Source organism: Peromyscus leucopus, chromosome 4, assembly GCF_004664715.2.
Source record: "Peromyscus leucopus breed LL Stock chromosome 4, UCI_PerLeu_2.1, whole genome shotgun sequence".
Classification (NCBI taxonomy): Eukaryota; Metazoa; Chordata; class Mammalia; order Rodentia; family Cricetidae; genus Peromyscus; species Peromyscus leucopus.
Window position 1 is genome coordinate 79,672,577 of NC_051066.1, and position 121,479 is coordinate 79,794,055.

General features: G+C 42.0%; 2 protein-coding genes across 5 annotated transcripts; both read right to left on the reverse strand.

The window, feature by feature from the left end:
* Positions 1-6,630: 6,630 nt before the first annotated feature.
* Positions 6,631-27,974, reverse strand: Depdc7 (DEP domain containing 7). The gene is made up of 9 exons (XM_028877891.2): positions 27,792-27,974; positions 15,021-15,411; positions 13,191-13,318; positions 12,236-12,425; positions 9,694-9,905; positions 8,758-8,900; positions 8,487-8,612; positions 8,320-8,398; positions 6,631-6,946 (listed from the first exon to the last, which is right to left on the reverse strand). The coding sequence occupies exons 1-9, from the start codon at positions 27,862-27,864 to the stop codon at positions 6,753-6,755; spliced, it is 1,536 nt and encodes a 511-aa protein (XP_028733724.1). The 5' UTR covers positions 27,865-27,974; the 3' UTR covers positions 6,631-6,752.
* Positions 27,975-45,421: 17,447 nt separating this feature from the next.
* On the reverse strand, positions 45,422-106,444 carry Qser1 (glutamine and serine rich 1). Of its 4 annotated transcripts, none has more exons than XM_037205071.1 (12): positions 106,275-106,444; positions 79,795-79,901; positions 74,822-78,478; positions 67,219-67,541; positions 65,434-65,550; positions 64,695-64,828; positions 63,324-63,538; positions 55,706-55,879; positions 54,199-54,296; positions 50,794-50,946; positions 48,705-48,800; positions 45,422-46,466 (listed from the first exon to the last, which is right to left on the reverse strand). In XM_037205071.1, exons 3-12 carry the CDS (start codon positions 78,474-78,476, stop codon positions 46,326-46,328), a joined length of 5,106 nt encoding a protein of 1,701 aa, XP_037060966.1. In that variant the 5' UTR covers positions 78,477-78,478; positions 79,795-79,901; positions 106,275-106,444; the 3' UTR covers positions 45,422-46,325. The 4 variants fall into 4 exon arrangements, with proteins under 4 accessions (XP_037060966.1, XP_028733721.1, XP_037060964.1 ...); XM_028877888.2 differs by having other exon boundaries at positions 55,742-55,879; positions 106,275-106,441; XM_037205069.1 differs by lacking the exon at positions 48,705-48,800 and having other exon boundaries at positions 106,275-106,442.
* Positions 106,445-121,479: the final 15,035 nt, after the last annotated feature.

Consider the following 121,479-nt stretch of genomic DNA (forward strand, 5'->3'; position numbering starts at 1 on the left):
TATAAACATGTGCCAGTTTGATCTTTGGCTGTAAGGATTGGAAACTCAAACTAACCTTGAGATAAAGGGAGTTCAGTGCCAGGCTGTGGTCTGGAAGGAGAAAGGAAACAGCTGTCCCGTGGGTGAGCTGCTTCTATCACCCTCCCGGGACACACAGGATCGCTCTGCCTGGTCCTTATTTCAGGTTTGTCTTGGTGATGCTCCCTCATGCTTTAGATTTGCCTGGGTAGAATTTGGCCAGCCAGGATGACTTTTGCGTAAAGCCTGTCTCCTTAGTCTGTAGGAGGCTGCCTTCAGATGAGACTCTTGGTCTCCGTCTCCTCTGCTGAGCCGAGACCAAGCTCAGTCACCTCAGCACTGAGCACGCACATGGGGACAAACCCTATTGAAGACATCATGAATGAGTGAAGAGGGCACCCACCGAGCTGGCGTAAGGCAGTTGTAGTGACCCACACGGCCCTTGAAGTTTATGATGTCTTCAGAAAATGATAGATTTACTGATGTTTTCCTATTGGCTTAGCAGTTGCACATGACTCTGCTGATATTTTAATTATCATCTTCGGCCCCACACATCCCACCCCCCACCCCGCAGTCAGCGCCCTGCCAGTCACTCAGGCCATGGCTCTGCCTCAGCCTTGATATGTAGGTTTAAACTAATCTCTGTGGTTCTACTTACCAACAAAGACTCGGAAGTCAGATGCAGAAGTGAAAACCTGCTAGACCAGAGAGGGCAAGAAGTAAGCAGCTGACCTTGCTCTTTGGCTGGCGATCCACTCCCGTATTCCTGGCTCCTCTAGACTCTATGGCTAATTCTGGTCAACTAGTTGCTGGCTCCACCCTCTAAGCCAAGGTTGATTTTATTTAATTAACACAAAGCAAACTTGGGGTTCACAAAGTGATTGAATATCCCACTGTTGGCTGTTTTATTCTTTTTGGGGGGCCTGCCACCCAGCTCCCAAATAAATCACGCATGGAGGCTTATTCCTTCTTATGAATGCCCGGCCTTAGTTTGGCTTAGTTTCTACCCAGCTTTTCTTAAATTATACCAACTACCTTTTGCCTTGGGGCTTTTCCTGTTCCCTTACTTCTGTAAATCTTGCTCTTACTGTAGCTGGGTGGCTGGCGCCTGGAGTCCTCCTCCTTCTCTGGCTGCTAGATCCCTCCTTTTTTCTTTTTCTCCTCCCAGATTTCTCCCTCCATATATTCTCTCTGCCTGCCAGCTCCACCTATTCTTTCTCCTGCCTTATTGGCTAGCTCTTTATTAGACCATAAGGTATTTTAGACAGGCAAAGCAACACAGCTTCACAGAGTTAAATAAATGTGACATAAACAAAAGTAACATGCCTTAAAATAATATTCTACAACATCCTGCAACAATTTACCTTGAAATATCCTTTTTTTCCTTTTTAAAGATTTACTTTATGTATATGAGTGCTCTATCTGCAGGTACACCTTTATACCAGAAAGGGCACCAGATCCCACTAGAGATGGTTGTGAGTCACCCTGTGGTAGCTAGGAATTGAACTCAGGACCTCTGGAAGAGCAGGCACTGCTTTTAAACACTGAGCCATCTCTCTAGCCCAAAATACCCTATTCTTGGGCCAGTCAGCTGGCTGAATGGGTAAAGGTGATTGCTGCAGAGCCTGATGACCTGAATCTGATCCCAGGCTCCACATGACGGAAGAAATCTTGTGGTGGTATTGTGTTCCACAAAATATTGTGTACTCTAATAAACTTATCTGGGGTCAGAGAACAGACAGCCACTAGATACAAAGGCTAGAAAATGGTGGCACTCACACCTTTAATCCTAGCATTCCAGAGATAGAAATCCCTCTGGATCTCTGTGAGTTCAAGGCCACATTAGAAATAGCCAAGCATGGTGATACGCCTTTAATCCCAGAAAGCCAGCCTTTAATCCCAGGGAGTGGTGGTAGAAAGCAAAAAGATATATAAGGCATGAGGACGAGAAACTAGAAGATTTTGGCTGGTTAAGCATTCAGGCTTTTGAGCAGTAATTCAGCTGAGACCCATTCTGGATGAGGACTAAGAGGCCTCCAGTCTGAGGAGACAAGACCAGCTGAGGATCCGGTGAGGTGAGATAGCTGTGGCTTGCTCTGTCTCTCTGATCTACCAGCATGGACCCCAATAACTTGCCTCGGGTTTGATTTTATTAATAAGAACCTTTAAGATTCCTGCTACAAAATCTACTCTTCCAAGTTGTGCTGATCTTGACCTGCATGCTTGAGTGCACATGCATAAATAAATGTAATATATTTCTAAAATTCTTATTAAGTTTGAGGTATGTGACCCTACTGCAGGCAGGGTCTGTGTTGATGATGTCCGTGGCTCCTGTTGCCATGAAGGCCACACAGATTTCTGGGCTCTGAACTGCCACCTGGAGCAGTGTTGGTGCCCGAGGGCTGTGGTACTGTTGGGGCCATGCTGATCTGGTGACCTGTGCTGCCACCTGGGGCCATGGTGATGTCCAGATCTGGGCTGCTGACAAGGACCATGTCTGGATCTGTGGTCCTACTGCAGCCAGGGTCTGATGTTGAAGTCTGAGGTCCACGTTGCCACCAGGGGCCACAGGGAGGCCTGGGGTCTGGGCCACAACCTGTGGCCTTGTTGGAGTCTGGGGGCCATGGTGCAGCCAGGGCCATACAGTTTGTTGGTTATTTTTTCTACTCTTTTGCTCTTTGTTCTTTGTTCTCTTGGAGGGGGAGAGACACCACCCAGCTCCCAAATAAATCACACATGGAGGCTTATTCTTAATTATAAATGCCCAGGCTTAGCTTGGCTTGTTTCTAGCCAGCTTTCCTTAAATTTAATTATCCCCATCAACCTTTTGCTTCTGGGCTTTTTCCTTTTCTTACTTCTGTATATCTTACTTTCACTCTTTGTGGCTGGTTGAGTGACTGTGTGGCTCTGTGGCTCTGTGGCTGTGTGGCTGACCCCTAACATTCTCCTCTCCTCATTCTCTTGCTCTTTCTTTTTCTTCTCCCAGATTTCTCCTATTTATTCTCTCTGCCTGCCAACCCCACCTATCCTTTCTCCTGCCTCACTATTGGCCGCTCAGCTCTTTATTAGACCACGCGGTGTTTTAGACAGGCAAAGTAACACAGCTTCACAGAGTTAAACAAATGCAACATAAAACAACGCAACACAGCGTTGCATCATTAAACAAATGTTCCATAGCATAAACAAAAGTAACATACCTTAAAATAATATTCTACAACAATACAGATCTGAGTAGCCTATGCTCCTACCTGTTGCCATAGTGATGTCCGGGCTAGAGTCGCAGCTGAGGGCCATGCACATCTGGGTCCATGGCCCCACTGCAGTCACTGTTTGTGTTGACATCTGTGGCTCCTCTTACCATGAGTGCCATGCAGATTTCCAGGGTCTGAGAGCTGCCCTGCCACCAGGGCCATGCTGGTCTGGATGTCCTGTGCTGCCACCTGGGCCATGGTGATGTCCAGACCTGGGCTGCTGTTGAGGACCATGTCTGAATTCATGGTCCTACCACAGCCGGGGTCTATGTTGAAGTCCGAGGCCCATGTTGCCACCAAAAGTGACATAGGAGTCCAGGGTCCGGCTACCACCTGTGGCCTTGTTGGTGTCCAGGGGCTCTGCTTCCACCAGAGCCAGAGTGTCATGGAAGCCCAAGCTGCTGCCTAGGGCCATGTCTGGGTCTGTGGTCCTGCTGCAGCTGGGATCTGTGTTGATGTCTGTGGCCCATCTCACCTCAGGGGAACATGGGAACCAGGTGTGATGAAATCAGAGGGCCATGCTGAGCTGGGCTCGCTCTTCGCTGGTTCTGGAGTACCTGCCCCTGCCCCTCACTGGACAATGCAGCAAGAGAGCTGGCTCCCTGCACTCGGGAGAGACGGCCCCACTCCCTACATGGGTGAGCGAGAACTGGCCCGATGGCATGGGTGTAGGGGAGCTGGCTCTGCCCCTTGTCTAAGGAGGGTGGCCCCAGTGGCCTGGACTGACCAGCTCAACTACCACGCAGGCCCACAGTTGGGCCTGGGGTTGGTCCATCCTAACACCTACCCCATCTAGGACCTGCTGGAGGTCATGAAGGGACTGGTCCTGTGGAATTATACCCACAGGATCTCCATGACTTGGGGTGGCCGAGGGATATCTGAGAGGAGTTTCGGTGAGGACCCAGTGATGATGATGTACCAGAAACCAGAGGCCTTAAACCAGACCAATGACTCACTGCAATGGACATTTACAAGTAAAGCTGATGGGACAAAAGGGTAGACTGTGATGCACTGCGGCTCCCAATGCCACCAGGATGAAGGAAGAGGTGTTGGAGGGGCGGGAAAGATGAAGTGTTTTTTTGTTGTTTGCTTGTCTTGGTTTTGTTTTGAATTTTCTTTTGTGGGGGGGGATACTGCAGGGATGAGGGGAGGATATGGTGGAGGGACTGGAGGTGAGCAGAATTAGGGTACAGGATGTGAAATTCTTAAAGATTCAATAAGGAATTACGTTAAGTAAAAAAGAAAAGTTTGTGGTATGCTGCCCCACCCTCACCCCAGACAAGATCTTGCTATGTAGCTCAGGCTAACCTGCAACTCACAATCTTCCTGTTTCAGCCTCTGAAGTACTGGGATTAGACACTGGCCATCATATCTGGCTTTAAACTGTGATTTTATTTTAATGTTTTCCATGAAATGAACATTCTGGTAGAATGTCGATTCTAACAGGTGCTGGAGCCATGGATCAGTTAAGAGCACTGGCTGCTCTTCTAGAGGACCTGGGTTCAATGCCCAGCTCCCACATGGCAGTTCACAACTGCATACAATTTCCAGGGGATCTGAGTCCCTCTTCTGACCTTGGTGGGTAACACACACACACACACACACACACACACACACACACACACACACACACACACACTATGCACAGACATAGATGCAGGCAAAATGCCAACACACACACACACACACACAAATGAACGAGCCAGGCATGGTTATAAAAGTCTTTAATCCTAGTACTTGGGGGGAAGAAACAAATGGATCTCTGAGTTTGAGGCCAGCCTGGTCTAGAGTGAGTTCCAGGATAGCTAGGGCTACACAGAGAAACCCTATCTTTAAAAAAAAAAAAAAAGCATGAACACTGCTTGCAGTTAGAAAATGAATGCTCCTGTCTTTTCCTGAAGGTGTTAGTTCTGGGAGCCAAAGAATCATGCTTTAATTATGTGCAAAACAAAGATTGCAATCCAGATAGTGTGCAGCTGCTCCGCCAACGTGTGGATCTCTCCAGTTTCAGTAGCCTCCTTCTGCAAACTTCCTCTCACACTGAAGTCACGATCTCTTTCCTTCACCGCTTCTAAAGGTGCCTCTTTTTCTTACATGTGCCAAAGTCTGGCTTTCCTAAGATAACTGGTATCATATATATTAGAGCCCTCAGCCTTCTGTTGGAAGACTAGCTGCTATTAAGGGAGATCACTCACAGTATGCCAGCAGACTGGGGCAGTCTTCAAGTTTTCCCTACCACTTGAAAACATCTCCCATTACACTGATTTTGTATGTGTGGGTGGGTATGTGTGTTATGTGTGTGGGCACCTGTGCCACAACACGTATGTGGTCAGAGAGAAACTTACGGAAGTTCTCTCCTTCTCCCATGTGGGTCCCAAGGATCGAACTCAGTTTCTTAGGCTTGGTGGCAGGTGTCTTTATCCACTGAGCCATGGCAACGCTTATAAAGGAAAACATTTAATCGGGATAGCTCACTCACAGTTCAGAGGTTCAGTCCATTATCATCAAGGTGGGACATGGTGCTGGAGAAGGAGCTGAGAGTCCTACATCTTGCAGGCAACAGGAAGTGGACTAAGTGTCACACTGAGCAAAACTTGAGCATATATGAGACCTCAAAGCCTGCTCCATAGTGCACCTACTCCAGCCAATAGTGCCACTCCTTTGGGGCATTATCCTGGGCTGTAGACTCCCATGATCTGCAGGCAGACATGGTACTGGAGCTGAGAGGCAGTTCTACATCAGCCACTGCCAAGCCACTCAACCCAGTCCAGGCAAGGACTTGTCCCCCACAAACAGCCAACTCATTAAGTTGCCTTTAATCAACACCCATTCAGAATCGAGCTGTACTCAACATGGCTTGAGCATAGATGACAACATGTAAACAGTCAAATCTCTGTCAAACATAAGTAGACTTATATTGCTAAACTGTATTGGCTTCTGAATAGATAATGGCTTATTCCATGTGGCATGATGGCAGTGTCTCTGTGGAATACTTTTATTATTAGATGTGTTTATTTTATATGAATGAGGATGTAGATGTACTGTGTGTGTACATTGCCCACAGAAGTCAGAAGAAGGCATTGGGTCCGCTGAGACTGGAGTTACTTACATATGGTTGTGAGCCACCATGTAGGTGTTGGGACCTAAACTCAGGTCTTCTACAAGAGCAACAAGTGCTCTTAACTGCTGAGCCATCTCTCCAGCCCCAGTACTTTCTTACATAAATATATTACTGTCATATCCTCTAAATCCCTATGATATTCTATATAAATTCAACATAATAATTGTAAATCAACTCTCCTTAAGGACTCATCTAGTCCTTAACACCAATACATCATTTGAGTAATGGTTTTTTGACACATACAAGTATAAAATTTTTTATTAAGTACAACTTCATATTTAGACATCCAAGCTAAAAATATCTTTAGGCTACATAATTTGTCCTTAAAATACACAGTGCACATACACACAGACATCAGAAATTCAGTCTCCAAAATACTCATTGAAGATGTCTGGATGAGTCTTATGGAACTGGCCTAGCAGTTTCTTCTTCTCTCTGGCAGAGAGTTTTGAATCCTCATCAATAGTCTTGAGTAAGGTCAACAGTTCGTCTTTGGTTTTCTTCTGTGTACTGCTACAATAGTCCCTGTCATCAATTCTCTGGCAGTAAATATAGCCTTAGGTTTAAAAGCAAGAAGTTCCAGTTAATGACTCTATTCCCACATTCAACTAGAAAAATCATGCAGTAGTTTTTCTTTTCCTTTGACATTCTATAAAATAAATCAAAGGGGATTTGAATAACCCTGATCAAGGTCTATTTTTTCTTTTTCAAGACCGGGTTTCTCTGTGTAGCCCAGGCTGGCCTTGAACTCCGAGAGATCTACCTGCCTCTGCCTCCTGAGAGCTGGGATTAAAGGTATGCCCAGCAATCAAGATATGTTGTAGAATACTATTTCAAGGTATGTTGCTTTTGTTTATTTTTGTTGCATTTGTTTAACTCTGTGAAGCTGTGTTACTGTGCCTGTGTGAAACACCTGATGGTCTAATAAAGAGCTGAATGGCCAATAGTGAGGCAGGAGAAAGGATAGGCGGGGCTGGCAGGCAGAATACACAGAAGGAGAAATCTGGAGGAGAACATAGAAAAGAGAAGTAGCCAGAGAAGGAGAACTCCACAGGGCAGCAACCCATGGAATAAGAGTAAGATTTACAGAAGTAAGAGAACGGGAAAAGCCCAGATGCAAAAGGTAGATGGGACAATTTAAGTAAAGAAAAGCTGGTGAGAAACAAGCCAAGCTAAGGCCAGGCATTCATAAGTAGGAATACGTCTATGTGTGTGATTTATTTGGGAGTTGGGTGGTGCCCCCCCAAAAGAGCAACAACAACAATAACAAAGGTGTTTTAAGCTAGCCTATGAGATGGTTCATGGGAAAGGCCTCTGAGTCTGATGTTCTGAGTTCAATCCTTGTGACCCTTATAGCGGAAGCAGAGAATCAACTCCTGAATGCTGTCCTCTGACCTCCACACACAGATGAGAGGGAGAGGGAGAGGGAGAGAGAGAGAGAGGGAGAGGGAGAGGGAGAGGGAGAGGGAGAGGGAGAGGGAGAGGGAGAGAGAGAGAGAGAGAGAGAGAGAGAGAGAGAGAGAGAATAAGCAAATGTGACTTTTAAAGGTTTCAAAATTAACAAGGTTTCAAAATTAACAAGAAAAAAGAATCTGAAGTTGTTTTAGCCCAGGAAGAACTCTGCTAAGCCTAAAAAATTGAGGGGACTGTTTCAAATTATTTAGTTGAAACTAATCACAGCAAAATACTTTCAAGCCAGCACTACGGACTTGTCTTTAGAAGATGAAACATTAAATTGGGAGTGGCCTCAAACACCTGTGATCCCAGCACTTGGAAGGTGGAGGCAGGAGAACCAGGACGTCAAGGTCATCTGTTGCTACATAGCCATGGCCAGCCTGGGCTACGATGAGCTCATGCTTTAAATTTAAAAAAAGAAAAAAAAAAAAAAAAAAAAAAAAAAGGACCATGCAGATAATAGTCTTAAATTACCTGAGTCTTTATTAGGATCTCTTCCTTTTTGTATGGCCAGAAGCTTAACACTCACAATCTTATGTAGCGTTCCAGGAATCTTAGGAAGAAGGGACACAGGGCATTATTTGTGTGCATTTAGATCTGTTACAAATAAGCATGAATAAGACTTACGGTCGGGGTCTGACCTTGAAGACATCTTTTTGGTGATCCATTAGGAAGAGTACGAGGAGATCAGTTTTGCCTTTGGATAAGTGTTTATTGTTGACAATCGCTTTGGAGAACACCCTTTTCACAACCATCCGATTGTCACCCTGTAAGGACAAGAAGAGGCCGCACGGCACAGGCTGAAAGCTAACGCTAGTGCTAAGAGGAGAGCAAACAGGGGGAGCTGCCTCCCGCTGCAGCATCCGGGGGCTGAAGACGCTGCACACAACTGACAGTGAGCAACAGACTTACGTCTTCCTGGAGCTTCAATTCAGAAGGATGCGCTGCGACAGCCATGAAGTACAGCAGTCTTCGAAATTCTTCTCTATTTTGGGAATCCAGAAGCTTCAGAAACAGCTGAGTAGCTTCTAATGCTATTTCTGTCTTCCCATTTACTTCAGCCGAAAGAAAACAAATGCTTCATTGACCAAACAAAACTCTACTAAGATGAACAAAACTTGTTACACTTTATGCTAAGTAGCACACTTCCTCAAAGTTATTTCCAAAAGCAAAAACCAAACAACAAAGTGGGAATGAAACCAGGAGAGAACCAACTCCCGGAGGCTGACCTCTGCCCTCCACACATGTGCTATGCATGCAGGCAGACATGTGCACACACACTTTCAAATAAGTGCAATTTCAATAAATAAAAATAAAACAAATGACCAACACATACAGACAGCCTGCTCTCAAATCAGCAATTGATACTCTAGGCCCTTGTCACAGACTGTCTTCGGGTGTTGGATCTGACTCTTGGCTTCTTAAATTCCCACTGTTGCCCATGAGCACACTCTGAAAGTGTACTGTGTGTAGAATGCTGCTGATAAGTGTACTGAGAAAACTAAAAGGGACTCTCTGACTTTGTTTTCAAAATCCCCGAGAAACAGCAGGACCAGGCAGATCCGGAGAACAGAGCGCTGCCCTTCTGACAGGCTGTAGGGTCAGGCTGGCAACCCTCCTAATGCGAGAACAGCCGCCCCTGCCTAAGCTTGCAGCAAATGACAGCCGTGTCCTGAGGCAGCCACGTTCCCTAACTGCAGAGTGGCTAAGGTCTCAGAGGGAGCCCTAGATGTGCTCAGTACATTCTCTACAGACGAGTCCCGATCCCCTCCCAGCTTTCCAGAGTTCTATTTTGGGTCGCGTTGAGGACAATTAACTTTGGTCTCTGTGTGGTCAGAGCTCCCTCACCTAGGAGCTCCGCTATTCCATTGTGGACGTCACACAGGTGGTTTAACAGAGGCTCCCTAGTGCTGTAATATTTGCTAATAGCATCGAACAGAAGTTCCTTCACTAGGTCTGTTCTGTCTGGTTGCTCAGGAAAATTTCTGCTTATGTCCACAACCATCTGGTCAGGAAGATACTCCAAGCAGTCGATGGCTGCAGAGATCCATTCATCTTCCCTAGAGCAAGGGAGAGGAGGGTTATTTTAAAGAGCAAAGAGAACACATAGACACATAGTATCTAATTCCCAAGAGAGTTCATGCTTGCTACCAGGATAAATTTTTCCACACTTACATACAGTAAAATCATTTGTTATATACCTAAATTGTGTATGACAGGTCAAAGAAATTAGCTAAATTGCATTTTCCTTGTGTGTAAAAATATCTACTACAATAAGGATGTAAAGGTCATCTAAATTAAAACTTAACCTAGAACTCCCAATTGTTGTGAGATATTTATTTACATTGCATGGAGATGTGTCTATATTTTACCTTGCCTACCTAAGGTATCTGATTAATTTAATAAAGAGCTGAATGGCCAATAACCAGGCAGGAGAGAATAGGCGGTACTTCCAGGCAAAGAGGGGAACTCGGGGTTAGAATCTGGCGTGGTAGGAGATGCCAGCGAGACATGGAGGGAGTCGAACATACAGAATGGAGGAGGTAAAAAGTCACGTGGCAGAATGTAGATTAATAGAAACAGGTTAATTTAAGTTATAAGAGCTAGATGGGTACAAGCCTAAGCTAAAGGCCAAGCTTTCATGATTAGTAAGAAGTCACCGTGTAATTATTGGGGAGCTGGTGGTCTCAAAAGAAAGTCCGACAATACCCAATCTTGATTCTCCCTAGTGCTAGGATTACAGATGTGTGATACCACCAACATACCATCGACATCTCATTTCAGACTGACTCTTAAAGCTGTAATTCTACCATACAATGTTGCTAACTTCAGAGCCACATGTATGATGTGTTATCTCTAGCTTTAGCTAGGATAGAATACAATAAAAGACAGCATTTCAAAATAACTAAATCAATGGGTAAATGTTCTTCTTTTTGAGATTAGGGTCTCTTGTGGCCCAGGCTGCCCTTCAACTCACTATGTAGTTAAGGATGGCCAACTTTTGATCCTCCTGAGTGCTTGGACCACAGGCATTTGCTACCATTATGTGGCACTGGAGATTAAACCCAGGGTTTCATATATGGGAGGCAAACACTACCAATTGAGCTACATCCCCAGTGAGAAAATGCTGTGTTCCAATAAATCTGTTATATGTCCTCTACTGCCATAGACTTGAGACAGCTAGGATTTATAAAAAAAGATGAAGCTAGATTATCTTTATTCTAGCACAAATTCTGAATATTTAGATAATTACAAAAATATTTCCATCAAGCCATGGTGGTATATGCCTTTAATCCCAGCATTCAGGAGGCAGAGACAGGCAGATCTCTATGAGTTCAAGGCCAGTCTGGTCAACAAGCTAGTTCTGGGACAAGCCAAGGCTACACAAAGAAAACTCTGTCTTGAAAAATGAAACAAACAAAATTATATGTATAATATAATATAATATATGTATATTTCCACATTGCTTTAGGTTATAGAAATATAAACATGTAGAATAAACTTCCTATTATATATACAGAACTTAACAGCATGTTAAGATCAACACTTCCATGTAAGACTTTAAGCCTTAAATTTTTTTTTTTTTAATTTTTATTTTTTTTTTCAGACAGGGTTTCTCTATGTGGCCCTGGCTGTCATGGAACTCACTATGTGGACCAGGCTGGCCTGGAACACAGAGATCTACCTGCCTCTGCCTCCTGAGTGCTGGGACTAAAGGTGTGGTGACAGCCACCTCACCAGGCTCTTTAATAACTATCTGTTAGCATTCAACTATTCATATTAATTGTGTGCTGAAATGCAGAGCTAGGAAGAACCACAAAAGTAAGTTGTACTCCTTAACCACGTCCATCTCCTTAACTGGACTGGAACACTACCTACTGAGGCAAAATAATTACACATTAAATCAACTGAAATCACAGAAGCTATTTTGACCTTTTATAATTTTTCTTAGAAGAATATTTCAAGTTATGAGGAACATGGAACTCATAAGATAAAAGTCTGCTCTTAGCACTATAGGACTTAAAATCTTGAGATTTATATTCGCGCGCGCACACACACACACACACATACACACACAGTTTTTTTTGAGACAGTCTCAGTACGTATGAGGCCCTGATGGCCTCAAACTGCCAGAGCTTCCTGCCTCTGTCTCCCAAGTGTTGGGGTTACGAGGACAGGGCCTCGTGCAGCCCAAGCTGGCCTCAAACTAGCTGCGCAGCTGAAGGAAACCTTAAATGCTTCTGCCTCTACTGCCTAAGTGCTAGGACACCAGGGGTGTGCCACCACACTTAATTCTAATCAGTGCAAAGCTTGAACCCAGAGCTTTTTGCACACTGGGCAAGCACTCTGCCCACAAACATACTGAAATAATTATATTATTTACACATACTGAGAGTCACCATAGGCCCTGAGAATCCCCCGGTCCAGATAGTTAGTGGTGTTGACCATGCCAGGCTGTCTCTTAGACTGAGGGACTTTAGGTACAGTCTCTTGCTGTTTGAGTAAGGAGTCAAGAAACGGGAGGTCGACAAGTTGTAGTAGACGTCCAATTGTCTCTTCTTGCCATACTTCATTAATAACTACACAGGAAAACAAAGCAGGAGGTAACAATTAACAGCTCTTCCATGCTCTCTGCGGATCTGTCTAGGCAGGTCTATTAAATTTGTGGCAGAAAGGAGGTACCAGGCCACCCTTACTCATGGAGTGCTTTCTTATAAGACAATCCAAGAGTTAGTTGTTTAAAGTGTAGGAGAACAGGCTCTGGACAACAGGAATTCTTGTCATTCTTTGTACTATAAAAAGCAATATGTCAGAGATAAGAGATCAAGCCATACAACATGTTAATAAGGGCTTTAGAATAAAGAATGGTTCATTCAGCCTCAAAACTCATTTGAATCCATTGGCTGCAGAGTATTCCGCTCAGGCTTTCCACACAACCAGGATGGGGGAGGGGAAGTGGAAATCAAAATCATCGGGCTGCATTCCATGGCCACAAGGAAGAACATAAGAACATTCTATTTATGATTTTTAATTTTTCATGTAACCTAATAAAATCGTAGAAAACGAAACATCTGGGAGGATATACTGAGTAAGAATCTGCATGCAAAACATTTTAGATTTGAACCTCTGCCAGCTGATGGACAAAAGTCAGTGTTCAAGAGCTGTAACACTGATGTGTTGTTCAAGATAATAGACTTCTGTTGAAGCGTAACATAAACAGCTTCAACACACAGCATATTCTTTCTCTGCTTAAATATTAAAATTCAAATAAAGGTTGGGAGGAAATACCATCAACAACTGTATCTACTGAGACTTCTATTTCTCACTGTGCATCATTAGTTTACCTTGAGGAGACAGCCTGGTAGAGATATTTATATGAGGGGAGTTGGCAGGCTTTAAACTCAGATTTTCCCACAGGTCCTCCAAACTGTCCGACTTGATATCAGGTGACTTAAATAATGTATCTGAGTACCTAAAATAAAGTTTTAATCACAGGAATGATTAGAGGGCGGCAGTGACTAGAGAGCTCTTGTTTCCAAACCAGAACATAAATGCAAATCCTTTTCCAGTCTCTACTCAACTCAAACACACCCCCTCATACTCTCTCTACTCTTTTGGGGGGTCAGGGTCTCTTGCAGTCCCCGTGGTCTCAAACTCACTATGTAGCTGGAACTGGCCCTGAACTCTTGAACCTCTGGCCTTCACATCCCAGATCCAGGGATTATAGGCAGGTACCACTACACCCAGCTCTAAAATGCAAATACTCTAAATAGAATCTCCTGTGGACCTTTATTTAGGTGTAACTCAATGACTACAATTTTATCCCCAATTTTAAAACATAACAAAAATGAGCCAGGCTTGATGGTAAAACTTTTAATTCCAGCCCTCCAGAGGCAGAGGCGAGAGAATGTGAAGTTTACTGTGAGCCTGGGTTGCTATCTACACCAAGTTATGGGTCAGCTTGGGCTCCATAGTGAGACCATCTCAAAACAAACACCAAAGAAAACAAAACCCTGAAATTGGTCTTTGGTTCCTAGTTGGTATAAATATTCCTCTGTCACAGAAATATCAATATGTTTCATTACCACACAGTGTTGATGACCGTAATAGTACTGTATAATATTTATATACAAAAGGTCCTTTCTAAAATCATCACAATTGCAAATTACTATACATTTTTGGTCTCAAGGATTCCAAACAAAGCATGACGATGCACTTGAAGAATGGGGACCACGTTCTACTTTACCTTATCTCCTTTGCTTGTGTCTATAGAGATACATTTTGTTGAGAGACTTAAAAATATTTGAAAAGTCAATACCCAAAGGTCAGAGCTGAACCAGAGCATCGAATCACTGTCTCTACAGCCTCACTCCAACAGCGAAGGAAAAGACAGGCTCTGTACTTCATGAGCTCATTACACACTCCTCACCTGCGCTCCTTTCAGTCACTGGTCCCACGCTGTCTCTCTGGTCTCCCTCTTTCCTCCCCCACGTTTGGTTAGCCTCACCTTCCCTCGCCTGCAGCACTGCTTACCTAGTTCTCCCCAACCACGTAGCACCATTTCCAGCCCCAAGTGACCTTTCTAACACATGGTTCCGTCCTCTTGAACGTCTTTCGTGGCCTTCCCAACACCTATTATGACCAAGTCCCAAGTTCCTTACCATTCCAGAGCAGTGGCACACATCTGTAGGGAGAGGGCTGGCTTGAGCTCAGGGATTCATGAACACCTGAGACATTTGGGGAGACCTTGTCTCAAACATTCAAAACAAACCGCCAGACCAAAAGCACACAAATCCTTTAACGTGTCACATGAAGCTCTCATTCACCGTTCACACCCCGTAGCCGCCACTTTTGAGATCTCAGGATGCCCTAGGTGTGTCTCTACCTGCCCTTCCTTTCTCTCTGTTCTCATCCCACTTTGTACACACATTTCCATTTTTTTACACTGTTGCTATAACTTGAGACAGAAAAACAAAGTTTGGTGACTGTTCCAGCAAAATACAAGTACAAACAAATGCAGTCTAGGATGTGCCTGGTACATCAACATTTCGCTATATTTTATTAAATTTACCAGCATTTAGATTGTAGCCAAAATTATCACTTACGATCTTTTTAAAAAAAAGTAGAAAAACATTCTGCTAGTGCGCCCACAATGCCCTAAGAGCGGGACTCACCTGGAAGGTGGGCACACTTGGTTCTCGCTGTCTGGCTGACTGTTCTGGCCTGGCAGAGTTGTGAACCTATAGAGGCTGCAGCTACTGTCTTCAAAGGCAGGCTTCCTGTCCTTCCCGAAGACTCTGGTGGGGACCGCTTCAAAGACTTTGTAGTCCATGAGTGCCTGGCAGACCCTCACCACTTTGGCCCGAGGGATTTCGACCTCCCCGAAGAATTTGTTCTGAGTTAAGTGAGCGTAGATGACGTCCACCGCCTCGGAGCCCACGAAGCAGTTGTGGTGCCGCTTTAAGCGGTGCCTCCGTTTCTTCACCTCCACTTGGGTCTGAAGCGTGTTTATAATGCTGCTCCACACGTACGTGGCTCCAAACGGCTTCTGGGCCACACTGAGACCTAAAAAGAGCAAAACCAGAGAAACCGGGCATTAGCACTTTGCTCATTTGTAATGAGGTCTACGCAATTCCAAGGCAGAAGGCAGCAATTTCCAAAGGCTATACATAACAAGGTGAAGGGCAGGTTATTGAAATACTGTCATCAGTGGCAATTTATTTAACAATTGAGTGCCTGCTGTCTACTGAATGCTGTCCTGTGTGGCAGGGACAGTAGTAACAAAGCCAAGTCTGCTCTCACATTTAAAGACACTACGGGCAGATCCAAACATTATGTTCAGTCAGTGCTGAAAAGAAAACAGCTTCCGGGATTGGTGGCTCACCTGGGACACCAGCACTCAGGAAGCTCAGGCAGAAGGGTAAAACTTTGGCCAACCTGGGCTACCTAGTGAGACTTGGTCGAGAGAGAGAGAGAGAGAGAGAGAGAGAGAGAGAGAGAGAGAGAGAGAGAGAGAGACACACACACACACACACACAGAGGTGGGGGTGGAAAGTAGCAACTGAGTAAGAGAATGCTATGAATGCTATTTTATTACATTTATTTATTGTGTGTGTCTCCCTGGGTTCAGGCTCCAGCTCTGGAGAGACAAAAATTACAAAGACCAAAAGACAGAAAAACTAGGGGTCATTTTTCCAGTTGCTACATCTAACAGGGACTTGAGTAAAACCAGGAAGTGAGCTGTACAGATACCAGGGGAAAGAACAGAGAACAGAAAATCCAAGGGCCCAGGGGCATGCACTCTGCTAGGATAGGCCAGCAAGGCCGGAGTGGCATGGTGAGGGAGCCACAGCAGGAAGTGAGATCAAGTGGGTAGATCATCTACCACCAGCTACATGCAAGATTATCCAATTATCCAGTCCTCAGCAGCAAACCCATGAGCTGGCAGAGAGCATCTCGAATCTGAGCTATCAAATGTATTCACAGGTTACGTGCTACTTCTAAGCATACTGAAATCACTCTGGAATTGACTCACAGTCACACACATTCTCTCTCACAGGCTGCAAGAACAAACTAATATTTCTAAAGCTTCCTGTTTTGCAGGCTTCTAACTTAAATACTTAGTAAGCAGGGTAAAGTTCCAATAGGAGTTTATTAACCACTGCAGAAGATAAGGGTGTGCAGAGAGGAACCGGGAGGACAGCAGGGCGGGAGACTTTGGTCAGGATGTAAAAACAAAAACATAAACAAAAAAATTACATGGGGGAGGGGGGGGAGAACACAGAAACAAAGTAAGATTTTTGCTGGACACAACAAAGGGAAAATGAGCTTTGAAAGTTTTCCTGTCCGGCCAGGGAGGCTCAGTGGGTGAAGACAATTGCTGCCAAACCTAAAGGCCTGTGCTTAATCCCTGGAACCAACATGGCGGAAGGAGGAAGCTGCCTCCCCGCGCTGTCCTCTGCCCTCCATCCATGTGTATGCTCCATGGGCATGCACACAGGCACAAAATAAAAATTAAAAAGAAAAGTTTTGTTTTTTAATGTGAAAGAAGAAACTTTCCAAGCCAGCAAGATGACTCAGCAGCAGGTGAAGACTCTTCCTCCAAGCCTAAGTCCCCAGAACCCACAGGACAGACGGACAGAACGGACTACCACAAACCGTCCTCTGACCTACACACACACACACACACACACACACAGCAAATGAAATTTTGAGAAAATTTCCAGTGATATTTTTCCTTAAATAAAACATGATTTGGCAAAAACACACAGAAGAAAAGGGAAACCAAAGGGCAAGAAAATGGGCCTTGGGCTTGAAGAAGCCGATGGACCTGACCCCAGCTGCTTAGTTAATCATCCGCTCAGTACCCTCAGTACCGGTGCTGCTCTCCCCTCCCCCTCCACCCCTTCTTTATGGTCAGTGTGTGCTCTCTGATGAGCCACACTTCTCAAGATCCTCTGGAAATCCAGCAGTCCGAATTAAGCCCCTGCTTCTGTTAAATCTACCGCTTCATTAGGGTTCAGGATTCTCTTGGCAGAGAAGCAGGAGGGTTACTCCTACTTCCCTTCAGAGATTAAAAGTAAGGAAGGAGGAGACTGACCATGAAAGGAACCACTGCCTGGAGAGGAAGGAAATGTAAATCTGTGTGTGTGTGTGTGTGTGTGTGTGCGCGCGCGCGCAAGGTCACACACACTCAGAGGCAGGCACAGGATGCCCAGCTTGCTATGTGCCTGCTGGGATCCAAAGTCCAGTCCTCAGGAATGTGCAGCAGCACGCACACCATGAGTCCCTCTCCAGCCCTTCTTCCTGCGTTTTTAAGAGAATACACGTGATGAGAACAGAAGACGAGCTCCTGAAGAACATTAAAACACAGTTAAGGGTTTTTTTTTTGTTGTTTTTTTTTTTAAACATTCTGTGTGTGGGCATGTGCATGCCAAGGCATGTGTGTGGAGGGAGGAAGACAACTGGCACAACTCACTTGGTTCTCTTTCCAACATGCGGTTTCTGGGCTGGAACTCAGACCATCAGGCTCGGTGGCAGGCACTTGGACTGGCTGGGCCATCTCACCTACCTTAGAACTCATTTTAATGCAATGGAGATATAGTTGTTTTTCTGTTGCACTAGGGATTGAATTGAGTACTGTAGACATGCTCAGCATTCGCTTTGCCATCACACATACCCGAGGGCCATGCCTTTGAAGTTCATCGTTCGGGATCTACATGCTGTGCTGACGTGTAAGGGGTACACTCAGTCACCACACTGTATTACTTCAGAGCATAATTTTGTAACTGCTAGCAACTCTAACACATTTTACTGGGAAAATTAATAGCACACACATAAATCCCTCTGTTTACTTGCAGGTTTTCAACACCAAATGATGAGTAATTTATTACCTACCCATTATTATCTTAGTTCAAAATAATCAGTGAGATTGTTTTCAATTTTAAAAATTGTATTTAAAAATGAAGATAGCTGGGCATGGTGGTGCACGCCTTTAATGCCAGCACTCTGGAGGCAGAGGCAAGTGGATCTCTGGGAGATGGAGGCCAGCCTGGTTTACACAGTGAGTTCTAGGCCAGACAAGGATACAGAATGAGACCCTATCTCAAAACAAACAAACAAACAAAACTAAGGTAATTCTCAATGTAGTAGAAAACCAGAGAAATAACTGTTGCCAGCCTCACAAACATCAGGTAAGCAGTTTCCAGAGTGCATCGGAGACGATGAGAAATGGGGAACTAGAACCAGACTCACAGCAGTCAGGTGTTTGCTGCTGAATAAAGCCAGGGTTGGTGTGCAGGGACCTCAGAATTGGAATCCAGAACTCAGGGTTAGCAGCACTCTACAGGCACACGGGCAAACGTGTCAGCAGCCACAGCTGCTCCTGCCGCCCCTTCCTTCTTTTGGGGAGGGAACTCAGAGATCACTTGCCTCTGCCTCCCAAGGGCTGGGATTAAAGGTATGGCCACCACCCTAGGTCCAACACCCTATGTTCTTAATTTATCTAAAATAAGAGATCAAAACAAGATTTAAATTAACTTAATGTGGGCTCTGTAATCTTTCAAATATTTTTTTGAGACAGTGTTGTTGTTGTGTCTGTGTGTCACGTTTTTTGTTTGGTTGGTTTTTGTTTTTGTTTTTAAGACAAGGTTTCTCTGTGTAGCCCTGGCCGGCCTTGAACTCACCCTTTAGACCAAGTTGGTGTTGATTAGAGGAGTGTGCCACCAACCACCAGTCTTAACGTAGCCCAGGCTGGCCTGGCTTAATGTAGCAGCAGCTTGGTCTTGAACTGATGATCCTCTTGTCTGCCTCTCAAGTTCTGTGATTGCAGGTGGGCTTCAAATCTTTACTGTATCATTTTCAATAATACTCAACACTGGAGTACATACAGTACGACAAACTGTGTCTTCTCTAATTTAACCCAGATACATGTCTCTGTGAAAACTATTAATCATCCTATCTTCAGAAAATTGAGGTTCAGTGTATTAAACTCGTCCTGGATTACAGAGATAGTAATTAAATACTAGTTTTCCTAATATTTACTTACGTAAGTTAGTTATTAGGTTATGGGACTATAGCTCAGCTGGCAGGGTGCTTGCCTGGTATGTACAACGCTGGACTTGGTACCCAGCACTTTGGTGGTGCACACCTATGTCCAAAGCTCCTTAAGATTAAGTTCTAGAGCATCGGTTCTCACCCTTCCTAATGTGTGACCCTTTATTTCTTATTTCTTATTTTTTTTGGTTTTCCGAGACAGGGTTTCTCTGTGTAGCTTTGCGCCTTTCCTGGAACTCGCTTGGTAGTCCAGGCTGGCCTCGAACTCACAGAGATCCGCCTGCCTCTGCCTCCCAAGTGCTGGGACTAAAGGCGTGTGCCACCACCGCCCGGCTTATGTGTGGCCCTTTAATACAGTTCCTCATGTTGTGGTGACTCCCACCCACAAAATTATTTCGTTGCTACTTCAGAACTGTAATTTTGCTACTGTTATAAATCGTAATGTAAATCGCTTTAGAGAGAGAGGTTTGCCCAAAGGGCTGAAATCCACAGGTTGAGAACTGCTGTTCTAAAGGGAAGCTCCCTAAGACTGAAGAAGTAGTTGGGGGGCGGGGGAGGGACAACTCTGATTACAGGCATAATCTCTGAGTTTGAGGTCAGCCTGCTCTTCAGAGCTAGTTCCAGGACAGCCAAGGCTACACAGAGAAACCCTGTCTTGAAAAACAAAAACAACACACACACACACACACACAAAAAAGAACGGAGGAAGTAAACCACTCAAAAGTCTCGGGAAGTCCCTGAAACTGGCCAGACTCACCAGGTTCTTCCCTCCCTGAGGTTATCTAAGCACTGAGGACGTCTGCGGAGGCAGAGAGCATCTAAGCTGGGTCACGTGTGCAGTGACCCAGATTTCCATCTTCTGTGAGCTGGGGTGGACTTCTGGGTTAGGGTTACAGCTGCCTCCATCCTAGCTCCTTTAAGTGATCCTCCACCCACACCCCTGCAAGTAACTCTACCAAATGCACTGGCGTCACACAACAGCCTGTCTGTCAGCCCACACACTGGTGAAGGCAAGAGGATCAAAAATCAAGGTCATCCTCAAATATGCAGAGAGTTTAAAGACAACCTAGGCTACCTCAGACTCAGTTTCAGGAGAAGCTGGTCACAAGATACAGGATTAGAATTCCTCTTTCCTTCGGGATTCCTATTAAGTAAACCAATGAGAGAATCAAGAGATTAGGAGAAACAAATTTAACAGTTTTAAGATTAATGAAACCTTTCCCAAAGTATTTACAAACACTTGGTGGCCAGCACTCCTAAACAGAGCATTGTGAAATCTATAATATATACTATACATAGGAGGAAGACAGGAAAGTAAGTGAAGCAAACCTGGAGAGATCAGGCTGTCTTTCATGTTAAGTGAAACAGACGTTAAGGCCAGTAATTTTCTTTTCTTTTTAAAGACAAAGTCTCAATATATTGCCCAGGCTGGTCCAGTACTCCTGGGTTTAAGCGATTCTCGAGACCTAAGTAATTGGTGTACAAGTGCTGTTCTCACACCCACCTGGGCTAGAGACAGCATTAAAGACACAGAACTTAAAACACTTGGGCCACAAAGTAGGTCAGTACACAAATCCTAAAACGTAAGTTGAAGTCCCTAATTTGAAATTAGTAAGACAATAAGGATGCTGACCGTGAGGGGCACACAGCACGGGAAAGCGAATGCACAGGAATTGAGTCAGAAGTGAGGAATAAGTTTCCCCATATTAGCCTGCTACTGAAATGTGGAGAATCAGGAAGTTTTACAGGTTGGATAAGACTGTAGGAAAGATTACAGAACAGGCTAGAGCAGGGCGGTCAGCACCTGTGTGCCACATCATATTTCCAGAGTCCTCCATGCATGATAAAAGCCAGCCCTGTCAGGTCCCCTCTGTTCTGACCATTAATTCTCAAACGCTGCATTCCGGGATATTTCCCCTCAAGCATCGCCACCCACAGACCCAAAGCTCATGTTCATACAGATAGAGCAACACATAATGTACCTTGAACTTGACAAGCCAATGTGCCAAAACTCATACCAGGATAACCAGTTTTCTTAAGTGGTGACTTTACCAGTTGACTTCAGATCCCCCCATGCTGGGTAGGAAGGTGCTTATCACCCATCCAGACCCAAAACGAATGTCAGCAGGATAAACTGACTTGCTGTAATTTCTACACAGAATATAGAGATGAAAAAGTACACAGTGAATGTTTCATAAGTCTAACAGTCACAAGGATGCTTCAGTCTTTCCTCAATCCTCACTACCATATGAGCTCGACAACTCACAAAAATTCTACATTTTTTTCTCTCTCTTTTTTTTTGAGACAGTTTCTCTGTGTAGCCTTGGCTGTCTTGGAACCTGCTTTGTAGACCAGGCTGGCCTCGAACTCACAGAGATACACCTGCTTCTACCTCCCAATGTTTTTTTGTTTGTTTGTTTGTTTTGTTTTTGTTTTTCAAGACAGGGAAATTCTACATCTTGAAGCCAGGCACTGTGAACACCTTTGATCCAAGGTAGGCTGAGGCAGAGACAGGCCGATCTCTGAGCTCCAGGACAGCCAGAGCTACAGTGAGACCCTGTCTCAAAATGAAAATGAAAATAAATAAATAAAATTCTACACCTTGAAGCTTTCTAACATTTAGTCAAGTGTGTTCTAAAACATCATGGCCGGGGCTGGAGAGAAGGCTCAGTGGTTAAGAGCACTGGCTACTCTTCCAAAGGACCTGGGTTCGAGCTGCAGCACCTATTGGGATCTGTAACTCCAGGGGCCCTGACACCTTCTGGGCTGACACACACACACGATGCAGATTTACACGCAGGTAAAACACCCACACATATGAAATAAAAATAATTAAAAAATGTAAAAACATCATGACCAAAGGAATCTATGAATCTAAAAACAGAGATTTAAGCTCTGTAGGTAAGACCCTTTGCCACCCATTATTCAACAGCTGAATAATGCATTTAAGCTTGGTTTCAGGTCTACACTGCTAATTACAAGCATTTAGATACAAACACTGAATATCAAACAGAATGACGGGTCCGTAAGAAAGAAATAAAACACGGGGACACACTGAACCTTGCTGGATACAAAGCCCAGAAATTAAACTAGGTATCTAACATGACAGTCCACTGCCTTTTTGTTTTTGTTGAGACACCGACTTACGAAGCCCATGGTGGCCTCAAACTTTCTTCGTAGCTAAGGCTAGCTTGAATTCCTGATCCTCCTGCCTCCACCTCCAGAGTGAAGTGCAGGCCTGCACTACCACGCCCAGGTTGCAATCCTCAGTGCTCGAGTAAATCTAGACAAGTAAACAGTTTTTTCTATTTGCTGGAAAACAATAATAGCTCTTTGGCAAGACTCGTCTTTCACGGCTATGGGAACTCTTGTCTAGCCCTAAATGTTTATTTTTTATTTTTATTTATTTTTTGGTTTTTTGAGACAGGGTTTCTCTGTGTAGCTTTGCGCCTTTCCTGGAACTCACTTGGTAGCCCAGGCTGGCTACCCTAAACGTTTATTAACGTTTATTAGGTTTCATTTTCAAGATAATTCTGACCTTTTGTCATTTATTTGAAATACTGATCATCACCATTTTTAATAATACATAGTAATTAATAAAGTTATTAGCCAATAATCCATTTAAAGCCAACTCATAAGTTAGCCATGGTGGGATGTACTTTACTCAAAGATTACAAGAGACATACAGGATCAACCATGAAAACAGCAGTTCGCTCTTACTGTGAAAACCTAGTTATGGGAAAAGCAATTCCAACCATGCAAACTCCCACAACACATTCTAAACCAGACCAACACACACATTCTAAACCAGATTGTGACCGACAGGCAACATGCACACAGAACTCCCGAAGACATGCTTTTTGTTTTGTTGTTTGCTCTTGAAATGGTCTCACTATGCAGCTCTGGCTGACCTTGAACTCACCGAGATCGCCTGCCTTGGCCTCCCAAGTGCTGGGATTAAAAAGGTGTGTGTCACCGTGCCCTTATACTATTTATAAGTAAACATGCAATTACATTTTCAATCTAAAGCTTTGCACTGAACTTTTAAAAGTCCCTGAAATAACTCATTTTTCCCTCCCATAAAACTTTAAGAAACAGAGCTAGTGAGTATTTTTTAAAGTTTCCTTCCAGTTGTAGAAGTTCCAATTACTCAGCTGTCTCTGTTTTGGGCTGTCTCAGTATTGCTTTAACACTGGTTAATGGACATTTGTTAGTTGTGGATGATTGCTAACTACTAAAAACCATTTGTAAAGGTTAATCCAATGGCTCTCAGTGGATTATTTTGCATCCTCATCAGACCTATTGGGAGATGTCTTTTTATTTATCACAACAGGGTGGAAGGGGCTACTGACATCTAGAAATGCTGCTAAAAGTCCTACAATACACAGGATGGTTCCCACAACAACGCAAGTGTCAGCCGCGCCTGGGTTAAGAAACCTTGGGTTGATAAACACTGTTCAGGTGTGGGAACTTGTGTTAAGGCATGGCACAGTGCTAGATGCTGCAGATACAGAGTAAAACCAGCATGGACCTGGGAGTCCCAGTGACCTGTGTTTCACTCTTGGGTCCACCCTTTACTAAAATCTAACCTCAGGCAAACTACCTCGCTCTTCTGTGGCAATCATATGTGTTAATGTGACTAACTGTGTACAACAGTAATGTCCAGTTAAAACCAGGGAGGAAACCATCAGTGTCCAGAGGAGCCCAGGGAGACATGACAACTCAGTGCAATAGTTACAATATCCTGCATAGGATCACTGAAGAGAAAACGGATAAAGAACACAACTAAAGAAATCTGGGCAAATTAAGACCTTTTCTGGTTAACGATCATCTGCCAATATTTGTATGTTAGTTCAGAAGGACCATACTTATGGAAGATACTCCACATGTACAGTGATGCCAAGTTCCAAAAGAAATTCAAAGACTGAAAAAACATGGGAAACACAGCAGGGGATTCTTCTTCTTCTTCTTCTTCTTCTTCTTCTTCTTCTTCTTTCTTCTTTCTTCTTTCTTCTTTCTTCTTCTTTTTTTTTGAGACAGGGTCTCACTATGTAGCCCTGGCCAGCCTTGAACTCACAGAGCTCCACCTGCCTCTGCCTCCCTAGTGCTAAGATTAAAAGCGTGCATCACCATTAAATCGTTTAGGATTTAAGATAATTTAAGAAATACAATTCCCCGTACCTGGTGGCACACACCTGTAACCTCGGCACACTCAGGAGGCTGAGGGAAGAGGATGTGCAGCTTGAGGCGAGTTTGAGCTACAACAGAAAACCCTGTCTCCATGAATAAAGAAAAAGCTGGAAGACGGGAAAGATGGCTCGGACGTTAAGAACACTTGCTGCTCTCTCAGGACCTGAGTCCAGTTGCCAATACCCACATCTGGCAGCTCACAACCACCTATAATTCAGATCCACAAGATCTGATACACTCTTCTGGTCTCTGCAGTCATCAGCTCTCATGGGACACACAAACTTAGACACACACATACATAGTTCTTTCAACAACAACATTGAAGATATGGGGGTGCTGTTCAGTAAAAGAATACTTGTCTAGCAAGCATGTATGTATAAAGATCTGAGTTTGATCCCCAGCACAGAAAAATTATTTTTCCACGGTAGTCTTATTTTTTATTTTTTTCAATTTTATTTCATTATTTTATGTGTATAAGTATTTGCCTGAATTTATCTGTGCACCATATACATTCCTGGTGACTTCAGAGGCCAGAAGGGGAGGTGGGATCCCATGAAACTGGAGTTACTGACAGTTTATGAGGGTGTTAGTCAAATCCAAGTCCTCTGGAAGAGAAGCTGGTCCTCTTCACTGCTAACTCGTCTCCCAGCCCTTGATAGCAGTTCTAAAATCACTACTCAGGCTGGAGAGATGCTCCGTGGTTGAGGGCACCCACTGCTCTTGCAGAGAACCCAGTCTCAGTTCCTGGCACCCACACGGTGGCTACCACCATCTGTAACTCCAGTTCCAGAGGATCCTATGCATCTTCTGGCCTCCTTGGGCACCAGGCACACACATGGTATACAAACATATATGCAGGCAAACACACTTATACATATAAAAAATTAATCTAAAAAAATTAATTACTCAGGGCTGGAGAGATGGCTCAGGGGTTAGAGTACTGACTGCTCTTCCAGAGGATCCTGGTTCAATTCCACACACACACACACACACACACACACACACACACACACACACACACACGACAGCTCAAGGCTGTCTGTAATTCCTATTCCAGGGGACCCAATACCCTCTTCCGACCTCTGAAGGTACCAGTCACACATGTGGCACACAGACATACATGACAAGCAAAACACTAACACATAAAATAAATATATCTAAAAGATACTTTAAAAATTACTCAAAGAAATGTTTAGCAGACAATAACCGAAACTTCATGAAAACAGTAAAAGTCGAGAAGGTTTCTATTACAACCGGGCGGCTGAGGCCAGGTGGGGAACTTTCCTATACTACAGAAACGGATACGGCAACACTTTTGCTGGATCGTGCCTCTGACAGTCCAAGGTTGTCTTCCCAGCTGGCATCAGAGAGAAACTGACTCTGAGATGCCTCGGTAAAGGCTGGCTGTAGGTACAAAATACAGACAAGAACGATTTTAACATGTGCTAAGAGAAGCATCAACACAAGCAGGAACTGGCCCCCACTTAATTCAGAGATTAATGAGAAAGCATCTGGGAAGTATTCTGAGCTCCCTGGAAAAGTGACACCAGGCAAATTGGAAGACTTGGGTTACAGTATAAAGGGATAACAAGATAACATGCCGCTTTCTTGTTGGGCTGTATTAAGACAGGTGTCTTAAGTTCTGGCTGAAGATTAGCATAAAACTCTTTTTCTTCCTCATAAATCAGGTTCCTGCTTGTGCTTATAGCCCATTGAAAGAATGAAAGAGTTACTAATCCCTGGAAAGGGGGAAGTACAAAGCTGCCTGCCAGAGCACACAGAGAGGGAATGGCCCAGGACCAAAACCCTAGGCTCCCATTACCTTGCTCAGAAGGACAGGGGACAGAGCAGCCCAGGCTGGAAGAGGCGTAAATAAACATTAGCAAACAGGAATTCCAGCTGTCAGACCTAGGAGGACAGGCAGCAGACCCCTCAGCCTGCTGTTCCTTGTGCAGAGGCCAGAAAGCGGTCTTCCTTTAATAAAAACGTGCTAGCCAACAGGTCAGCTCTTCCCTCTGAGAGTCTTCTACACAGTTTTAAAATGTATTCCCCTTCACCATCTACAATCATGTTCACAAATGTCTAAAGCCCAGAACTTACAGACAGCTGTGAGAAAAGACCTTCATGTTTAAGTAGGTGAATTTGGAAATCTCGTTTACCAGAGAGAGCCCAAAGCTGTCATTTCAAGTGACAAACAGAAGGATCGAAGCCTTTTAGATGAAAGCAGGATATGGTCAGTTTTTTGTTTGCTTTGGTTTTCTATACAGTCTCATCTTGTAACTCTGTCTGGCTTGGAACTTGCTGTTTAGACCAGGCTGACTCGGGAATTCAGAGAACTGCCTGCCTCTGCCTCTCCCGAGGCGTGCACCAACCACTACAGCCGGCGTATATGGACCACTTTATAGTCTGCACTGAGAAAGCTCAACTGACAAGTAGTTCTCTAGCAAAATTATCATTAACCTTCTGGAGAGTACGTGGGGCATTAATTAGTGAGTCAAACACAATAGTGGGGCCACTGAGATACACTCATCTGACCTAGAGGAAGGAATCACTGTTTCACAAATTGGCGTTTTCCAAATGAAAAGCTTTGGTAGAGAGCCAATTTCTCCAGCTCCAGAAAGGGGGAAAGTGGTTCCTTATCGAGACAAAGCCAAATATCCCAAGTCATGCGATTCACCCCATTTGCAGAAGTAGAGATGTGATAGGGTCGGAATTTTAGAACGGATTAGCTGATTCAGTTCAAAGATCTTAAACCCGCCCTCAGTGATTCAATAACTTTGTCTCCCTCCCAAAGTCATGTAACTATCAAAGAAAGAAAAAGAGGATAAAGCGGACTGGCTGAAACACTGCTTGTACAGAAAGTCCTAAAGTCACACAACATATGTTTCATCTTCCGAATCTGGGGAGCCACCGACCTCCGGTCCTACCATGCAGTCAGAGTTCGTGCTCCCGACGCCGGGCAGGAAGCTATCCCAAATTCCGCGCTTGTCACAAGCCGGGCTGTGGAGCCTCACCCGCGGCCCCACCGCGAGCTAAGGTCCGGAAAGTTCCTAACGTGCCGGGATCTGGCTGCGGCGGGGTGGGTGGCTCGCTGCCCACTGGTGGGGAGAAAGCGGATCCTCGCGGCCGCCCAGCCCGCGGTGCGCGCCTCCCGCCCACAGCCCGCGCCCGCCCCGCGCGGCCGCGGCCCTCCGACCCACCCGGAGGCCTCTGCGCGGGGCTGTGCAGAGCCGACAAGTTCAGCGCCGCCGCCTTCTCCCGAACCGTGGCCATGACCGCGGCGGGACAGACACCCCCGTCCACGCCGCCGCCGCTGCTGCCGCTCCGCAAACTGCGCGCCCGCGCCGGAGCCCCGGGTTAACTGGCCCGGCGGGGGGGCGGGGCTCCAGGGCTCCGCCCCCGCGGGTCACGTGCCCCGGGCCAGCTCCAAGGCTGCGGTCTCTGAGCTCCAGAACGCCGCAGGCCACTCAAGGTGGACCGTGCCCAGGTAAAAAGTACTTCTTGGGGCGCGGCCTTTCGAGTGCTCCTCGGCACTAGCCCGAGGCTAGACCCGCTGGGTCGAAACGTGTCCCTCGGGGGTCTACCCTCGCCCCAGATCGAGCCTCCCTGCTCCAGGACTCAGTGCCCTCACCTGCGAGTATTCCGACCAGGTTGGCTGGGCTTTTTAATGAGGATTACCTGAACCGACGTTCAGTTTAGGATTTGAACCATAAATGCTTCCAAGTGTGTCACGATAATAAATGCTTGGAGTTTTTTCCATAAATCCCGGCCCTCTAAAGAGCAAACAAAGCCTTATCTGGCTCAGGAGAGCAATGTCTAGAGGTCAGAGGACTGCAGCAACCAAAGATCATGGGGCTGCCTGCCAAGGAAATCTGTGTTGATTCTAAATTAACCCTGGGTCTGGTGAGCATGGGGCATGCTGCGGGAAGGGGAGAGTGGGAGAGCAGGCTGCAGGGGGAGGTGGAGGGAGAGGGTTGTTGCTGGAAGCACCTCGGGTAGTTGAGGCAGGGAGACGGGGGGGGGGGGGGCGGCAATGCTGGGGTAAGTTTACAAGGTTGAACGATGTAGGAGATCATTAACCCAATTGATGGATGCAAGTCCCTCCCCCCTATTTTTCTTTTCTTTTCTTGCTTTGAAGAAAGACAGGGTCTCACTATATACCCTTAGCTGCTGGCCTTGAATTTGCTCTGTAGACCAGGCTGGCTACGAACTTGAGAATTTCTGGCTGCCTCTGTCTCCTGAGTGCTGGGAATAAAGGCATGCGCTCGCTCGCATTGATCGCCCTTTCTCTAGCGCCCTACCCCTTTGGGGGACTGGAGAGATGACTCAGCAGGTAAGAGCTCTTGCTGCTCTAACGTAGGATCAGAGTTCGGTTCCCAGTACCCACGTACCTGCTCACAGCCACCTGTCCATAACTCCAGCTCCAGGGTTTCTGATGCCATCTTCTGGCCTCTGCAGACACCGGAATTCAAGTCTTCATGGCTATGGTTGCACAACTTCAGCTAACTACTGAGTCATCCTGGGAAAACAAATCTTGGCAAATACTAACTTTGGATCCTTTGGAAAAGGCAGGATAGCCTAGTGACGATTTTGATATATTTTGTCATTCAGAGGCATTTTCCCCCACGAGTTTGTGCTACCTTGTCTCTCCTACGTAGAATACTGGCATTTTCTATCTACATTGAATGTACCCAGGGAAGTCTAACCCCCTTCCCACCTTCACTGCACAGATTTTCCCTCTATTTATAGCACTTATTAAGTGTGTTTGTAGCCCTTATTAAACGCACCCTTATTCAGCCTCCATTTGTTATTTGTTGTGAGGTAGGGTTTTGCTCTATGACCTGCAGTGACTTGGCACTCACCACGTGTGTAGCTCAAACTAGCTTCAAACTTATGGCAGTCCTCCTGCCTCAGCCTCCCAAGTGCTAGGATTACAGGCTCATTCCACCCAAGGCTGGCTTGAACAGTGTTTTTATTCCTTGTACAGAATGCTTTAAGATCACTTTCATCATTAGCTATTTCTCAAGCCGGTCAGTTATGTCTAACCTATGGGAAGAACTTCACTTGCTATAACCTGGTCTAAGAACAAACTTGTCTGAACCAGTCAAGACGCAGAAAACAGAACAGAAAGTTTGTGATTCATTAATCTATTCTGTCTGGCATGAATAAAAAAAAAAAAAACTCTTGGGGGAAGGGACTGGGAGGAGAGGAAGGAAGGGAAACTGTGGTTGGGATATATTCAAAATAAATAAATAAGCCAAAAAATGCAAGAGGGGGAGAGAGGGAGGGAGGGAGGGAGAGAGGGAAAGAGAGACAGAGACAGAGAGAGAGAGAGAGAAGAGAGAGAGAGAGAGAGAGAGAGAGAATCTTATGTTATTTCCAGCAATGTAAAACAGTGATGGTGTGGGGAGGGGGAATTCTTTTGTAGTTTTATTTTTGCAGAGCCGGGGCTCCAACCCTGGGATGCATATGCCGACAATTACTGTACCATTGGGCCACACCTCTAGCCTCAGGCATGTTTTATTATAATTTCTTTTTCAACATAAAGGTTTTCTGGTTTTTATTTTACTTTATTTTTTCTGAGACAGGGTTTCTCTGTTCAACAGATCTAGCTGTCCTGGAACTCCCTTTGTAGATCAGGCGGCCTCAAACTCCCAGAGATCTGTATGCCTCTGCCTCCCTAGTGCTGGGATTAGTACCACTAACACTCGGCTACTTTTTTTTTTTTTTTTTTTTTTTTTTTGCTTATTTTAAACAGGGTCTCATAATGTAGCTCTGGTTGGCTTGGAAATTTTATGTAGACCAGGTTAGCCTCAAACTCACAGGGCTCTGCCTGCCTCTGTCTCTTGAGAGTGCTGGGATTAAAGGGCATGTGTAGGTTGGCCTTGAATTTCTGGGCTTAAGCAATCCTCCTGCCTCAGTCTCCTGCCTAGCGGGGACTACAGGTGATTGCCACCTTGAGCACTTCTCCGTAGCCTCTTGAGCACTCGGCAGACTCTGCAGTAGGTCCTGGCTCCTGCCTTGATCCCTCTTGGGCGATGGACTGGAAGATGAAATAAACTTCTTCCTCCTCAAGTTGCTTTAGTTCACAGTGCTTCATCATAGCAACAGACACCCCAACTAAGACAAGCATCTTTTTTTTTTTTTAAGACAGACTACTATTCCATTATATCACATTTTCTGTTCATCCCTATGCTTCATCGCAGATCTCCCCCACCTCCCCATCCACCCAACTTTGTGTAAGCTTGAATGCATGCTCTTGTGGGTGCACTTGCTCTGTCTCTTCAACTCCTCACACCCAGTTTGGATTGGCACAGGGTCTGCCTTGGAGTGTGGTTCCCATACCAGGGGTCATTCCTCTAAAGAAAACTGACTCTCTCCCAGAAGCTATCAAAAGCCAACAGCTTCTCAGCTGGAGATGGGACTTTGTGCCACCTCCCCTCCTCCACGCTGGGATTTTTGTTGGCTGGAGTGTGGGTAGGTTTACATGTGTTGTCACAACACTGTCACTTCATATGCACATCTGCCTGTTGTGTCTGGGAAATGCTTTTCTGGGGAGGGTTGTTTGTTTTCTGTCATCCAGGTATCATGTTTTCCTTATCCATTCATCTATTATTAGTGGGCATTCTAGCTGTTTCTACAGCTTTTTGTTTGTTTGTTGAGACAGGGTTTCTCTGTGTAGCCCTGGCTGTCCTGGAACTCACTCTGTAGATCAGGCTGGCCTCAAACTCAGAGATCCCCCTGCCTCTGCCTCCAGAGTGCTTGGATCAAGGGCGTGAGCCACCACTGCTTTTTTTTTTTTTGGAGCTGAGGATCGAACCCAGGGCCTTGCACTAAATCCCCAACCCTAAGCCACCACTGCTTGGCTGTTTCCACTTCTTGATGCTTGTGAATAATGCTCCACTGAACATGGATGTGCAAATATCTCTTAAAGATTCCATTTTCAGAGCTGGAGAAAGAGTTCAGTGATAGAACATTTGCTTTGAGGGGCTGGCTCAGAGGTTAAGAGCACCAGCTGCTCTCCCAGAGGTCCTGAATTCAATTCCCAGCAACCACATGGTGGCTCATGACCACCTATAATGAGATCTGGTCCTCTCTTCTGGCGTGCAGGTGTACATGCAGGCAGAACACTGTATACATAATAAATAAATAAATTTTAAAGATTTATTTATTATGTACACAGAAGAGGGCACCAGATCTCATTACAGATGGTTGTGAGCCACTATGTGGGTGCTGGGAATTGAACTCAGGACCTCTGGAAGAACAGTTGGTGCTCTTAACCTCTGAGCCATCTCTCCAGCCCAGTATAGATAAATTAAAAAAAAAAAAACTTGCATATATAAGACCAAGTTTCATACCCAGCACCTCAAATATACACACTCAAAGAGATCCTTTCTTCAGATCATTGGTTATATACCCAGAAGTGAGATCCCTGTATCATATTGTAATTTTGTTTAGTTTTTTTGAGGAGCTTCTCTCTTTTTTTTTCAGTAATGGTCATGCCATTTTACATTTCCACCAGCAATGTACTGGAGTTCAGACTTTTCTGACTGAAAAATCACTGACATTTTAAATTTTGCATGTCTTTAATGATTTAGTGGTCCTGAGAATCTTTTCATTTCCTCCCAGTGATGAAGCTGGAATTCAGAGCGTTGTACAAGCGAAGCAAGAGATTAAGCCACCAACAGGAGATTACCTTGTTGCATTACAATAAAACCCTTTTTGTCTTTGCAAGTGCTTACTACTGACTTTTATATTCCCAACTCCTGACAAAACTTTAAGATTAGCCAGGAATTAGCTCATGCCTTTAATCCCAGCACTTGGGAGGCTGAAGCAGGCAAATCTCTTTGAGTTAGATCTACATAGTGAGTTCCAGGCCAGCCAGAGCTACACAGTGAAACCCTGTCTCAAAAAATCCAAACCAAAACAAATAAAAAACCCCTTTTAGGGTTGATGATATAGCTCAGTTGGCAGAATGTTTGGCATATGCAAAACTCTGGGTCCAGTTCCCAGCACTGCATAGACTAGGTTGTGATGGCATACTTTTAAAAAGGAAGAAACCACTCGGAGATTCTGAACTTGAAAAGTACAATACCAAGCCATGAGTGGTGGAGCACACCTTTAATCTCAGCACTTGAGAGCTAGCATAGCCTACAGAGTAAGCTTCTGGACAACCAGGGCTACACAGAGAAACCCTGTTTGGGAAAAAAAGATTATTTTAAGTGTTTTTCACAATGTGTGTGTGTGTGTGTGTGTGTGTGTGTGTGTGTGTGTGTGTGTAGGTACATACAGGCACAAGTCACAGTGCACTCGTGGAAGTCAGAGGTCAGCTTCTGAGAGATCCTTACACTATGTAGGTCCCAGGAATGGAATTCAAGTCATCAGCCTTGGCAGCAGGCGCCTTTACCTGCTGAGGCATCTTGCCAGCCCACATATTAGTTTTGTTTTTAAATTTTATTTTTCCGTTGAATTGCATGCATTCTTCAAAATCATTCTCGGGTGCCATCCACTTTTTTCCCAGAATTATTTTATGCATGTTTTGCCTGCACATGTATGTATGTGGACACTATGTGTGTGCCTGGTGCATGTCAAAGTCAGAGGAGGGGGACAGATGTTCTAGAACTGAAATTACAGATGTTGGGAAACACTGTGTGGGTGCTGGGAGCTGAACCCAGGTCCTCTGGAAAAGCAACAGGTGTTCTTAACTGCTGAGCCAACTCTCCAGCCCCAAGCCCCATTCTTCTTGTGAGACACAGTCTGGATATGTAGCTCTCACTGTCCTGGAACTCTATGTAGACACGGCTGACCTCAAACTCATAGAGATCTGCTTGTCTCTGTCTCCTAAGAGATATTAGGTGGTTCCTATCTGATCTGTTTACTTATTTTGAATGCTGGGTGGGGATCCAACCCCAGACCTGACACAGGCTAGGCAAGATATACCTCCATCCCTATTAAAATGACTTTTAGAGCAATTGTATGAAATATGTAGACACTGTGTTCTTGAGGCCTATGGACATGTAACAGTACAAGAGTGTTCTGTGGAAGCAAAGCTGTATTGTGCTAAGGAACTAACTCCAAATGATAAACTAATAATCACAGCACTGTATTGTTAGGATTCTTTCATTAGGAAAGGCTGTCTGTTTGACAATACAACAACAACAACAAAAAGTGAACAGAGCTATATAATAAGGTGACATTTCCATATTATCAGGATGAAGTGTCTGAGCCTGCCGACCATCAGCTGGAAAGCTGGGTGGAGGCGTGTGGATTGTAGAGACAGTGAAGAAGACAGGAAAGAGTCGAGAGGTCTGCTGGTCAATGCCGCACAGCCCCGAGTTTATTTCACAGCCAGCTTACGTACAGCCTTGAAGGACAGAAGTAAAACAATGCACAGCACAGGCATTCAGCCACTATCTATCCTGTCCTTGAGTCAAGGAGCAGGCAGTGTCATTTTCTATCTCAATGTACCTCCGGCTGGCATCAGCAGCCTGCATCTAGCTGGATAGTATGTACCTTCCCATGGGCTAATCAAAACTTTCTCACAGCCCTTCAAGGAGACTCTGTGGGCTAATCAAGACTCTCTCACAGCCCTGGAGCAAGCAAGCTTGAACTCTATTGACTCAGAGTAGACTACAGATTCAAACTGGGAAACTGAGTCACTTGTGGGCTCCTACATAACTTATATATACGTGGTAAATTCTAGAGCAATTACCCCAAACAAAAATTATAGTGAAAAAATAATTTCAAGGCTATATTAGAAAATATTTACTAGCTGAGCATGGTGGCATGTGTCTTTAACCCCATCACTCAGGAGCAGAGGCAGGCAGATTTCTGGGTTTTAGGCCAGCCTGATCTACATAGGGAGTTCCAAGATAGCCAGGGCTGTGTAGAGAGACCATGTCTCAAAATGTAAAGAAAAAAAGAAAACATTAACTTAGTTGGACTTGGTGAAACACAGCTGTAATCCTGGCATGGAGGAGCCTGAGGAAGAAGGATTAATATGAGGAGTTCAGGTCCAGTCTGGGCTCCAGGGAGACCCTAGCTCAACAAACAAGTAAACAAACCAAAGAAGAGAAATGTCAAAGTAGAGCTGAACCCTTGCAGCCCTCACCCGTGAGGTGGCTCACACCATTTGTAATTCCAATTTCAAGGGATTTGATACCCTCTTCCGGCCTCCATGAATATTATATGTACATGGTGCACAGACACATATATAGGCAAAATATAAAAAAAATGTATTTGGTAGGAGTATAGGCAAGTGATACATACTTAACATGTACAAGGTCCTGGGGATTCAATTCATAGCACTAGTAAGTAAATAAATGTATTGAAAATAAAATCAAAGAAAAATGTATCACGCAGACAGCAACTAGAGAAAAGCTTAGTGGGCATACAGATGTAAGAAACTTTCAGGGCAGGCTAGGTGACTTCCCGGTGACCTCAGCACCTAGGAGGCTCAGGTGGAGGTAATGCTAAATTTGAGGCTAACCTAGTCTACACAGTAAGATCCAGGACAGTGTAGGCTACTTGTTCTCAGAAATAAATAAAAAGGGGAGAGACATTTACATTTAAATAAACAGCCTCCAAGAAGCTATCACCGGGTGCTGGAGAAACATCTCTGTGGTTAAGAGCACATATTGTCCTTGCAGAGAACCCAAGTTCAGTTCCCAGCATCCATTATCAGGCAGATCACAACTGCCTGTAACTCCAGCCCCAGGGGGTCTGACACACTTTTGTCCTCCTCATATGCAGATATATACACATACACATTAAAAACAACAACAACAAACCCCTGCAGCTGTCCCTCACACTGGAGTGGGACTTTGCAGTGATGCAGCTGTTTTAGGGTCTTTCATGCACCTGTAAGCAAGCCAGATCAACTCTGGTTCACCAAAACTGGACTTGCTTGGAGCCACACCTTTGGTCTGTCATTGGTGCTCTCTGGGGTGAAAAGGCACTTTTTACATCTCCCCAAGAAGAATAAACACAATACTAAGGGCTGGAAGCACAGGTTTGGAGAGTTGGCTGGCTTGGTTTCTGCTGAGCCTCTCCTGTTTGCATAGGCTACCTTCTCACAGTACATACCCCTGTTGTTTCTACCTCACCTTTAATTCCAGCAGAGGCAGATGACTTCCTGTGAGTTTGAGGCTAGCCTGATGTACAGAGAGACTGTTTGAAACAAAATTACTAGCACTATGTGGGATTTGTTATCCACCCTTATTTAATCTTAATTACCTCTTTAGAGACCCTGTTTGCACGTAGACTCACAGGCCTGTAATGTATGGCTAGAACTGGAGGACGTGGTAAGCAAAATGAGCCATACTCACATATTGTGTTCTCATGTGGAATCTGAATTTGTGTGTATGTGCATGTGTGCGATCATGAAAGTAGAGATGGGATAAGGGAAGAGATTTCTTGTTAATGATTTTTATTTTTATTTTAAGTGCGTTGGTATGTTTGTGCACATACCTGCATGCATGTCTGTGTAAAGGTGTCAAATTCCCTGGAGCTGCAATTACAGGCAGTGGTGAGCTGCCATGTGGGTGCTGGAAGTGAATCCAAGTTCTCTAGAAGAGCAGCCAGTGCTCTTAACCCCTGAGCCAGAGGGAAGAGTTCTTAAAAAGGACAGGGAAAGGGTGATGGAATCCATGTAATGTGAAAACTGAAGACAGAACTATTTGAAAAGGGGACTAGCAAAAGTTACTAGGAGATGAGGGAGGATTAGGGGGATGAATAAGACCAAAATATGATATATAGTCTATAATGAAACAAATTACTTTGTATGCTGTAGTTTTTGGTTTTGTTTTTTTTCTCTTTTGGGGGTCTGCCACCCAGCTCCCAAATAAATACAGAGAAGCTTATTCTTACTAATGAATGCCTGGCCTTACCTTGGCTTACTTCTAGCCAGCTTTTCTTAAATTATTCTGTCATATCTTTTGCTTCTGTGCTTTTATCTTTCTCTATTTCTGTATACTTCTTACTCCATGGCTTGCTGTGTAGCTGGGTGGCCGGCCCCTGGAGTCCTCCTTTCCTTTTCCTTTTCTTAAGTGACCCTGGTCCTGCCTTGCTATTGGCCGTTCAGCTCTTTATTAGACCAATCAGGTGTTTTAGACAGGCAAAGTAATACAGCTTCACAGAGTTAAACAAATGCAACATAAAAGAATGCAACACATCTTTGCATCATTAAACAAAATAGCATAAATAAATGTAACACATTTTAAAATACTATTCCACAACATTTCTCCCTTTTGTTAAATAAAAATGAAAAGTTTTAACTTTAACATAGTAAAATTATACACAACAGAAACAATTATCAAGCAGGAATTAGTCTATTTGTATTTAGCAAATACAGAGAAAACACTCCACCATCTATCCGATCTTAGGGATTCCAAAGTTTTATACCTAATTTACTTTCTTTCATAACTTAGGAAAACTGAAACTCTATTTAGTCTTTGACTCCATCAAAGACCCAGAAGGATATAATATTACCTGAGTAAACAGGAAGTACATTGCAAGCAACTTCCAAAATTCTAGAGATGACAGAGACATCTACTACCTGGACAGTCACCCAAAGTTCCTCTGCAATATTGGGGCATCCATCTTCAGCCTACAGGTCTATAGTATCTGGCTGGCTTTTCAGTGAAGCAGGAAATTTGAAGGACTGTCCTGCCTTGTATTGGCAAAGTTCAGCAGTCACTTTCCTCTGTGTCCTGCAGAATATCTGGCAGACTCTTCTTTAAAGCAGGAACCATGAAGGACTGCCTTGTTTTGGCAAAGTTCAGCAGTCACTTTCCTGTGTGTCCTGTGTGTCTACTCTGCATGGCACACTGTAAAGAGTCAAGATAAACAGTTTCTTGCCCAAATGGCTAGCCTTGTCACAACGAAACAAACTCCTATAGAGTTTCTTTGATGCCCATTATCCTTTTATGAAATAAATTGGTACTTCTAGGGCAGATGTGTTTCATTGTCATGAAAAACCTTAAACATCTTAAATGTCATATTCTGGAGGTCTTTGAAGTATCTGAAAATCATCTGTCTAAAATATACCTGTTTAACCTTGAAAACATACCTAATGCAATTTGATTATTATAGATTACTAACCTCGTTTCTTAGTTATTGCATTTTTAAATGAGATGCACAAGCACAATACCCCAAACATGAGTAGTAACATATATACAGTATAACAAAAGTAACTTTAAATTTGTATCAATATACCAAAATCTATGCCAATGCAAAATATCTGAAATTAATAGTTGTCTTTTTACCCTATATTCCCCTAAATGGTAACAAACATCCATAACCCACCAAATAACAAAAGACCACCCACACCACTTCTTGGGTGTCATGTTCTCCAGACTGCTTCCTGTTGTCTGTGGGCAAAGGCATCTTTAAGTGTCCCTGAGAAAATTTGAGATAATGGCCAAGTCCTGGGAAGACCAGCTATAACCTTTGTTGGTAGATACTACCTGTCAAGTTTCAGGTCTCTCTTGATCAAACCTGATCAATTAACCCGGAATGAATCCACAGCCTCTTGTTTCCTATGGAAACAAAAGCAAAACTTCTCCAAAGCATTTTTAACTTCTACTTGATGAATACATCTTTTGACTTCCAATATAAAGTTAAGGCAGTCTTTCTTTTTCCAGAGCTGAGGACTGAACTCAGGGCCTTGCGCTTGCTAGGCAACCGTTCTACCACTGAGCTAAATCCCCAACCCCAAGTTAAGGCGTTCTTAAAATATCTAGCCTGCTTTATTTCAGGTCTTTCAATCCCATGTCTTCAATCCCATGTCTTTTAGCAACTGTCATTTGCTTATCGATAAAACAAAATATTCAAAATCAACACAATAATATACAGGATCCACACTCCCTGTGTATTTCACATCTTACATGCCTTTTTTCTTTTATATTATTTTTTTTACTGTCTTTAAAGACTTTATTTTTAAACTATTTCTTTCTAAGACTGTCTATACTCATTTTCTTTTCTTTCCTAAGCCTACACCATCGATAAACACCCTGGAACCTGTTTAGAGGTTTTTTTCATCTGGACCTCTTTTACTGCATATCTCTAGTATTTTTTTGACCATGAGGAAACTTTCAACTGCTTAGCCACAGCTGGGTCCTCTGAAAGGCTTTGGTGGCTGACACTGCCCGCTTCTAGGTTCCTGAGAGCCAAGCCTAGAAAAAAGCTTGCAGTTCAGTTGGAGGTGTCTTCTAGAATTACTTTTTTTGTTGTTGTTTCTATTTAGCATGAAAAAGGCAGTTTTTGTGCTCTACTATAAGGTAGTTTCATAAAGGAGGCATATCCTTTTTTTAAAGCTTTCTCAGTCCCTAGGGGTAATTGAGCCTCACGTTGGTACACCAAAATGTAGTTGGTTTTTATTCTTAATCTTTTGGCTCTTTGGGGGCCTGCCACCCAGATGCCAAATAAATCATATGGAGGCTTATTCTTTCTTATGAATGCCCAGCCTTAGCTTGGCTTGTTTCTAGCCAGCATTTCTTGACTCAAAGTAGCCTGCTTACCTTTTGCCTCTGAGCTTTTCTCTATTTGTGTCCTTTTCTTCACTTCCTACTCCATGGCTTGTTGTGTAGCTGACCCCTGGAGTCCTCTTCTCCTTCTCCTTTTCTTGCTCCTTGATCCCTTTTTTCTCCTAGATTTCTCCTTCTATTTATTTTTTCTGCCTGCCAGCCCTGCCTATCTTTTCTCTTGCCTAGCTATTCACCATTTAGCTCTTTATTAGACCAATCAGGTGTTTTAGACAGGCTAAGTAACACAGCTTCACAGAGTTAAACAAATGCAACATAAAAGAATGCAACACATTTTTGCATGATTAAACAAATGTTCTAAATCATAAACAAATGTGACACATTTAAAAATGTTCCACGACAGTATGCTGCTTCAAAAGTTTATACAAAGAGATGGGAGGCTAGAGAAGTGGCTCAGTGATTAAGAGCATGTGCTGCTTGGTTTCTGTCCGCAGCACCTACACACACAGCAGCTTTCCACTGTTTGGAACTCTAGTTCTAGAGGACTCAGAGCTCTTCTGGCTTCCTTGGGCACTAGGCATGAAATGTACATACATATGTGCAAAAACCCTCATACACATCTGAAAAAAAAGAAGTCATCCAAAGTAATGAAGGGTTGTGAAGAGGGCAGTGGGAAGTTAACTGAGTTTTGTTGTTTCCTTGTCCAAATATTTCTAGAAGCCAAATTAAACAGTAACCGTCATTTGGATAAAAAGAGTCACCTCTGCAAGCATCACAGCTATGTGTAAAACACATAAGGCATTTTCTTGACTCTTGATTAACATCAGAAAATTGATAAGATTTAACAGACCAATATGTAATTGTATCTTCTTTCATTTGAAACCACTCAGCACTGAATTATTCATCATAGGTGAAGAGAATATATATATATATATATATATATATATATATATATATATATATATATATTAAAAATGATCAATAACCTAGCTCAGCCTTACTTTCTGTAGTATGCTTTTCATTTTGGTTAACATGGTTCTTTTTGAAATTGGTTTACTTAAAGCTAAGCAATAGAAGAGGGTAATCCATAATGCCAAGCCTTCTGACTCTCCCACAGTGGGAACTGAAGGCATATTTTAGGCCTTCATCAACTTTGTAGAGGAAAAGATTATCTACTCTTTTTCCACACTGACTTTTTCTTTCTCTTTCATTAACAACAAAGCAAGAACAGATTTTTTTTCTAATAAAGTATTTCTATTTGGAAGACAAAAAAAATGTAGAGGTATTATTTTTAATTAAATTTTGTGTATGATGGGGTAGAGGATGCAAGCCAATGAGCATGTGTGGAGACAATTCTGTAGAGCTCCATTCTCCTAACAGCTTTACATGGGTTCCGGGGCTCAAATTCAGGTCATTGGGCTTGTGAGGAATGTTTTAAGTGCTGAGCCACCTCACAGGCCCAGAAAAATTATCCCAAGGAGAGTTAAATAATTGACCCCAGAAAACTTCTCTGAGATGCTGTGGTGGTTTGAAAGAAAATGGCCCCCAAAGGGAGTGGCACTAATGTGAGGTGTGGCCTTGTTAAGTTGGTGAGGAGTCAGCCTTTGAGGTCCCATACATGCTAAAGATAGCACCCAGTCTCAGACTACTTCCTGTTGCCTGCAAGATGTAGGACTCTTTAGCTACTTCTTCAGCACCATGTCTGCCTGCACGCCATATCAATCCATGATAATGGACTGAAACTCTGAACTATAAGTGAGCCACCCTAATTGTTTTCCTTTATAAGAGTTGCCGTGGTCATGGTGTCTCTTCACAGCAATAGAAACCCTAAGACAGATTCCAAATATATTTTACCAAAATGCTAGAACAAGACAGTAATGAAACAACATAGTTTAAGAGCTACCCTTTAGCTTTGCAATACAGATCATTTGATTAACTTTTGTCTTTCAAGACACAGTTCTCTGTGTAACCCTGTCTGTCCTGGAACTCAACTCTATAGATTATGCTGGCCTCAAACTCAGAGATCCTCCTGCCTCTTTCTCCCCAAGTGCTGGTATTAAATGCATGTAAAACCACAGCCAGCCTAACTTTTCTTTTTGAGTGCACTGCCTGCATGTATGTGTGTGCACCACGCAAGTACCTGGTATTGGTGGAGGTCAGTAGAGGATGTTAGATCTTCTGGAGCTGGAGTTATGGGTAGTTGTGAGCTGCCTGGTGGAGGCTGGGAAGAGTACCAGGATTCTCTGTGAAATCATGTGCTCGTAAGCAATGAGCTCTCTCACCAGCCCATGAATGACCATTTATAAAGTATTATGTGGAAAAATACTAGAACGAACAGCAATTTCAGAGCTAGTAGAGCAAAGTAGGGCATTTACAGGATCTCAGTGTTAGGGTTAGTACTTAGGCAGGTAACTGATTACTTAATTCCATGTGTATGTTTGTGTGTATGCCTTGCATGCCTGGTGCCTTTGGAGGTCAGAAGAGGGTGTCAGACCCCCTGGAACTGGAGTTATGAATGGTTGTGAGCTGCCATGTGGGTGCTGGGAATCAAACAAGAACAGGTACTCTTAATGGCTGAGCTATTTCTCTAGCACCCTCGTCTTTGGGTTTCTATTGCTATGAGGAAAAACCATGACCACAGTAACTCTTATAAAGGGAAACATTTAACTGGGGCTGGCTTACAATGAGGTTTCGTCCATTATCATCACACTGGGAAACAATTCTGTATGCAGGCAGATGCTGGAGAGGTAGCTGCAAGTTATACATCTGGATCCCAAGGCAGTAGGAAGAGTCAGTCAGTGGTCCTGGCTTGAGCTTGGAAACGTCAAACAAGGCCATACCTCTTAACAGTGCCACTCCCTATGGGCCTATGGGATCCGTTTTCATTCAAACCACAACCCTATAAGGTCTTTTTTTTGTATAAAATAAAGGAATTAAAAGCCAGTATTTTTAGTAGCCTAAACTAGTTACACAAGACTAAATGTTGACAATATCACTTGAAATACTTGGGCTGCCAGGCAGTGGTGGCACATGCCTTAAATCCCAACACTCAGGAGGTAGAGGCAGGCAGATCTCTTGAGTTCGAGGCCAGCCTGTTCTACAGAGTGAGTTCCAGGACAGCTAGGGTTTAGAGTTTGAGATGTGGTCTCATGATGTAGCCCTTGGCTGGCCTCCAACTTTAGACAACTGCGTGCCACTGCCTTCCAAGTGCTGGCACTATATAACCCCAACTTGGAATTCTTTATGTATTCTCCAAGAAACAGGAACACGGTGATACTTTTAGTTATACAATACCTGTTACTTTAATTCTTAAAACCAAAAAGGCCAGGCAGTGGTGGTGCACGCCTTAAATTCCAGCACTTGGAGGCAGACACAGGCGGATCTCTGTGAGTTTGAGGTCAGCCTAGTCTACAGAGTGAGTTCCACAGAGATACAGTGAGCTACACAGAGAAACCCTGTCTCAAAAAACCCCAAAAACCAAAGGCAGGGGGGAAAAAAAAACCCAAACACAATCTGATTTTGTTTAAAAAATGGTTTTCATTTTAATGATCTGAGTTAGTAACAAATATACAAAATTGTCTTTCACATTTCCACATGGAATAATGGACCAATTGAAAATTCTGGACTACAAATGCAGGTTTCTTTGTATCCTTAGGCTTAGTTTCTTTTTTTTTTTTTTTTTATAAATAGAGGTGATTTTCAAAAACATGCATTTGTGAACACAGATGTGAAAAGTTGTGCATCTGTGTTAATGCATGAACAAGAGTTATACATCGTTCATTTGTGCAGTTATATCAAGTGTACCTGACACAGGAGCAGCTATCCTGGGCGATTTCATTGTATCTGAAAAGCATTTTTGTGAAAAACAAAACATTTAAAACAAAAAATTACATTCTGTGACTACATTAAGATTTATAACCTCCACATCTGACACAAAGCTGCACCAGTAACCGAGTGCTGACCTCATCAGGGCATCAAGTATGCAGAGATCAGACCGTAAGGGAAGTGAGGAGACTCTCCAACCACTCACCTGAACCAGCAATGGACACCAACAACACACAAACAAAAACAACTCATGGGTATATCCTAAGAGCTATAGGTTGAAATTTATCTGCCTCAAGGAAAATAAATAGTAAATAGAAAAATTAATTTTAAAATGTGAAGCTTTGAAAATGGCCCTAAAGTGTAAACCCATCTATAAATTTTCAAGTTTTAGATATTTAAATAAATTTAGAACTTTCAAAATTATACAAAAATGTATTAAACATTTAAAAATAGGATTATTTCCTGTCTTACCAGTATTTTCAATTTGGCAAAATCATAGGAAAATGGATAGCTTCTAGATCAACTTAACATGACAAATCATAAATTCAGACTTACTAGGGGTCAAGTAGTAACTGGGTTAAATTATCAAAATGGCAAGGAGGCCCCTTTGGCAACTTTGTTCTGGGCTAGTAACAAATATCAACACATATTACCTTTTATATGAAATTACTCCAGATCTCTATGTGCAATGAGGGATGGGGGATTGGGGAGAAAACCCAGAGCCTTGGACATGCTAGCCAGGTGCTCTGCACTGAGCTACATCCCCAACCCTCCAGATCTCTATAGGTAGAGTCCAATCTTTAACACCTTCCTATCTTGTGGCAACATGTGCTTTACCTTTTTCTACAACCTAAATGTTTTCCTATATCATACATTTCAAATTCCCTGGCAAACACTACTGGCAAACCAACTAAGTATTTATTTAGCTTCCTATAGACAAAGGACTGGTGTATGGTTGTTAGCACAGTCCTACTTTTCTCTAAGGCCGGTGGTTGATGTTTTCCTATGTGATATAGAATAAGTGAGGTGAGACTGCATCTCAACAACAGGATCTCTGAGGGAGGACCAGAGGACTTGGTCTTCTGCATTGGGAACTGTAGTTTATGAATGGGAATACAAATGTAAACTGGTCAGGGGCAACTGCAGGTCAAAAGAAAATGGAAAGCCAGGCATGGTGGCACATGCCTATAATCCCAGCATTCTGGAGGCTGAGGCAGGGGGATTGCTATGAACTTAGAGCCAACTTGGCCTACACAGTGAGTTCTAGACCAGCCTGGGCTAAAGTATGAGACCCTGTTTTAAACCGCAATAAAAAAAAAATAGAAATGTATATTTTTGTGGTAAGATTAACCTTACATTCATTCATGAAAATGAAATTCAAACATATACTTCATACTTTATAATTCAAGATGAAGGTAAAGGTGTATCGGCATACCAACTCCATGTTGGAAACACACTGACTGTGCCCAGGGTCAATATTATCAGAATGGAATGTGGCTGCTTTCTGCTCTCCTCTGCTTGTAAAATGAATCTCATGATTTTCGACCCTGGAGAGAAACTTCCATTACTTGGCACTACTGAGTCTAACAGTAGGTACAAATGTTAAGGAAATTGCTTTTAATAAGATAATCACCAGAAATAAATGTTAGCATAACTCATGCTCATTTTCACCCAATGTAACAATGTTTTATTCTTAAATCAAGTGGCATGTTCACTTCAACTCTTTGTCGGCTTACTGCCTGTTCTCAAATCGAGACAACAGGCTTATCCATGTAAGTATGTCTTATTTGGACAGTAACACTGCTTTCTAGACAAGGAGTAAGGCACTAAATGGTGGTAAAATAAACAAAGGTATGATGATTTACTTCTTTAGAATCCTAAAAAACGACGATCCTTTAGAATGACACTATTAAATCTTCTTCACAAACAAGGCATCCTGTTGGCAACAACAACAACAAAAAAACAATGCAAGGTCATGTTGAACCTAATACATTCACTGTCTTAGCTAAACCACTTGAAATGCTGTAAAACTTAAGAAAGCTACACTAGTGTGCTAAAGATTAAAGGCACCAAAGGAGAACTCCACTTCCAGTTCTGAGAGCTAGGAAAGCTGTGTGTAACACTGCATACCGTCTTATTAATTTTTCGTGTGTATGTGTGTATGAGTGTGCATGAGGACATGACTCACAGAAGTTGGTTCTCTTCTTCCACAGTGTGGGTCTTGGGAATCAAACTCAGTTTGTCAGGCTTGGCTGCAAGTGCCTTTACCCACTGGGCCATCAGAATGTATCACTAGTTAAGTTTTTGTTTGTTTGTTTGTTTTTGGGACAAGGTCTTAGTATGTAGCTCTGGCTGTCCTGGAGCTCACCATGTAGAACCAGCTGGCCTTGAACTCAACAGGCTAGCCTGGAGCTCACAGAGAGCCACCTGCCTCTGCCTCCCATGTGCTGGGATGAAAGACATGCCTACTACACCTGGCAGTAGTTAATTTTTACTTTGACAAATCAGTATAAATCAAGTGCTAGTTTGGTAAGAAATTTATTTCATGAAATATGAAATTAGTGCAGTGTTTCACACAGTCCCGTTTATAAAGCTAAACTAATTCTAGCACCAAATGAATATTCTGAGTAACAACAGGGCAAACAAAAACAGCCACCTCCAGACAGAATCTACCACGCAAATGACATGTATCTACACAGGGTTTACTGAAAACAATGAAGTATGGATAGAAAAATTAAAACCACATTTCCTTTGTGAAAAATACAACTATTAGTAAAATAAAATGTACAATTGAAAATTTTCCAAAGGAACAAACACATTATAAACAAAAATACTTTTCATTAAAACAGGGAAAATAGTATGTCACTTTTTTTTATCACAATAGAACTTGACACGAAAAGCAGTCACAGAATTGCACAGTTCCACACCCAGTTTCCTGGACATGTTAAAGGACTCCACAGAGCAGAACGCAGCTTCTGAGTTCCATGTTTTAAACTGAAGACACTCTCACACAGGATGTCACACCATACCAGATCCGTCTACACAATGTACACTACTTTGAACACTGTGACCAGGCGAATGCTTTCTGCCACCTCTTTTGTTCTGACACCAGTCATGGGGGAAGTCAGGTCACTTCAATGTTATTTCTCTAGCAATAAAATTATACTTAGTGCATGCTTATCATTTGTCAAAAGATGTCTCTGAAAATAAAAAACTCAGTCACCCCACAGTTTAAAAACTAGAAAAATCATTCATTCAGATAAAAGGACTGGCTTCCGTGGCAGCACCACTGTCCTCAGCAAAGGTCCTGGTCAAAGTCCCCTATGGTACTGGGCATGTCTGCAAGAGACCACTGCTGGAGATTTGATTATCTATGACACTATGACATTTCATTAGTGCTATAAAAGGTGGGATTTTGTGGAAATGTTAGGAACATTTCTGTTGTACATGATTTAGAAGTTCTCCAAATTTTTCAAATAGATCCTCCACCCACTTTACATTTTTCATACAAAGTTGAACAATTTCTTCCTGTCCTAAATCTTCATTTTTTTTCTGCACAGACGATATCTAAAATAAAGAAATAAGTTTTTGCATTAGTGTACACAGACCACTTTTTTTAGACTTAAATGCTTTCTAAGGTCTTATTAATGCACCTTCAAGTACTTACTTTTTAAATTTATTTATTTTTATGCACATTGGTATTCTGCCTGCATGCATGTCTATGTGAAGGAGTTGGAACCCCTGGACCAGGAATTACAGACAGGTATAAGATGTCATCAAATAGGCGTGAACTGGGAAGCAAACCTGGGGTTCTCTGGACGAGCAGCCAGTGCTCTTAACCATTGAGCCTTCTCTCCAGCCCATTATTATTATTTAAAGTGATACGGCCTTACTATGTAGTCTTGGCTGACCCAGAACTCACTATATAGACCAGGCTTTGAACTCAGTGATCCACCTGCCTTTGCCTTCTAAGTGTCAGGATTAAAGGCATGAACCAGCTTTTGGACTAATTTTTTTTCACCCATCCTTATTCCCAGCCATAGCAAATGGTTATTTCAGATGAGTTTTGATGAAATCAACTCCTGGTATCTTGGCTCCACGGGTGGGTAAATGTCTTGGTAAAGTGCTTCATGCTTTCTAATTCCTTCCAACTATATTAAAAAGCAATGATACATACTATTGTATATAAAATGCCTACAGAGGCCATAAGAGGGTGTCAGATTCCTTGGAACAGGAGTTACAGATGGTTATAAGACACCATATGGGTGCTATGAATTGAACCCAGGTCTCCAGAGCAGCTGGTGCTATAAACTGCTGAGCTGTCTCCAGCCCCCACAAATGACAAATACTGATGTCAACTCTATCTCAGACCAGTGTAACAAGAGTCAACATAGTTTACATCACCATTTTTGCTTTCTCCTTTGGACTTAGGAACATCTTCTATCTGAGGCTGTTGCCCAACACATCAGGTACAGCTCTGTGCTAATTTAATCTGGTAATTAGAAAACCCAGCACTGTGAGGCTGGAGAGGACTCCTCGGTTAAGAGCAGTTGGTGTTCTTGAAGACCTGGGTTTTGTTACCAGCATCCACATGGTGGCTCACAACTGTCTGTACTCTAGCTCCAGAGGATGCTATGCGCCCTCTTCTGACTCTGAAGACACACTACAAACACGGTGCACATACAAACACAGGCAAAACCCTTAACCACACAAAATAAAAACAGATTGAAAAACAAAAAACAAGAAACTATAGTATTGGTTAGGATAGATGTTACTGAGCCGGGCAGTGGTGGCATGCCTTTAATGCCAGCACTCAGGAGGCAGAGGCAGGTGGATCTCTGTAAGTTTGAGACCAACTTGGACTACAGAGTGAGTTCCAAGACAGTCAAGGGCTACACAGAGAAACCCTGTCTATAGAAAAACGAAAAACAAACAAACTTCTGCTGATGCCACACATAACCTTCTCATCTCAAAATTTATAACACCGAAAAAGTTGTAATTCTAATCTTCATTTCTCTCTTTTCCTTTTTTTTTTTTTTTTTTTTTGAGACAGGGTTTCTTTGTGTAGCCCTGGTTGTTGCTCTGTAGACCAGGCTGTTCTTGAACTCAGAGACTCATCTGCCCCTGCCTTCCAGTGCTGGGATTAAAGACATGTGCTACCGTACCTGGCTCAAAACACCATATATTATGGAATTGTAATCAAATGCTAGCAGCTTAAAAATACTGCCAGTTGTTGGTCGAGGTGGCGCACGCCTTTAACCCCAGCACTGAGGAGGCAGAAGCAGATGAATCTCTGTGAGTTCAAGGCCAACCTGATCTACAGAGCAAGATCCAGGACAGGCACCAAAACTACAGAGAAACCCTGTCTAGAAAAACAAATAAACAAAAAATACTGCCAGCTATACCTATCAAGTGAGGAGGCTTTCAATGCATCTGAGCACCAAGAGCAGAGGAACTCAAATCTAGTCATTACTTAGAAAAGAATACAGGCAAGTAAGTGCACACACATTTTATAATTCTTTTTAAAGCATCCACAAACACTGTAGTTAGAATCTCTAAGAAAATTCAGATGCCAGGTGGTGGTGGCACAAGCTTTTAAACCCAGCACTCGGGAGGCAGAGGCAGGCAGAGTTTGAGGCCAGCCTGGTCTACAGAGCGAGTTCCATCACAGTCAGGGATACACAGAGACCCTGTCTCAAAAAACCAAAAACCAAACAAACCAACAAAAACCAAACCACAAATAAACAAATAGAAAATTCAGAAAAACATGATATTTCATTTTTAAAAAATTAAAAAAAAAATTACCTCGTTCTTACATATTAGATAAACATGGTATTTATAATGATGGAGTGAATGATATAATGAATATAATTGTATTTTCTCTGGATCAACAGCAAACTCCTAAAAAAGAAAGAAGTTTACAGGTACTTTTCATGTAACAACAGAGCTAAGAATACTAGATCCAAAGTCGAATGACAACTTGGAAAATGACTTATATGGCTAGGTATGAGGCTGTATTGATACACACAGGAAGAGATTAAATATAAACTATATTTTAATTCATCCTTTATCATGTTATGAGTACATGTTATTTGAAAAACTAGCAACTAGAGAAAAATCTAAATAGAAACAGCTTTTTCTTTTGTTGAGCAGGATCTTACTCAGCAGCTTTGGCTGGCCTGAGACTCAGCTCCACCTGCCTCTGCCTTCCTAGTGCTGGGGTTACAGGATCTCTGTCTCTTTCTTCAAACTGGGCCCATGAGGCTGAAGGCTGAGGCTGGCCTTGAACCCCATCCTCCTGCCATCTGCCTCCCAAGTACAGCATGTAAATGTAACCAGTAACTACCATTCTAGATGTAGAGTAAAAGATTTCTATTATGGCTTCAGTGATAAATGTGGCTGGTGGCACATTACATAGTCTTTCATGCTCTTCCTCTAGGCTAAGCTTCAATATTTAAGTAACATTAATTTCTGACAAGAAAGGAGCCAACCAATACAAATTGACCAACAACATCCACCCCACACTAGTTTCAAAATTTTTTTCAATCACCTACAACTTAGATAACTTTGGGTTTATTGTCATGTATATCATTCCATCCTTATGCCCTAAATAAAAATTATATGAAGCATAGATTTTTGACTAGCTTTCACTATGACACGCATAGTTCTTTAGATTTAGTATTTTTGATTATGTATATGGGTGTGACTGAGCCACATCTCTAGTCCCTATTACTATAACTGTATTTGTTACACTATAAATACACAGTGTTTTGTTGTAGCTGTCTGAGAGACAATCAACAGATCTGTCTCTTCTTTGCAAACAGTAAATAAGTTTAAACCAAGAATCATGCATATGATTTGAATCCTAGCACTCCAGAAGCAGGTGGATCTATGAGTTTAAGCCAGCCTGGTTTATATAACAAATTCCAGGATAGCATGGTGAGACCTTATCTCAAAAAATGAAAGAAAAATATTAAATACCCCAGTTTTGTTTTGTTTTTGAAACAGGGTCTCTCTACATCACCCTGGTTGTCCTAGAACTCATAGAGATCCCACTGCTTCTCTCTGAGATTAAAGGTGTATGACACTGCATCTGGTCCTTGGGATTGCTCTTTTAAACTATGTTGCAATAACTATATACTTTTGGAGTGAATGGATTTCAATGGAAAATACCTTTTCTTTCTTTTTTTTTCTTTTTCTTTTTTTTTTTTAAAGATAAGGTCTCATAACACAGGCTACCCTTGAAAGTGCTATGTAGTTGAGGCTGTCCTCAAACTCCAGATCCTTCTGCTTCCACCTACTTAAGTGCTGGGATTCGGGTATGCACCACCAGACCTGAATTACTAAATACAGTTTTTGATGTGAAACTGTTATACTGCAGAACTATTTTCTGAAAAGTTAATAACTTAGACTGTAGAGATAAACAGATGTCATTCTAGTGACTTTACAGATATAACAATATTCAATCTTATGAAGTGTATAAACACACTAAAAATATGTGTTTCCAAACTATGTGCAGGTAATTTTGAACAGGTAAAAAAAAAAATCAATGAATTTTCTTGTTTACCTCCCCAAAATGCATATATACTTCAAAACATGTTACACTTAAATATTTTTAATAAGTTAAAATAGTTTTAAAGTTATATGCAAACATATAAACTTAAACATGGGATGATCTCCCTTATTAGTCTCTCTTATAAACTCTGTGAGCACTCACTATTGCTGGTACAGTTCAAGGCACACACAGGAGAAATAACAGAGTCCCCTCCTCAGAGTGCAGCTGCTTATTCCATCCTGGACGACCCTTCCAGACAGCACATCTGCTGCTGTCAATGGTGTTATGGGAGCTGTGCTAACTGGAAAAGGGATTCATTCATAAGCCATATGTACTTACCTGTGCAGACTTAGTGGTTGTTTTAGAAGTCCTTAGAGTTTTCTTATTATAAGCTTTGCCATTCATTTTTATTTTAGAAATAGCAGATCCTCCGCTTTTTGCTTTAGAGTCTCGAGTAATAATTGTTAGTTCAGGAAAACTTTCCAAAGCATTCTTTAAAATAATGAAGGATAATAACTGACATCAGAAGAAAACTAACCGCAATTTCCAGCCATTCAAAATTCACACACACACAAGCACACACAAACACAAATGCGCGAGGTCACAGTGGGATGTTGTTACAAATTCTTTGAACCTTTTCCCACAGAGTGAGGATTCTGTCTCCCCATTTCTTGAATCTAATTATATGGCCTGCTTTGTTTGTGAGCAACAGCACACTATGCTGAAGGAACTCCTGAGTTATTACCAGCAATGCCTCTTTGATTGTGAAATAAGGAAAATAGGGATATAGGCATTTCTTAAAATACCGCTTCCACCCTGACTAATAGCGTGAACCAGAGGCAAACCAGCTCCAGGGAAGTCATCAGACTCTAGATGAGGATGAGGACAAGGCAGTAAGAAGCACTGCTGTGTTTCCTGCTGCACTCCTCTGGCTTCTATGGACTGCACGGAAAGCACCTGTGTGAAAAGATCCTGGAGCAGAGTTTGATGGTGTTCTGACCATAGACAGGGAGCCGCCACTGATGATACACTGGCCACAGGCCACAACCATTTCTAGTCTAGTCTTTAAAATCCACTGACTTACATGCTTCGTAAGTCATTGTGACCTGAAAAGCTACATGCAATAACAGAAGAATCCCTGTAGACAAATGGGATGAGTTTGATCACAGTTTTCTAAAATCAGATTTAGCTAGCAGCAGCATGAATTTTTATGCATTAAGAGTTAAAAGTGGGGGCTGGAGAGATGGCTCAGAGGTTAAGAGCACCAACTGCTCTTCGAGAGGCCCTGAGTTCAATTCCCAGCACCCACATGGTGGCTCACAACCATCTGTAATGAGATCTGGCACCCTCTCCTGTATACATAATAAATAAATAAATCTTTAAAAAAAAAAAAAAGATGTTAAAAAAAAAAGAGTTAAAAGTGCTGCTGTTACATTTATGGGTCAGTTTTACTGTTATCTTCCAGACTTCCAATTTCCACAAATAGGTATTATGAGCCTGAAAAGAGTACATTAAAAAAAAAAAAAAAACTAATGAAAATTTTCCTTAGGTCTAAGTGTAACAAGGAACTGTCATTTGATAAACATAACAAATCTTCTAGCATATTTACTGAAGAGCCTCCATAAATTTCTACTACACTCCTTCCTCACGTTACTTGGGCTTTTATCATATACACTGGTGCTTTGCACTTAAAAATACCCTGTTTAAATCATTCTGGGTCTAGAATTGCCAGTTACAACAAGTAGAATTTAAAGTCTAAAAACAGATTGCAAGTTTGAAAACTATTGGCACTAGGTCACTGGAGATAAAAGGAGAAAACTTTTTAATGACATCCTGACAAGCAAAGACAGAGTGCTACTAACTGTAGAAGGCTTTAGGACATACTTTTAGAATAACCAAACCCGGGACTAGAGATGTGTCAGTGGTTAAACACTACCCTTGCAGAGGACCAGGTGTGGTTCCTAGCACCCACAAGGAAGCTTACAATGGCTTGTAACTCCAGTTCTAGTGGGATCAGACACTGTCTTATGACCTCTGAGGGCACTGCATGTCCATGTGCACTTACACACAAGTAAAACACCCATAAACATAAAAGATAGATAAATCTAAATTAAAAAGGCACCAATTTTATCATAGCTAGTGGAACAAAATATTTCTGTGATCTTTGCTTTATGTGAGGGCTGTATAGAGCACTGAACCTGAGACCTCATGTGTTTGAGGCAAGCATTCTATCACTCACTGAACTATATACCCCTACCTCTATATTACAAATTTCTTTTGTTTAGATTACTTTTTGTTTGTTTTTGAGATAGAATCTTATTATGCAGGCCAACCTGGCCTGGAACTCATGGTCATCCTCCTGCCTCAACCTCTAGATGTTGAACTTACAGGTATGCTCCACCTTGTTCTGATGGTGCTAATTACTCCTAAAGAAAACATTTTTTTTAATCTCCTATTTGAAGCATTTCAAAAAATCTTAACTTTCTTACAAACACATACAATTACCATCAATGGAAAACAAAAACAAACTTTGCCCAAGTAGACACAATCAAATAGTTCTAGATGTTACACATTAAAAAGGTAATCTGGGAAGTTTTCTGGACTGAGTAGCTTTTATGATAAATTTTCTGAATTCAGATTATCTTACAATTCTGTATTTCCGGTAACAAAAGTACAAACTTACATTTTTAAGATGCATTAACATTAAAAACTAGAATTCCTCATTTTTCTGCCTCCGCTAAGTGTTGGGATTATAGGTATGTTCCTACATACCCAGCTAATCTTTAATTATAAACATATATATAGTTTAAAAATATTTTAAAATTATTTTTTAGGCTTATTTTATTATTTTATGTATGAGTATTTTGCCTGAATGTCTATCTGTGAATCCTGTGTGCAGCAGAAGAGGGCACTGGAATAGAACCTGGGTCCTCTGGAAGAGCAGTACACATTCTCCTCTGTGGAGTCATTTCCAGCCCAGAATGTGTAAGCTTTTAGAAGTCATAAGAAGATTGCACGTACATTCTACGGGAAGTACATGCAAGCAAAACACTCATCCATACACAGAAAATAAAAATACATCTTTGGGGAAAAAAAAAGATAATAAAAGGAAATATAAGACTGGAATATAGCAGTTGAAGAGAATTACTTTTGGGAAACATGAAAAAAAATTTATAGGAGGAATGTTACATATAAATGACTAGCTGGGCGGTGGTGGCACATGCCTATCCCAGCACTCAGAGGCAGAGGCAGGCGGAGTTCGAGGCCAGCCTGGTGAGATCCAGGACAGGCACCACAACTACACAAAGAAAACCTGTCTTGGAAAAACAAAACAAAACAGAACAAATAAATGACTAAAAAAAAGAATTTGAACATAAAACATACACAAAAAAGCTAAAAACATGCTAAACAAACTCATAATGAATAAAAAAGAAATATTGTTACATTAAAAAAGATATAAATTACAGTGGTGCTGGGAGTGTAGTGCAATGGCAGAGCACTTGCCTAGCATGCATGGGGTCCTAGGTTCAATTCCCAGCTCTAGGGAAAACCAAAAACAACAACAAAACCAAAATCTGTGCTCAAAGAAAAAAAACACAACCAAACAACAACAACAACAACAACAAAACAAAAATAACAACAACAACAACAAAAAAAAAACCAGTATGACTTTACTGCATGTTTCTTTCTGCTTGTTTGGGACGACGGTTCTGGGTTTGCTGACACATCACCAAGAGCAAGTACCTTGAATGGCTGGTCCAAATGAAGATTTCCAAGAAGTCTTTTCCGGTTATCATTCAGCATTCCATCTATTTTTTTCATATGTGGTAAAAGTAGCTCATCTGAAATAACATTTCCAAAGGATAAACTATCAACATAAATGTTTGCTAACACCCCCCCCTTTTTTTTTCTTAAACCACCTATATATTAGAAGACATTAAAATTCACTGGCTTATGTAAAATGCAGCTTTTAAGAAACAGGCTTTTGCCAGGCAGTGGTGGTTCACACCTTTAATCCCAGCACTCAGGAGGCAGAGGCAGGTGGATTTCTGTGAGTTACGAGGCCAGCCTGGTCTACACAGTGAGATCCAGGACAGCCAGGGCTACACAGAGAAACCCTGTCTCAAAACAAAACCAAAATGAGAAAAGAATAGGCAATTAGCTTTCAAAACAGAGGTCAGCCTGCAAAGTAGATTTGATCATACCAAGTGTTGCCAAAGTCTTGCATCTTATTTCTTTGCACATTGTTTTTGAGACACGGTCTCATGATGTAGCTCATATAGAAGCTGGTATAGAACATGCTATAAAGACTAGGTTCGCTTCACTCTACCTGCCTCACCCTCTCAAGTGCGAGGATTAAATGTGTACATCACCACGCCGGGCACCTTAGCTCAATTAAAACAAAAGGATGACCATTAGAAAGATGATTCATTTCTCTCAACTTCATTTGTTATCTAACAATAATAATACTACAAAATACAAACATTCTAAAATTCTATAAATTCTGAGTATAAAACACTGAGTATGAACAAGACTTGTTTTTCTGGCTAGTACTAGAGATGAGGCCAGGGCCTTGCACACACTAGTTAGGTAAGTGTCTTATCATTAACTACAACCCCACTCAGAGATTTCCTTGGTTGGTTTGAGATTGGGTCACGCTATGTAATTCTAGTTAGCCTGAACTCAATACCTAGACCAGGTTGGTCTAGAACTCAGAGAGATACACCTGCCTCTGACTCCTGAATGTTGTGATTAAAGGTATGCACCACCACACCTAGCTGAGATATTCTCCATTCAGTCTAATTTTGGGCAAAGCCAAAGGAGGGAAAGAAAAATTATTACAACCCATTGTCAAAAATGAGTCAAACTTGTTGTGTTAGAAAAGAGGATGAGTGTGGTGGCTCACACCTGTAACCCTGTCTCAACCCCCCCCCAAAAAAAACAGAAAGGGGGGGAGAATAAAAATACAACAGTAACAAATCATTTTTGATATTGTACTAAATACCTGAGGTTATTAGACTGTTAATTTCCCAGTACAGTACTGGCATTACATATGCCATAACATAATATATAAATAAGTAACAGCAAGCATTGGGGGAAATGTCATGTGTACTTATACTTAGCACTTGGGAGGCACAGGCATGTGGATCTCTGTGAGCCTTGTCTATAGAATAAGACATTTTAAAACAAACAAAAACCCCAAGAGTAAATAACAAAACAAAGGAGATGACAGTGAGAAAATTCACTTAACAAAGAACTTTTGAATGTGCTCCGTAGCAGGCCATACCGTTGCTCTTTTCTAGGGCTTGCATAGTGTCTGGATCCAGAGCAATGCTAACAAGCAACTCCATGTAACTCTTGAAAGTCTCCTTCATTGCTCTTGTGTTCAGAAAACGCGTGACAAAGGGAGCTGGAGGATCCAATTCTAGGACGAATAAGAGAGAAGATACTAAATTCTTCCTTCCTGACAACTTTAACATTATTTTTCTTTATAACAGTACCCTCTAAACAAGACTGAAGACATTTCTATTTTTTTGGGGGGTGGGGTGGGGGGGGCGAGACCAGGTTTCTCTGTAGTTTGGTTGCCTGTCCTGGAACTTGCTCTGCAGACCAGCCTGGCCTCAAACTCACAGAGATCCGCCTGGCTCTGCCTCCCAAGTGCTGGGACTAAAGGTGTGTGCCACCACCGCTCGGGCAGTTCTAATTTAAGCCTTTCTGATTCTTTGTTTAGAGACAACCCAGGCAGTGTTGGGGAGATACCTCAGTCAATAAAGTGCTAGCCATGAAGATCTGAATTCAGATCCCCAGTTACCCACATTAAAAAGCTAAGTGTGAGCCAGGAGGTTGTGGCACACACTTTTAATCCCAATAATCGAAAGGCAGAGACAGGCAGATCTCTGTGCGTTTGAGGCCAGCCCGGTCTACAAAGGGAGTTTCAGGACAGCCAGGGCTACACAGAGAAACCTTGTCTCAACAACAAAACACCAAACAAAAGCCAAGTGTGATTGGCACACACTTCTAATTTCCAGGCTGGGAAGGTGGAGACAGGAGGATCCTTGGAATCTGTTGGCCAGTCAGTCTTGCCCAATCACCACACTCCAGAATCAATGAAAAATCCTGTCTCAAAAAGTAAGTTGAGGGGCTGGAGAGATGGCTCAGGGGTTAAGAGCACTGGCTGCTCTTCCACTGGTCCTGAGTTCAATTCCCAGCACCCACATGGTGGCTCATGACCATCTATAATAAGATCTGATGCCCTCTTCTGGTGTGCAGGTATACACTCATATATAAAATATAAATAAATAAAAAATTTTTTAAAAAAAGTAAGTTGATAAGGAACAGAAGAAGGCAGCAGACACCAATCTCTGGCCTACATATGTACATATGTATCAACACATATGACTGTGCAAAGACACATAAGCACAGACATAAACATCCCAGATGAATAGTTGTGGTAGTACACACCTGCAGTCCCAGCAGTTAGTAGGTGAGGCAGGAAGATCAGGAGTTCAAGGTCATCATCAGCAATTCACCAAGTTTAAGGCTGCCCTGGTTGCCACATAAGAAAGAATCACTCTAGAGCTGGTTTTGTTCTGCTGATGCAGGGTTTTGCCCTCAGCAGTCTTCAAAAGCATTAACTTCCCAAGTGCTGAGCTTACAGGGATGTGTCACCAGGCCAGCACTGCAGAAAGCCTAGATGGTCGCTTTCTCAAACAGACTTTTACCACTTTGCTTGTGGTGGAGTTAAGAACGGCGTTAAAGGGTACACTTATAAAAAGCTTCCCAGGTGATCATGAGGCTTGGTACCACTGTAGCCTCTGACACATAGGCCACATAAGAGCCAGTTTCTCTTTTGACATCCCACACCTTAGACCTCTGCTGCTACCTCTTACAACTATAGTTTCAATGACTTCTCTATGTCTAGTAAAGAAGCCAAGAGGTGGCATAGTGAAGTCAGGCAGAGGCAGGATGAGCTCTATAAATTCAAGGCCAACCTAGTCTGCATAAGTTCCAGGCCAGCTAAGGCTACATAGCGAGACTCTTGTTAAGAACCCAAACAACTGGGCAGTGGTTGGCGCATGCCTTTAATCCCAGCACTCAGGGCTGAGGGAGGGAGAGAAAGGAGAGGCAGGTGGATCTCTGTGAGTTCAGGGCCAGCCTGGTCTACAGAGCTAGTTCCAGAACAGCAAGGGCTACACAGTGAAACACTGTCTTGAAAAACCAAAACCAAACAAAGAAAAAACAAAACAAACACTACAAGATACCCATGAACAAAGATATTCCTTCTTTTTTCTACACTTAAAATTACTACAGAATTCTAGTGGCATAATTCTAGAAATTTTTTTAAATTCAAACATAGCCTATGTATACATAAAAATTTCATTTAAATTCAATGGCAAGAACTGCAGGATTAAATGGGATTGGTGGCACACGACTGTAATCTCATCACTCAGGAGGCCTCTAGAGGCACCAAGATTAAGAGTTTAAGAAAGGGGCAGGAGAGATGGCTCAGAGGTTAAGAGCACTGGCTGTTCTTCCAGAGGTCCTGGGTTCAATTCCCAGCAACCACATGGTGGCTCACAACCATCTGTAATGAGATCTGGTGCCCTCTTCTGGTGTGCAGGTGTACATGCAGGCACAACAACGAATGGGTTATAAATAAATCTAAAAAAAAAAAAAAAGAGTTCAAGAAAGGCCAGGACTGGAGAGATGGCTCAGCAGTCAAGATGCTCTTACAAAGTACCCCACTGGAACTCAAAGTCCAAGGGATTTAACATCCTCTTCTGGCCTCTGTGCACACAAGGCCCTAATGTGGTGCCTATACAGAAATGCAGGCAAAACACTCATACACATAAAACAAAACATGAAACTTGTCTTGGCGAGGTGGCTCAGTGTTAAGAGCACATACTGCTCCTGGAAAAATGATGCAAATTTGGTTCACAGCACCCATAGTAAGCAGGTCGCAGCTACCTGTAACTTTAGTTACAGGGGATTCAGTGCACCCTTCTGACCTCTATAGGCAAAACACACACACACACACACATACACACACATACATACACACACACACACACACACACACACACACACACACACACACGATAGACATAACAGACAGACAGACACACACACTACACATAATAATTAACAATAATAAACTCCAATTATGGTGGTACAAGTCTTCAATCCTGATGTTCAGTAAGGAGAGGCAAGCAGATCTCTGTCAGTTGAAAGTTAGCCAGGGAATCCTGTCTCAAACAAATAAACAATCAAAAAACAAACAATCAAAAAACACAAAATGAAAAGCAGGTGCTGAAGAGAGGGCTCAGACAAACAAACAGACAAAAACCCCCGAAAACCAAGCTAGGCACGGTGGCTTACACCTTTAACCCCAGCATTTGGGAGGCAGAGACAGGTAGATCTCTGCAAGTTTGAGGCTAGCCTGGTCTACATAATGAGTTCAGGACAGCCAGGACTACACAGTGAGATCTTTCTCAAAACCCAACAGCCCTAAAAAGTGACACTACTAGTCAATGATAAAATTCAGATGATTTCAAGTAAAATTTAGAATTCTAGAAAACTTGAATCCACTATTGTAATCTGGACAGCTTCACAATATTTGAAGGCCTTGCTGATGATATCAATAGTGAAATTAATCATTTACTTTTCAGTATTGATTGTTGAACTCAAGGTCCCATGCATGCCAGGCAAATGCTCTACTAATAAGCCATACCTCCAACCCTGCTGAATGTTATTTTGTAAATATTCTAAAATAAAACAGGACCTAAATATAAGACCTAAAACCACAGAACTCTGAGAAAAAAATACAAGAGATTTTAAACCTTGATTTCCTTGGATTTAGCAATGGATTTTGACCACGACAAGAGCACAAGAAATGGAAGCATTAAGTTGGGCTCCCTCAGAATCTAGTGATTTAAAAAGACACCCTACAGAATGGGAAGGTATTTCTAATCATACAGGTAATAAAGGTTTAAAACTCAGAATGAAGTGAAGCACATAGTAATCACAGAATTGAGGAGGCAGAGATCAGGAATTCAAGGCCATCTTGAACAATATAGGACACTGTAAGTCAGTTTGCACTACAGAGACCCTGTCTTAAAAACATATTCAATCCAGGGACAAATATCAAGAAATTCTAAGTTTAATGACAGAAAGACGAGGAACCATTCTGATAATAAGCGAGTAATGGAGCTAACTGGCGGTGGCGCACACCTTTATTTCCAGCCCTCGGGGGGCAGAGGCAAGTGGATTGCTGAGTTTAGGCCAGCCTCGGCTACACAGTGAGTTCCAGGACAGCCAGGGCCAGAGGTTACCAGCAACTGGAGTAGGAGGAAATGGAAAGCCACTGTTTGTATAGTATACATTTGGGGTGATAAGAGTTATGGGAATAAGTAATCTGGACGGTACCACAATAATGTAATTAATGCTACTGAATAACACACACTTAAAAATAGCAAATATTAAGCAAAACTTGTTAAATATAAAGAAGGAAATGTATGAATTTTCTTAAGGACTTCCTCACCAAGTATTCCCTCACTAAGTATTTCCAAATGACAATGTATATTGTGAGACTATGATATATGAAACATGAACTCGAAGAATAAGACAAACCAGCATATATTAATATCACAGAGCACGAGCAGAGTTCAGCAGAGCAAGAACTATTAGTTGTCAGGGCTGGAGACGGCGAAGTGGTTAAGAGCACTTGCTCTTTTAGAAGACCTGGGTTTGGTTCTCAGTGCCTACAGGGTCATTCATAACCATCTGTAACTCTAGTTTGGGGGGATCCTATGCATCTTCAGACCTCTGTGGGTGCCAGGCACACACATAGTATACATACATACATGCCTGCAAACACTCATACACATAAATAAAGAATTGTTAAAGGCTGAGATGTCAAGTTCATGTATCTCAAAAAGCAATCCAAATTCTCTTCTTAACAACACCTTCGGGTGCCATGCTTTCTTTAGACTTTAACCAAACTCACATATAGTAACAAACTGAATGTACAACAGACATGAAAAAAATCCCAGTGTTAATAAGCAGTAATTGATTATTTAAAAAATATTTTAAACATTTTTTAAATTTAATTGCTACTTAGTAAATTTAAATAGATTGAGCCTATTTGTTAAATAAAATGTATTTCAAAACTATAAAAATATTCTGAAAGAGTTTAAAAATTACCATCATGCAGGCCAGGTGATGGTGCATGCCTTTAATCTCAGTACTTGGGAGGCAGAGGCAGGCAGATCTCTGGGAGCCTGAGGTCAGCCTGGTCTACATAGCAAGTTCCAGGACAGCCAAGATGACACAGAGAGAATCTCTGTCTCAAATACATACATACAAACAAAATAACAACAACAAAACTATAAGCTTGTGAGACAGTTCAGTGGGTAAAGACACTTGTTGTCAAGCCTGACGACTAGAATGATTGCGGACCCATATCCCACATGGCCGGAGGGAACTGATTCCCCAGAGTTCTCCCTGGACCTCCACATGTATGCCATGGCATATGCACACTTACATATGCATGCATGCATGCAATGTGAAAATAGAATCAGCTTATAAATCCATATTATTTGACTTAAAATCCTAAACATGCTGCCTAACTAGTGACACCTAGTGGTCTGCCATGTTACTTAGTCAAGAAAATTTGTTCTTGTTACTTGAGAAATCTGTATAATTACAAATCAGAATGCAAGTCCTCCTATTCTAAGCAATGAGTACTGTTAACTGCAAAAACTACAAATAATACCATACACACACACACACACACACACACACACACACACACACACACACGCTTCTACCTTGAATATTTAATTTACACTTACTTATCTTGTATGTGTGCACACATTGCATATTTGTGGAGGTCAGAGGACAACAATAACAACAATAAAAAAACCCCACACATGCTCTTAATCCCAACACTCAAGAGGCAAAGGCAGGAGGATACTGTGAGTTCCAATATAGCCTGGTCTACATAGTGAGCTCCATGACAACCAAGACTACACAGAAACCCTGTTTCAAAATGAAACAAAACATTTAAAGTAATTTCAATACTGAGGATTTTATATATATTATGGCTCTAATTCTAATACGAATAGCTCTCAGACAATGACACAGATCAATTCTCAATTATATCCTTAACAACCAGTTAATTCCTCATTTAAGTACAGATCACAAGCTCAATTTCTATTGTCTCCTCCTCCATTCCTGTCGCCACTACTTGGACTCTGATACCATTTTTGCCTGAAACTAGGTCTAATAACTCATTTCTTCACGGTGCTTCCTAATGAAGTTTCTCCAAACACTCTCCTTTGTTTACAGAGAAGCCAAGCGTTGAGGCTTTAGGAAGGCTGGAATGGCCATTCCTTTCCCTTCAGCTTTGCCTTCACCATTAGATTTTAGGTTTGTTTATTTGTTTGTTTGAGGTTTTTGTTTGTTTGTTTTTTGAGACAGGGTTTCTCTGGGTACACTGGCTGTCCTGGAACTCGCTCTGTAGACCAGGCTGGCCTTGAACTCACAAAGATCTACCTACCTCTGCCTCCCAAGTGTTGGGATTAAAGGCATGTACCACCACTGCCTAGCTCACCATTATATTTTAGAAGAATAATGGTCAGTAAAATTTCCTGTAAAGAGTCATATATATGGTAAAAAAAAAAAAAAAAAAAAAAAAAAAGTCATAAGTGTCATATGGTGAGCCAGGCAATGGTGGCACCTGTCTTTAATCCCAGCTCTTGGAGGAAGAGGCAGGTGGATCTCTGTGAGTTCAATGCCAACGTGGTCTATAGAGCGAGTTCCAGGACATCTAGGGCTACACAGAGAAACTCTGTCTTGAAAAAAACAACAAACCAACCAACCAAACAAAAAACTCACAATGAGTTATATGGTGAATATATGTTAGGTTTTTCTGGTCACATGATCTCTGTACCAACAACTCAAAACTTTCACTGTAGAAGAAAAACAACTATATGAAATCATGTACTTCCAAACAGTATCTGTGGGGCTGTACTCCAATAAAATTATTCATAAAAGTTGGGTAGCAATCAAGCCAGTCTGTCAACCTCTGCCCTCTGCTGAACTGTTTGAAATTTTTTGTACATACTATACTCCATGTTTTCAGAGCTAATAGAATGTGTGCTTTGTATTCTTGCATTGTACATGTTGTAAATTCTACTATGGCAAACATGGTAAATATACTTGATCTATCATGTTATCATATTGTACTAATTAATTACAGATTGGATTGTTTTGTCCTAGATTTGCTTCCTTTTTTCTTCTGGCATAAATACAGGTATACCCTACAGGATTTGTTTGTTTGCTTTTTCAAGACAGGGCATTACTATGAAGTTCTGGCTATTCTGGAACTCAGTATGTAGATTTCAAATTCAGAGATCCACTTGCCTCTACAGGTATGTGCCATGCCTGACTATTTTTTGTTCCTTTAAGATTTATTTATTTTTGTTTACGTGCATGTGTACATGCCTCTTTGAGCTTATGTGCACCACATGTGTGCAGGAACTGGAGTTACACAGAGTTGTGAGTTGCCTAGATCCTCTTGGTCACTAAGCCATCTCACCAGCCTGAGGACTAGATGATTCTTAGTAATCCCCAGACTTAGTATGCAGCTGGCATTCCTCAGCCTAGAAGGATCAAGGTGAGTTTTGCATCTCCTGCTTTACAGAGACCAAACGTGCTCTCTATGGTGTGATTTGTAGAAAGCATAAGGAACTTGAACAGTGCAATCTTCCAGCAAACCAATCCACTGAACTGTCACCATCACTATGCCCCTTCATTCCCGCACACTGTCTGAAGTTATCAAAATACTCATTTCTTGGGGAACTCACCCTCATCCTCACTACTGCTAGAACGGACCTCAGGAGATGATTCAGACTGTGATGATGAAAATTCTTCTTTCCATTTCTTCCGTTTCTTTGGTGGTGGCTCAGCCTTCATTTTGAGCTGTTTAACTTTGGGTTTTGTGGAAGAGGCTTTTGTAGTTGTAGTTTTTGACACTGGTGGGTCAGAAGTTTTACTGCTACTTGGCTTAGATAGAACATTTCTGCAATGTTAAAACAAATTTCATTAACATCATTAAATCTTTCAAGATTAAAAAGAGATAAAAGAACTCTTATGCTGGGTGATGGTGGTGCACACCTTTAATCCCAGCACTTGGGAAGCGGAGCCAGGCAGATCTCTGTGAGTTGAGGCCAGCCTGGTCTACAGAGCAAGATCCAAGACAGGCACCAAAACTACACAGAGAAGCCCTGTCTCAGGCGGGGGAAAAGAAAAAGAAAGATAAAAGGACTCTTATGATTAATAGGAAAAGATTAAACACGCTCAGATCAACATTTCCAAAATGAAGTCCATGTACTATGCAACTCAATGGTGACTCCTATAGCACTTTCTTGAAATAGATCGTTTGACATTGGCACTCTATGTTCAGTTATTAAGGGGCTATTAACTCTATCTTTACGCCATCAAGCCCCTTATGGTTCATTTTCCAGAGAACATGAGGTGCAGAAAGTCAAGTCTAGCCCTGACGCTCTATTAGTTTTGACACAGAAATGCAAATACATCTGTCTGAGAACCCCTGAAGATTTGTCCTATGCTGAATCTAGAATTTGTGTAATTCAATTCCATCTTGACAACTGGGCAGCAGCTTGAAAACAGGTGGCACAATCTTAATTAAAACAGACCTACATGACAGCAAATTGATGAATACTAGGGCTATACACACATTCCAATACCCATCACAATCATGTCAGATTACCTTCCAGAATCATGCTGCAGATAACCCAGGCACACTGATCTATGATAGGAAATCTACTGTGTGCTGATCTATATATAATGCACATGTCCATGTGTGTCCCTATCCCCACAATTACCTCATTGTAAACCTGACATTCACTTACTACTTTCATTTCATGGAGAAAAGAGCTTCAGAATGGTTTTGTCTCAAAGAGCTAAGTTCAAAACATTTTGCACCTTCTGTTTTTTCCACTTTACTATAGTAACACCACAAAGACCCAAGCAAAGAAGTTACCTGCTCCACCACAGGAAAACACTGGCTTTACTATACTCAACTCATTCTTTGAAAAGGAATCACTTACTGCAAAAGGGAAAGCATCATTCTCAGTCTCTTTAAGTGATGTGACCCTTTATATAATAACAATACTCAAATAAGCACTTAAATATAATACATAAAAAACAAATACCTGATAGCTTGTGAAGGCTTATTTCTTGGTTTTTTGGAACACACTCTGACATACTCCTTTTTGTTTGCATTTTCAATGACCTTTACATATATTCTTTTGTATTTAGTTTTTGCATCTCCAAAATATCCAAGGTACTAAGGAAAAAAGTATTTGAATTATACAATTACATATCTATACATAAATACCACTTTGTTGACCTCACTGCCAGCTACTCTTTGCATTTTCCAAAACATAGCCCTAATCAGACTAGTTTTATCCTGATTTTGAGAAGGGTGGGGATGGGAGTGGGGGAGGTGTATGTGTGAGAGTGAATATGTGAATGAGAGGAGGAGGAGGAGGTAAAAGTGAGTGCAGGTACCCGAAGAGGAGCTGGAGGTACAAGAAGTTTTCAGTTTCCTAATATCAACTCAGGTTCTCTTCAGGGGCAATATGTGCTATAAACTGCAGAGCCATCTCTCCAGCTCTGTTATTTCATTTATTTATTTTAAATTGTGTACACATGCCTGTGTAGATGTGTGCATGTGAGTGCACGTGTTCTCAGATATCAGAAAAGGACATAGGATCCCTCAGAGGTGGAGTTACAGTTATAGCTGCCATGAGGATTCTAGGAATAGAATCCAGGTCCTCTGCAAGAGTAGTCAATGCTATTATCAGAAATAATGTCAATGCAACTAACCCTACTCATTTTATCTCGAAAAGTCAGTTTAGAGAAGCTGATGGAATCAAGCATTTAACTTACACTATTTGTAGCTGCAAATTCTCTTTGCCCATCTCGAATTTCCGGAACAAATTTCTGTAACAAAGCTTTCTGTACTTTCCAAATAGCTGGGGGCTCTTTTCCTACATTTAAAGCCTCCTATAACAAGCAGAATTAATTACATTTAGGAAAATACCAACATGCTTATATTTATAGAATTACTGTAAGGAGGAATCTTTTCCCCTAGACAGGCTCTTTGCGTGTAGCCTTGGCTGTCCTGGAACTCACTCTGTAGACCACGCTGGCCTCAAACTCATAGAGATCCACTTGCCTCTGCCTCCCAAGTGCTGGGATTAAAGGCGTACGCCACCACCCACTGGCCTCATTTGTGCAGTTTTCTTTCTTTTTTTTTTTAAAGATTTATTTATTTATTATGTATACAGAAGAGGGTGCCAGATCTCATTACAGATGGTTGTGAGCCACCATGTGGGTGCTGGGAATTGAACTCAGGACCTCTCGAAGAGCAGTCAGTGCTCTTAACTTCTCAGCCATCTCTCCAGCCCTTGTGCAGTTTTCTAATAGCCAAAACAATACAATACAGTTGTATTGGGAGTTAACTGTGAATAGTAGGATCACAGACAGGTTTAAAGTTATACTCTTCCCAGTTCTAAATCCTTTGCTTTCCATCCCAATTTAAAAACATACCAGCAAAAGCAAGAAACAAAAATCCAAAAATATTTTAAGTATGGCTAGCCAGGCATGGTGGCTCTTATCTGTTATCCCAACACTCGGAAGGCTCAGTCAAGAGAACTGCCAGTAGTTCAAGGCTGTCCTGGACTGTATATAGCAAGTATCAGGCCATTTTTTTAATTAATTCATTTAACTTTATTCACATCAGTATTCCGTCATGGGTTTTGGGTTCCCTGGGACTGGACTTACAGCAGTTGTGAGCTGTCCTGTAGGTTCTGGGACTTGAACCCAGGTCCTCTAGAAGAGCAGCCAGTGCTATTAACCGCTAAGCCATCTCTCCAGCCCCCAAGCTAACTTGTAACAAGGGCTATCTCAAAAACAAACTAATAAAAGAAGTATGACTTAGACAGTTCCCTACAAATTGTACCGTTCTACTCACGGCACTACAATTTAGATTATAAGCTAGGCAGTGGTGGTGCATGCCTTTAATCCCAGCATTTGGGGAGCAGAGGGAAGAACAGTTGGAGATTGCGGCAAGAAAACTGCTTTCAGTGACAGGGATTAAAAAAATGCTTTTCCAGAACATAGTGCTCAAATTAATTAACTTAGAGGAAAGGGGTTGCTGGGTTTTTTTTTTCCCCAAGACTTTTTGTTAGGTGATAAGTAGTGATAAGTAATAGGTGTGTGAGTTCAAGGCCAGCCTGCTCTACACAGCAAGTTTAGGACAGCCAGTGTACACAGAGAAACCCTGTATCAAAAAACAAAACAAAAATTATGAAATTAAATCCAATTTCATGTTTATGATTGTTATTCTTTAAATTATATAAACATTTTCTTATACTCCCTAGTAATATATTCAGTTGGAAATATTGAAAAAAATTAACAGAACTGCTGTAATTTTGGACTTGAGCTGTAGCGTAGTGTGTATGCCCTTGTCACAGAGTAAGAGGCTAAGTTAATTAATTAATTAAATTGTAAATCTGACATCCAGTCCCATCTTATAAAACACAGTAACAGGATACTCATAGCATTTTTAATGTTCTGTAACATGCATGACAAGTGTGCCATTGAAATCATCATGAAAACACAAGCATTCCAACTAAATTAGGTCCTTTAAACATGGGAATGTTCACTGACCTTAAATGTCTCTATGTCTTCTATCTTTACCACAAATTCATCGCGTTCTTTGTATTGGCCTTCTCCTCCACTTTCTATATTTTCCTCATCTGTAAAACCTTCTATGGCAACTGTAGCTTGTCCTTTAGCAAACTGGTCTGCAGGAAGACTATCAAGTTGGATGGCTTTGGGGGGTTCTGTGGAGTTTGCATTTTCCAGGGCGTTTGCAGCAGATGAAGTCAAATGAAGGTCTTGTTTAACTGCACCAGCAGAGGAGGAAGTGGGAGCAGCACCAGCTGTCTCGGCAGATGCACCAGGAGTTGACATAGGTAGAGCTTCTGAAACTAAATAATGCAAACAGAATCAATGACAAATATTTAAACAGTTCTATATTTTGAGTAAGGTCCAAAACCTTAGCGTAAGTTATTTTTGTAATCAACTGCTTGGAAACAATTCCACAGGAAGAAATGAAAGACCAGTTGTTAATCTAAGAATCAAAGATGCACACACTGAATCAGGACTAGAAGACTGCATAGCAAACCTGAAGCTATGACCTACCTATCTATCCTTTCCTCAAACTGCTCTAAACACAACAAAAATAATTTCAAAAGGCAGAGACACACAAAAGTGATAGGAACTAACAGAGAATCAGATAACCAAAGCTTTAAGAAGTCCTAGAAGAAAGGTAATTGGATATAGAAAGAAAAGAAACAGGCTGGAGAGTTGGCCCAGTGGTTAAGAGCACTGGCTACTTTCCAGAGGACCCTGCGTAGACTTCCAGCATCTACACAGCACCTCATAACTGTCTCTAATTCTAGTTCCAGGAGATCTGACACCCTCTCTTGCTTCCATGGGTACCAGGTATAAACATGGTGTACAGACTTACACGTAGCCAAACCCTAGCCCATACACATATAACAACAACAACAACAACAAAAACCAAACAAATACTTCAAAACAGCACTATATACTAACAAATTTAAAAAATTAGGTGAAATAGACAAACTCCTAAAAAGACACAAACTATTAAAAAAAACTCAGGAAGAATAAAATTATAAATAAACTAATTAATTAGCTAAATAAAAAAAATTAAAAAACCATCTTATAAAGAAAAAGCACAGGCCTCAGGGACTGCTAAATTCTAGAGTGAAGGGACTAATACTAATACTTTGGAGTTTATTAACTCCAAAAATAAGAAAATACTCCCCACTCACTTTATGAGGGCAGTCTCACTATGTAGCCTAGGATGGCTACTCAGAGATCCATCTGCCTCTGCCTCCAGAGTACTGGGACTAAAAGCACAAGACATCATGCCCAGCAATACAGTGTTTTTCTAATAACAAAACTAGACAACATAATAAAAATAATAATAATGAGAAAACTACATATCCCTAATGACATAAACAAAAGTCTTTAATAAAATCCAGTGACCACATCGAGACGTAAAGAGTTAAACAAAAGCTAGTTTTTGTAACTCAGTGGTAGAGTCTATTCCAACAGGCACAAGCCATGATGTCAATTCATAGTACAAAAATAAATAAATAAATAAATAAATAAATAAATAAATAAATAGCAAATAAACACATAAGTAAAAGCATACTATTATGACGAAGTAATATTTATCTTGGAAATGTAATTCACGGTGGGCAGTGGTGGCGCACGCCTTTAATCCCAGCACTCGGGAGGCAGAGCCAGGTGAATCTCTATGAGTTCCAGGCCAGCCTGGTCTACAGAGCAAGATCTAGACAGGCACCAAAACTACACAGAGAAAACATGTCTCGAAAAACCAAAAATTAGAAATGTAATTCACATCATACATTATGTTAAAAGTACAATGGGACAAAAAAGAAAAGTCACAAGATCATCTCAACAGACACAGAGAAAGCATTTTGCAAAATTTGGTACCCTTTCGTACTAAAAAATGTTCGCCAATCTAACAGTACAAGTTTCCCAACTTCAAAGGATATTTATAAAATACCCACAGCAAACATTCATTATATCTAATGAAGAAAACTGGGTGTTTTCCCCCAATGTCTGAAGAAATTATCCATAGATGTTATGACCTTGTATATATAGAAAACCCGAAGGAATTTACTGAGAAACTATCAGAACCAATAAACAAGGTCAGAAAGATTGCAGGACATATTAAGACCAATATATAATAATCAAATATATTTTTATACAGTTGCAATGAATAACCAAAAATATTAGAAAAATAATTTCATCTAAAATAGTATTGAAGTGAATAAAGTATTTAGGATCAAATTTATAGAAGTATAAAAGTTATATTGTGAAAACTATCAAATATTGTTCAAAGACATTAAAAAGCAGCAATAATTAAGGACATATGATCAAACAGGTATACACATTAAAGCCACATTTGTTCTGAGTCAGGATTTCTCTGTGTAACAGCCCTGGCTGTCCTGGAGCTTACTTTGCAGACCAGGCCGGCCTCTGCCTCCCGACTGCTGGGACTAAAGGCGTGCACCACCACCACCCAGCCAACATCACTTTATTTATGACCAGGTGACTTTCTCAAAAATGACATAGCATTAACGGGCAAAAGATGAATCTTTTCAACAAACGGTATCTTTCACAGGTAGCCAGCCACCTATGAAAGAGTGAAGTGAATCTTTACCTTGTGTTGTATACAAAATTAAATAAAAACAGATCACACACCAAAATGCAAAAGCTAAAATCATGCAATTATTTGAAGAAAAAAAAATGTCAACTCTTATGATCTAAGTTAGGTTATCATTTTAGCATACCACCAAGTACATATGGGACCAAATAAAAACAAGGTGGATTTCATTAAATATGTAAAACTTATGCTGTAATTGCTGTCCCCAGTCAAGTAGATGAAAATGAAGTATTTAAAATCAGATATTTACTGATTAGAGATGTGTATCCAGAATATATGTAGAACACTTAAAGTTTTATAATAAAAGGACAAATGTTCAACTTTTAAAATGGGCAAATGGAGCTGGAGAGATGGTTTAGTGGTTAAGGACATTTTATGCTATCAGAGAGTTTCCAAAACCTCCCACTGGGTGCCCCACAAACCCTGTAACTCCAGCTCCAAAGGCTTTGACATACTTCTGACCTCTATGGGCACCTACACATACCTATACCTACATACAAACACATACACAAACACACACACACACATACACACACACACACACACACACATGTAAAATAAGCCATTTTTAAAAATGGCCAAAGGATATAAGCATATTTGAGGAAAATTATCAGCAATAATAAAAATGGAGCTGTTAATTATAATATCAAAAGAAAAAAAACATGCCCCTAATCACACAACTTCAAAATATATCAACTAAATTCCCACTGAGGATATAGGTTACTGGTAGAGAACTTGCCCAGCATGTGGTAGACCTTGGGTTCTATCTTCAGTACTACAAAGGTAAGTATGTAAATAAATAAGAACGAGAATATGCCACCTTATAAATATATAACTCAACCTTAAAAATTACAAATATTTTTATACACCTGTTTCAACTACCCATCATTTTCATAATTCCTGAAGCAAGTACAGTTTTTTTACTGTTGTTTACTGTACGTTGTCTGTGTGTGTGCATGCATGCTACAGGGCTTGTTTGGGAGAGTTAGTTCTCTTCCACATTTACATGGATTCGAGGATCAAACTCAAATTGTCAGACTTCCTGGTAATTGCCTTTACCCATTGAGCTACCTTATTTGCCCCCCTGAGAAATTCTAGGTAGAATGTTTTCCTTGAAGAATACATGTTTATTTTCTTTCTCTAGAAATTTTTTACTTTATTTATTTACTTTTATTTTTTTCAAGGGGTATGTATCTCACTAGATAGCCCTGACTGTCCTGGAACTCATTATGTAGATCAGGCTGACCTCAAATTCAGAGATCTACCTGCCTCTGCTTCCCGAGTTCTGGGATTTAAGGTATGCCCCACGACACCTAGTCTCTTCAGTAATTTTTTTTAGAAGATATATTTGAGTAATAATACCAAGTAATATGCTTCTGCTTTGTACTCATGGAATTATTTACCAAGCCACTTACAAAATTCATAAAATTCTGAAGGCTATCGTGGTGTATTTCTTCAATCTCAGTACTTGGGAGACATAGACAAGTGGATCTGTGTGCGTTTGAGGCCAGCTGGTCTTCACAGTGAGTTCCAGTTAGCCAAGGCTACATGGTGAGACCTTGTCTCAAAATAGAACACCACCCCCCCCCCCCCCGCCCCAAGATAGGGTTTCTTGGTGTAGCCCTAGCTGTCCTAGAATTTGTTTGTAGACCAGGCTGGCCTCGAACTCACAGAGATCCACATGCCTCTGCCTCCCCGAGTGCTGGGATTAAGGGCGTGTGCCATCACTGTCACTGAACAAGAAATTTTTTAAGTAACATTTTAATGTAGACATTTGAAAACTTAAACTAGAGAAAACAGGGCTATGAGTTACTTATCTAAATAATAAAGTACTATTTAATAGACAAACAATGTTTGACCATTATTCACAGCTCTTCAAAGCAATCACCAGAGCTGGAAAGATGGTTCTGTGGGCACCAGACATGCAAGTAGTATACAAATATAACAAACATAGTATACATACATACATAAAAGCAAAACACCCATACACATAAAATTTTTAAAAAAGAACTGAAATATCAAACCATTAAAAACAAATTATAAATACAATTAATGGGATATGCCAGAATATGGTATAAAGAAATGTAAAAGCTTAAATATCATTCAGCAGACAGAAAATACAGTAATAATGAAGTACTAAAGTTAAGAACTGAAAAGGAGAATGTAATACCAAAGGAAGGTGAGACAGCTTAACAGGTAGTGTCACTTGCCAAGCCTGAAAACCTGAGTTCAATCCTTGGGTTCCTTCTATAAGTAGAAGGAGAAAACCAACACCTACCAGTTGTCCTCTGACTTCCACATGTACAACAGGGGTGTGAGCACCCCTCCCAACATGCACGAGCAAAATGAATGTAATTAAAAAGAAAGAAAGAGGGAGGACGAGATGGCTCAGAGGTTAAGAGCACTGGCTGCTCTTGCAGAGGTCCTGAGTTCAATTCCCAGCAACCACATGGTGGCTCACAACCATCTGTAATGAGATCTGGTGCCCTCTTCTGGTGTGCAGGGACACATGCAGGCACAACAACGAATGGGTTATAAATAAATCTAAAAAAAAAACAAAACAAAAACAAAAAACAAAGGGGAAAAGCGGGAAGGGAGGGAGGAAAAGGTTAAGACTTGCATTAGGAGTCCAATAATACAGGAAAAAATGGGAAGAAATGACAAATAGGACTGTGCAGAATTAAGAAGTTTCTGGACAAAAAAGGAAAGCATCTATAAGAGTGAAGAGACAACTAAAAGAATTCGAGAAAAGGGCCGGAAAGATGACTCAGCATTAAGAGCACGGGATGCTCTTCCAGAGGAACTATTTCCAGTACCCACATCAGGTGGCTCACAACTCTAACTCCAGCTTCAGAAGATCCAATGCCCTCTTTGGGCTTTTATGCACATCAGGCATATACATGGTATGGGTGCACATATATACATTAAGACAAAACACTCATATAAGTAAGATAAAAAAAAAAAAAAAAAAGCTGGGTGGTGGTGGCGGCGGCGGTGGTGGTGCACGCCTTTAATTCCAGCACTGGGAGGCAGAGGCAGGCGGATCTCTGTGAGTTTGAGGCCAGCCTGGCTGGGCTACAGAATGAGTTCCAGGACAGCCAAGGACACAAACACAGAGAAAACTCTGTCTTGGAAAACCAAACAAAAAAGAACAGGACTATACCAGTTATATCATCTCTATAATCCCTGGAGGGATTCATATGTAGAGCATATAAATAACTTCAATTATCATTTAAAAAAAATTTATCGTATCTTTGTTTATGGGTGTTTTTTCTGCATATGTTTGTATACCACGTGCATGCCTGGTACTCATGGAGGTCAAAAGAAGGCATCAGATCTCCTGGGAATGGAGTTACAGATGGGTATCAGTCACCACATGGAAGAGCAGCCAATTATCTGTTGAGAGATATTTGATCTCACTGTGAAACTCCAAGACTGTGTTAATAAAATTAACCTTGGATCAGGGGTGGATCCAGCGACTAGTTGATAGAAATTAGCCATAGAGGACGAAGAAGCCAGGAATATAGACAGATAGACCTACAGGAAGGAGTAGGGAGGGACTTCGAGATTCTCGGTCTTTATTGGTTTGTGGAGAGACGATGTGGAAGGTCATCTAGTTGCTTCTCAGCTTTTCTGATCTAGCAGGTTTTCATCCCAAAATCTGACTCCTGAGTCTTTATTGGTAAACAGAATGACAGAGACTTAGTTAAAACTTACATTTGCAGGCCACAGCCTAGCCAGTCCCACCAGGCCCAGGTCTGAGCAGCAGAGTGCTGACCAGGGCGAGGGGCACAGATGGTAATTAAAGTATCAGTAGATTCAGGTGCGGGCCCCTACGCTGACATAAAAATAACAGAGTCCCAGCAGCCTACAAGAATTATTTAAATAGTAAAAGTTAAAATAAAAATTCAAGCAATAAATGAAGCAATTAACTGAATATAGTTCTGAATAGTATATATGACTGTCCATATATGAAAAAAATGTTCAAAATTCTTAGCTATCAAGGAAATGCAAATTAAAACTACACTAAAATCAGTGAAACCTAGGTTCACATGCTGGCCTGTCACTAGTCACTAGTCACATGGGCTTCAGTGGTTCACTTACTCTGTTACACAACCTATGTGCATCTCTTTCTGTTTATTATTTTTAATAATGGGCATGCATATTACTGGGTAGAAGAGTGCAGGTGCCCAAAGAAACATCAGGTGGCCCCCTGGAGCTGAAGTTACAGGGGCTGTGCTATTCCCAACATGGGGACTAGGAGATTCAAACTCAGGTCCTCGGGAAAGCAGTATTATGTGCTCTCAACTGCTGAGCCACCTCCTAACCCTTGTTTCTGGCACAGAGGTGATGGTTATATAAATTGCTGTAATATTTTTTCTTTAACCTGTTCCTGAAAATAGTAAACTGTGGCTGCACTGGTTGCTCAAGCCTTTAATCTCAAGCACTGAGAATGAGACCTTATTTCAAAAGAAAGAAAGAAAGAAAAAGTGTACTTACCTGTCAACTGTTTATTGAAGGTAGTGCTTCTCAAAACCTTTCTTATGTTAATAGAAAGTGAGGTGTCTATACCAGGATATAGGATTATAGTGAGAAGACAGCATAGAATCCAAGTTCTCTTTTTTACTAGATTAATATTCATTTTGTACGTAACTATATCTAATATCAAAATGTTAATCTTTGAGTAAAACTGAAATATTAAGAAAACATGCTAGGTTTATGCAAGAGGACCTGTAACACATGCTTCCTATTCCACAACTGCCTTAAGATGTCTCCACTTAGAGAAGCGTAGACAGCAGGCTGTATAAGGTACGATTTGTGGAATAACCGAAATCCTGTGTGTAAGGAAATGTCAAAAAGCAAAGCCCCAAGACAGCTTCTTTTTCTGCAGAGCTGCATACAACTAGAAAGGTTTTAAATGTATGCCACAGCTAAAAAGCTAATGGTAGGATGTGATAGGTGTGAATCTGTTTAAAACATTACCTGTTTTCTTTGTTTTATCAGAAGTAGCATCCAACGCAGTTAAGGGAGCAGAGATGTTCTTATAGATATCATGGCCACACATACCAGGGTCTTCCTCATCAGAAGAAAAGGAAGACAATTGTTCTACATTTTTAAGTTCATTGTCAACTTTTTCTGATGGACTGACCCCTCCAGTCTCCAATGCTAATGGCACAGGCGTTGCGGGTGACACCTTTGCAAGTGGTGGGGGATAGATGTTCCGGGTGACTTGGGTTCCTGATCGTCTGGTCTTATTAGGCATTCGAACAGCAAGGGTGGAAAACTGTTGCTTGGGCCCACACTTCAGAAAGTCTAAAAAAGAAGCAATAAATCCTGTTTTGACCTCTGGCTGCTTCTCCTCTACTTCCTTGATCTTCTGCCTCATCTTTTCTTGATGCTGGTAACCTTCATCACAGCTTTCTGAGGAAGGGGGAGTATACGGTAAATACATGTCTGTACCCCTGGGGTTCTGGCGCTTGCCTTGGGCAGACTTTTTCAGTTGTTTCTGACTACTGTCCTCTTCCTCTTTACCTTGTCCTTTTCCTTTAGCTTTTGTCTTGGGAAGGTTAAAATATGTCCCATCTTGCTTCTCCTCTTCAGTCTTGCCACTGGCTGCATCCCCAGGCTGCGCCATGGCCAGCAGGGCAAGTGTGCTCCTTCTATGGTCCACCGACATAGCACTGTCCTCACCTACTAGGGTAAAGTCACTCTCTGATGCTGCATTCTCTCCACTTATGCTCTGGCTAGCAGAAACAAACTCTTGATTTCTGTTATTACTCAATGCACTGTCAAGAGCAATTTCACTATCTTCTTTAGATTCATGATTTATAACCAACTGTTTCTTAAATGGGTCAGAACTTTGCTCCTGAACTTCATGACCTGGTCCAACCATGGATGAAGGTGCTTTAGTTGGTATATTTTGACCAGATGCTTCCACATGCTGTTGATCAAGGATTGTTTTTGACTGAAGGGTGGGTACTGATGAAAGGTTTACAGTAACCTGATTTCCATTTAAGGAAATGTCATTAATATTCTGTGGCTTTCCTACTGTAGCTGTTATAAAGTCTGAATTCACCTGCCTGACATCTAATGACTGCTGAAAATGAGATTTAGAATCACCACCTTCAACAGCCTGCATGGTTTCATTTGAAGTTGACTTGGAAAAGTCAGAGGGTGTAACCCCACAAGCTGCTGCTGTAGCTGCCAAGATGTCATCTACATTTGATAAAATATTTCTTTCATCACTGAGAAGCATTGCCTCTGGGAAGCATATTGATCCAAGAGAAACAAACTGATTCTTTGAATCATGTGGATTGGTTTCATTGAAAGGGCCCTTCGTTGTTAGCTGCTGCAAAGGTTTTGAAGGTTCAGGGAGGTCTAGTTTCATAATATCAGAATTTTGAGGATGGAGCTCCTGGGGATGTTCACCATTGCTCTGGATGATATGACCATCCATCTGAAGGAAAGGATGGACTACTTGTTGAGGACTCTGTACACGTTGTACTTGTAAAGATGGCTTTGCTTGTCCCAGGCTTGCCTGCAGAATCCCAGCCTGCTGAAGAATCTGTAAATCACAGGCAGAATCTAAAAGGACTGGTGTATTAGGAAGAGCCTGATGGCTATGCCCTAAAGCATGATTTGGAATCTGTATCTGAGATGAGGCACTAATTATTTGATCATGCTGTTCCTGAACCTTGGCTTCATGCATCTTATGGATGAGAGAATGCTGCTGGTTGAGGTCTTTAGTGTTCAACCTTATCTGTGGAGCTTGCATTAAATTAGTTGCCTTCTTAAGATCGGAGTTTAGTGCATTACTGGGCTGGCCACTTTGCTGGCTAAGCTGTGTCACTGGACCAACCATGCTTTCTTCTTGTTTTGAGCCCCGGAGAGCAACTCCAACAACTTGGTCTTCAAGGTGGGAGTTGTTTCTGGCTATCCTCTGAGAATATCGGTCATCTGACTTTGATGTCTTATAAACTGACTCTTGAGCAGTTCCTTCTCCATCAGGTAGCCTTTGGCTTGACTCAAGAGATGCCTGTGACTGCAATGCCTGTAACTTTTGCACTGGAAAATCATCATCTTGCTTTGAGGATGTATACACATTTGAGTCAAGTTTTCTCTCAGCATAAGACTTTGGATCAGGGGAAGGTATGCTATTCTGTATTGCCTGACCACGAGTAGAGGATGCAAAAGATGACTGCACAGCAGGCAAAAACTTTTGGGGCTGAGGTGGTGAAGATCCTTGGGTGTGAGTGTTTGGGGATGAATGCATAGAAATATAATTTGGTGTTGGACTAGAATCTGGCAAGCTCTGGCCCCGAGAGGCAGAAGAATAAGAAAGAGAAGGAGCTGTTAATGTCAGAGACTGTCCCGACGCATAGCTTTCTGAAGGGCTAACAACTGATAAAACTTGTGACTGAGATGAATAACTGACCTGTGTTTGGCTAACTGGTGACAGACCCTGAGAGTGACCTACTGATGACAGGTCTCCTGTCTGAGCAGGGTAATTCTCATTTGTAACTAAAGATAATACTTCTTGCTGATTGGATGAATAACTAAGTGTCTCATTTTCAGAGGTTACAGGCTGAGATGACCCAGAAAAAGTCAATGTTTTGTATAAGGATGGCAATTTCTCAACCCTGCTGGACCTATAAACATGTGAATGAACAATAGATGGCACATTATGTGGCTGTACTAAACCATAATTTTGGGACTGACTGACTGATAAAAGGCTGGGTAGCTGTGCTGTAGAATAAATTTGTGCTTGACCTGATATTACAGAACTCTGATTATGTAAAGGTTTAGAATAGTTTAGTGTTTGCACAGGAGGAATCACACTTTGAGGCTTCAGAATTGTAGTTGATGTTAGTGGTTGTTTTGTAGAACAGCCATCTACTTTTGTAGCAGAAGGAAGGTACCCTGATGATGGAATTACAGATGAATAAGACTGAGCAAGTTCTGCTGAGACCTGAGGGGTCTTCTGTTGCAATGCTCCATTGCTCACCTGAGTAGAATCTCGAATTGAGCTACAGGATAAAGATGACTGCCTGGATGTTTCCTGAAAATTACCAATACTTGCACTTGATAGATAACTATGTAAGGGATGCTGTGAACCAGTCAGTTGTGCCTGAATAGACTGGGTACTTGAAGGCCGCTGGTGGTGTTTAATAACACTACATTCTCGAAGAAGGGCTCTTTCAATGGAAGCAGCAGAACTAGTAAAAAGAGCTGAACTGTAGGCTTGAGGGGTTTGCTGGGCTCCCCCAAGTGTTGAAGGCAACAAACTAAATTGAGGTTGTAAAAGATGGGGTGCTGACTCTTGAGCTGAACGATATGTTGAAGACTGAGGTGGTATGCTGTTACTTAATGCAGAACTGCCTAGGCGCTCAAATGCCAAAGCAGTTGGAACAGTTCCCTGGGAAGTCTTAATTTGTAGCAAAGGATCATGAGGGTTTAAAATTCCATTTGATGTAGTGTTAAAAGATGAATCCTGAAGCACCAGAGGTGAGGTGGTCACAAAGTTTCTATTGCTAAAGGGAGCGGGGTGCTGGTAGGCGGACAGCACAGGTGGTGGAAGTGTTCCAGCAGCGGGCAGGGGTCCCGTAACAAACAGTTCAGTTGTTGCTGAGGAATGCATGCCTATGAAGAGAACATACAAAAATCTTCATGTAATTGTAGCACAGATATCTAAATAAATGTTGACACAGTACTGACAGACAACTCTTAGCCCATCAAAACATCTATAGCCTTACAAATTGGATCTGTATATAAATTTTTAAAATTAGCTTTCTTTTTCTGTTTTTGTTTGTTTGTTTCAAGACAGGGTTTCTCTGTGTAGCCTGTTTGTCCTGGAACTCACTCTGTAGACCAGGCTGACCTCGAACTCACAGAACTCTGCATGTCTCTGCCTCCCTAGTGCTGGGATCAAAGGCAAGCACCAGCACTGCCTGGCTTTTAGCTTTCTTTTTTTAAAAATGTATTCATTTTTTATTTATGTGCATTGGTGTATGTCTGTGAGAGGGTGTTGGGTCCCCTGGAACTGGACAGTTGTGAGCTGCCATGTGGGTGCTGGACACTGAACTCGGGTCCTCTGGAAGAGCAGTCAGTGCTCTTAACCACTGTGCCATCTCTCCAGGCCCTTAGCTTGCTTTCTTAAAGCAAAAATCTAAGTTCTGAAAGAAGTAGCAGTTATAAAATAGGTGAGTTTACACATAGGGAATTGGACAAATGCCATATGACAATGGAAGCCAGTAAAAGTGTACAGAACTCTCTGGCAGTTAATTTACCCCAAATTCCTAACACAAAATAATGAAGTAAAATGTACAAAACATTAAAATTAAAACACTAAATTGCCTATACCTAACATAAATAAAAAATAAGAGATGTTGTTAACACTGCAAAGTTTTCTTTTTCTTCCTTTCTTTCTTTTTTGTTAAACCAAATTTTATATTCACTGAAGAAATCTCTTGCACTTCAAGTAATGACTTCTCATGAACTGTCCAACAACAAAACAGTTATGAAAAATTGACCATTAGTTAATAAGAAAATGTCAAGAGACAGTACGTTTCAGGACAGCATTCTTCTTTTGGCTCCCCCACCCCACCCCAAGACAGAGCTTCTTCATGTACTTTTGGTGCCTATTCTGGACCTGGCTCTATAGACCAGGCTGGCCTCGAACTCATATACACCTGCCTCTGCCTCCCGAATGCTGGAATTAAAGGCGTGCACCACTATGCCTGACTCTGGTTAGGTATATATTAATCCTTCAAAGATGTAAGAAAGAAAAATGTGTCTGTTTATTATCATTAAAGCCAAGTTTTATCTCATTTTCATTTTAACAGTCTCATGGCATAGATATCATATATTATATTTATAAACCAAAATGTGAAAGTTGATTTTTCTTCTTATTCACTCAATACCCAGAATCATAATATACTTAACAAAAGAACTATTACCAGTTGCTTGAGGAGTGGTGCCATAACCAGGAAGCTGATGAGAAGCTGCAAATGTCTGTCTTTGAAGGATATCTGGTTCAGACTGTGTGGGATGTCCATCTTCATAGCTTAAATGAGAGAGGATAGTATTAAAATATATAATACAATACATATAAAATATAATAAATAATACAAAGTACAATCTATAATGTAAAATAATTTTTACACACACACCCTAAATGAGATCATCAAAATATTTACAGGAGAGCAACTAGCAGTTGCAAGTTGCTTTAGCCAAAAAACACACAGAACTAGCAAAAACCAAAAGCATAAGACAGAAATTAACTTCACAGGTAGGGATGGGAGTACGCGCATAAGTTTCTTATAGTTTAGATACTGGAATATACCCATTTTAAAGAGCAGGTTCACTAAATTTGATAAATTAATATGCCAGTCTAATAAGAACAATGCAACTTAATCGTTATATAGACAATGCCAAAACAAGTAACCTTTTAAATTAGTATACTGGTTAGACAGATTCATGTTTCAGATTCCCATCTTCCATCCCTGTCTCCAGCCTAGTTTACCTTCCTCTTTGAAAATAGTCCCCCAGGGAGGTTGTGACAGACGCCTTTAGTCCCAGAACTCGGGAGGCAGAGGCGCTACCCACCTTCCCACCCCCCATCCCCGTCTCAAAAAAAAAGAAGAGAGAAAGAAAGAAAATAGTCCTATATCATGTCTTATACTTTTCTGAATATACTTAGTTTAATTGGTGGAAATACTGTATAAAACAATGGTTTCACAATGACATTATTGTACTTGTATAGATGTACTTATACCAAATTTTCCTTATCCATTCATCCACTGATGGACACCCTAAACCAATATCACAACCTGGCTAAAGTGAATACTGATAGTCTAAACAAGATACCCAACACTGCAGGGATCTCTGCTCTACGCTAACTTTGATGCCTTAGAGCATATTACCCAGGAGTAGTATAGCAGGGTGATATGTATCTTAGTTTTAGTTTTTTGAGGAATCAATAATGATTTCCACAGCATGTAAACTAAGTAAATCATATTCATACAGATTGTATACAAAGGTTTGTTTCCCCTTCTTCCAACCTCTGCATCTGTTTTATTTTCTTGTTGATAACCTGGGGTAAGATGCAATCTCAGTGTGGTTTTGATATGCACTTTCTTATGACTAAGGATATTAAACAGAAATGCTGAATTCACTGGTCCATTTACTGACTGGGTTACCTCTTACTGTGTAGTTTTAGGTTTGTTAGTTTTATTTATTTATTTATTTATTTATTTATTTATTTATTTATCTATTTATTTATCTATTTATTTTTGGTTTTTCGAGACAGGGTTTCTCTGCATAGTTTTGCGCCTTTCCTGGAGCTCACTTGGTAGCCCAGGCTGGCCTCGAACTCACAGCGATCCACCTGGCTCTGCCTCCCGAGTGCTGGGATTAAAGGCATGTGCCACCACCGCCAGGCTTAAGGTTTGTTAGTTTTATGTGTGTGTGTCTATGTCTGTGTGAACGAATGTTTATGATGTACATATAGGAGCTTTGGGAAGCCAGAAGAGAATGGGGATCCCCTAGAACTCGACAGCTGGTGAGCTGTCATGTCAGTGCTGGGAACACCCTGTCCTCTGCAAAAACAGTAAGCACTCTTAACCTGTGAGCTATCTCTCCAGTCCCTAGTGTGGAGTATTTAATTATTTGACTTTTTATATAATCTGGCGATAGGCACAAAGACTTTCTGAATGGGTCTCCAGTAGCTCAAGAAATAAGAATTAAACAAATGGGATTCCATAAAACTAAAAGGTTCCTTCCTACACACCAAAGGAACCATCAACCAGGGCTAAAAGACAGCCTTCAGAGTGGGAGATCCTCACCTGGCAGAGAATTAATATCCAGAGAATACAAAAAGCAAAGTTTTTCCCAAGTCTTTTGCCCAGGCCAGGCATGGTGGTGCACTCCTTTAATTTTTAAATACATTGTCATTTGGCTAAAATTACAATAAACACCTTTGTTTAACCCAATGTCTCAAAGAATTTTCCCCCTTGAGTATTCTTCTGGAAATAAAGAGAGTAAGAGTATTCTTCTGGAAATAAATTCTTTCAAGAGTACAAGCTGAATAGCTCATCAGTCTCTAACAACAGGAACTGGGGGTGTAGCAGGTAGTATATTCAACATGTGTGACACTCTCCATTCAACTCCCAGCAGGAAAGAAAAAGTGAAAAGATACTCTTCATTTCTTTATTGCTGTAACAAAATACCCTGTAACTTAGAAGAGAAAGGGTCTATTTTAGCTCACAATTCCATCATTGCAGGGAAAGTCAAGGCAGCAGGAACTTGGAGCAGCTAGTCACATCCACAATCAAGAGCAGAGACAGAGAACGCAAGTGTGCACACATACTCACTGCTCAGCTAGCTTTCTCCTTAATGTACAGGAGCCAGACCCAAGGAGTGGTGCTGCCTACCCGCTGGCTGGGTCTTCCAGCTTCAATTAACATAATAAAGAGCCAGCCCCCACCCCACTCCCTCTTGGAGACTTTTCCCAGGTGATTCTAGGTTATAAAGTTAACAAAATACCTCAGAGTTTGATTCTGAAATATCTGCATAGTCTTCTAGAAGCTAAAAATCTATAATCTAAAATCCAAACACTCTAACATCTGCAAGTGTGTGAAGAATATGCAATGTTCAAAACATCTGGATTTCAGATTCGACTTGGAGTTAATTTTTGAACAGGATATAAAGTCATAGCTGAGGTCCTCCCCCCACCAACATACACAAATATTAGATTGAATCCAGGGGCTTGTATACACCAGGCAAGCACATGATAGCACTAAGCTACATTCCTAGTCCTTGACTTTTGGAGATACATCTCCTCCTTCCTACACAGCCTAAATTAACTTCAAACTCGTGATTCTAAGGCCTCAGTCTCCCAAGTAGCTAGGGCAAGGGGCATATTACTATCTCCTCCATCCTCTTTCTCCTCATTCCCCAACCCTCTTTTATTTCCCCACAAGACTAGCAACATTCATCATATTACACATTTCCTGGTTGGCTTATTAGATAGTTAATAAACACATCAACTCCACAAAGACAAGGTCTTTGCTTATTCACTGCTTTATCACTAGCACAAAGGATTGTATTCGATACACTGTAGATATTTACAAGTAATTAAAATTTTATGCTCAGTTTCAGAACACTAAGCATCTACTCAGTTGCCAGGCATCTTGCTAAATGTTGGAGACCTAAAATTCAAACATTAAGCCAAAGGGTCAGCTTATATCCATACATTAATAACCTGGTACTTTTGCACTAGGCACACATGAGGTACATATACACACATACATAGAAGCAAAAAAAAACCTCAAAATAAAAATAAACTTAAAAAATAAGTTACAGAAAGCAACACAAGAAATACTGTTGAAAAACACCTTCCAAACTTTTATTAATAGGGTATTTGTTGTTTTTGTTTTGCTTTGTGCATGTGTGTGTTTAAACAAATTATCTCAAATTACTTTCTTTTCTTTCTTGGGGGAGATGGGAGTTTGAGAGTGGATCTCTCCATGTAGTCCTGGAGCTCTCTATGTAGACCAGGCTGGCCTCTAATGCACAGAGATCCCCCTGCCTGTGCCTCCCAAGTGCTAGGTATGGGCCACCATGCCCAGCTGTGTGTATGCGTGTGTATGTGTGTGTGCACTGGTTTTTCAAGATGGGTTTCTGTGTAGCCCTGGCTGTCCTGGAACTCACCATGTAGAAAAGGCCGGCCTTGAATTCACAGAGACCCACCTGGCTCTGCCTGTAGAGTAAGACAAGGGCCTCACTATACAGCCAATCTCTGCCTCCTAAATCTTGGGATTAAAGGTGTGCACTGGGACACCTGGCCTGCAGTTTTGTTTTTGGTAACTATTTGAAAGCACAAAGATTCCATATGGTATAAAGTTAGCTTTTAGTTGACAACAGTTCACAAAATTAAGAAGATCAATTAAAACCTCATGCTCCTTTCACTCTATGGCCCAGCAATTCCATTCCTGGAGACATGGAAGATTCACACAAAACCACCACATGAATGTTGATAGCATTTTCCTAACAAACAAAAAAGCAAAAACAAACTTTAAGTCCAATAACTGAGAAGTGAATATAAACAAAATATGAGACAGCCAAATAATGTTATTCTGTTCAGACACAAAAGGGTGAACACAGAAAATACTAAGCAGAAACCAAAAACAAAAGAGATGCGGCCATATGCGATTCCACTTGTATGAAATTTCCCAAGTAAGCAAATCCATGGGGAAACAAGGATCACTGTGCTTGTCAGGGACCCGGGCTAGGATAGAACAAGAAGCAGCAAATAGGAATGTGGTTACTTATGGGATGAGGAAAATGCACAGTACTGCACAGTACTGCCAGCTGTACAGCCTGTGATCATCCAGTGATCAGTGGTAACTGTTTCTTTCTGTGCAACATATCAGTAAGAAGACAGTCTATGATAGATCTGTCTTCCTGTACCTATGTCAATTTCCTGTGCCTCGCCCATCTCTATAGATTGCATAATCATTTTAAAAACATGTATACACAGAGCTGGGGATACAAAACAGCTCAGTGGCAGAATACTTGCCCAATACACATACATTCCTAGTTTGGAATACCAGCACTAGGAAATCAACAAAAAATACTTGGATTAGGGGCTGGGGATATCGCTCAGAAGTAATGAATTTGCCTCGTATGTGTGCAAGGCTCTGAGTTTTTTTGTCAACTTGACACAAAGTTGACACAATTAACACAGAGTTATTTGGGAAGAAGAACCTCAGTTGAGAAAATGTCTACATCAGATTGCCCATGGGTAAATATCTTTAGGGCATTTTCTTGATTAATGTAGGCAGGTCCAGCTCACTGTGGGTAGTGTCTCCCTTGGGCAGGTGGTCCTGATTTGTATAAAAAAAGCACACTGAGCAAGCCATGTGGAGCAAGCCAGTAAGCAGAGTTCCTCTACAGTTTCTGCTTCAGTTTCTAACTCCAGGTTCCTGCCCTGACTTCAAGATGGAATGTGACTGAGACATACAAACTGAAATAAAACCTTTTCTCCCCAAGTTGTTTTTGGTCATCTTATTTTATCACAGAAATAAACCCTAAGACAATGCCCATCACAAAATAATTACTCTGTGCAGGGGGCCGTGGGAATGTACAGCAGTGACAACTAGTGTTTAACAGGTTGACCCACCTGGTGGGGAGCCCCACCTGGAAAGACCATGGGGTCACTGTCTACAGAAACTGGTGGTTTTCTGTCTGTAATTTCTCTCATGTGCCACTACATTTCTTCCCTAAGAACTGCTATGGGTGCTTTCCCAGTGCTTGTGTGTTTATCTCAAGAATATATTCCATCTTTGAGCACACTTATAGCTGTGGATGTTCTGGAAGACGATTTCTGTTTAGGCTATATAATTTTGATACACAGAAACTATACTAGAATATTTTACATTACTCAGACTGACAGGATTCTCAGTCACAAAGATAGCCTTTTACACAGACAGCTAATTTTGGACTTCAGAACAAACTCAAAACAGATTAAACTGCCCCTGCAGAAAATACACAGAGACTAATTCCCAGGTGTTGTTTACTGCTAAACCAAGGCCAGGCTGTTTACAATGAGACATAGCTCCTTGCAGTAAGTAGTTCTCTTTCTGCGCACCTGACTGTTGAAGGTTCAGTCAACTGTTTACTGTCTGGGATCCCTCACCAACTTAGCGCTACATGCATGGGTCAATGTGACATTCCTAGCCTAAGAGAAACCATATGACTTATCTTGTACTGTGAGAATGGGTAGGGCCTTGAAAATGTAACTTATAACTGTCCAGAGTTTGGCTGTGGGGCAGCAGTGGTGGAGTGGAGAGAGAGACAGCTGTGTAGAGCTGGGTGAAAGAGCTGCCGCCATGAGAGAAAAGCTATGTGAAGGAACTGTGGGAGCAGCTGGGCAGTGAGTGAGTGTGTGTGTGTGTGTAGAGTTTGAATGTGTGTGCACAAGGAGCTGGGCAGTGAGTGAGTGTGTGTGTGTAGAGTTTGAGTGTGTGTGTGTGCAGAAGGAACTGGGCAGTGAGTGAGTGTGTGTGTGTAGAGTTTGAGTGTGTGTGCACAAGGAGCTGGGCAGTGAGTGAGTGTGTGTGTGTAGAGTTTGAGTGTGTGTGCACAAGGAGCTGGGCAGTGAGTGAGTGTGTGTGTGTAGAGTTTGAGTGTGGGTGTGCAGAAGGAGCTGGGCAGTGAGTGAGTGTGTGTGTGTTAGAGTTTGAGTGTGTGTGTGCAGAAGGAGCTGGGCAGTGAGTGAGTGTGTGTGTTAGAGTTTGAGTGTGTGTGTGTGCAGAAGGAGCTGGGCAGTGAGTGAGTGTGTGTGTGTTAGAGTTTGAGTGTGTGTGTGTGCACAAGGAGCTGGGCAGTGAGTGAGTGTGTGTGTGTTAGAGTTTGAGTGTGTGTGTGCACAAGGAGCTGGGCAGTGAGTGAGTGTGTGTGTGTTAGAGTTTGAGTGTGTGTGTGCAGAAGGAGCTGGGCAGTGAGTGAGTGTGTGTGTGTTAGAGTTTGAGTGTGTGTGTGCACAAGGAGCTGGGCAGTGAGTGAGTGTGTGTGAGTTGTGTGTGTTGAGGAGTATTGAGTGTGTGTTAGTTTGTGTGTGTGCACAAGGAGCTGGGCAGTGAGTGAGTGTGTGTGTGTTAGAGTTTGAGTGTGTGTGTGCAGAAGGAGCTGGGCAGTGAGTGAGTGTGTGTGTGTTAGAGTTTGAGTGTGTGTGTGCACAAGGAGCTGGGCAGTGAGTGAGTGTGTGTGTGTTAGAGTTTGAGTGTGTGTGTGCAGAAGGAGCTGGGCAGTGAGTGAGTGTGTGTGTGTTAGAGTTTGAGTGTGTGTGTGCAGAAGGAGCTGGGCAGTGAGTGAGTGTGTGTGTGTTAGAGTTTGAGTGTGTGTGTGCAGAAGGAGCTGGGCAGTGAGTGAGTGTGTGTGTGTTAGAGTTTGAGTGTGTGTGTGCAGAAGGAGCTGGGCAGTGAGTGAGTGTGTGTGTGTTAGAGTTTGAGTGTGGTGTGTGCAGAAGGAGCTGGGCAGTGAGTGAGTGTGTGTGTGTTAGAGTTTGAGTGTGTGTGTGCAGAAGGAGCTGGGCAGTGAGTGAGTGTGTGTGTTAGAGTTTGAGTGTGTGTGTGCACAAGGAGCTGGGCAGTGAGTGAGTGTGTGTGTGTTAGAGTTTGAGTGTGTGTGTGCAGAAGGAGCTGGGCAGTGAGTGAGTGTGTGTGTGTTAGAGTTTGAGTGTGTGTGTGCAGAAGGAGCTGGGCAGTGAGTGAGTGTGTGTGTGTTAGAGTTTGAGTGTGTGTGTGCAGAAGGAGCTGGGCAGTGAGTGAGTGTGTGTGTGTTAGAGTTTGAGTGTGGGTGTGCAGAAGGAGCTGGGCAGTGAGTGAGTGTGTGTGTGTTAGAGTTTGAGTGTGTGTGTGCACAAGGAGCTGGGCAGTGAGTGAGTGTGTGTGTGTTAGAGTTTGAGTGTGTGTGTGCAGAAGGAGCTGGGCAGTGAGTGAGTGTGTGTGTGTTAGAGTTTGAGTGTGTGTGTGTGCAGAAGGAACTGGGCAGTGAGTGAGTGTGTGTGTGTTAGAGTTTGAGTGTGTGTGTGCACAAGGAGCTGAGGAGAGAACATGAATAGCTAGGCAGGAGACATCGAGAGAGATTTTCAGAGAAGAGGGGGCTGTGTAAGTGTGTGTGTGGAAAATATAGCTGTACGTAAAGAGATGTAACTGTGGAAACAGATATTTTCAGAGAGAGGATTTTTTAAGTTGAAGTAAAAGAGAAAGTTACCATCAGAAAGCATGTGTGTTCCTTTATTATTTACCCCTCAGAAAAAGTCTAGCCCTCATAGGTAAGAATTTTTCCTAAGCCCTTACTGTACTCATGGATTTTCTTGCATTACCCTGGCAGTAGCTGAGGCAGCCCACAGCTACCAATAACTCTGTATATATTTGTATAGTTTTAAAATAAATTTCGGAAGGCTAAACATTGTAATGAGCTAGCAGTATGTATTCCTTGAAGTTGTTTTTGTTGAGACAGCATCTCACTACTGTATCCCTGGCTCGTATTGAACTTCGGGCCTCTTGCCTCAGCCTCTCTGTTGATGGGATCACTGTAGTGAACTACTTAGTTGACTGTGCACCCATCTTCGTAGGTTTTTTTTTTCCTTCAAAGTATGATTACTTATTACTCTTAAGAGACTTAATTTTTGACTGGATTCAGAAGCAGAAGCTCTGAGAGAGGATAGCTTACCTCTCTTGGCAATCTGTTCCTGGTGTTTTTCTTTGGCTGCTGTTGTTAAAGAGTTTTCCTGGTCCTGCCTGGCCCACAGTCATGACAAATCTCTCTCGTCTCGCAGCAGCTCAGACCCAACCAAGTAAACACACACAGACTTATATTACTTATAAACTATATGGCCATGGTAGGCTTCTTGCTAACTGTTCTTATAACTTAAATTAACCCATTTCTATTAATCTATAAGTTGCCATGTGGCTCATGGCTTACCAGCATCTTAACATCTGCTTCTCATTGTGGTGGCTGACAGCATCTCTCTGTCTCAGCCTTCCACTTCCCAGAATTCTCCTTTCTCCTTGTCCCGCCTATACGCCTATACTTCCTGCCTGGCTACTGGCCAGTCAGCACTTTATCAATCAATCATCCACAGTACTTAATTCTGGGAACAGGAAGGCTGAGTCAGGAGATGCTGCCAGCCACCGCTGCCATGAGAAGCAAGATGTGAAGGCAGAACTGGGGAAAGGTACCAAGCCACATGGCTAAACATCTAAATAAGAATTATGGGTTAGTTTAAATATAAGAGCTAGTCAGTGGTAGGCCTGAGCTAATGGCCAAACAGTTTTAATTAATATAAGAGTCTGAGTGATTATTTTGTAAGTGGACTGTGGGACTGCGAGGGCTTTGCGGACCCAGAGAGAAACTCTCCAGCTACAAGCTACCTTTCATTGTCTTGGCCAAAAGTTTAGTATATCCTGAAGCCTCCTTCTTTTCCTCAGTATATTGTTTTTCTTCAGAGCTATACACCTGCATTTGTGTTGCAGGTCACGTGGAGTAACAAGACACTGAATCTTGGGTGCTTTGGTCCTGGGTTTCTTACCATATTTATTTAAGGACTTTCTGAAAACGTTATTGGAGGACATAATTTTCTTTAGAGAGATTAAAAAGCTTTCAGATTCTGCTAGCTCTTTTAGGTCCCAACCAACAAGGCACAGTAGTATCTGTTAGTCCAGGAAAATCCTCTTCTTTTTTATAATAATCAAGTTGAGAACAATCAGATTGGCATCCACAATACATTCTCAAATAGACGTGTGCTTCCCCTCTCCAGTCCTCCCTGGGTCTGTAACAAGAATGCCCCTTACTCAACAGCAGGCACATTCTGCCATGGGTCAAAACACCTTGCTTTATGGGAAACCTTGTTTGTAATTCCCACCGCTGATCCAGAACACATAACCCTTCCACTCTTCACCCAGAATATCAGTAACCACTTCTGTGGCCATGCACTTCTCACAGAATGTAAGAAGCTTCTTTCTGCTCATAGTCCATTTCAATGTGTTTTTGACAACCAGCGGCTGGGAAAGAGACACTATGAAAAAAGTACCACTCCTAGTAGTTTTAAACAATGGCCAATTTATATTTTCTTGACTCTAGAGTGAAAAAAAAAATCTTCAGAATACAGATACTGTTTCTAATTCCTGTATTTGGATCAGCTTAGGAAAAAAATGTATATTTAAGGTTCCACATAGCCTTTCCTAAGACCTTTACCCAACCCCCAATTCTAAATACCACTAAATACTTCTAGCTGAGGCCTAGAAAAGAGAATGAATAAAGAGATGTGTCCCAGTCTTCTATCCTCATTCCACACTGCTGTGGAATAATCCTTTTGTACACTGTAAAAATCTGTCACTTGAATTGCTTTAATAAAAAGCTGATTGGCCAATAGCTAGGATTTTCGGGGCAGAAAGAATGATGGAAGGGCAGAGTCTAGCCAGATGCAGAGGAAGCAGGATGTGTAGAAAATAAAGTAACAAGCCAAGAGCCATGTGCCAGATAGTAGATAAGAAATACAGTTTAATTTAAATGTAAAAGTTAGCTAGTAACAAGCTTGAGCTATTGACTGAGCATTTACAGTTAAAATATTAAGTCTATGTGTCGGTTATTTGGGACTGGCTTGCAGGAAAGAAAAGTCTACCTACACTACACAATAATGAATGGGAGCAACCCAGCCTTACGATAAAGTGAGTCAAACCTTGAATGAGAAACTATCGTCTTTCTTTAGTTGCTATTATTTAATCTTAAAAAACTGACTTTCTCCTCGAAACCAAAACCATTATTTAATTGCTGCTCTGTACCCTGTTTTAAATATAATCTTTCCCTAAAGTTTTAATCCAATTAGTGATAACTAAGAACACTAAGTTTCATTAATTAATTGACTATTATTGTGATGTGAGAGGTATGCACTTATGTGAAAGTCAAAGGACAACAAAACCAAAAAACCAATAAAAACATTTGTTGCAAAGATTCTTAATTATTTTTCAAATTTGTAATAAATAATTATTCTTAAGCTATAGGGCTTTGTTTTTAAGTCTCAGACTATGATTAGCTAAAAACAAAGTTTTGTAGAATGTTTGGCTTGTAAGTGAGAGGGACATTTTAGGGTACAAACACAAAGTTAATTCAGTGGATAGTGTTTATTTTTGTACAGATTTTTAAAAAAGATTTATTTTTAAGTGTGTGTGTGTGTGTGTGTGTGTGTTGCATGGTGGTATGTGCTTATATATGTGAGGTGCCCACAGAGTTTGAGTTCAGAAGAGGAAGTCAGCATCAGATCTGTGGAGTTGGTTCTCTACAACTTCCCTATGCCTTTAAATAGGTTCAGGGATTGAATTCGGGTTGCCAGGATTGTACAGCAAGCATCTTTATCTGCTAAGCCATCCTTTGGTAGACTATCCCTTTGTTCATAATGATTCGGGAATAAAACACATTCCAAGTTTAAAAATCAACTAATCAAAAGTCCCGTGAAATGTGTTAAATCCTAGATAAACAAGCTAGAACTTGCACATAAGTGGTAAGTTTCTTAAGCAATTAATGAATGATTTTGTCCTAAGAAATTATGTCATTTTGCTCTCTTTGTGTTAAAGATTTTAGCCACTGGAAACTAGAAAACAGCATTCTCTTTAAAGTTCCTTTTACGTAAGCCTTGGCAATATCATCTTTCCATGGTTGGGGAAGATAAAAACCCAGGACTGTAGTCAGGAGGCCCCAAGTCTCAGTCTTGAGTCTACAACTGCTGCAACTCTAAGCAGAGTACATGGACTTCTAAAGCACTACTTCTCTCAGTTTTAAGGCCCCAAAGCTCTTTATTCTCAGTTAAGATAAATATTTCACTCTAACTATAATATTTCTCCGTATAAAATTTGGCCGGAGAGACAGCAAAGTGGTTAAGAACACTTGCTGTTCTTGCAGAGGACCAGGGTTCAGTTCCCATCAAACATGGCTGCTCATAACCATTTGTAATTCCATGTAAGCAGGGCTTTCTGACACCCTCCTCTGCTTCCATGGGCACTACGCACACATGGCACACATATATACATACATACATACACACATGTAAGCAAAACACATTAAAATAGTTTCTCAACTTAAAAAAAATCTTGGGGTGGAGATGGCTCAGTTGTTAAGAGAGAGTGCTGTTCTTGCATACGATCTGAGTTTGGATCCAGGACCCCTACCTCACAACCGCCTGTAACTCTAGCTCCAGGAGATCTGATGCTGACTTCCTCTTCTGAAGTCTGTGGGCACCTCACATATATAAGCACATACCAAATAAATCTGTTTTAAAAAATCTGTACAAAAATAAACACTATCCACTGAATTAACTTTGTGTTTGTACCCTAAAATGTCCCTCTCACTTACAAGCCAAACATTCTACAAAACTTTGTTTTTAGCTAATCATAGTCCGAGACTTAAAAACAAAGCCCTATAGCTTAAGAATAATTATTTATTACAAATTTGAAAAATAATTAAGAATCCTTGCAACAAATGTTTTTATTGGGTTTTTTTTTTTTGGTTTTGTTTTTAATGTACAGGTTCTGCAACTAGACTGCAGGACTTAAATTCAGTTCTTACAAATTCTATGACTTAAGGCTAACCACATAAGCTTTAGTTTCCTCAACTATAACACAGGCAATAACAATACCTGCCCCTGCCAGGATGTTGTTGTAAGAGTAAATGTTGTGGGGTGTTTTGTGAACCCTGAGTTTGTGTTTGTGTCAATTAAATAAAATCAAGCTTCGGTGAGGCGGCCGAGTTAGCAACTAGTTAACAAAAAGTAATCCTAGAGTCATAGGGTATCTGTAAGACGATAGAGAGCCCCACAGAAGTAGCAAGGAGGGACTTAGTGTAGCATGGGTTCTTTGGTTTTGGTGGAGCACAAGGACACTCTCTTTTGGAGATGCTGACAAAGAGAGGTCAGCTAGTTGCTACTCAAGCCCAGCCTTTGACTCCTGAGTCTTGTTGATAAATAGAACAATGGAGATTTAATTAAAAGCTGTATTTAGCGGCCAGGACATAGCCGGTGCTTGCAGGAACAGAATTCCCAACAGGCTGCAGCCTGAGCGGCCTGGACACTGCCATAGAAGCAAGCCAGTAACTGTGGAGCAGCATTTGCTGGCTGAAACAGCAGCAGATTAAAGCTCAGCCTCTGTGCTGACAGAAAAATAACAAGTAAACACTTAAGTACTCTGTACAGCACTACGTTTGGCCCATTGTAAATGCTCAATCAAGGCCATCATTATTGCACCTAAAGGTTGCGTGTATACAACTGACATTTATTGATTGCCAAGTGTTTGACTAGAGACTAAGAAAAAAATAAATAAGCTAAGGAAACAGAAAAATATAATATGTATGGGAAAACTTTCCCTAGGAAATGGCAGCTGAGTATTGAGAGGGGAGACAAAATTATCTAAGGAAAGTATCCTAGGAAGATGAAATAGTATATACAAAGGCCTGGAAATGAAATTATTAACAACATACTAGTAGACCTACAAGGAATTCTTTACATGGTTCTACTAGAGGATGCTATGAGGTTATCAGGAGTCAAACAGTGGAAAATAAACAAGCCATTTTATCATCAAGAGGCTCTAAAAACTTGTATTCACGTAAATGAATAAATTATCAGAGTTTGAGAAGATATACTGCAAATTCACTTTGAAAACTTTCAAGAGTTCTGGGACTGAACACAGGGCCAATGGTGAGAGTGAGCTGGAAGGTGTAGATCATGGGTAGAGCACATGCCTAGCATGTAACCCTGGGTTCAATCCCCAGAACAAAGCTGGGTGGTGGTGGTGGTGGTGGGGGGTGGTGGTGGTGGTGGTGGTGGTGGTGGTGGTGGTGGTGGTGCACGCCTTTAATCCCAGCGCTTGGGAGGCAGAGGCAGGCGGATCTTTGTTGAGTTCAAGGCCAGCTTGGTCTACAGAGCTAGTTTCCAGAACAGCCAGGGCTATTACACAAAAGAAACCCTGTCTCAAAAAAGCAATAAATAAATAATCAATCCCCAGAACAAAAATTAAAAAAGAAAAAGTTCAAGTAACTCACTGGTAGATAATCTGATATGCTGATTACCTGGAGAAAACAATAAAGCCTCAAAGCAAAAATCTAAGTCCTTCCTAAACAAACTGAGACAGGGAATTCTGAGGAAAAAACAGCTCTACTAGAGCTCCTTCGAAGTACAACTGAGAACTGTTGGCCAAAACAACTTATGGGGTAAGAGGACGCAAAGAGTCAAGCGTGGAGGATGGGGCATTACCATTTAGGTGTTTACTGAAGACATGTTAAAGTACATGCAAATGCTCAAGCATGGTACATGACAAGCAGACCGAGAGCAGAGTTTGTGAGATAAATCTATTTGTAAGAAACAAGTACGATCAACACTAATAATTACCATACTCAAAAACATTTTCTGAGTTCACACTAAAGTCTCTCACTTTTCCTTATTTCTACTTAAGGTATTATTGAAGTGCAAAGCATGGTGGCACACAGCTTTAATTCAGTCAGGAGGCAGAGGCAGGTTGATCTCTGTGAGTTCAAGACCAACCTGGTCTACATAGACAGATTCTGTTTAAAAAAAAAAAAAAAAAAAAAAAGACGGTATGTAAACATTAGAGGGACCAGGTTTATTCTATTTAAAGAAAACAAGCCACCAATCACAATTTGTTTGTTTGGGGGTGGTGGTTTGAGACAGGGTTTCTCTGTGTAACAGCTCTAGCCGTCCTGGAACTGCTCTGTAGACCAGGCTGGCCTGGAACTCACAGAGATCCATCTGCCTCTGCCTCCCAAGTGCTGGGATTAAAAGCCTGCACAGCCACTACCCAGGCACAGTTTGTATTTTTACAATCATATGAAATGCAGATTTAGCAACAGATGAAGAATGAACCCACAAGGAGAATGAGAAAGCAGAACTAAAACTTGGGAGAAAAACTGGGAATTGGTGCCTCAAAAAATTACAAATTCTATATGCTCAGACACAGTGAGAAACTGGGGGGTAATCATAACCAAAATATGTCTATGTTAATCATGTAATTACATTATATAGCTCCTCCCCACTTGCCTGTGGACCAGAGGCTAAGACAAAGCAAAGTCAACTAGAGCAAGAAACAAAATAAAGGTAGAAAGGACGTAGGGAGAGTTGAGAGCAAGCAGGAAGAAAAAATTGTGTAAAATGACAATTTATGGTCTATATCTAATTGCCTTTTTTGTTTTAAATTCTATTTAGCTTTGATCTTAAATTTCTTTGTTTAAAAACTTACAAGGCCAGTAAGATGGCTCAGTGAGTAATGGCAGCTGCAGCCAGTTTGATCTGAGGCTTACATGGTGGAAGGAAAGAACCACAATAGACACACACTAGTAAAAAAGGCAGAAAAGGAGCTGGAGAAACGGCTCAGTACTTGCAGAGGACCTGGGTTCAATGCCAGCCATCACATCAGTGACTCACAACGTCTAGGGTACCTGATGACCTCTTCTGCCTCCTTGGACACTGTACACATGTGGTGCACATATACAAACAGGTTCTTTGTCTGTCTCTCTCTGTCTCTCCATAAATAAAAATTGGAAAATAAAGGCCAGAGGGAGGGGGACATTGAAGAGATTAGTTAAAAGTGAGGAGCGGTTAAAAGTGTACACTGTGCTTTCAGAGAACCTGACAAAGGTGCAATCCCCATGGCAGGTGGCTTACAACCACCTGTAACTCCAGTTCCGGGATCTGACACTCTTCTGTCTTTTGAGGGTACATGTACACACACACATACACACACACACACACACACACACACACACACACACACACACACAAATAAATCTTAAAAAGATAAAGCCTTAAAAATATATTTACGGGGGCTGGAGAGATGGCTCAGAGGTTAAGAGTACTGGCTGCTCTCCCAGAGGACCCAGGTTCAATTCCCAGCAACCACATGGCAGCTCACAACTGTCTGTAACTCCAGTTTCCAGGGGATCTGACACCTTCCCACCAATGCACATAAAATAAAGTTAAATAAATTTAAAAAATATATATATATATATATTTACAAAACTCCTCTACTGGAAGTGCAGCTATAAAATATTGCTTATGTACCCATTTAGCTATGCTCAAATTTTTTTCCAAGGGAAAATTTTAGCTTAAGTACCTATGTACTTTTTCAGTATATACATGTAAAATTCACAAGACAAGATTCCTGCCATAAAATAGGAGACTAGACAACATACAACTGTCTAGTCTATAAGATACAATGAAATGAGTATACAGAGAATGATACATTGTTTCTTTATTCAACAATTTTTTTTTTTTTTTTTTTTTTTTTTGGTTTTTCGAGACAGGGTTTCTCTGTGTAGCTTTGCGCCTTTCCTGGAACTCACTTGGTAGCCCAGGCTGGCCTCGAACTCACAGAGATCCGCCTGGCTCTGCCTCCCAAGTGCTGGGACTAAAGGCGTGCGCCACCACCGCCCGGCTTATTCAACAAATTTATGTAATTACAAGGACCTGGAGCAATAACAGAAAGAGAAGTCAGAGCCAGAGAGATGGCTCAGCAAGGAAGAACTACTACCTCTTGCAAGTTGTTCTCTGATCTCACAAATACTGTGGTGCACACACCCATACACATAAATACACACACGTATAAATAAATGTTAAAAAAAAAAACTTAGGCTGGGCATGGCGGCAAATACCTTTATTCCCAGCACTTGGGAGGCAGGGACAGGAGGAACTCTTGTGAGTTCAAGCCCAGCCAAGTGTACATAGTAAGACACCCGTCTAAAAAAATTTCCAAAAACTTTTTTTAAAGTCCAAACTAATGTCTTGTTATAGCTTTGATCTAAAAAAAAAAAAAAAAAAAAAAAAAAAGTAGAGCTGGTGCACACTTCAAAGTAAGGGTTTTATTTAAATTGGGGTGGGGCTGGGGGTCTGGAGAGATGACTCAGAGGTTAACACTCGCTGATCCTCCAGAGGATCCTTTGGTTCCAAGCACTCAAACCAGGAGGATCATGACTTTATGTACTCCAGCTTCAATGGTTTCAACACATCTTATCACATCTCCAATCACATACCCACACAAAGATACCTACATATAATTAACAATAGATTTGGTGGTCAGGAAAGCTCTGTGAAGAGGTAGCTCTAACTTAAACAAGCTGACAAGAGAGATAAGATCCACATCAGTGTTCTCAGTGTGGTCCTTAACTACAAAGCAGTAGAACCATCTAGGAACTTGTTAGGAATGTAAATTGTAGGGCTGTATCCCAGATGTCCTGATTCAGAAACTCTGGGCCAGCAGCCAGTACTTTCACCAAGTCCTGCGGTGACTCAGGACCACTAAGATTGTATCAGGGAAGGGAACTGTCAAACTCCTTGCCTTAGGACATCTATACATGCTGCTTCCTTAGCTATTTCCTCAAAGAGGAAGTCTTCTCACTAACTGTTGCTGGAGGGCTTCTCTCCAGGCTCCCCAAGCCCTGCAGTCCCACAATCCACTTATAAATAATTACTCAGACACTTATATCACTTATAAACTGTATGGCCATGGCAGGCTTCTTGCTAACTGTTCTTTTATCTTAAATTAACCCATTTCTATAAATCTATACCTTGCCACGTGGCTGGTGGCTTACCAGAGTCTTTACATGCTGCTTATCCTGGCGGTGGCTGCAGTGTCTCCCCCTTCTTCCTGTTTCCCCAATTCTCCTCTCTCCTTGTCCCGCCTATACTTCCTGTCTGGTCACTGGCCATCAGTGTTTTATTTATATAGAATGATATCCACAGCAACTAACTGCCCCTGACTTTCTAGTAGCTAAGGAGTTAAATTAAGCTCAACAAGGGCGAAGAATTTTGCCAGATACATGGCAGCACACTCATGTGTAATCCCAACATTTGGGAAGTTACATAGCCAGATTGAATCTAGCCTGAGCTAAGTAACCCTCCATGTCAAGTTAAACACACAAACAAAAACCCCCTGCAAAACTTTCATTTTGTTCCTTAAGAGAGGGTTTCCCTAAGTATCTGTGGAACTTAGTAGGCTTCTCCTAAGCATGTTAGAATTATAACTACAACTGGATATAAGAACAAAGATTTTTTTTTCCTGAATTAACTGCTACTGAATCTTTAATGTCTACAAGAGCTATACAGCATTTACTGACAAAAGTGAATCAGCATATGTTTATGCAATGTATGCAGAGTTCAAAACAGCTGGTGGGCTAGAGAGGTGGCTCAGCTGGAAAAGTACTTGGTATTCAAGCATGAGAAGCTGAATTTGGATTCCCAGCATCCACAAAAAAAGCCAAGCATGGTGGCATGCATCTGATACCTCAGCACTGTAGGAGGCAGATCCCAAGATTCACTGGCCAGTCAGAGAGTCTCAAAAATCTATGGTAGAGAGTGATAGGGAAGACATTATTTACCCCTGGCCTCTGTGCATGCACACACGCACATCTGAATGCACAATGACATGAATACAAACATTCTTTATACACACACAAAACAAAACAAAACAAAAAAACCTCATGTTAAATACCGACAAACTTATGAACAATTTGTCACTTAAAAAAAATGATTGTTGGGCAGTAGTGGCACACACCTTTAATCCCAGCACTCCTGAGGAAGAGGTAGGTGGATCTCTGAGTTCGAGGCAAGCCTGGAACAGAAAGAGTTCCAGGGCAGCCAGAGCTGTTACACAGAGAAACCATGTCTTGGGGGAGGGAGGGATAGTGGTGTGGCTGGAAAGATGGTTCAGTATTAAAAACACAGGCTGCTCTTCCAGATAACCCAGGTTCAGTTCTCCGTAACTCCAGTTCTGGGATCACTCTTTGGCTTCCACAAGCAGTACGTACATATGGTGCACAGACATACACTCAGGCAAAACACTCACACACATTAAAAATAAATATACCTTTAGAAAAATAAAAGGGACACATGCCTTTAATCCCAGCAATTGAAAGGCAGAGAGGCAGGTGGATCTCTGTGAACGTGTAACCAAGGCGAGTTGGTTTACGTAGAGGATTCCAAGCTAACCAGCCTATATATTAAAGACCCTATCTCAAAAAACAGGGTTGGGGTTGGTGCATGAGTATTACCAAAACACAGCATGAAATTCTCAAATTAATAAAAACATTAAGTGTAGTAAAAATTCGTTGATTACTGCACCATTTTTCTTCTAGTTACCAGCTTAAAAAGTACCTTTTACCCTTTAATATGTATGCTGCCAACCCCTCCTGGTGATGTTATCCTTTGTCTCTTCATTCATTGGACCTTTCTTTTTTCTTCTAATTTTTATTGTGGAAGAGGCAAATGTACCATGGGGCACACGTGGTGGTCAGAGGACAACTTAGTGGGGTCAGTTTTCTCCTACCATCCACCTTTACAGAGTTTCTGGGGATGGAACTCAGGTCACCAGCTTACAAGTGAGCACCTTTACAGACTGAGCCAGCTCACTGAACCAGTCTTTCCATTCCAGGATCATTATAAATCTCTACCACCTCCCTCTTGTCTGATGTGGTACACTGCCTCTCATCTCAAAACCTGTTTCCTCAAAAAAAAAAAAAAAAAAAAAAAAAGCCAGGCAGTGGTGGCGCACGCCTTTAATCCCCCAGCCCTCAGGAGGCAGAGGCAGGCGGACCTCTGTGAGTTCGAGGCCAGCCTGGGCTATAGAGTGAGTTCTAGGACAGGCTCCAAAGCTACACAGGGAAACCTGTCTCAAAAAACAAAAACGCCTGTTTCCTACTTCTGCCAATTCTAATCAATTCTATAATTAACTGCCAATTTAATCTTATTAAACCAACTCATGGGAGTTAGAGAGATGATGACTCAGTGGTTAAGAACATTTGCTGTTCTTCCAGAGGACCCATGTTCAATTCCCAGCACCCACACAGCAGCTCACAGTCATCTCTGACGCCAATTCCTGGGGATCCAACACCCTTTTCAGGCCTCTGAGGGTACCGGGTATGTAAGCAAATACACATACTAAAGTTATTAGGCCAGTGCATTGACACTTGTCATTTAGTACATGCTATAGTTTTCAGCTAAGCACTGAGAATAAATACTTCACTCACTAAAATCATTTATCTCTGAATTTGCTTTATTGTCTCTATACAAACTCCTCTCTGGTCTTGCCATCTAATACTTCAAAATAAATGAAAGTGTTGGAGAAGGGAAGGAAGGAAGGAAGGGAGGAGGGAGGAAAGGAAGGGAGGAAGGGAGGAAGGAAGGAAAGAGAAAGAAAGAAGAGTTCACTGTTGAGCACTCGCACAAGTGGTATACATTTATAGAAACATACACATAAATAAAAGTAAACCTTTAAAAAAAATCAAAAAACAAAAGCCAATTCATTCAAAATATCATCCTTCTATAAAATCCTTTAAGTTTCCCAATCCTTACAAAGACTAAACTCTAAAGCCCCCTAAAATATAGTACTCACTCTGTGGTAGTAGTATAACTCTGGTGAGCCCCCACAATGAAACATACCTTTGTACTGTCTCCCTCCCATAATGACCACACTTAACCAGAGACTTCACAGACTGACGGACTGTGACAGAAGTGATGCCATTCCAGTTCAAAGACCAGCCCCAAATTAGCAGAGCAGAGTCCAAGTCCTTCCTCTTGGACGTTCCTCCTTTGTGCTAATCCCTTTCTATTAGGCAATTCTAACAATGCAATTAGATTGTGTGCAATCTAATTGACAAATGCTTTGCGATCACCTTAAAGAGGAAGAATTTTGACTCTAAGTTCCCCCAGCCATATTTATACCTCTCCCCAAAAGAAACAAACGGTGTGCCTGGCAGCAGTTATTATTCCATTTGCTGAATGTTTACTAGCATTCAAAATGCAGCAGTGTTAGTAATACATGTTGTTGTGCACACTGTTCTATACGCTGACATAGTTCTAGATGCTTTTCTAAGTTATACAAACTGGTTAGCTTATGCTGTCAATTACTACATGAATCCTATTCTCATGAAGAGTATTCTGGTAGTAGGGTGAAGAAAAAAGTAGCAACACTACAAAGTTACAAAAAAATCAGTAGAATTAGTTCAAAGATGATAACGTGAAAGGGAAACTGTATTCTGATGAGAACTCCTAACCTGTTCTGTGTCCTTCCATCAGGGCAGTCAGGGGAACATCTGGGAAAGAGCTCAATGGCCCAAAACAGCAAAGCAAAGACAACTCCAGGTGGAAAGAAAAGCCAGCACAGAAGCCATAATTTCAGCATGTTTCAGGAGAAAAAGCCAACCTGACTGCAGAGATGGTGGAATGTGAGAAACATGTGAGAAGACTCCAGAATTAGCTGAGGCTAAAGCAGAGGGCCTCCTAGGCCAAGGGTCTGACTCTTCCATTTGACTCTGAGTAACACTGGAAATTTTTAATCAAGACAATTCATCAACTGATTTGAGTTGTAAAAAGTTAATTCTGCCCATCTATACGTAATAAAATGTGGTATGGAGGTGAAGAGAAGGCTCAGGGGTTAAAAGCACTGGCTGCTCTTATAGAAGACCTGGGTTTGATTCCCAGTACCCATACAGTGGCTCACAACCATCTGTAACTCCAGTTCTAAGGGATCCTAGCCCTCCTCCGACCTGTAAGAGCATGGCATGCATGTGGTGCACAGATGGTACATGCAGGCAAAACACTCATACACACCAAACAAATAATTAAAACGAAATTTAGAGAACCTAAAGTAGAGGCAAAGAAAGCAACAGGAAAAATACAACAGTTTCTGTGGGGATTTCGGTAAACAGTAGCAGCATTTACTAAGATGGGAAAGATAATCACTTTTTTAGAATTACTATGTTTAAAACACCTATTCAATATCCACATGAAGATGTCAGGCACCAGATGCAAAAATAGATATAAAATTCGAATGTCATCTCATTCGTATCACGCTGAGCTAGAGTGAGTGGAGAGAGAAGAAAAGGGTGGACTCTAAGCCTCGGCTTGCACCAGTATTTAGAAGCCAAGCAGAGAAGTGACAAGTATATGAATTACTCTGTTACCCTTATAGATCACAAGCTATTTAAGAGGCAGGACAGTGTCTTTCCTATCTCTGCAGGACCCCATAGGATTTAGTCTAGTATCATGAACTCAGATACTTGGTACATTTTAATGAGTGAATAAATGCATGTCATTAGATTTCTTGAGCTTTCACTAGAGAAATACATTTGATGATAAAGGCTACACTACCTCACAGCTATCAGATATTCAAATATCATTTTAATAAACGAAAGAAAAACATATATGCCATGGCAGACATACTTTATTACTCATTCCAGAGAAAAAAGCAAGGAAATACGAAGGCAAGCAGTGGCCCATATTCCTATACTTCAATAACCACAAACATCCAAACCCTCCATCTTGGCCCTGCTACAGGGTGGAGGGGGAATGAGACGCACCTATACTGCTCACTTCAACTCCCACCTTACCCCACACAAAGTCAGGCATCACCATACCCGGTTTTTATGTGGTGTTAGGGACTGAACCCAAGTCTACAGCATGCTAGGCAAGCAAACTACTCACTGAACTACACCCCCAGCCTGAGTGAGTCTTAAGGTTTCTCTGTGTAACCTTGGTTGTCCTGCAACTTGTTCTGTAGACCAGGCTGGCCTCAAACTCAAGAGATACACCTGCCTCTGTCTCCTGAGTGCTGGGACTAAAGTTTTAAAGCTAGAGGGCCCTTCAAGTTTTCAAAAGCTCTTATAAGATCACAATTTATAAGTAAAGACAAATCCAAATCAGCAAAAAATTATTTCAACAACACTTCTGCTATTAGAGTTCAAAAACTATAAACTCGTGGAAACAGTATTGTTGCTATAGGTGTCATTTATTTCATAAGCAATTGATTTGTTCTAGTCACTGTTCTAAGCAACACATAATTTGTTTTACACAAAAATCCTTTGCAACAGGTTTTTCTAAAATACAGTTTTATGTGCATGAGTGTTTTACCTGCATGTGTATATGTGCATTACGTGGATGATGGTGCCCCCAGGAGAGCATCAAAATCTCCTGGAACTGGAATTACAGAACTGTGGGCTGCCATGTGGGTGGTGGTGGGAACTGAGTCAAACCTGGGTCCTCTGCAAGAGCAGCAAATGCCCTTAAGGTCTGAGCCGCCTCTCCAGCCCTAGAGTATGTATTCTCTCTACTTTCCTTTGTGGATGAGGAAACTGAGGCCCAGACACAGTAAGCAACACATCTGGGCACTGTGAGTCTTGAACTTCTGTTTAGCCATATCCTGCAGTGCTGCATGCTAAGTCTAATGGCACCATTCAGTCACATGACAGTTAAACAAATAAGTGTTCATGGTTTGGCCTAGAAACAAGACCACTATCCTATTTCAGTGTCCTTTTTGCTGCGGAGTCAACATTCTTCTTTCAACTGCACTGCACTTTCCTGGTTCGCCTTCATCATCTCCGGCCCACAGCCAGAGATGTTCCTTGTTCTTGACTAGTTTTTAATTCCTCTTCTAACTAATCCCTCATGTTTACTCAAAGCTTGGGACTGATGTGTTTTTAAATGCCATCTCAAAGGGGATGACCTTTTTTGTTTTCAGTTTAAACCTCCTTTGAGCACCTAGTCACATACTCCACTATCTCTCTGACCTTTTACTTGAATATGTAAAGGTCATTTAATGATGAGCTCATGTTTTTACACCCATCTCACCTCTATTTCTCCTTATGGATTCATCTTTGCCCACACCTCTAGTCATCTAGTTACTCAATTCAGAATCCTGGGAGTTCTGTGTGTTGTCACCAAGCCTTATTGCCTTCTGTGGGGCTGAGAACTGTAAACCTGGCTGGTCTTGAACTCAAAGCAATCCTCCTCTCTACTTGGATTATAGGTGTCAGTTTCCATGCTTGTCTAGCCTTGCCACTGTTAAACATATCTTCACTTCTCTTTGTCTCCCTCTGTGCTGATCCAAGCTCCTATTATCTTTCACTTATATGGTTTATAAAGCTCCCTAATTTAAAGGCACCTTAGCCTTTTTCTTACTCCCTTCAATTTATTCTCTCTTAAAAGTATCCATATTGACCACTGAAAAGACAAAAGCAAACAATCCCCTAAAAGGTAATGATGATGGGTAGAAGGTATGTTCATTTGGTTTCTAAAACTGAGGAGCACAAACAAGTGGAAATGTACAAGATCAGTTCCTACTGCCAAACTACACAAGTAATTACCAAATGCTATTCTAGAAACATTTAGAGTCTAAAATCCTCTCCATAAATCCTTTTTAAACAAAAACAAAAACAAAAAACCTGGAGTTTCAGCAGGCAGTGGTAGTGCAAGCCTTTAATCCCAGCACTCCGGAGGCAGAGGCAGGCGGATCTCTTGAGTTCGAGGCCAGACTGGTCTACATAGTGAGTTACAGGACAACCTTGTTTCAAAAAACCAAAAACCAACCAACCAACCAAAAAATAGTAATAATAAAACTAAAAAAAAAATATAATGGAGCTGCTGCATCAAAGAAAATACTGTTTCAAACTCATGATTTACCAGGCACCTTCCTACTGAGTGATGAAAATGCATTTTAGGAGCAAGCAAAGACATTAAATCCCATGTCAGTAACAAGTGAATGCCATTACCATCTGTCACTTTCTGAATAAGTTACAGGAAATAAGGTGGCAGACAAGCTAATTCTTTATGGATAAATATCCATATTACATCATCACAGCTAGTGTTCATTTGCACCTTCAGAAGAAACTGCCACAAAAGGGAAACAAAAACATTCAAGTGATACATGAATTACGAAACAGCTTTTTAAAATGTTGTAAAAAATATGATTAAGCTCCCGACATGCCTGATATTTTAAGGAATCTCAAGGCATATTCCAGATATACAGTATTTCTGATGTAACTGAAATCAAAGAAGACATTTGCCTGATTTGAAGAAAAGTAAAGAACAATTAAGAAGTGTGAGCAGCCCTGTACAGATGGCCTGATCCTAACACAACATGTTTAACAAAGCAGGTTTTGTGGGGGAGGGGGAAAGCCTGCATTTTCTATGCTATAATTTAGCTGACCACACCCCTCCAAAAATGTTTTAAAGCAATGGCAGGGGGTTTGCATTTAAGTACTACTAACATCTAAAAAATAATAACAAAAATCTTTTAAACTTGTTTTCAAACAGGCTTGGGGAGTCGTTCTGTGTTACTCTGAGAACATTTGGAAAATATGACCAGCCCGTTTTTGTTTCTGGCCTCGGAGGTATTCTGCTCAAAGAAATAGCAGACAATAACTAGGCAGCTTTTCAGTGTTACCTGCTCAATACAACATTTTTTTAACTTGAGATAAGAAATGCTGAACATTACCTATCATTTCTGTCCACTGAATAAAAAGTTAATTTCTAAATTATCATAGAAATGAAAATGCTCTCTGTAAAATGATAGCAAAACTACCACCAAAAATAATCAAGGAAGGTCCAAATACCCTTCTTAAAATTCTTCAAAAGGGCTTAACTTACAAATAACACAAAACTATAGTTATTTCTAAAAGACCTCAGCATATCACCAGTTAGCTCAAAACTAGAAAATCACTTTCTTTTTTAAAAATCCTAGTTCTTTTAAACAAAAGGGCCAAGATTTTGTGAGGTTTATTATTACCCTTTTGTTGGAGCATTATTTTTTCATTCTTTCAGAATAACTCCAAGGTACAATCTAAGACAAAGACCAGCTACTCTTTACATATCTATTCTAAATCATGAAAGCGGTACTTTCATAAAAACAAAGATAATTAGAATACTGTAATGTGTAAAGTGAAATAAAAAGTTCACTCGTGTCGTTGTTAAAATGATTTAGAAACCTGGTGAGATCATATAGGCAACGAAGCTTCCTGTTGGTGGCTGAGGATGAAGTCATTAACAAGCCAGGATTCCCCAGTTCTTGGACCAGAAGCGGCACCTACCAGATTCAGTATTGTTCAGGGGAGGTGGCTTTAAAAATACCCGGCTCCCAAAACCTCCAAACCAGACCACGCCTTCCAGTTATCATTCGAATAGGACCGTTTCAAAGTGTGGTACTACTACACATTTCCCGCGAGCTTAAATATCAAACAGGAGTCCACATTTTTGGGGGTCCTTTGGCCATGCTGGAGCAAAGATGAACTCTTGAATGCCCGCGCTACAGAATGAAGCCGAGACGGAGAAACATGTTTTGGGTCTCCGACCTTCAGAGCCTTCTTTGCCCACCAGCCCTCGACGCTTCCCAACACTCAAGTCACCCTCAGGCACAGACAGCAAAGAGGGATTCTTGACTTCCTGCCGTTGTTAAAAGGAGAGGAAACCCAGGAGCAACTTTGAACGCGTGGAACAGAGCCACCACTGCAAACATATGTCACGCAGCCCCTGCTCAGCGTCTGCGTCCCGCCCTGGGGGTTCCCTTGCAGCCCAGGCAGCCCAGGTCCCTCAGTGTCAGCAACACGGCGCCGCGCCTCGTCCCCCACCCGACCCCCGCCACCGCCCCCACCTTTACACTGCCGAGGCCCCCAGCCCCACACTATCGGCCACCCAGGTCCCAATACAATGGAATGTCACTGCCCGGGGCTCTGAGGCGCCCCGCTAGGCCTCCCCCCGCACCCGGAGTCAGGTCGGGTTCCCCAGATACCGAGTTCAGCCTGGAACCTAAACTTCGCCAAAAGTGGGAGTCCAGCACCGAGAGGTGACTGCGCCCCTCCACTCCCACCCAACCTTCCCTGCAACCCCCCGACCCGCCCCGACCCGCCCCAGGCGTGAATCCTGCCCCATGGGCGCCCCCACCCAGCCCGGACCACCCGCCCGGAGTTGCCCACCCGCTTCCCTGCAAGCGATGAATGGCGCCCCGAAGGTCCCCCCACCCGGCCCGGGGCCCCGAGAGGGGCGGCACAGGCCCCGGCGCATCCGCGGCCTTTCCTGGCCCAGTGAGACCCCGAGCCCACCCCTCTCTACCTGGCCTTGAGGCTGGGGCTGCTCCCGCTGCAGCTGGGGCTGGAGGCGGCGGTCGGGACTCGGGCTTCGTAGGCCCAGGCGGGGGCGGCGGGCTGCGTGGCGGCGCTGGCGGGGGCGCGGGAGGCTCGGCGAAGCCCGCCGGCGCGTAGTGCGCGTCCATGGCGGGGTCTGAGGCGGCGGGGGCGGGCGGGAGGCGCGGGGAGGAAGAGGCGGCGGCGGCGGCGGGAGCGGCGGCCCTTCACATGGCGCGGCCGGGGAGGCGGAGGGGGCGGGGGCGGCGGGCCGGAGGAACCGGGCTGCGGCTGGCGGGCCTCGGCTCGGACGTCAGGCGAACGGCGGCGCCTGCGGCCGGGACTCGCGGCGGCCAGAGCGCCCGCAGCCCAGGCGCCCCATGTTGTTGGATTTCCCAGGATGCACCTCCCGCGCCCTCCGCCCGCTCATCGCCCCGCCCCCTCGGCGCCCCGCGCTCTGGGCTGCGGATTCGGGGGCCGGGCCGGACGAGGGCGGCTCGGTGGACACCCTGGCCGTGGAGACGAGGCCTACGCGCTCTCGAGCACCCGCGTGGGTGCCTGGGCGGGGAAGACTTGCCAACGCTATGCCTGGAGTTCGTTACTCTCCCCTCCGGGGGTTCTTGGAAGGAACTCAGACACTCGATTCCCAGCTCTTGATTTCTTTCTCTGCGCCCCAAACCACAGACAACGGGCTGCAGCTTCACAGGATTCGCTTCCTGCCCCAAAGTTTGCTGGGCTTTACAGGATCTGGTTCCTGGTTCCTGCTTCCTGGGGGAGATTTCTATTCAAATTGATTCAAATTCAAACGAATTTTCCAGCCCTCGCTGAATGGGCTTTTCCCAGGAGTGCTTATTAACTGTCTCCACCCCCACCTCGGGGATTTTCTCACTCTGGAGTTCAGAATCTTCTACCTCAAGATAAATACTGCCGCATCATTGATTAATCCAACTACCATCTGGATGACTTTAATTACAATACATTTGAACTCACTATGTACTACTCTGTGTGGGGGGTTTTCTGCTCAAGATCTGTAATCTCTTCAGGACTCTACCCAAACATTGCCTTATCTGACTTCCAAGCTGTGTGGTAATTTAATGACTTTGAGGCTGTGTCTATTAAAGCTGTTTTTCCTTATGAGTAATGAAATTCAGGGATCATAGAAATCGTTTGGCTGGTGAGCCAAAAATTGAAAGTTAAAATTAACCGTGAAGCTTGGATTTAATGACTATCTCCCTTTAAAAATCCGTGTTGGCTTACCGCCTATCATGTGCTTAGCAAAGAGATCTATCCCTCAAGATAAAGACTAACACCAAGGTTTAAGCAAATCGGACAGGCGTAGCGGAAGACCTAATAAAGTCGATACACTATCTCGGTGGCTTCTGTAATACCTGGTATTAGAACTGCTGTTCCTTCCGAGACTGATTTTGTTCTGCGAGACTCTGTTTTCCTCCTGGCGCCTACATCCTTTTGTGTCTATGCAATCTTATTGTAAGCCCTTCTGCACCTGTGACGCTAGGAGCCTGGCTCCAGGGTGGGGAAGTAAAGAAAGTAGTGGTTATTTACAAGTGAATTCCAAGGTGTGGACACACGTGACCTTTCCAGTTTTATGTTAATCTCAGTAAGCACTTACCAAGGATATCTTTGAAAAGTGGTTTTCCTTGGGGAAGGAATTTGCCAAATCTCAGATCCTGCTGAGAAGTACCTCAAATATCCTTTACAACATTTACTTTTTCTTACAGCAGATGCGAGATCTGGAGTCTAAATGAAACGAGTTTTCACAACTAGCTATAATATTTGTAAGTCGTGAGCACTAAATTTTTGTCTCTGTAGAGAATGTAGGAAATGGAGTGGCATGCTGTAAATGTTTTATGGAACTTGGTTTGAGATACCCCCAGCTGGTACTCAGGGTGAGTTTACAGGCAAAACCCAAGCAAGTGCCAATAAAACCTTTATAGTCTCTCACACTGTTATGTAGTTTGTTAATGTCACATAAACCAGAAAAAAGATATTAAGGAAAAATTTTAGTATTTTAAAGTAATACTGCTCGTATCACGGTATGCTCCTTTGCTTGCTGAATAACGTTTTTTCTGACCTAAAATCAACACACGTTTATTCTCAACTGTTACATGTCTATGAATATCATCGCTGAATATTTTAATATAATTACATACATCTATAGGGCACAATGTGATATTCTGATACAGGTAAGCAAACCTTTTAAAATTGTGAAGCTATGTACAATTGAATTGTCAACACATTCTGAATGAACGGGTGATTTTCAGAAGGATGTCTTTACCAAAGGTAGAGAGTCCCAGCACTGCAGACTTCAGGTCTGCTTCAAATCCTGCCTAACCAAGCTGGTCCAGGAAGGATCGAAAGTTTAGAATGAGCATTGTTGTTCTTGTTTTTTAAACAGGTAGTGTGTGTGTGTGTGTGTGTGTGTGTGTGTGTGTGTGTGTGTGTATGGTGGTGGTGGTATAGCTCACAGATAGAACTCTCATTCAGCATGTGCCCTGGGTTGAATCCCCAGTACTGCAAAATAATTAAAAATAAATATGGCAAAGTAGAGTTTTTATTTGCTTTAAAAAAATAAGACTTTTATTGTCTTATGTGTATGGGTGTTTTGCCTGCATGTATGTCTGTGCACCATGTGCACACCAGGTGCCAGAGAGGGTCTCAGGTCACTTAGAACTGGAGTCACAGCCAGTTGTGAGGTGCAGTGTAGGTGCTGGGAATCAAACCAGCTCCCCTGGAAGATTAGCCAGTGCTCTTAACCTCCCCAGTCTTGAAAAGCAGAACTTTTTTTTAAAATCCATTCCTTTTCCCCCCCCTATGAAACACCTGCTCATTAACTCGTTAAAGACTCATTTGAAATGATAAACCTTCCATTATGGTTCCCCAACTCCTCCAGGCAAAAACAGTTGCTTAGATTCAGTTGTCCCTTGGTGCTTTATTTTAATTTCTACTATGTGTTTTGTTGATTGATTGGCTGGTTGGTTTTGTTGACATGAGGTTTTATTATGCACCTCAGGCTGACCTGGAACTCACTATGCGTTTTAGGTCTGAATGAAAAAACGAAACACAAGGAGGGCCTGACTGCTCCTAAAGTATGGAGCAGATCTTTATTGTAGCTGTAAGGGAGAACGCAGGCAGAGGGAGGAGTCTGGCTGAGCATGGCCGGCAGACTGAACCAGACCATGAGAAGAGAGTTGGGGAGGGAGAGCAAGAGAGGAGCCACCAACCAAGAGAGGTTGCCAGGGCCAAGAGACCAAGAAGCCACTGTAGCCAAAATGCTTTGGAGTGGGGGCACGGAAGAGCACAGAAGCCCAGGCCTTGGGAGGGAGACATTTGCGGTAGGGGGCGGGGCGAGAAGTGCTGGGAGGAGCCACAGGTACTGAGTGATGCTGGGAGAGCTGGCCACTTTGTTATGTTAATAGACATCTCAGCCATTTTTTTAGGGGTTTCTGTGACCTAACAAGCTCCTGGCAATCTCCCTGCCTCTGTCTCTCAAGTGTTAGAATTACAAGTGTAAGCCATCACATAGCTCTAATTTCTATTATAGTAAACACTAGCACTGCGTTGCAGTTGGTTATATAACTACCCACCATTTCCCCATCACAGGCCAGGGAATTCATAAAGGCAAGGGTTATGCGGGTGGTTGGAATAGGAATGGCCCCCACAGGCTGCCATATTTGAATGTTTGGTCATCAGGGAGTGCCGCTACTTGGGAGGGGCTGGTCCATTTGGCCTTGTTGGAGTAGGTGTGGCCTTGTTGGCTGAAGAGTGTAATTGGGAGCAGGCTTTGAGGTTTCAGAAGCCCAAGCCAGGCCCACTGGCTTTCTCTTCCTGCTGCCTGCTCATCCAGATTTAGAACTCTTAGCTCCCTCTCCAGCACCGTGTCTGCCTGCACGCCACCATGCTTCCTGCCATGACAGCAATGGACTAAACCTCTAAATTGTAAGCCAGCCCCAATGAAATGTTTTCCTTTCTAGGAGTGGCCGTGGTCATGGTGTCTCTTCACAGCAATAGAACACAGGTTGTTTGTAATTCTCTGTGTGACCAGCACTAAATCTCTCCAGCCCTTTCTATCAACTGGCACCTGAAAATTTGGGGAACCCTGCCTGAGTTGTCATATGTATCCTGAGAAATTGGGGTCCCCTTGTAGAATTCTTACTCATAATTAAAGAATTTAGGGAACAGACTTAGAAGGAAGCTTGGAACAACTTCATTAAAGTTTAAAACAACCCTCCAGGCAGTAAGCTGTAAATCTCAGCAACTGCCTGGAGGAGGAAAAGGAAGAGAGAAAACCATGCAGTTTGTCAGTAGCCCATGGTGTAAGTGGGGACTGGGAACAACTTCAGAGAAAATTCTGAGTATTTGGGAAAACATGCCTAGGCATAACCAGCATGGGGCAGGGCTGGGGGAGGGGGGTCAAGGAAATGTTAACAAATATCAGAGTTAGGACACAGAAAAGTGAGCAGACCTTCAGACCTTAGCAGAGCTGCATGGTTATAGCTCCGAAAATAACTGCACCAGAGACAGGATAGGAAATGAAAAGTACAGTATCTGTGTAAAGGGGTACTTATTCCTCCTATCACTTTAACATGGCATAAAGTGGATCGGGTATGACCTCTTTGACAGCTGATTGACAGGTCTAGCTGGAACTTTTATGGTCTTGGTGGTTTGGAATATTAGGTCACATTTGAATGCTTGGTCAGCAGTTGGTAGAACTGTTTATGAAGGATTAGAAGGTGTGGCCTTGTTGGAGGAGGTGTGTCACTGGGGATGGGCATTAATCCCAGAACTCTGGAGCCAGAGGTAGGCAGATCTTTGTGAGTTTGAGGCCAGCCTAGTCTACTGAGTGAGTTCCAGGACAGCCAGGGCTACACAGAGAAACCCTGTCTCTAAAAACCAAAAAAAAGAAAGAAAGGAAGGAAGGAAGGAAGGAAGGAAGGAAGGAAGGAAGGAAGGGAGAGGAGAAATGTCATCATATAAGAATCAAACTGCATGACGGCAGCATTAGCTCTTAAATGTCAGAATCTGCTCTTTCTTTATACATTGAAAATATGATCTGTTGGTGGTGGCACACAACTTTAATCCCAGGACTCGGGAGGCAGGCATCTATAGAGTGAGTTCCAGGACAGCTAAAGCTGTTACACAGAGAACCTTAAAAATCAAATAAATAGGGCTGGAGAGATGGCTCAGAGGTTAGGAGCACTGACTGCTCTTCTAGAGGTTCCAAGTTCAATTCCCAGCATCCACATGGTGGCTCACAACCATCTGTAATGAGATCTTGTGCCCCTCTTCTGGCATGCGGGCATACATGCAGGTAGTACACTGTATACATAATAAACAAACAAACAAATAAATAAATCTTTAAAAAAGAAAATGACATCTTTATAAAAAAAAAAAAAACACCAAATAAATAAAGTGTGTGTGTGTGTGTGTGTGTATGTGTGTGTGTCTGTACCACATATGTGCCTTGTGCTGGAAAAGGCCAGAAGAGGGCATCAGATCTCCAAGATCTACAGAGTTGTGAGCCACCACATGGATGCTGGGAACTGAACCCTGGTCTTCTGGAATCGCAGCCAGTGCTCTTATCTACTCAGCCATCTCTCCAGCACCCACCAGGAGATGATATCTCAAGTAGTAAAGTGTTGTGTGTCAACCCGGGGGCCCCAAAGCTCCATGCTCTGCTCCAAAGAACAGTCTGAAAGAATCTCCCAGTGATAATTTAGGAAGTGTGATCTTTTGCTCTTCTCAGAACAAAAGTCAATTATGAAATTATGTTAAAGTAAAACAGTAATGAAAATAAAGTTAACCATTAAAAAATATGTGGACAAACATTCCTCCACGTTTCCCACTCTGCCCTCAATCTAGTTGACATCATCATTTATTTATTTATTTGGTTTTTGAGACAGGGTTTCTCTGTGTAGTTTTGGTACCTGTCCTGGAATTTGCTCTGTAGACCAGGCTGGCCTCAAACTCACAGAGATCTGCCCAGCTCTGCCTCCCGAGTGCTGGGATTAAAGGTGTATGCCACCACCACCCAGCTCAAAATCATTATTTAAACTGGTAGGCAGCCTGGAGTTAGACCAATCGTTTATATCTTCATTTTGTAAGTAACATGCCAACATCCTATGACTTCCTGTGCAGGTGAGTCGAACCTTTCTTCTTCTTTTAAATTATTGCATTTACCTGGTGTGGTGGCACAAGCCTTTAGTCGCAGCACTTAGGAGGTAGAGCAGGTAGACCTCTTTGAATTCCAGGTCCAGCTTGGGCTACAAAGTAAGTTCCAGGTTGACAAGGCCTACAGTGAGGCCCAGTCTCAAACAATAACAACAACAAGTGGGATGGAGAGATAGCTCAGTGGTTAAGAGCACTTGCTGCTCCTCCAGAGGACCAGGGCTGGGTCCTACCACCTACATAGGCTCACAGCTGTCAAAAGACTCATGTATGTGAAAATAAGTAAATCTTTTTTTTTTTTTGAGGTTTTTTTTTTTTGAGTTTATATATATATATATATATATACATATATATATGTATATATATATTTTTTTATTTTACAATACCATTCAGTTCTACATATCAGTCATGGGTTCCCCTATTCTCCCCTCTCCCACCCCTCCCCTTACCCCCAGCCTACCCCCCATTCCCACCTCCTCCAGGACAAGTCCTCCCCCGAGGACTGTGATCAACCTGGTAGACTCAGTCCAGGGAGGTCCAGTCCCTTCCTCCCAGACTGAGCCAAGTGTCCCTGCATAAGCTCCAGGTTTCAAACAGCCAACTCATGCAATGAGCACAGGACTTGGTCCCACTGCCTAGTTGCTTCCCAAACTGATCAAGCCAATCAACTGTCTCACCTATTCAGAGGGCCTGATCCAGCTGGGGGCCCCTCAACCTTTTGTTCATAGTTCATGTGTTTCCATTCATTTGGCTATTTTTTTCAATAATTGAGTAAAACTGAAATTTATTATAAGCCACAGTCGTCCTAGACCTCCATGCTATATATATATATAGCCTCTATGGTTCTATGGGTTGTGGTCTGATTGTTCTTTATTTTATATCTAGAATCTACCTATGAGTGAGTACATACCATGACTGTCTTTCTGGGTTTGGGTTACCTCACTCAGGATGATTTTTTTCTAGTTCCATCCATTTGCCTGCAAATTTCATGCTTTCATTGTTTTTCTCTGCTGAGTAGTACTCCATTGTGTAAATGTACCACATTTTTTTCATCCATTCTTCCGTTGATGGGCATCTAGGTTGTTTCCAGGTTCTGGCTATTACAAATAGTGCTGCTATGAACATAGCTGAGCATGTATCTTTATGGTATGAATCAGCATTCCTTGGATATATGCCCAAGAGTGGGATGGCTGGGTCTTGAGGTAGTTCGATTCCTAATTTTCTGAGAAACCGCCATACTGATTTCCACAGTGGTTGTACAAGTTTACATTCCCACCAACAGTGGAGGAGTGTTCCCTTTGCTCCACATCCTCTCCAACATTGGTTGTCATTGGTGTTTTTGATCGTAGCCATTCTAACAGGTGTAAGGTGGTATCTCAGAGTCGTTTTGATTTGCATTTCTCTGATGATTAAGGATGTTGAGCATTTCTTTAAATGTCTTTCAGCCATTTGTAGTTCTTGTTTTGTGAATTCTCTGTTTAGCTCTTTAGCCTATTTTTTAATTGGACTCTTCAGTACTTTGATGTCTAGTTTATTGAGTTCTTTATATATTGTGGAGATCAATCCTCTGTCAGATGTGGGTTGGTGAAGATCTTTTCCCATTCTGTTGGCTGTCTTTTTGTCTTATTGACTGTGTCTTTTGCCCTGCAAAAGCTTCTCAGTTTGGAGAGGTCCCATTTATTAATTGTTGTGCTCAGGGTCTGTGCTGTTGGTGTTTTATTTAGGAAATGGTCTCCGGTGCCAATGCATTCAAGAGTGCTTCCTATTTTCTTTTCTATTAAGTTTAGTGTAACTGGATTTATGTTTAGGTCTTTGATCCACTTGGACTTGAGTTTTGTGCATGGTGACAGATATGGATCTATTTGTAATCTTTTACATATTGTCATCCAGTTATGCCAGCACCATTTGTTGAAGATATTTTCTTTTTTCCATTGTATAGTTTTGGCTCCTTTATCAAAAACCAGGTGTTCATATGTGCATGGATTAATGTCAGGGTCTTCAATTCGATTTCATTGGTCCGTATGTCGGTTTTTATACCAGTACCAAGCTGATTTTATTACTATAGCTCTATAGTAGAGTTTGAGGTCAGGGGTAAATCTTTTTAATTACGTGTGTGTGTGTGTGTGTGTGTGTGTGTGTGTGTGTGTGTGTGTGTGTAGATAATGTGTATGTGTAAGGGGCTCATCAGTGTCATGGCACTTATGTAGAGTTCAGAAGACAACTTGCAAAAGCAGAGTTTTCTCCTGCCAAGTAGGCTTCAGGGATTGAATTCAAGTCTTCAGGCTTGGCATCAGGTACCTTTACCCACTGAGCCACCTTTCAGGCCCATGTCCAACTTTTTGATATCGCCACGCAACAGTATCTTCTACAAAATTCATAGTTGAGAACCACACAGTCAAGTTTTAAAAAGTAACCTCTCCTCACCAATCTCATAACGTTTTAAGTATGTTTGCAGTTTTGTATTGGGCCACATTTATAGTTATTGTGTTACACACACACACACACACACACACACACACACACACACACACACCTTCCAGGGAACAGAGGGTTCGGTTCAGCTGGAGAAAGCAAAGGAACACCATCTCCTGTGAGGTGGCTTTGTTCATTAAGTGATTGGAAAATGCAGAATTTGGAGTTGATTGATTAGAAATGTAGTCTATAAATCCACACATTTCCTATTTTACAAATAGACCAACCATTGTGTAGAAAAGATTTAACGAGGTCACATTTCAAATTTTATTTGAGGGGTTTGAGAGAAATGAGTTGATCGTGGTGAAGGGGTTTAGTGTTCTACTTTCCTTCCTGAATTGAAAGGTGCCATCAGCTCTGACTTTGTTAACAAATCTCTAATTTCAATTTTTTAGGCCAGCATTGGGAATTAAAACAAGAAAAAGGAGCCAGACAAGCTGATACACACAGGTGGTCCCTGATGAGAGACCGAGGCAGGAGGATCACTTACATGGAAGAGTTTGAGGCCAGTTGAAAATCAGAATGAAGTTCTACTATCATTTTCTCAGTCTCTGAAGTTTGATCTTGTCAACCAGGTTTGATGACTTTGTTGCTTGCTACAATTCCCAGGGAGACAGTAATGGAATCGGGAAATGTGCCTCTTGAACCCTGCCTCTTTGGAAGCCTCCTGCGAGAAGTGAGGTTTCTCTAAAGACAGTGAAGACTCAAAATTTTCTCAGGGACTACTTAATCAGCAGCTTCGTAAGGAGAGGTAGCTACCAATGCCGAGTGTGGCCCGTTGGTAAGGGTATTCTTTACATAGGTTTGTATGCTTGATCCTCATGAACCCCCTAAGATACAGGTGCAAGTGCTGTGCCCCTGAGCTCTATCCTTTACTTACTGTGTTTTCTTTTGTAGTTCAGTATTTCATGGGTGCTCTGTGACCCATGAACCTCAAATGTTAGCATCTGTATTGGTTTCCTATGGTGACTTAAACAAATGACCACAAGCCAGGTGACTTAGCATAACAGAAACTCATTGTTTCTTAGGTCCTACTGCTTCTGGAAGCTCTGAGGAGAACCTTTGTCTCATTGTTTTCAGTGGCTTTCTCTGGCTTCTGGCCACATACTCCAGTCTGTCTCTGTCTTCATGTTGCCTTCACCTCTATATATCTTGCTGCTTTTCTGTCACTTAGGAGGACAGTTGCCACTGGATATGGGCCTAACTGGTAAATTCAGGATGAGCTTGCCTCAAGACCTGTAATCACATCTTAGCAAAGATCCTTATGCCAAGCAAGTTTAACATTCACTCATATGGAGGATTAGTACATGGACACACCTTTTTGAGAGTTATCAGTCAACTCACCACAGGATCCACTGATGATCTTTGCCTCAACCAATCAGAATTTGGTTACTGTGATGGTTTGAATGAGACTGTCCCCCCATAGGCCCAGACATTTGAATACTTGGTCCTGAATTGGTGGCACCATTTGGGTAGGTTTAGAAGCTGTGGCTTTGCTAAAGGAAGTGTGTCACTGGGGGCTGGTTCTGAGATATCGAAACCTTGGCCCATTCTCAGCATTCTTTGTCTTTTGTGCTTGCAGTTCAAGACGTGAGCCTTCTGCTCCCAGCATCTCCTTCTTGCCACCTGTTGCCTCCACTCTGCTGTCATGGACTTTAACCCTCTGGAACCATAAGCTCAAAAAAACTCTTCTATAGGTTGTTTTGGTCATGTTTCATTACAGCAGTAAAAAAATAAGTAATACAGTCACCAAAGAGTACTTTTCCTAATTCCATCATGTCTTGTATGGCCACGCAGTCATTAGTTACTATTCTTCTACAAGGAGGAACTAATTTTTTTATCCTACTTGTTTGATTTTTTTTTTTATTCTATTTTTTGTGCATGTTTTGCCTGTATGTATGTCTGTGCAGCAGGTATGTGCCTGGTACCTATGGAGGCCAGAAGAAGGCATCAGATCGCCTGGAACTGGAGTTAGAGATGTTTGTGAACTACCATGTGGGTGCTGGGAATTGAGCCCAGGTTCACTGGAAGAGCAGTCAGTGCTCTTAACCACTAAGTAATCACGCCAACCCACTTATCCTATTTATTTATGTCAATATGAACCCATAGATTCTTTTTTTTTTTTAAAGATTTATTTACTTATTATGTATACAGTATTCTGTCTACATGCCAGAAGAGGGCACCAGATCTCACTACAGATGGCTGTGAGCCACTACCTGGTTGCTGGGAATTGAACTCAGGACCTCGGGAAGAGCAGCCAGTGCTCTTAATCTCTGAGCCATCTCTCCAGCCCCGGAACCCATAGATTCTTATTTTAGTTCATGGTTTTGCTAGCAAAGTAGGTTCAGTTTGTTTGAACCCTATACGTGACAAAGACAAGTTTGATACTTGCCTGATTATTTTCTGTGTGTTTTGCCCACATGTAAGTATGTGCACAACACCCATGCCTGGTGTCTGCAGTAGTCAGAAGATAGCACTGGATTTCCCAGTCCTGGAGTTAAGGATGATTATGAACCACCATGTGTGTGCTGGCAACCAAACCTGGGTCTTTTGCAAGAGCTACAAGTGTTCCTAATTGCTGAGCTGTCTGTCCAGCCCCAGCCTCAAAGTTTTAAATGCTTGGAATATTCTGTCCAATTTAAAGATATCTTCGTTGACTTGAGGTTTGATCCACACCACATAGTTTATGTTAACAACATGAGGGGGCTGTGGGTCACATGATATCAGTTGGACCCCTGGAGGGATTTGAGAGTTAAGGTCAGCTGGAAGGGGAGTGTATCCATCTATCATTGTCTTGTTGCTATAACAAAATCCACAGCAACAGCAACTGGAAGGAAGGAAGGGTTTATTTTGACTTACAGTCCCAAAGGATAAGGCCCATCATAGCAGGAAAGGTATGATGTCAGGAGACAGTTGGTCACCTCGTGTCCACAGTCAGGAAGCAGGGAGAGGCGGGATATCTCTTTTTTATTTAGTCTAGGACCCCAGCCCATGGAATGATGCTACTCATGTTTAGGGCAAGTCTTCCCACCTCAACCTAATTTAGGTAATCCCTCATAGACATGCCTAGAGATTTATTTCCATGGTGATTCTAAATCCTGCCAAATTGTCGATCAAGATTAACAAACAAACAAACAAATGGTGAGGAGTAATTGAGGAAGATAGCTGAAGTCTTCCTTATGCATGTGTAATATGTGTATGTGTATTCACACACACAGAAAACATACAGTACATTTTGTAGCAGACCTCTTACTTTATGCTCTCAAGCTCCTACCCCCAAGATCCTGCAGTGTGTGTCTTTCTGATGTTTTGGACACCACTGGAGTTCCCAGGGAGTGCCTACGTTTCTCTATCAGGAGAAACCTTCTATCATTGAAGAAGGGTGATCTGTGAGACCAAAATGAGCCATCTTAAAAATAAGACCAAAATGCTTTCACCCTAAAACTAAGGCCCGAGATTTCTCCTTTTAGGTACAGGCCATGAGTTACTAAAACCAGTCAGTTCAGATTCTAGAAACCAGGAAGTGTAAAAAGTACAGAGTCACAAGGTAGTCACGAGGTAATGACTGCCGGACTATGGAATGTCTTCTCCCTGGTTTCCAGGGCAACTGACCACAGAAATGTCCCACCTGAGGGCAGCCAATGGGAAATGGTGGCAGGTAACCACTCCCTTAGAAGTAAGATTAAGCCATGATTTCTAGAAAGCCCCTAGAAGCGAGCCAATCAGAATTGTACCTGTACTAACTCCCCTAAATAATGTAACCTTATGGTTTTTGCCTTTAAAAACTGAGCTTGCAGATAGGCAGGCACTTCCTCCAGCCTCCACTGTGTTGGATGTATTGGACGAAGTCCTTGTCTAGGCTTGTATTGTATATCCAGAATTAAACCCTGCTTTTGCATTCCAGCATGCTCATCTTTGGTGGTCTCTCTGGGGGTTGCAATCTGGGCACAACAATCAATAAATAGATGTGCCAGGCTCTCAGCTCCAGGTAGACTGTTCTAGAAGGCGCTTTGCTCTCTTCTCAGTGGTTCCCATGTTAGGGTGACTCTGTTGGTTTCAGCCATGACTTTTCGATCACATATACTTTGATCCTTTTTCCGTGTCTCCTTTCCTGCTTATTCTTCTTCCTTCCAGAGTAAATTCTCTATACCCAAATCCTTCTCTTGGGTTCCTGCTTCTGCAGAAGCATGGCTTATGCTGTGCTTGAGATTAATTCAAGTTCTCTAATTTAACTGTATGTCTTTTATAGGTGGCTTACCCTAAGCCTAAGCAGTTACTGAATCTTCCACCGGCTCCAGGTTGAATAAAGAAACAAAACTGAGTTAAAATAAATGTATAAAAGAATGCTTGTGGTGGTTTGAATAAGAATGGCCCCCATAGGCTCATATATGTGAATGCTTAGTCACCAGGGAGTGGTACTATTTGAGAAGGATTAGAAGGATTAGGAGGTGTGGCCTTGTTGGAGTACAAGTGGCCTTGTTGGAGGAAGTGTGTGCCTGGGGGTGGGCTTTGAAGTTTCAAAAGTGATACTGTCATCCTCAACCTTGGAAGGAATCAAGGAAGTGACTGGGTAATTCCATGGCTAACTTGGCAAAATATAACATCACCTAGAAGACAAACTCGTAGGCATGTCCTGAGGGAGTTCCTAGGCACACCTGACCAAGGAGGGAAGACCCAGCCTGGATGCTATACCACCATTCCAGGGGTCCCAAACCGAATGGGGGAGGTGAGCAGAGCACCAGCATTCATCTTCTGTATATTCTGACTCCAGACTCAGTGTGACCAACCACCTCATGCATTCGCCACCACATCTTCCCCATCACACGGACTGACTGTATTCTCCAACTGAGAGTTCAAATCAACGTGCTCTTCTTTAAGTTGATTTTGTTGGGTATTTCATTTCAACAATGAGAGAAGTAATGGATACAGATAAGTAAACTGGTATACTTAGACAATACATTTTTTTTTTTTTTTTTTTTTTGAACCAGGGGCTCTACATAGCCTTGGCTTGTTCAGGAACTCACAATGTAGGCCAGGTTGGCCAAACAGTGGAATGTTATTTAATGCTCAAGAGAAATGAGTTTTCAAGTCATGAGAAGACATGGCCACAATTATTAGCCACAATATCACTATGTAGCCATCAAAGCACAAAAATGATAAAGTAGTGGTTGTTGGCCTGGTTGTTAAATCATGGGTACATTCATGCCCACACAAAACCTATAAATGGCTATTTATAGTGTCTTTATTTACAATTGCCAAACCTGAAAGCAAGTATGATGTACTTCAGAGGGTTAATGAAAAAACTGTGGTCCACCTGGACAAGGGTATGTTTTAGTGCTGAAAGGAGCTGACTATTAAGCTGTAGCGAGAGGAAGAGGTGTTTTTTGGTTTGGTGCTGAGTTAAGGGTCAAATGCAGGCATTCTCACATGCTAGACCACATCCTAGCACACATACATTTAGTCTTAAGGGGTAATATATTTGCCTCAAATGGTGTATTAAATATTAAAACTTTATTAAACAATAACACCCACACAACTGTAGCTCAATCATTTAAATAGGATGCTGGCCCAGCCAAATCAAAGATATATATGCTATAAACATTATTTTGAAAACATGGAATTAGTGGGTCAGGTTTAACCTGCACAATATCACATGTGAGTCATTATAGAATAAACAATAATTATTACTTAGTATAAAGTTTATTCACATGTATAAAATGTAAATGTAACAAGAAGTTAATTAAAATAAAACACAGTTATGTTTTAGGAAGGCTATGCATTAAAAAAATGGGTTGCTTTTTCCAGATAATACAAATACTGATACATTTGTACTGGTTAACATCAAACTCTTAAAAAAATGTTTGTAAACCCCAAACATGGCCGAAACGCAGTCCATCAGACTGAAGGCATCAACATATATCATACATATTCCCACTGACCAGAGACAATATCTACAAAAGTAATGATTTTTATTTTTATCTTATTTTAATTAAAAAATTTAATTGCATTTATTTGCTTATTGGAGGGTAGTGATGTATGCATGCCACTGCACACATGTGGAAGTCATCAGACACCAATTTGCAGGAGTAAGTTCTTTCCTTCAACTATGTGTGACCTGGGGATTGAACTCAGGAAGTCCATCTTGGCAGCAAGTGCCTACCACAGAGCCTTCTCTTCAGCCCATTATTTAAATTTGTTCACTTGGTGGTGGGGAGCAAACCCAGGTGCCTGGTGTAAGCTAAGTATGTATTCTACCACTCTTCCCTCAGTGTTTGGCTTTGATTTTCTTTCCTAGTTCTTTCTTTCTTTCTTTCTTTTTTTTGAGATGGTCTCATTCTGGTCAAGGCTGGCCTTGAACCTGCATCAATCTTCTTCCCTCTATTTCCCAAGTACTGCTATTCCTGGCATAACCATGTCTGTCTCCAAAAAATCTAATCCTAAAAAAAAAATTACAGAAATACTAGACATTCCTCTAATAGCATAAATGTCATCCATAACATTTCAGATCAAACAACTAGTAAAATTTATTTTACATC

Bases quoted from the DNA above. Each gene is read 5' to 3' on its own strand.
- Depdc7 (XM_028877891.2), bottom strand. From the start codon at position 27,864: ATGGCCACGGTTCGGGAGAAGGCGGCGGCGCTGAACTTGTCGGCTCTG. The intron at 8,901-9,693 runs GTGAGGGAGCTC...TTTCGGCTGAAG, and splicing joins TGGAATAGCGGAGCTCCTAG to TAAATGGGAAGACAGAAATA. The intron at 8,613-8,757 runs GTAAGTCTGTTG...TTGTCCTTACAG, and splicing joins AATTGAAGCTCCAGGAAGAC to GGTGACAATCGGATGGTTGT.
- Qser1 (XM_037205071.1), bottom strand. From the start codon at position 78,476: ATGCATTCCTCAGCAACAACTGAACTGTTTGTTACGGGACCCCTGCCC. The intron at 64,829-65,433 runs GTAAGTTAAATG...TTTTTTCCTTAG, and splicing joins AATTTGCAGCTACAAATAGT to TACCTTGGATATTTTGGAGA. The intron at 48,801-50,793 runs GTAAGTACATAT...TTTCTTTTTTAG, and splicing joins CAACCACTAAGTCTGCACAG to GAGTTTGCTGTTGATCCAGA.